The sequence below is a fragment of the Doryrhamphus excisus genome, linkage group LG2 (genome assembly GCF_037039965.1).
Source record: "Doryrhamphus excisus strain RoL-2023G ecotype Guam linkage group LG2, RoL_Dexc_Guam_v1.1, whole genome shotgun sequence".
NCBI classification, from domain to species: Eukaryota; Metazoa; Chordata; class Actinopteri; order Syngnathiformes; family Syngnathidae; genus Doryrhamphus; species Doryrhamphus excisus.
The window spans coordinates 6,986,195-7,130,373 of record NC_136358.1 but is presented as its reverse complement, the minus strand read 5'-3'; the positions used below and the strand labels follow the sequence as shown (position 1 = coordinate 7,130,373).

Below are 144,179 nucleotides of genomic sequence, written 5' to 3'. Positions count from 1 at the left end.
AACCATTATAATTTGATTTGTGTTGTATGTACTCTATATGACAGATGATAAGAAGTGATGAGAAACACCTGAAAAAACAGTCAGGCAGCGAGAGGGCCCAGAGGAGGGCCTTCTTCTTCTTCTTCCCTCCCACGCACTTTGTTTTCCGTTCCTTGGGCTGTCATCTTCCATCACGCCGGAGAGGAAAGCATCACCTCGGGTGTCACAAATCTAGGAAATAAAACGCTGAGGTGCTCTAAACATTTTTGCCCTGGCGTAAACGCACAGCTTTATGCAAGAGGCAGACGGTGCAGAGCCAGAGGGCAAACATGCAAACCTTGATGAACTTGTGTAGCGCCGGTTTCCACGCTTTTTGTCTGTCTTGTCTTGCGTAGAAACCTGTGAAAGATTTGCTATGCTACAGATTCTAATTAGCGACACATTTACTTTTTCCAATGCCAACGTGATGTGAAGAGAATTCTAACCCATCAGAAGCGTTTTGCAAATATCAGTTCCTTTGGAATGTTGGTGTCATAATGAGAGAATAGTCCCGGCCTGCTTGCGCCCACAGGATGGCCTAATACCTGCCTTCATTAATTAGGACTTAATGAGATAGCAAATTGCCCCAGGTGCTCTTTGATTGACAGCTAATCCTCGGACCGAAGGAAAAGCCCCCTTAAATGTATATAAGCCTTGAAGTATGACTCTAATTGACAATTTTACAGCCGTTCCAAAAGCACAATTGCTTTCCCTGCAACTTTTTTGAGCCATTAGAAATCAATTTAATTTATATTTTCATTTCTTTACTTGATGATGCTTGAATGCAATTTGCTCCTGGACTCCCCTACAGTTGAAAAGTGCTAAATAGATTTAAAGCTGATATCTTTTATGATGGTTTGTCAGCACCAGAGAAGCTAAAAGCAATTAAAAACAAAGAGGTTGTTCTCTCTTTGTGAGTTTCTGTTTTTTCTTGCAGAAACTTTGTCATCTTATGTATTTTTACTGTGTGCGCTCTTGATGTTGAAACAAACAATCTCCCCTGAATGAGTAAATAGAAACAACAATTAACAAGTTGTGAAGACCAGGTTATGTTTAGTCAATGATTCTCTTAATTTTTTTTAATCATGTTGCAATTATTAATAGTGAAGTTTGACTTGGGAAAACTTCACATCAAATCAGCTTCGTCGGGCAGAATAAAAGATTGTTGACATTGTTAATTTAGCATAAACTAATGTTCCAATTGTTGGAATGTTCCTAAATTAAGCAGTGTTAATTAATTGCAGCGAGTGGAGAGCCATTGGAGAGTAAACAAAAGCCTTGTGCTGATGGCTATTGATGAGAAAAGTTTTATTTATTTTTTTTCTATTTGAGGTAAAACTTCTCTCATTCCATCACGGATGAGAGGCATCGACCTCAAGGTCAACAACAGAACGAGGCTGAATTACATCTAGACAGTTGTTATTGTTCTCGTTGTTTGCTTAATGACTTAATGCTTGTGAGTTGAAGACATAATCAATGGATGTTTACCTTGCCGCATTCTTTGTATTGAGCCTGCAGTCTAACCACACATTACTGAAAGGATTGTGAAAAGCACTTAAGATATTAGTGTTTGGATGTGGTGTTTGTTTAAGACAGCTGTACTATCAAAAGAGCCATTTTACCCCCGTGCTCACTGGAGCCGTGGGTTGCTTACCACTATCAAAGTACTGCATCCTCAACACAATAAAATGCCTTTACCTTAAGAGGACAGTTTTCTCCGGGTAATCCGGTTTCCTCCTCCATTCCCAAAACATGCACTCTCATGGATGTGACTGTAAATATGAATGTGAGTGTATATGAATGGTTGTTGTCTATATGTGCCCTGCGATTGGCTGGCGACCAGTCCAGGGTGTACCCCCGCGTCGCCACCATACCCACAGCATTAGGATAAGCGGCATATAGAAAATAGATGGATGGATGTTCGACTGTGGAAAAGCATACCAAGGTGGCAATAAGTCAATAAATGGTTTCCAGTAAGTGTTCTCTATGTGAATTACTAGCTAAACATTGATCGCTGTACCTCCTCTTCTATCTTGCAGTTGATTGGTTAATTTCAGTAAGTAATTTTTTTTTTTTTTACTAGATCTATTATTTCAGTTAGTCGAAACTCGGTTACAGGAGGTGCCATGTTGTTTTCGTCCCGATCGATGAGCTCTTCACACTTCCAAGGGTACTGGAGGATACAAAGGAGTAGCCCAACCGGTCTACATGTGCTTTGTGGACTTGGAAAAAGCATTAGACCGTGTCCCTTTGGTGTCCTGTGGGGGGTGCTCCGGAAGAACCCAATTGGCGGCATGCTAGTACGTGCCATTCAGCCCGTAGGAGCCTGGTTCGCATTGCCAGCAGTAAGCTGCTCCTGTTTCCGGTGAACTCAGGCTGCTCTTTGTCACCAATTCTGTTGATAATCTTCATGGACTGAATTTCTAGGCACAGCCAAGGCATTGAGAGAGTCCAATTTGGGGGACCTGATGGTCTCATCAGGCTGTGACCTTCAGGGTTTACAAGGGCGGTTTGCAACTGAGTGTGACGCTTCTGGGATGAGACTCAGCACCTCCAAATCTGAGCCTGTGGTTTTCAGTTGAAAAATGCTGGGTTGCACCTTCTCGGTTGGGAATGAGGTCCTGCCCCAGGTGGCATCAAAGTGGGCCAAGAATACATACAATTTGATTATACAGTGCATCCGGAAAGTATTCACAGCGCTTCACTTTTTCTACATTTTGTCATGTTACAGCCTCATTCCAAACTGTATTAAATTAATCTCTTACCTCGAAATTCTACACAAAATACTCCATTATGACAATGTGAAAAAAGGTTTTTTTGACATGTTTTGAATTTATTAAAAATAGAAAACAAAAAAATCACATTTACATACGTAAGTATTCACAGCCTTTGCTTAATCCTTTGTTGATCCACCTTTGGCAGCAATTACAGCCTCAAGTCTTTTTGAATATGATCCCACAAGTTTAGCACACCTATCTTTAGGCAGTTTTGCCCATTCTTCTTTGCAATAAGTCTCAAGCTCCATCAGGTTGGATGGGAGACGTCTGTGCACAGCCATTTTCAGATCTCTCCAGAGATGTTCGATCGGATTCAAGTCTGGACTCTGGCTGGGCCACTCCAGGACATTCACGGAGTGGTTCTGAAGCCAATCTTTTGAGATCTTGGCTGTGTGCTAATGTCTACTGCTAATGTCTATGGTCAAGGTACATGACCAGTCTACTGAGGTCAAGAGCGCTCTGGAGCAGGTTTGCATCCAGGATATCTCTATATATTGCTGCATTCATTTTTCCTTCTATCCTGACTAGTCTGCCAGTTCCTGCTGCTGAAAAACATCCCCACAGCATGATGCTGCCACCACCATGCTTCACTGTAGGGATGGTATTGGCCTGGTGATGAGCAGTGCCTGGTTTCCTCCAAACATGGCGCCTGGCATTCACACCAAAGAGTTCAATCTTTGTCTCATCAGACCAGAGAATTTTGTTTCTCATGGTCTGAGAGTCATTCAGGTGCTTTTTGGCAAATTCCAGACGGGCTGCCATGTTCCTTTTACTAAGGAGTGGCTTTTGTCTGGCCACTCTACCATACAGGCCTGATTGGTGGATTGCTGCAGAGATGGTTGTCCTTCTGGAAGGCTCTCCTCTCTCCACAGAGAAACGCTGGAGCTCTGACAGAGTGACCATCGGGGCCTTGGTCACCTCCCTGACTAAGGCCCTTCTTCCCCGATCGCTCAGTTTAGAAGGCCGGCCAGCTCTAGGAAGAGTCCTGGTGGTTCCAAACGTCTTCCATTTACGAATAATGGAGGCCACTGTGCTCATTGGGACCTTCAAAGCAGCAGAAATTTTTCTGTATCCTTCCCCAGATTTGTGCCTCAAGACAATCCTGTCTCGCAGGTCTACAGACAGTTCTTTTGACTTCATGCTTGGTGTTTGTGCTCTGACATGCACAGTCAACTGTGGGACCTTATATAGACAGTTATTATATTTCCAAATCATGTCCAATCAACTGAATTTACTGCAGGTGGACTCCAATTAAGCTGTAGAAAGATCTCAAGGATGATCAGAGGAAAAAAGATGCACCTGAGCTCAATTTTGAGCTTCATGGCAAAGGCTGTGAATACTTATGTAAATGTGATTTTTTTGTTTTCTATTTTTAATAAATTCAAAACATGTCAAAAAAACCTTTTTTCACATTGTCATAATGGAGTATTTTGTGTAGAATTTTGAGGTAAGAGATTAATTTAATTCAGTTTGGAATGAGGCTGTAACATGACAAAATGTGGAAAAAGCGCTGTGAATACTTTCCGGATGCACTGTATATGCATATGTATGTTTTGATGAATAATAGGTCAAATTCAACCACGAAACAGTGATCATTTATTAATAGATTCTTTTTCAAAAAACTGTGACAGAGTGAGGGTCCAATGTTGGAACCAAGATGTATAGCAAGGGGTGACTGATGATTGTTGAAATATTGTCTCCTTCCTCCATATCTCTTCGCAGCATGTCGCAATATATCTCATGTCTCGTTGCACAGTATTAAAACATGCACAAAGTGACTTTATGGTCATTGTATAGAATGTAGCATGGGTTTACCCTGGATATGACACCCATTCTGTTTTTCTTGATTGTTATCCACAGGAGGAAAGACTTGTGTGTGTGTGTATGAAAGCTTTACTGTCATTGTAGGCAAGCCATATGACCAAACACACACAACACTTCTGTCGCTACAATGCCATATAAACACAAAATAATCCAAATAAAAATATGCAGAATAATAATGTCAACAAACTGCTGTAATAAAATATTTTTTTATGATAGTCCATTCTGTTTATGTCTTTGACCCAAGTCACAAAAAAATATGCAAACAATGATTAGTTTTGATTTCAGTTATATGTTCGAGCGGTGCCAAGATAAGCGGCAAACACTGTATGGGAAAGACTTCCAGAGGTAGCTCTGGCAAAGAGATGTCAAATTGCCGTCAAATAATTAATGCTCATGACTCTTAACACAAAAGATGAAATATTGTGACACACGTCAGCCGAGTAAGTCATCAAGGAAGTGTGAAAGTTTGCAGGCAAAGCCGGAGGGAGGGCGGCAGGGGGTTGGTGTTGAGCCGGGAAAAATGGTGGATGGGGAAGGTGTAAAAATGGACGGGTGACAAAACGCCACGGCTCGGAGCTAAGATTAGGATTCCATCTGTCTTGAATGAAATATTCAAATCTGGCAAAAGGAGGAGGATGACAATGAAAGGATGTGCAGCATGTGTGGAGAAGTCATTGTACGGTAAGGAAGAAAAGCATTGGCCAACTATTGTATGTTTTTTAAGTGCCTAATCACTTGCGAGGTCAATAATTTTCCTCGCATCCTAGCCTTTGGTGTTAAAGACTCACTGATTTGCATATTTTAAAGCCATTTCGAGCTGACCTTCAAAGTGTAAACACATGATATGCGCCAACCAAAATGTCAGATATGGAATGTCATTATGTCAGTTCCCCCAAACACCGGGTGTGATTACGGAACAACTGGATGAGGTGGATTCACATTGTTTGGAAAACTAGTGATCCGTGAAATAAAGTAGCATTTGTGTGGCACGAATGCAAAGATTCCCGGGTATATTGAGAAAAGCATTTCAGTGGATTAAATGGTGGCTTGGATGGATGAGTACCCATACAATACAACACGCTATTTAATAAGGATGGAGCAGGACGATATGTATGTTATGTTTGGGGCTTTGTCCTTGAAGAAAAGGTAGATAGCAGAGACGAGAAATGAATTAAAAGTGCCTCAAAGTATTTCAGCAGGTCCAACAAAGTGCAGTGTGCAGCCAGTGATCATAAATCCAGATATGCTCTCTGCTGCAAGCTTCCAGATTATTCCTCTCTGTCTCACTTCCACTGTGTTCTTTTCCTTACCTGTTGGATGAAACCAAATATATATCAGGTGTGGAAAGGAAGCAACTCACAGGATCACATGTGTCTTATCTCCTGCTGAGAACAGCTAACCCCTCCCCTTATGAATTAAAGGAGAAATAGTATCTAGCGCCCTCATTTTTCACCATGCAGAGATGCTCACTTGGTTGTGTGCCAGAGAGATAATCCGGGCCCATTCTGGGCAGACCTATCCATCTTTCTCGGGGGGGGGGGTCGGTCCAGTAGTCCTTGGCTCCCCGGAGGTCGTTCACTCCTAAACAAACTTCTTGTCTTTATGTCCACAGGGTCAGGCCATATATTTTTTTTGGTCAATTTATTTTGTTACACTACAGGAACATGCAATGCTCACCAGGTGGCGCACACTTACACAACTTCCCCTAAAACAATACAGTCGAGAAAAAGGCAGCCAACTCACATACTGTGTTGTGAAAAAGTGTTCCTTAGTTCTTATTTCTTTAAATGTTTGTCACACTTAAATGTTTCAGATCATCAAACTAATTTAAATATTAGTCAATGAAGCAACTGAGCACAAATTACAGATTTTAAATGAAACATATTATTAATAAGGGAGAAAAAAGATATCCAAATCAAACCTCCACAGCTCTGTGTGAAAAAGGGATTGGGCCACCCAACTGCAATCAAGCCTTTGCAATAACTTGCAATGAGTCTCTAACAGCACTGTGGAGAAATTTTGGCCCACTCATTTTTGCAGAATTGTTGTCATTCAGCCACATTGGAGGCTTTTCCAGAATGAATGACCTTTTAAGGTCATTCAGCAGCATCTCAATAGGATTCAGGTCAGGACTTTGACTTGGCCACTCAAAGGTCTTCATTTTGTTTTTTCTTCAACCATCCAGAAGTGGACTTGCTGGTGTGTTTTGGATCATTGTCCTGCTGCAGAACCCAAGTTGCTTTCAGCTTGATGTCAGCAGAATTCATGGTTCCATTTATCACAGCAAGCCTTCCAGGTCCTGAAGCAGCTAAAGAGCCCCAGACCATCACACTAACACCGCCATCTCCACCATTTGTCTTGGAACTCTGCAATGTAGGCTGTTTTAACCGAGTGTCTTTATTATGGTGGAGTCATGAACACTGTCCTTAACTAAGGAAAGTTTATGAATGTTGTTGTGGAGTCTTTTGTGACCTCTTAGAGTCATTGCTGCTCTCTTGGGGTAATTTTGGTTAGACAGTAATTTGATTTTTTAGAAAATGTAGAAAATGAGGGCGGCACGGCGGTCTAGTGGTTAGCGTGCAGACCTCACAGCTAGGAGACCAGGGTTCAATTCCACCCTCGGGCATCTCTGTGTGGAGTTTGCATGTTCTCCCTGTGCATGCGTGGGTTTTCTCCGGGTACTCCGGTTTCCTCCCACATTCCAAAAACATGCTAGGTTAATTGACCAGCACCCCCCGCGACCCTCGTGAGGAAAAAGCGGTAGAAAATGAATGACTTGGTATTTTTAATTTCAACCAACAATTTCTACAATTGTACAATGTTTTCATGAATAACAGGCCCTATTCAACCATATTGAAACAATGTAGAGAGGGTGGACTATGTGCTTGAATCATACAGCATATTATTCTCTGACAGTCATCAGCCAACAGCCATCTGGATGAAGTGTATATTTCAAGGGATCAATAAAAGACTGTCCACTGTTACCTCTATTTGAATCATCCATTTTCCCACAGATGTATTTACACAAACTTGCTGATGTTTTGATGGTAGAGTGGGTTAATTTGTATTCTATGCTTTATGCATGAGACAGTGTTTTGCTTCAGGTTTCTCTCAATATGGCTTGTTGCTCGCTGTTATTCATCTTCCCTTGCTGCAGTGCACACAAATATTTGTTTGTGTATGCCATCTAGTCAACTATAAACTTTGTCTGGATGTTACTGTGCGACCAGCTCATCCTTGTCCTCGTGTTCTGAAACCCGATATCAGCACTAAAGAAGCAGATGCCAGGACTGTGTGGGCGTGGGTGTGAGAAGTAAATAAATAACTCTTGGAAAATAATATAATAAATATTCTTTCTTTTCGAAGCTGCGTAGCGTGTGTCAGAGAGGCGACACGCTTTGCAGGGGCGTCCGTTTAGGCAAGACGAGCGCGGCGCCTCATGTAATATTCACACAAGCTTGTTGCATACGGGAGGCGAGCACTCAAAGCACTGTGACTGCGATAAGTTAGGCTAAACTTTTCGGTATATCTAATACATTTGATATCGAGTGGAAACTGTAAACTGGATTATTTTTAATATTATATCCAAGTTTACTTCTATTCTATTGTATTGTTGCTGAAATTTGAGATATGTACTTTGTACTTTTGTGATACATGTTGGATCTTGTGTTTCTCCTCAGTGAACCGCAGCTCCCAGTGCCAGCAGCACTCATGGAGCCCCAGAGTATATTGCTACCACCACCATCTTTGATTGTAGACAAGACACATTTATGTTGCTACTCACTTTTTAGATAATAATTTCTGTGTGTTTTTCAGTATGTAGTAGACCTTGACTGCTATACAAGCTGTACACTGACTAAAGTACTGTATAATTTGGGTTTCTATAACATTGTCCCTTGACAAGGTGTAATAAAATATTGCTGAAATGTGAGGAGTGTACAGACAGTCCTCGTGTCACAATGCTTTGTGTTCCGATATTTCTCATAAATTATTAATAATGTACAAAAACAAAAGGAAGACCAGGTACCTGCATACAACATAGGCCGAAGACTATGCAGTCATGTTCCCCTAAAGTGAAGAAGGGTTCACTTTCCCCCCCCCCCCGGCATGAGACAGACTCTTCTAATAGCAATATGTTGGAGAAAAGGAAAGTAATATGAAATTAGAAAGTGAACAAATGCTGATCAACAGTAGCTGCATATCATCATCGAGGATAAAGATGATATCTTTGAACATGTAAAAAGATCTGCTACCGTGAAATAGGCAGCGAATACTAAGCCGGGTAGTAGTCTCATAATTGAGACTTCATCCTCCCAATCAGCATGTCTGTCAACCTTGCAATATTTACACATGTATTGGAGTATTTTGTATGTCCACCATGTGTTTTGTGTACAATGTGAGTGACTTAAGTGTTAATTTACGTATATTTTGTGTGTAAAATTCGGCTTCCACTAAAATTTTACTTACATTGCCATCGCAGGAATCAAACTTCTTGGAATGTGTCCTCAATGTTCCACAGCTACAAAGTGTCACAATAATGACTGTTTGTTGACTCATTTTCAGATAGTATATCTGTTCTACTGTACAATGTGTACACTCACTACTCTAAAGTAGTATATCAATTTCTATGGCATTGTCCCTGAGAAGAAATACTGTCTGGAATGTGCTGATATGTGAGGCGTGTGCTCACTTTTCTGAAAAACAGTATGAATAGTTGCAGGAATTTTATGTCAGGTCTCAATTTGTTTCTCCCTGACGTTGCCATTTATTTTTTCTATATGGTATAACGCCCCTGGGACCTTCTCTCTTACCTCTGAAGGCTTGACAACTGTATGCTTCACACTCATTTCACCCAGCAGCGGCTTTCTGCTATTTCTCTAAAAGTGTAACATTGTTTTGACTTGACAGGAGTTTTATGAAAGTGTTTGTGTGCATTCTTATTGTGCTTGTTGTGGACCTGTGCAAACCTGCAGGTACGTTTGCTTGGCTTCACAAGAGTGCTTCTCAGGTACTAATTGGACAGCCCTCCATGCATGCTGAACAGCATATGTTCCTGCCTCTGATGACCCCCCCACTATTCACTTCTGTAGTTGCTCCGTGGTGTTACAGGAGGCACCATCTGACCTGTCAATATGCCAGAAGCCCTCCTCCCTTTCGCCATGCTTTGATCCATCATTTTGTCTTTCCAAGTTGTGCCACCCCATGCTCGTAATTGATACACTGAAGCTTGGACAGTGTCAAGATTCCAAGTCCTTTCTAGAACTGATCAATTTGGCACTATCAGTAAGCTGTGCTTTAAATGCAGTGACTCCTTTAGCGAAGGTCAAGAGCGTGGCGATGGCAAATGACCCGGAAGACTACAGAGACAGAGAACAAAGATCTCAAAGAAATATGTGAACATTTTTGTACGTCTGTCTGAAGATTTCCGGAAGAGTGGAGTCAACGGCGATTTGAAGAAGAATGGTCATAAAGGTTTGGAGCATCTGGACAATTGAGCTTTTATTATTGTCTCACGACAGTTAATGATACATAGACAGCAGCTAGCATCTGGTCAACTGCTGTTTGCCAATTAAGAAAAGAAGAAGAAACCCATATTGAATGAAATAGTGACAGGTTAGCTTCTCAATGCATGGACTTAATTGTCATCATGTCTTCACAGGGTAATAGTTAAAGGTTCTGAGAGATCTTTTTCCTAAACCTTTTGAGAGCTGAGATTTTTTTATGGCTCTTGGACATCTGGGATAAAATTAGGTATAATAACTAGGGCTGTCACAAGACACCCAGCTCACGATTATAGATTATACACAAGATTGCGTCAAAGAGACAAGGAAAGATTTTATCCTTAATTTCAAAAATAGCATAATGAAAAAATATTACTGGAAAATGTTTATTGTCCCACATTTTTTTAGATCAAATCAAAATAAAATATGTTATGATAATATATATTAATATAAAATAGCTTGTCAATGGAATGAATTTTTTTTTAAATGTCCACTTTGTAGTTTCAACTTTGTTTCTTTTGTTTCGTTTCCTGTCGTCTATTTCTCTGCCATCTTGCTTTGTGAGTATTTAGTAGTTTTTCTTTTTTCATATTTGTTCATCTACTTTTTCTGGTCTTACACCTTGGCATTTGTAGTTTGTGATATTTTTATCGTAATATAATTTTCCAAGCTGTGTGCTTCACCTTTCTTTGTTTCCTGCCAAGTGAGAAAACTAGGTCGGGTGGATAGTTTTGAGATGAGAAGTTCATTTTGTTGTCTTTTATTTTTGCCACCACTTTTAAATACATTCAACACACTGCCTTGTTCATGTTGATGGGTTCCTTTCTCATTCCCACATGGGAGCCGTGACATTTGGCTTTTTTTTTTTTCTTTCTAATTTCCACTACGTTACCTTGCATCACTCCTCACGAGGTTCCACTCTTTTGCTATGTGCATGCAAGGGGCCCCGCCAGCCCCCACATGGACAAAGCGACTGTATGACTGCCAAGAGATTCCACTCTGTTCTATGGAAGTCCTGCTCTATGAAGCACTAAGATGCTGAAAGAAATGCACAGAGGGAACTTCCTGCCTGTTTGGAGGTGAGCGATAAGGAAAACAGACACAAGCACATGGAAATATGTGGAGGCCGACAAAATGATCTTGTTCATTTTCATTTATGATTATTTATTTCCGTTTTTTTTGTGCATTTGGTTCTGTTTAATAACGTGACTATTTTTAATCTTGTAACTCCATAGTAGTTGATACCATTGGAATCACTTGATTATCTTTGCAAGCACTTTATTTGTTGAGGTCCAACTCAATGCTACTTTCCAAACAGTTCCACGGGCCAGATAAAATTGCAGACTGAGTTTGACACATCCAGTATGTGATAGTGCATCTCATTGCTACTACGGTACTCTACAGCAATATTCTTTTGAAGCTTCTTTTAATCCACCTCCCCCGTGTCCTTTTACTTGCTATTTACTTTTACTTATTTATACGTGCCACTTTTTAATTTATTTTTCAAGCTGCTTCTTGTCGCCTGTTGTCAAAAAATAGCCTGTTCATTCATCATCTTTCAATTCCGGGCACCGAGGTTGGCCCTCCGAGACGCATGCTCGCACCCAATGGGGAGACAGAGATTTGCATTTTGATTAGCGTGCACTAACATGCCAATCCCTTCCCAACAATTCCGCCCGCCCGTCTGCGTAGATAGACGCGATGTAATTAAATAATGAACGAAAAGGGATGGTAATACCTTCAAGTTGTATTTGCATGGTATCAAGAACAGCTCTCCTACTGTTGCCTTTTTAAAAACGGCAGTTATCTCAGCTGTCACTCATGTACAGCGCAGCCAAATTTGAACCTCGTGGGAGTCGTTCATGGCTTGTATCAGTAAGCTCTCGTCTTTGATGTGCAATCTTCTACATACGTTTGGATGAGGAGAACTGAAAGCCATGAAACAAAAGTTTTCATCTCCCCGATGCTTTGTCAGAAGTCGGCATGCCGGAGGGATCTGTGCACAAAACTATTTGTTTGTGTTGCATTAATTTCACAGGGAGTCCCGTGAAGACAAGACAGGAGGAAAAAAACAAAACATCTGCTGTACAAATCTGCCTGATGAGCCCGTTTGCTTTGTGCACGCACCCGCAGGCTTTTATTTCCTAGCCGACGTTGCGGCCAAGGAGCTAGCACATTAAGTGACAATTCCTCTGCAAGGTCACCAAAGAGCACACTCTTAATCAGACGAGTGTCAATCAACTGCTCCCAACAGTGACATCTGATAGCCATGTATCAATATCCCGAGATAGAAGTCATCCCGAGATAGTAGTCATTCATCAACATGTTTGTGTGACCTTGAAAGAGACAGCTGTTTCTCAGCAGTCTTTTCCATATGTAACAACATTCCCTCGTTTGCTTAGCTCTACTTCATCTCACTTAACTTTCCACTTTGCAGTATTTATAACGTGTGCTTTTAATTAAAACCAAGAGTTTTCGATGAACTTGCTTCTCTTTGTCTTTTTTCCCCTCCTAAGTCCTTTCCGCTTCCAGTTGCTGTTTGTCTTGGGGCATTGTTTTATTACCTCCAAAACTCTACTGGGAAAATCTTAAAGAGAGCAGTTGCCTAGCAACAAAGACCTGCCGGTTCCGCCACAGGAGCTGGGAGAAGAGCCGAGCAAAATAGGGAAGCATGGCGAGGGGGAAGAAGAGGCAGTGGTGGTGAATGGTCGCGACAAGATGGTTGCAGCTGGAGCCACAGGTTTAGCCAAGCGGCAGTGACACACTGGCACGTACCGCCGCAGGAGAGGCGATAAGATGAATGGGAATTGGTTTATCGCCGGTTAGCCGGTGTTGACAAGAACTACTTGAAAAGTTTCTCCCGTGGAGCAAGTGCGGCATTCTCATTTTTCAAATCAGGGGAGCAGAGTCCTGTTTTTATGAAAAAGAAATGACAAGGAAAACATGCCTATATTGGCCTTATAACTTGATTGTAAATGAAGGTTGTACACATTTCAGATCCAAACTTGGGAGTGACTAACATTTTTGAAACGGGTTGTTCTCTTGGCAAATGTATTATTATGATGATGATGATTATTCTTATTATTATTCATTCATTCATTCATTCATTTTCTACCGCTTTTCCTCACAAGGGTCGCGGGGGTGCTGGAGCCTATGCCAGCTGTCTTTGGGCGAGAGGCGGGGTACACCCTGGACTGGTCGCCAGCCAACCACAGGGCACATATAGACAAATTATTATTCTATTAATAATTATTAGTAATTATTATACATAATAATAATAATAATTATTATTATTATTATTAATATTATTATTATTATTATTAATAGTGATAATAATAATTATTATTAATATTATTATTATTAATGATAATAATAGTAATAATAATAATAATTATTATTATTATTATTTAGAGGATCTTTGAATAGCATTTTTACAGTAAGTTAGCACTGTCATATAGAGCTAGGGTCCCCAAACAGGAAACTTTTTGGTGCAATCATAAAATAAGTACATTTGTGACTAAAATAAATAAAATCAATCAAATGTAAATGCATGTCCATTTTGGAAATTGTTTTATTTTTAGTATTTTTAGTATTTAAGTATATAGTTACAAATGCCAGTTGCATGTTTATTTTGTTTGCTATACTGTACTTCTGCCATTTTCCCTTAGGCTCACATTATGTGGGAATGCATAAAGATGTGCATAAAGGTAATGTTTGTTGAAGTCTTTGAATACTGATGTGCATATTTCTTTGGTGAACAAAGTCAATTAAATTCATATTAGTACTCTGCCTGTTATGACACTCATCACACATTAACGTAATAATCTTCATCTGAATACAACCTCCAAGCTCGGACTTATTGATGCTGGTTGTTGTCTGCTGTCTTCTTATATACACTAGATTGCTGTAATATATAACCCCACCGGTCTGCCGGAGATGGTTCGATGGGTCCAAAAGGGTTGAGGACCCCTGGCATCGAGGATTTTCGAAAGCAGCGGAACGCATCTTCCACATAGATGATCTTTAACCAGCATTTTTGCAGCAGGTCCTTTACTCATTCTGTACCAAAAACATAGTATACATTTTTTTTACCCAAACACATGATTGAATGTATTTTTACGTTGTTTGCACAAGAGGCTAAAGAGGTGATGCAACTCCTCACCAATAGATTAAGCTTAAGAGCAATTTTCATGCTCTAAAAACGGCCACTGGGGTGGCATGAAACAGGACAGGAAGAGAAAGCCCTTGCATGAAGGCTGCTGTTACATTGCTAACACACGTAAAAAAAAAAAAAATCTGCATTGTAGGGATGTTTGAACGTATGCGCGCATATAGTCCAGTGAAAATTGTAAATACAGTAAATTGTTGTTTTTGTGTTGTTTGTGTTGTAGAACAGTTATGCTCGAAATGCAAGCTTGTTTTCTTCCTTTTTTAGTTTTCTATGTTCTACTGCTCTGATTACTAAAGAACGGAAAGGTAGAAACAAACTTTTTTTTTAATGAAAGACAGGAGTTTATTTTCTAAACAATTTTCTGTGTGCCTTGATAGATCCGTCAAAATTGTCTAAATTGCCTGTACTGAAGGGGTCTTCTTTTGACAAATGAGTTAAAAACAACATAGCGCTACTGTCCTATAGATGATCTTTGGTAATTAAAAACATGGAAAAAAAAAACATACAAAGAAAAATCACCACCAAACAACCAACAATGCACCTTTCAATACCCCTCTGTGTTTATTTGGATCCTTAATACCTGTATTTTCTCCTCTAGCTATATAATTCCTGGAAGTTTGAACGAAAATCCAAGCGGCAGTTTCAAATTGAGGTCACAGGGATGAATAGAGCAAGTACACTTGGTGCAATTTGTCAAACAGGCAGTGAAGATGTTCTGCAGAGTGATTTGTTGGCACCACACCGACTACTTAATCATAATTAGTCAAACAATTTCCAGGCTAATTGTTATTGGTGAGACATTGGAGCGCAGAGAGGAGAGGTGTTATTGGCAAGGGATCGTCGTCAGCATTCCTCGGCACGCGTCATGCTGTACTCGCTTATTTATAACAGTGCTTTGAAGACAGAGAGAAATGGTGTAAAAGGCCACTTAAAGGCCAGCGTGAAAGGCGAGGCCTTTTCCACTATTGGCGTTGTGGTTCACACAGAGACGTCGGGTTGGTAACTGGGGATGTTCCCATGGAGGTCATGGAGGGAAGCGTGAAGCCTGGTGGTGCTGAACTTTGTTTTGTTTTTTTATCTCACAGGCTTCCACTTTTTCATCTCCCACAATTTTAAACTTAATACTTATTTTTATGTTGGAATTTAGCTGTTTCAGTCTCAAGTAAGTAGGTTACCATTGTTCTGGCATCAGCATCTCCTTACAAATTCCCTTCAGCGCTCCCAGACCCTTTGATTTTGCCTCCGTCTCCATCAGCAAGTGATGTACGCTCCGCCTTAAGATGCCAGTCACAGCCTGAAAAGAGTGATGCAAGTTGCTAAAACGAGCTGATGAAGGCCGATTCAATCTTGATTAGGACTTAATACGCCATATGCCTTTAGAAATTAGCTGCCTGTGGATGACCTCCTTCGAATTTGTTAAGAGCTCAATGTTGCGTGAAATCTAGAGCAGACCATTCCCAAGTGCCTCATCTGCTCCCGGTGAAGGGTGAGGACAATGGCTGCCTCATGGAATTAGCGTAGCTTGAACATCGATGACTCTGTTCCACTCTTTTCCACTGCACAGTGCCTGCTTAGAACAACCCTACAAGGTTTTTAGTTTTTTTTTTCTCCACGTTTAAAATGGCACAGCACAAACAACAAACAACACAAATATATGTTCTTGTTGGTGACACGGTAAGGTGACGCATTTTACTCAAGAGGACACTGGGGGCAGCGAGAAAACAGATTGCTGCAGCAAAGTGGAGATTGTGGAGTCTAATACTATATCATCCACACCTTGGTCTAGTACTAATACTGAAAAGCCCCCAGATAAAACACAGTGTATGCTAATGTTAGCATGTGGTGTCCCCCATGTGTTAGTTCTTGGCCCTGTTCATTTATCACATATTGTACATGCTACATCTTCTGGCACGTCATCAGCAAACATGGGTTGTGATTCCATTGTTGTGCTTGTGACACAACTGTATATTCAAACTCCTCTGCAGCTCTGTTACATTTTGTTGCATGTCAAGCGGAGAAAAAGGCATGGATAAATCACACAGAGTCAGTTTTTGTTGGCACCTCCCACCATAGCCGCTCTTCTTCCATATGCCAGTTCACCTTCGACGGCCAGGTCATCACTGTCTCCTCATTCCATCATATGTGAAAGAGCTCTAACTTTTGTCCCCTTCAAACTCTCCCAGACGGAGAGAAACTTGCCCATGCCTTTATCTCCTCAAGGTTTAACTACAGTAACAGTATTTTCATTGGGATTCTTGGCAAGGACATTAAAACCTTATAATACACCCAAAACAGTTCCGCCACATCCTAATGAAAGTCTGTAAATATGAACACTACCCGCATGCTACCATCACTGCGCTGGTTCCCGGTGTCATCGCAGATCAGAAACAAATCCTTCTGCTCATTCATAAATGTATCACTCGTGAGGCATCAACATGCCTTCAAGAACTTTTTCACTCTCCAAACATCTGTCTGCACCCTCAGATCATCAGGCAGCATGCTCCTTCAGGTTCCCGCCACCAAGTGCCTTTTTTTTCAACCGGAACAGCCTCTTTTATCCAACTGAGAACAATTCAGTGCCTGGACACTTTGAAAGCTCTCCTGGAGACCTCTCAATTTGAAACATGGAATAAAAGTGCATTATAAATAAAAATCTATGATTATGTTGTCATTTCTAGCCTTAAAAGGTATAACGGAGTTGTGATTTCTAGAAGTAATGGAAATCACAAGCACAGCTCTGTCAACTTGACAACATCTGTTCCCGCTGTTATTGTATATTACACACATTATTTGCTATACCATCTCTTCAGGTGGTAACATACGTATATTCCTATTCACATTCACAGAATGCTCAGATGGCCTACATTAGTAGTTCACAAACTTTTTTTGCAGCCCCCGGGACTCAAAAAAACATAACTCATAACTCCAATTATCACTGCAGTGGTCGCTTTTACGGTTTAAAAATTACCCTGCAGAATTTACCCGGCCACCAAGAATAAACAAAACCTAAAAAAAAAATAAAAATCTGCTGTACCCAGAAACGCACGGCTGCCTGCGTCTATATTCTATGACAGTCCACAAAGCAGCACATTTTTGGAGTTCTGGGTCACAGGAAGGGATAGCGCGAAGGATTCACAACATATGTTGCATGTCGCACAAGTCGTCACAGGAGAATGTGCTACAGGAAATACACGTCTAATTGCGTAGAAAGCAGCAGTGTTCAAAATCCCACTGTAAATGATAATGATGATGCCCGTGTTTGCATGACAAGGTGAGGCCTGGTGACATCATAATATGAAAATTAGATGAGTGATTTTGCTGTCATCACATACTTTGGGTCATACTGATGGTTAATCTAATTAATGAAGTATACCTTCATGTGTAACCATTTTCAAGCTACAACCTTTTATAATAATAAAAGGTAATATTAAATAAAAACTGAATATTTTTCTGGAAAAAAAACCCTATATGGTCACTTATAAAAAAGCTCACGTGGCAGGGTGGTAACGAGTGGATGGTGATACTAAATCACGGCGTACAACCCTAATGCGCACCTCCAGGGGGAAATATCTGCTTTAGAATATATTCAATGACTTATTGATTTGGAGGATTAAATTACGCGAGGCCTTTCGTCTATACGGACCCACGCTATTAAAACATGTTTGATGTGTGTGCTGATTCTCCATGCTGGTGTTCGTTTAAAATGGTTATTCCGAGAGTGTCATTCATTAAAATCATGATATTGAATAGTGTGGTCATGTTTGAAAAGCAGGATAAACGGCATAGAAAATGGATGGATGGACGTTTGAAAAGCTGCTGAATCTGATTAGATGCTTTGGACTACTTTAAGATGCCATTTTATGATTTAGTCAACTGCATTTTTGTATTACAACAGTGAAAAATTCTCCACCAATACACCTCATAGTGTTTCAGGACTTTCCCAAAAGCCTCTCAGAACACAAGAAGACAAGCTACTTAGCAGGACGCCAGTAAGAGATTAAGGCTAACATCCAACATCCCACGCTGGAACTAAGCACACACGTAGGCCTGCCTCCTTTCCACTAATACAAATTCACTCCACTTCAACAACTTAAGCTGTTTGTCCAAAGAAAAACTTACAACAATGCTAATACGCTTCCAGATACCAATTAAATAAGAGCTTAGTCGCTCCCTTGGCTGTGACCTGTACAACAGGAGGCTTGTGTTTATTGACTTACTATTCATTTACTGTTGCATCTTTGCTTTCAAGTAGTAACTTTCTCATTTTTGTTTGTCAATGGTTTGACTCCATATGTAAGATGTCACTGTAAAATCTTAACACAGAATTACTTTGGCCAAACTGTAGCCTGCAGAAAGGCATTATTCTTCAAATGCAGATAGTGCTGTCTTGTGGATTGGAGGTTGCCTACAGCCACTGATGTTAATGTTTTTTTAGACCAAGGTTTCTCAGATGCTCAAGACCTGGGACCCACATTTGGAAATAGTTATTAGGTGTTGCCCCACTTTCATTGTTTACACTTTTCTTGTTTTTTATTTGTGCTGTATTTACACATTTATTTGCAGTGGGGGTTTTTTTACACTTGTGTATTTTTATATTATTTTTTTACATTTTATTTCAGTATTTAAGGCATTGTATACAGTATGTACTTTTGTAATACCTTTTTACACTTTTATGCATATTTAGAATTTTTTTTTGTTTTTATGTAAGTTATTTTTCAATTTCTTTTAATTTTATTTAAGTCATTGTCATTTAGAGTTTTTAAATTTTACATTTATATTGAGGTTTTTTTATTTGTAATTATTGTCATGATTTTGGAGCATTTCTTTTTTAAACCATTTTTATTTTATTTGTTTACGTTAACATTTTTACATGTTTATTATTATTTATTTTATGATGTTATTATGTTATTATTGTTTGCAATTTTGTTTAATTAGTTTTTATTTCATAGTTATTTATTTATATATTTCTATATTTATGTAGTTACATTTTGTATATAATATATAATACATATACATTTATTACATATAATTACATGTCCAAAGTGCATTTTGCATTTTTGCAGGAATTTATTGAAGCATATTGTCAATGAAATGAGGAGGACGACAACTACAATGTTGTCTAATTTTACTTCAAAATACATCAGACAACAGCAAGCCAATTATATATTTTTATGTAATTTTTGGCTTGCTGTCTGTAAGCCACCAAGCATGGATCGGCGATCCACTTTTGCATCTCGACCCACCACTTGAGAACCACTGTTTTAGACTATGCAGCCAGTGAAAGTAGGACACTCTGCGGTTAACTTAAAAGAGCTGTTAATTGGACTGTTAATTTAGTAAGGTGTTGCAATAGTGTCTAATGTATCTCAGGCTGACTGTGACTCATCAACTAGCAGTCATCAACCTTTTCCGCTGTGTTCTGCTGATGTGGGTACAAAGTGTCTTTCCTCAGGGAAGTGCGAGAGACTGTCAAGGATGAGAAGGAGTGTCAGTCTGCCAGGATCAATAGGTGAATCTGAAGCGGCGCTAATATTTCACTCCTCTCCATCGCTCTCTTTTATGTATTCCCTTTCTTCTTCTTCTTTTTCTTCATCCTCCTCAGTTGAATCTTTCTTCATCTGAACCTGCCAGACAGACAAAAAGTGCTGACTAACAGTGCCATTTGAAGCATCTCTATTTGCACCACATCGAAGAAAATTGAAAAACAAAAAGTACAAAGGGGCTGCATGGCGGTCGAGTGGTTAGCACACAGGTCTCAATTCCACCCTCGGCCATATCTGTGTGGAGTTTGCATGTTCTCCCCGTGCATGCGTGGGTTTTTTCCAGGCACTCTGGTTTCCTCCCATATTCCAAAAACATGCTAGGTTACTTGGCGACTCCAAATTGTCCATAGGTATGAATGTGAGTGTGAATGGTTGTTTACACCCTTCAATACCATTGAAGTTGCACGTCATTAATACACTAAAGCCAAAGTGTGTGGATCAAAATCCCTTCTGGAGAACAAGCATTATGAGTCCCGTGTGCCAGACACCAACCCTGCTGGGCCCCATCCACATGCATGCTGTTGACAAACATCTCAAACTGGCATAGTTGCAGAGACAATGTCCAGGCTGCATTCCTTTGAATCTGTGCATGCATTCTACACAATGAGCATTAACAGCTACAATCATCTGCTTTGAGCTATAACATAATCTATTCAATTATATGATAACAAAGATAGATGGCAAAGAGAAACCCCATCAGGAGCACCATCAAGCATTTGGTTGGGTCATTCATTATTTATTTATTAGTTTATTTACATAGTAGTTGTTGTATTACAGCAGTATTACAAAAGCAGTTTCATGCGTCCTTATGATTAGTCTCTTACAATGGCATCAGTCATTTACAGCCTGTCTGTCGTTGCCATGGCTATTATAAAAAAAAATTTGATTTGACAACAGGCTGACCTCACAGAAAGCTAAGTGTTAATTTTGTCATCATTGTTTGCCAACCTTTTGTCCAAGCCATGCGATGTAGGTGCTCGGTGTTTACCTGCATTTTATTTCTCCTTTATCGTTGTTGAAAAAAAAGTGTATTAACTTTGCATTTCAGAGGCAGCACAGCGCATTTATCCTTGGAATCTCTTTCTGAAAAGCGCCTTCTTCCGCTTGGCACACAGAGCAAAGTAAATGTGTTTATTTGCCTCTATGCTCTATGTGCTTTTGCCTCCATGTTATTGTTTTTATCTATATTCAATATAGATATAGATATAATCAGTGCTAATTAGAAGGCTAGCTGAGGCCCAGGATGCAGTTTTGTCATGAAAATAATGATAAAGTTGGAAAATGAGCTTCACAAATACAATGGGGGCAATTTAACCCTTCATCTGTTGACCTTGTCACTGGTTGCGTCAACATGTTGTAAGCATCAGCTGCTTCAGCGGGCATGATCCTGAAATGCACGTCACAATCCTGCTCCCATCAAGAATTGAAGGGGCAGTAGGAAGCTCCGAGGGGTCTGTGCAGCGCTCCACGAGCTGTCGGTTTGATGGCACCCTTAGCGCTCTGCCGAAAAGAGGATCTTTGCACCGAGACATCACTCTGTCAGATAAATGTAGCACAAAGTCTTCATAGACACTGTCTTCAGTGTCGCTGCCATGTTTTGTTTTGTTTTCGAGATGTGATTCACGTCATGTTGTTTGTTGGGTGTGTTCATCCAAGTGGAATGGTCAGGGTCAAAGATAATGCTGCAGATCCACACGCAAATGTTTTCAGCTCACAACGGCTAAGTATTTGTCAAAGTTCGGGATTGACACCTAGTGAGTTGAGAAAATGTTATTGATGTTCGGAGTCCTGAGGACATGGCAAGGACGGCTGGGCAGAGTACATGGCGGCAGAGCAAGGCAGAGAAGAAGATGAATCCCACTGCAAAAAGTACACGAAAAATAGTTGGTCAAAAGGAGTGGAAAAAACAGGACAACCAATCTTACATGAACTTTGAAGAGAAACGCTGTAGTTAACAATGTGGTGAAGTCTCCTCCTCTCTGCGGGTCTTTAGCGGACCTCTTTAAGGATGATGCAATGATGATTTCACATACAACAGGGTGCTGCTATAAGGGAATGACAGGGAAGATGGAGAGAAGGGATCTGGGGCTATCCTGACAGTGTTTTATCGTTTTAGCCTCTCATCTACCCGGAAACACTAGCCTCTCGTTATCGTGTAGACAAAAACACGGACCCAACATCACCTTTTCGCCGTCATTTGACCGGAAGTGAGCTTAGCGGACTTCAGTGCATGCTTTCATCCACTTTCTTATAGGCTGGCATGGGAAAAGTCTAGGTCACACCCAGTGGGGTACATGGTGATCATCTACACACAAGACAATTTTGACATATACCTGTGCAATGAAATTGATTTAAAAGGAGTGCTATAAAGTGAAATACCCTTATAGGCAAATGTTTCCATCTCTGGGTGCTCAGATTCCGATTCTTCACCCAGGGATTGCGGAGCACTTAACTCAGCGCTGTCATGATTTCTCCAATTATGGGTGACAGCTTCCAATCCATGTGGGAGGCAGATCAACTCAGGAAGTGCCATGCGGAATACGAAGCGCACTGCGGCATTAATAATTCAAGCAGAGGTACATTCATATGCAGCCTAAGCACCGCAGTTTGGGCCCCATTAGTGCTAAAGGCGAGCAAACACTCCCTTATAGGCCTCCCTTTCAGCTTGATGTTCAGTCACAGGTAGAAAGCCAACATATTTGCCTTTCAGCCAGGTGAAAAAATTTGATTTCATTGCTTTGCACCGGGGAGACTGTAGGGACAAACTTCAGGAATGTTCGGAAATGACAAGTGAGTTTCTTTAAGGATGCGGTAATGATAGCATTTTTAGCGACTATCATTCCTCTCTTGTGTCACGAAAATGCACATGTCACCTGCTACCTTACCAAATGTAATGGTTTTCTCTGGGAAAAAATAACATGGTCTTCAAGAAAAAGCACAGGATGGGGCGTGACAAATGGATTGCATCAGGGAGCGTGGAGAAAAGAAAAGCTGCAAAGAAAAGATCTTTGGTGGACACAAACACAAAAACACAAAAGTGCCAAAAAATGAACCCCGTTCTGTAATGTCCTCAGAAAGTGTTATTCTTTGCTCTTTTAGGTTCTTTTTACGCATGCTGTAGCACGGAAACACAGAACTTAAAAACAATGGACAATTCATTCCTATATGAACACATTAAATCGCAAATATCTATGATCCAGAACCTTGATACATAATGACTAAGCACATTGTTAAATATTGCTGATATTACGTCTGCTCATCCTGCACACCACATATGTGGGAGTCCTACCTGTAATGTAACACTGCATTATAACATATTCTGTTCATGGTCTGGAATGTCAAATTAGGTATGCTTGATAATTTTCTTTGAAATACAATAATTTTCAGCTTCTGGTATGATATCTTTTCCCATGTGGCAACACTGCACACACCGCACACTTTGGTGTGGCCAACACAGTTCTGCAACTCTTCCTCTCACGGGCTGGGTGTAGCTAGCAGGTAAACGCCACTGCCCCCTATAGCCCAACCTTTGAACCACAGCTTAGAGACCTACATAATAGAACTCCCGTCATGTAAACAGAAGAATCAAAATCAAAATATGCATAAATAGAAGAAAGCAATGTAAACAAATTGGCATATAGGTTCCATAATCCTTTTGCCTCCAAAGGTGCAAGCAATTGTGAGTTTCAGTTTCGATTTCAGATATATCACAATCTTATGCTTATGTTCCACTGCAGTCCCACGTTGCATGCATTCAGGTTTTTATGTCATCCAAAAGCCTTGCACAAAAAAAAGTTTTATTTCACAGAGAAAGAAAGAGTCAAGTTCAAAGGAAAGTGATGACATTTGTCTGTCAGCAGCCAAGTGCCCGCTCCCTGAAAGCCTCATGACCTTTTCCCACAAAGCCTACTCTCCATTTAGCGAGAAGTGAAAAGGGTAAAGAAATTTCATGAGGAAGCAATATATTTCATTTAAGATTATGAACTCTCCGTATCAATGGCGGCGGCGTAGACACCTGATTCTTAATAACAGGATTTCTTTTTTTTTTTAAAAAGGGGTATTGAGGAAATCACATACATTTGCATTTCAAAGGGCCGGGGGGGGGAGTAATTGCTTTCATTTTACTCAGTCAGTATTTAAAAAGGTGACTTTCATTTCTGAGAGTGTGTTTTTAGAAGGTGAAGCATATATTTGTTGACTGTCGCTGCTGGAAATGTCCTTGGGAAAAAAGCAAAGCTGCAGCACAAATTGGCAGCATTTTCTTCCTCTGTATATAAATGTGTCCTGATTCCAGCCTGTTATTCAAATGACTTGATGATGATACAGTTTGTTTTAGGGCCATAGTTGACTGCTTGATCATTCCAAGTCTATTCCGCGCTGATATGCTGCAGGCTACAAACACGGATGCTATTAAAGCATGCGCTCATACTACACTTGTTGACAACATACCAACATACCTGGAAACAAGTGGCATTATACATCCTGTCTCCGCTTGGGGCCGACGGAGGTGCGAAAAACAAACAGTAAGAGTAATTATTCAGCGTCATCATATGGACGCCGTCTTTCCTCCAGCATGGTGAGCTGTTCATTAAAAGCAGCCATGTAGGTAATAACCTCACTGCCGCTTTCAAGAATTTGCATTTAGATCGCAAGAGATGATCCCAAGCAAACGCCCTTATAATGTCTGCTCATCCCTTGCCAAAGCGGCCCGTGCCGGTAAAGTATATAAATGTCCATCTACCTGCGAGCATCCAACTGAATGTTTAATGTGGAGTCGAAGAGACAAGCTTTATTATTCCTGATCTTTGCAGTAAACGTGATACATTTTTTCACAAGTAGTAGCAGTCAAACTATGTGATAAATAGTCACGCTCGTTGTAAAAAACGAGCATCCAAACAAAAAGACAGACTCATGTAAGCAAAGTACCACCCACCCCCTGCTGAACACCTTTTCGGAACGAGTACACAACCTCTTACTTCCTCAGCTTAACCGGAACATTCCATCTGTTGCAGGATGCCATGAGGTGAGAGAGCACATGAAGCTTTTGCACATAAAAGTGAAAAATATGATACTCTAGATGATATAAATGACACATGGCTTCCCATAGTTTCTCGCAACAATAGCATGTGACGTTAATAAGACTTGAAAAGCAATCGTGTTCCAGTGGAGTTTGAGCCACTGTGATTTTAACCACCTCATTTGCATAGGTTAATTTCAAACAGCACCTCAAATTAGGCTTGAAAGGATAATTACTTCATCTCCCTGCTCCTCTCCCATGCTACTGCCCCATCACTTTCTAGCTCGCCACTCCATCTTTTTTTTTTTCCAAATGCAGGTTATATAAACCTCCGACTTCCTCAGGCATCTGTTTTCACGGCTAGGCCATGGCCCTCCCGCATGAGATGACTTGGAGCTTTCTTTTATTCCCTCCCACTCGTGTACTCTACGGCAAATTGCCTACAAAAGCCAGATAATTTCCCTCAAATACACCTGCAGCCATCAGCCAAGGCCAACTCATTTCCATCCAGGCGTGAACATGATGGATACACCCGTCATAGTGATTATCTCTTTGAGGGACCCTCCAACAGCATCCTGCCGCCATTTCATTTGTGGAATTTTAAACAGAGCTGCTGCACTGACATGAGCATGTCAGATATTGACGCGTTACATCACACTCTCCGGCTTTTGATCTCGCCCTGTGCCAAATGCGCCGCTGCCCGGAAGTTTGACAGCTCACTTGTGAGGAAACCTTTGTCTTGTCTTTGTAAGTATTCAACACTTTTGACTTCTTCCATGCCAGAAAAGTCATAAAACTTGCAAGGAGTGCAAGAGTAAAAAAAAACGTATATAGAGTAGGACTTCAATTTCCATTATTTTCATTTTAGAGGTATTTTAAAATCTTACCAAAAATGACATTTTGGGACAACACACAATATTTTGTGTGGCTACCATTATTTTCTAAAACTGCCTTACCTCTCAGGTTGCCTCTGGAATTCTTTTCCACTCCTCTGTGATGACGGGTTAAGTCCATCACCTTTACCCTCTGCTTCATCATCTTGGAGATGTGTTTGAGGTCCTTTGGTCATGCGGTCTTTTTGGAATACTTCCCCGTGGACCAGTTTACAACGGAATGGAATCATGCTGTGCTTCAATATGTCACAGTATATGTTGGCATTCATATTTTCCTTAATGCTGGCAGCACGCATACGGCGCCACACCATGACATTCCTACACCATGCTTTACTGTTGGCGGTTGCCAACATACACGCTTGACATTATCTGAACCAAATACTTTTATCTTGGTCTCATAAGACCACAGGACATGGTCCCAGACATCCATCATCTATTTAATCATCTAATTAATGACATACTGAATGTTGAATCGCAATTCTTAATTTCAACAGGACATTTTGGACAATTCTGTGCATTAACTTTGTGTAAATAAAAACAAGATTGTGTGCCTGGACCACTTACAGTGGACATTTCTACCAATAGTATATCACAGGCTATGTTTACATACAATCAAATTACCCTATCATAACCGGAATATTCGCAATAACCCGGTTGCACACAGCCATGTAAACACCAATAACTGTTTTGAAAAACTTGAATATGCTGATATTACGTTTTTTTAAAACCTGAATATTACCCATGAGTTACTCCTTTTTTAACCTGAATATTGGGTCATGTATTGGGTCATTGAATATTGATTTGTGTTCTGCCCATGTTCCATTCAAAAGGAATCTTGGGTCTTTGTCAGGAAGTATTGAAAACACAACATAAACTGCACATTTTTGGAGGGGGGAGGTACTACTGGTTCCCGGGTTGTTCATTATACATCTTGCAGGTGTTGTTTTTGTTTTGTAGACAGGGCGAACAAGCGAAAATGACACTCAATGCTCCATGATGTCAAGATGTCATCCATGCAGATATCCCGATTGTTTACAATTACCCTGCATACATGAATAACTAAGGCATGTAAACACGTTATTCTGAATGTTTCAGAAACCAGAATATTGACTGCATGTAAACATACTGACTGCATGTCTCTCACCAAATGGCAGACATTAGTCCAGATCCGGACCTGGACCCAGTGATGGCCTTTTACACACCCGTGACTCGTTCACATATGAATGTACAATCAGCGCTCAGAGCAGAGCTCATGGTTTTGACCCTTGGCCTATAATGATATTCATTTGACACATTTAGATGAAGCTTTAGAAGAAGTGAAACACACTTAGAAATAGAAAACATCCCTTCACCTCCCCCACTCCACTAGATGACTGTGGTCTTTGTAACCGAGGGACACAAGTCAGCAGTTTAGCAGGCAAACATCATGATGAGCCACCTGCAGCTCTCCCGGCTAATGCTATCATTACTGGCGTGATGCACGCTTTATCACCCGCAACCCAGCACAGACGCCATCTGCCCAGACACACAATAACAATCATCCAAAGACAAAGCAGTCCCCAAAGCTCTTTGGCTTTGGAATGAAATCCCATTTTATTAACGCAGGAAAAACATCTAGAGTCGTTTCCTGTTTTGGTTTGTTTACCCGGCTGTGTCCTTCCTTCAAAAAGCCAATCTCTTCCATCGTGGCCGCACTCAGGCCTTTTAAACCCAGCAGGGTACCTCTCTCCAGGCCGGACATGTGCTCTAGCCACCTTGCAATGAATGCGCAGGTGGTCCATACACAGCTCTTCATCAGGCAGCAAGATGGAATGCTCGTCCTGTAAATGGACGTGCCGTGATCAAGGTGGATTTGAGTGTTGAGAGTATAGAGAGAATCAATTTCGATTTTCTCCAAACAACAAAGCCTGGTTATGCTAAGGGTGCAGCTAGCTTGTCTTCCAGAATATGAGAGCGGCCCAGTCGTGGGCGGGCTCCGGGCCCCCTGGTGTGTGGCGCCCGGTGCCCTTCTGCCCTTGAGAGGTGTGATCTCTTGCCAGTCTTGGGGGGTTGTCTCTCCTCCGGCCTGCCGTCGCCCTGTTTCTGGTCAGGACCTCCTCTCTGCGGCCCCTTGCTAGTCTCATATCATTAAAAAGAGTAATGGAAAAGTTCATACATTTCATCCAAAAAGAACTCTGGTTAGTGCCCTGATGCTGCAGTGGGGGCACCAAACAAACATGCACCCACACACACAGGGAGGCACAGATTCAAATGCTATTGTAAATGAAAACTGCGATGACTGAAGCCACCCAGGCAGAACAAACACAACAACTTACAAACAACTTACACTGGCAGATGAACACAGACTCCGAGCCAACTAGCAAAACACTGGTGTGCAGGGACGGCCAATCACACGCAATCATACTTTAGAAAAAAAGAAAAAAGCAGAGCCAATCAAGGCTCGAGTTGCTTGTGCTTGCCACATCTCCATTTAAATGTTGATCCAAAATTATAGGGGAACATCAACATCAAGCTAGCAGGAGGGTTGTCTATAGTTTTCACAATTATGCTTAAAATCTCATTCGGCCCAAGTGTGTACACACACACACACACAAGCAGTCTCAGAGAAGCGTAAACAATTTGCAGTGTTTTCATGATGGGCTATACATTCAACAATAGTTAACATCCGTAGCTAAACTAGCTGAATAGCTATCATTAGTTGACAGTACAATACAGAACAGTACAGTACAGTACATGTGCTTGTGTTACGTCTGTGTACTCAAAGCAGGAAGAGGCACATTGCTTTTCTTTTACTGCTTTTTATATTTACCCATCATATGGGTCTCTGGCATTCACAAGCTACTGGTTGTACAAATAAGCCTGGTCCAGAGTGTTTTATTTTACATGAGAGTGATACACAAACAGAGTTGCTGTCTAACGACATTCTGTTTGCTGTAACAATGTTTTTGGCAAGGATGCCTTCACCGTCTTCCCGTCTATTCATCTCTCTGGAGCTGTTGATTTGAATAAATCACATCACATACGACTCCTGCATAACCCAGGTTTTATATTGCCTGTCACTAGCTCAGCATCAGCATTGTCACTTGCAGTACCTTAGAGCATTTGTTTTTTTTAATGAAGGTTAAAATGTAAGAGGTTTACGAAAAACTATTTAAATGGGAGAACTACGGGAAAGCAAAATACTGTAATGGCAGCTGAATAACAGAACATCAGGATGGCCGGTAATGATGCTCTAACCCAGCATGCAGAACGTTACTGCCGTTACTGCCCTTCATGGCCCTAACTCTAAACAGGAGCTCACACCAGTCACTACACTAGCCCAACATCACAAAGGGCCTTGCCCTAAAAGCACAGGAAATTTGCAACAGACTTCACCAAAAAACAGGACAACACAATCACAGTTGGTTCCCCCAACAATGTAACCCACATAGTTTGAGGTACCGTGGTGGCTTCCTCTTTGGTGTCGTTCGTGTCCCTGCTGACGGTGAAATCGGCCGCCCCGCTTAAGTTGGCGTCACCCCAGGCCGCGCTGCCTGACAACCGCCCCTCATCAGATTCAGGAGTAAATAGAGCCCTCTGGTTTAGCACTGTGGGGTGTCATTCTCCCCGGTATGGTGCCAGTCGGTCATGATGCAGTCCTTCCCCGGCCGAGCAACTCCACTTGGTAAACAACTTCCGACTGTCTCTAAAATTCTGCATGGTCCCACCCATGGGCTTTCCGGTTCGTAGCATAGCCCCTTTTTGCTGCAGGAGGTAGACCAACACTCGTTCCTCCTTTTGGAAATGCCTCCTTGTGGCTTTCAGGTTGTAGCTCCTCTTCCTCCACCTGCCTGCCCTCTGCTACTGCTAACAGGCAAACTCATGAGCGGCCTCTACACAGGATTAGCTGAAGCCTGGTGTGCGGATCTCCCTCCTCAATATAAGCAGGGATGATGGTGTGCAGGCTGTGGATTTCTGAACAGCCATTAGCACCAGGAGAAAATGATAATCCCTGCCCCTTTGGTCCGTCAATGTTAAGATGGCTAACTGCTTGCCCAACATGCAATGACATTTTCCACCAACTTATCATGCTGAGGCTGAAGTGGGGTAATGATTCAAAATTTCTTCCCCGGTCACTTTCATTTCAGGAACTTCATAATGGCTAAACATCTCCTCTATCAGGGCTGTGGAGACTGTCTCTGCTTCCTGGTCACCCAGGGGTATTTCTTTCCATGGGCAAAACAACAGCGTCCACATTTCATATGCAGTGCCCCCAATGGGAGCTTTGGGGAAGGCAGTGCAGGGTCTTAGCCAAAGTGGCAGGAACCAGCTGCCATTGCATCACAGTTGTAGGCCTTGAGTTCTTCAATCCACTGGGTCACTTGCCCTTCTGGCTCTTTGACGGTCATCAGCCAGCTGAGAGCCGAGTTGTCTGTCCACACAAATAGTACTTAAAATGTCTAATGTATAGCACCAGCAGCTCTCTTTGGGTGTCACAATAACACCCCTCAACCTTGCTGAACATTATACTGAAGTCGGCTACGACTCACTTGCTTTCAGGTGTGGGATGTGCCAGCACCTATCCAACTTTCTTCCCCCAAGATGAAGGGCAGGTCGGGGTTTGCCAGTGTTTGCACAGGAGACTTGCTCAGGGCTTGTTGGAGACTCCTGAATGGTTTTTAGCACTGGTTTGGAGCACTCAAAGTCTCAGCCCGTCTGGAGCAGCTTTAAGGGGGCCTGGGTGTACATAAGAAGCCTCGCTTTACCCTCCTGTAGTGTGAAACCAGATCAAGGAAGGCCACTCCAACACTACCTTCACTTTTTCAGCCACGGTAAAGACACCCAGGAATGCTGGAGAGGGACTCTGGTCAGCATCAACCTTGAGCCATCAACCTTGAGAAGGTTGGCAGTGCATTGCACAGTCCAATGGGAAGAACCTTAACCTGCCGCAGGCTCTTTCCGGTATGTTTCGATAGATCATGGCCCTGAAGGGTGTTGTTGGATAACCCCTCTTTCAACCCAGATCTTGATCTTGGCCGTGACTTTCATGTACTTTAGGATTCATGTACTGTAGGATTCACCTTCTTCCCTGCTGGTCCCTGCTGCTTCGTTCACTGCTCAGCCGTCCCTGGATGTTGGTCCTGTACATTATCAGGCTGATGATGGATGAATGGAAAAATGGTCTCAAAATCTCATCAATAAAGTGCAGCTGTGTTTGTTGTCCATAAAATAGGCCTGCCCATAACATAACCGCACCACCAAATCCACAACCATCAGCAAACCGGTCACCCACATGCTGACATATGCCGTGTTTGCCATGTTCCTAATACAATAAAAATCCGAAAGTCTATCACCTGCATGTACACTACTGAGCCTTAGGTAAGCCCAGAGGCATCGCAGACTGAAGTGCCAGACACTATAAAATGTGAGCATTTATCCACACAAATTGCAGTTAGGTTAAGACCTTGATGAGGAAAAGCATGCAGATGAGCTTCCCAGCGATGGTTTCTAACTGTTTGCACAGTATTCTTTGGCTACACAAAACGGGTGGCTTGTGACAGATGATCTTGGAGGTGAAGACATTGTTGTGCTGGATGTGGCGTTCCAATGTTTAATATGATTACACTTGATCTGCTGTTGTGAGGCCGATTGGATGTACTGCCCAATTCTCTGAGAGGCCTTTGGAGATACTTGGGGTAAGGAAATGAACATTCAATTTGTGGGTAACAGCTATGGTGAACATACTGTAATTGCAGTTGGCATGCCTATTTTAGGCTCACTCAACGCATGTGACATCTGTGGCATTGTGATATTTTATAGAACTTCACATTTTCAAGTCGCCTTTTGTTGTGGTCAACCTGAGGCACACCTGTGCAATAATCATACTGTCTAATTAGCATCTTGATATGCCATAGCTGTGAGATAAATTGATTATCTTGGCACAGGAGAAGTGCTCACTAACAGGCCTCATGCAGGCAGTTAATTGGGAATTGAGATTCACCTATTCTGCCTGTATAGCCCTCATGTAGTAACAGGCACATTCATGTTAACATATAAGTTACTGTATATATAACTTACAGTACATTGGCCATTTTACCGGAACTTCTGACCTGGATGCATTGATTTCACAGAGTAAATAGCAACTAAGGCTACTTCAGTCAACAACAGCAGCGTAGTAGAATGTGTTCTGTGTTTTCTATGACAGAATTTGTAAGACTCAATGACTACTTAGGAACAAATGAGGATTTTTTTAGCCTGAATATACCGTATGGAGGATGAGTTACATATTTTAATCAGTCGTTTCTCAATTCTGATCCCTCACTTTTAAGATGTCCGTGTGAAACACAAAAAACAATAACAATTCCTGTTGTTAAAAGGATCGCCATCACAACAGAGATCGATTGTCTCTGCTTCACTGAGTGGCAGACAGTGTTACTGTCAATGGAATGGTATGTGTATCTGGCAAGGAGAACACAGCTCTAAGAGACTGAATCACAACAAAGAATTCCACAACTGCAAACTCTTGCAGGTTACACATCTCACGGATTGTGATGTTTTGGTATTGATATAAAATGCTGTAGATTTTGTCCGAACATTGAGAGAATGATGAAGTGGTGGTAAAGCGACATTCAATGGTATGTTCCAATCCCTGTACCGCACACACGGTGAACCAGGATAAAATATGTGTAGGCCCCTTACTTATATAATCAGTGCCAATGAGAAACTTTCTCGAAATCTGACCATACTACTCATTTTTGATCCTGGAGTATTGGGGCATGTCCTGTTATGTTCACAACTTCAAGCGAGCATCTGAGTGTGCACAGATGATGCATATGAGTGTGTTTTGTTTACCAATTATTTTGGTTAAAAGGACAAGAAGGATTCAAGGTTTCTAATATTTTCAATATGTAGACCTATACAAGAGTTTCAGTATACATAATAAGAAAGATACAAAGTTGGGGGTAATGTCCACTTTGGCTCACAACCTCAAGTAGGCTTTGAGTTTTGGACCTCTGCGCGATTCAATTTGACACCCCTGAGCTTCAGAGGATGTGTGGACCTGTGTGTTGTGTTTTTTCAGGCATTTGGATGTTTCTTGCTGTCTATTTTTGTGTTTTGCCGTGCTGATTGTTGCATTTTTACTGTGCCCTTGTCCGTTTGCTTGCCTGCTGTGAGGATTGATTCAGGTGATGAGTTTGAGTCGACTGGGGGCATTGGACGTCTGGTTCCTGGTGGGTTGTGAAGATCGTTGAATAATTTGATGCTGGGCACTCAGCCACAGTTTGATTTCAGGGTCAGCGCTGCTTCTTCGGTGGGTGTTTGGGTCTGGGATCGTTTGCCCATCTGCATTCTGGGAGCCCTGCTCAGTGGTGGCCTGTGGAGTCCAGTTTGATATTTCTCTCATCAGTTTGTCATGGTGCACCAGTGTGGCCCAATGTGTAGGTGAGAAGGTAGGTGGGATGATCTGGAATGGGCCCTGCCCTGCTCTCTTGAAGTGATGGGTGCTGTGGGGTACTGGAGCGAGGGCAGGTCTGATTCTTCTGGGGTGGCTTTGAAGTCACTGGGCTGTGGCCTCCTATTGTGATCGCTCTGGCCTGCACTCCTGTATCTTTATCTCACACTTTTCCTTTGCATCGCAAATCTGTATACCATATAAAACCATTTAGATCAGGGGTCTCAAACACGCGGCCCGTGGGCCAAATGTGGCCCGCAGGACACTAGTTTGAGGCCCCTGCCTTGATATGAAAGTTTAATGTTAGTGCGGCCCGCACAAGTTTAATATGGATGCTGTATGGTATCATGTACCCAGAAAAAATTATTACATTTGATTAATGTTCATGTTAAAGGTTAAATAACTGTTCATAGTTATCCTCCCTATCCATGTGGAAGTGGTAAGTTTTTGGCTATTTAAGTTTAAAGAAAATAACTTGAAGACTACCATTTAGGTCGCTAGCTCTCTAGTTTGCGAGTTAGCATGTGTCTCAAGACCCTGCAGTTGCGCAATATGTTGTAAATAAAAAGAGTATAAATGTGACTATAGTCGTGTTTTGTCATGTCTACAGGGCTCTAATAATGCTTTGTTAATTTTAATCTGAAAAAAATAATTTGTCTACCCACCAACTATATGTGGTTTCTTAGGTTTTTATTATTTGGTGTTGTATTATTATATTTATTTTATTACTGATTGATTGATTTTCTTTATTCCTGATTTGTTTATTTATTTTTCATCTTATTTTGTGTAGAAAAATAAAAATTAAGATATTTGAGAACAGTGGAATGTTTTATCAGAGCTTTTATTGTAGAAAATCGGAACAACAGCAAAGTTTATTCATTTTTCTGTTTTTAATAAACCTGATGCGGCCCAGTCTCACCCAGACCCTAGCTCCAGTGAGTTTGAGACCCCTGATTTAGATCAACAATACAACTTGCGCTAGTGGCTGAACAGGACAGGTTTTAAAACCTGTCACCTTTGTTTGCAGCCTCCTTGCCAAAACCCATCCATTACATTGTACATCATATATAAGTTTCACCCAAACAACAGATCCAGTATCAGGTACAGAAGGTGTTTATGATAAGATACGTATAAACATGTCAAGATTATCGCATCAACTGCAATCCCACTCAAGAGATCCACCAAGGTCAAGAAGATTGTGTCAGGAAGTTGGCTGAAATCCCACTGATAACTTTTCACCTTGACTGAAGCATATCCTTGCTCTTGGATGTTTAGTCCTATTTCACACGGTCATATGGTCTTGTAATTGGAGGCTGACCTTAGAAATAGTTGATAAACTGCTGTTTCATGGTTTGTAACCTGTGGACACAATGACTTTGTAGCTAGGGTGGCCAGCAAGGCAGTCCTTCGAGCCTCATCCATCTGCCCACTAAACTTGATCCACCATAGATCTCATCTCCATAAATGAGCTGCATGATTGGCTTCCTAAGCATGCATGCTAACACTGAATGACAAGAGAAGTAGGTGGTGGTTTTCAGTCTGGCTGCTTCCACAGTTACACACCCACATTCTTGCGTCCAGGGGATTGGGATCAGATATTTCATTTGAGCAAAGCCACGCTACATCAAAGACATCCAAGTATGTCTGCTGGTGCAAATGAAGCTCCGGGGAAGAAAAACTAGGTAGGTTTCATCTATAAGAAGTGTTGTCTTAAATCTATATGATATGGAGCTATGCAAACTTGAATGCCTCCAACATGACCTAATTTGATCTACTATTAATTTTAAGCCCATATAAAACATGAAGAAAGGCTTTTTTCAGTGATCCAACCAAAAACCTTCGTCTTGACTTGACTCCGTGGGCACGTCGCGGGCATAAAAGCCATTCATAAAGCTTTATATGCCACAGGGATGTGGGCATAAAAGTCAGACATCTTTTTGTAGAATGTTGCTGACGCAGGCCAGTTTGGAGGGCGACAGGAGTCCGACTTTTATTAGGATATTATAAGTGTCTTATCCCGGGCAAAGAGGCTGTTTCATGATCAAGTACATTGTCCAGCGGCTCCTCAATATATTATCACATCTGAGGGAGCCCTTAAGCACCGGCTAATCCACAGAGGTGCTTTAGGATTTCTGCTGAGTGTGTGAACAAAATATGCATTTTTTTTCCCTTGCCGTTACTGTGTGTTCAAAGCAACTAAATAGGCCTTTAATAGCATAGCCAGTCAAGCTATACATGCAAGCAAATACACCTTACTGCTTTTGGATTGGCACTAATATGCTATAATCCGACGCTTGTCCATCACATGCGACAAGCACAGACCGGCCCAAACTTCCTACCTGATGCAGGTAATATACAATCCTCCCGCTGCTTTGACGCTTTCAAAGCTGCACCGCTATCTTGTTCCTGCAGAGACAATCGCAGGGTTTCAAAGGCGCTCCCAGGATATGCACAAGCAGCTAAATCCTACTTAAATTTCCAACTTTTGAGAGGAATTTGGGGATGCACCTCCACTGTTTGGACCTGCAGATAAAGCAGCAAAGGAGCTAATCTTTGAGTCATTTACACAAATGCTTTCACTGGCGGCGATTAGCAGATTTATTCTTATATTCACCAGCCGTGGAATTATTATTGGATTCCCTCCGGTGTACCCGATGTGGTGTCATTTCAAATCTGGGAGATTTTACTTTAGGACATCATCTGCATGTGTCCCCTGTTTGAACATGGGAATGTATGCTGCACCTTTTTGTTTTTTCGTTACAGTACGGACAAAAAACAATGCTGAGAACTGTAATGTCCGATATCAATGTGCTGGGATCGAACGGAAAAAGTAGGATAAATATGCAACCCTCGTGATAAGCGGTAGAAAATTAATGAATGAGTGCTCAGGCCATAACTATGGCCTAATATTCATTCATTCATTCATTGATAAACAAAAATATTGAAAGAGGTAAATATGTACTACTCTGTACATCATTAACAATGACCCTACATGATATTACCTTAACCAGAGTCTGACATGACAAAGTGAAAATAAGTCATCCTCCCATTCCATGTGGAAGTGGTAGTTTTTGGGCTTCTTGCCTTGTCCTTCTTCCCCACTCAGTTTAGGTTTCGAATAAATAGACTGGAGGCTAACTAGTTAGCTTGGAAGCTTACTATGCTTTGTATAAGCTATGTGTATTTTTAGATGTTTACATTATTCCAATTTGGTATTTGTCAGTAAGAGCATCCGGAATATAAAGTGCTCAAGCCAAAATCAGTATATGCATCAAAAGATCTGCTGTGGTGAGTCTGTAATCAGGAAAAAGCTGAAATAAAACAAAAACAAACAAAAGATTATTCCAATTTGCTGTCTTTTATATTTATCTCATCCATCAGACCATTCATTGCACTTTTATCTGCTGCCATAGTTCTTGTACTACTTTGTTAACATTATACCTACAGTATATATATTTTTCAGTTGCACTATGGCCATCTGTGCATGGTATACAGTGGTGAGAAAAAGTGTTTCCCCCTTCCTGATTTCTTTTTTTTTTTGCATGTTTGCATTTTTTGCATATTTTCTCACACAGTATTTCAGATCATGGGATATTAGTCAATGATAACACAACTGAACACAAAATGCAGTTTCAAATGAAACTTTCAGTCTGGAAAAGGTTATAAATACATTTGTAAAGCTTGGTACTCCAGCTAACCACAGTGAGAGTCACTATCCATGAATGGTGAAAACAATAGAACAACCAAAATGACCCCAAGAGTGCAGCAAAGATCACAAGAGACCCCACAATAACATGTAGGTGTCACTTGCCTCAGTTAAGTGTTCATGACTCCACTATGAAATACACTAACATTATCATAAATTTTAACCTTGAATTGGTACATGTTTGTATATTTGTCAGATGACACTTTGTAAGATGACACTGTGACTCAGACTGTTATATTGTTATACGGTAATGTATAATGACCTCCTGCAATTCCAAAGTGGGTTGAAAAGCTTTCTGTGAGTTCACTGACAGCTTGTGATTGGCTCCTGCCAAATAAGGTATCCTCACTGACTGTTCTGAAATAATAGGAGATGTAACAAGATTGGGAGTTATTATTAGTACATTTTATTTCATTTTATTTAATTATTCTTAAAAATAAAGTTCGATTGTGCAAGTGTAAACGTGATGTTATGTGTTAGGCATGTTCAAATTTCACTACCATTGTTCATGAAAAGTTATTAATCGAGTTATGAGGAGGAACTTTGATAAAAGTAAGCGACATCAACATAATTTCTAGCCCTGCATTTAAAGTAAACCATAAACCATAGCTGCAATCATAATACACAAGGTCATCATTGGTTTCGAAAGATCGGCTTCACGTTTTTGCCACATTTGAATAATAATCTAAAAAAAACTAAAATTTGCTTCACAAGGTGTATTGGTACTGGAGGTGCGCACGGAAGCTTTTGTTGAGGTGATTTAAGCGCAATCTCATGTGGTCGCCTGCCATGCCAGAGGCGCCTCGTAAAGTGCTTTTAAAATAATAAAGACGTTTTAAGTGGCTATTAAAATCAATGTCGCCTCACACTCAAATATGCACTTTGGTGTGTGCATCCCAAATAGCCTCATTCATTAAACACAGTCACCAGACGTGTTTAATTTGTAGAATCTAATAAAAATAGAGGATTTGCCATGCTGGACATGACAGCAAAATCAGAGAAGAAGTTATCATGCAGTATGTCGTGTTTTAAATTTATTTTCCTTCCCGATTTGTACCCCGGATATGTTTACTGTAGATACCATATCACATATGCAACACAGGGGTGGAGATAAAGGCCACACATGTCGGTAGAAGTAAATGTACAGGCACAGTGTGTTTCCCAGGGAGCCATCTTGACAAGGATGCATGTGTCTGTTCATGTATCAGTCACGTAGCAACATTGGAGGTAGCTGAGTTTTGTTGTGATTGTTGCGGCAATGATTTTACTGAGATTTCACTGAGTTAAATTTAGGCTGGTGTTAGTGATACCGACACATCCTGCAAATTCACCTAATGTATCTGGTAATTTTTTTTTAAGTAGATTATATCACATCATAGCATAAATACTATAAGACATTTTATGAATGTATTTATTAAATAAATTAGGAATTCAAATTAATGATTAATGATTCAATATTTCAGTATAGAGCCGCACATCACTAGCAAATACTGACTCAAATGACTCAATCTACAATCTACATTGACTACTACATTTTAAATATGTTATTTATTCCTAAGTGTACCTTGACTTTAACTAACTTCTATCTAGAGTGTGTTCCGCCTGCTACCATTTTTACACATCTGACCAATTTTCACAAAATTGTTGCAGGCATTCTCCATGGATGATTTATGGGTGGAAATTGCTTATTGATTGTATACTTTGGTTTGTACTGTAGCATACTGCACATAGATCAGCCATGCTATCTTTGAGAACTTGAGAAAGATATTATGATTTTTTTGGTAATTGAGAGAGGATGTGAACATCTCTGTCAATGTAAACAAGGAAGTGAGGACATGGTTGGGCGATGCATTGATACATTTGATTGGTTAGACAGTTTTGATTGACCAAACTGCAAGGATGCACCTCATTTGCGGAAAATTGCTTGTATTTTTTGAATTGGAAAGATCGCAATGCCACAAAACCCTTGAGAGTCTGACTTATTTTCGCTGCATATATGTTTGCCCTGCTAGTATCACATTCCAGGAGTGCAAAAAGAAGAAAAGAAAAGATGATAGTATTTTAGTGGCTAGATTTTAATCTTGAAGATGATTTCAAAAGGTGATGACCTTGTGTATTATGAATGCAAATCTGTACGATGGCGAATAAAGATTACACTAAATTACATAGTGACCCAGTGACTCAAATGCACCGGAATTTATAACTGGCAATTCACTATCATTGAAAAAAAGAGTGGTTTCCAATCCATTGCTGTTTTATACTGTGCAAAAATATACCCAAGAGCCAAGAAGCTTTTGTGGTTCACAGAGGTTCACATTTTCACACTTGTTCATTTTTTAAACGCAAATTTTGTTCAGAGGGCTGCACGGCGACCATGTGGTTAGTGTGCAGACCTCACAGCAAGTAGACGCGGGTTCAATTCCACCCTCGGCCATCTCTGTGTGGGGTTCGCATGATCTCCCCGTGCATTTGTGGGTTTTCTCCGGGTACTCCGATTTCCTCCCACATTCCAAAAACATGCTAGGTTAATTGGCGACTCCAAATTGTCCTTAGGTATGAATGTGAATGTGAATGGTTGTTTGTCCCTCGCCTGAACACAGCTGGGATAGGGTCCAGCACCCTCATGAGGATAAACGGTAAAAAATGAATGAATGAATGAATTTTGTTCAGCACCTCATTGCCTGAGTACAGTACCACTTTAAGACCTCCAGTGGCCAAAGGTTTACTCAGTTCACGTACCTAATTTACGTTTTTCATGATAAAGAAGAATCATGTAGGCCTGTCAAAAATAACGTGTTAACGCCGGTAACTAATTTTTTTCATCTCGGGTGCACACCAGAGCAAGGATGCCTCTCTGTTATGACGGCAGATGGAAGCACAGTGGAGCCTCCCCACACAGTCACACTGAGTCTGACCTTCTTTTAGAACTTCATTCTGACCTGAACACATCAACAGCAGTACAATTCCAACACCATATACTGTATGTACCTCCAACTCACGTCTCTAGTCCCTTCATCCTGGGAAGGACACTTCCTCATTCTCATGACAAGAATGCGAAGTATGCTGAAAAATACAGTGAAAACAAGTAAAGTAACCTTAAATTTTGTGACGTCCTTGAATGCAACCTCTTCTCCCTCATAATAACATGATTTAAAATGCATGGGATTCAAATATTCTGTTACTATTAAAGAGGCTAGTGTTAGACAAATAGATTTTTAGACTTGTGTGGTATCTTTTTGAGTGACATATTCAGTTCATTTGCAGCTGATAATACATCCAAATATACTGTATATAATCCTCTCCTGTCAATTCTTTCTCATCATTAAATACAGTAAAAATGGGCATATTTCAGACATAGTTGATGATAGTGATGAATTATGATGAATTAATTTTGAAAGTGTGATTAATCTGGTTAAAATTTGGTGTCAGAGGGCATGGTGTAGTGACTACCAGAACCATAACTCAGGCTTTCCACTGTAATTGTAAATAAATGTAACTGAAAATGTTAAAAAGGTGAACTTTTAATACAGTAGTACCCCGATGGTACGATCCAAGACCATCCATTATTACATTTGATGACGTTTCCAGCCCCAGGTCCCTATTCCAGCTATTTGCCGGTCATTAACCGAACACCAGACTGCCCTGTTACTGAGACAATATTAGGAAGGTCTGGCCCCTCAACGTGACAGCGAAGGCAACAAATAATGCTTCAATGGCCAGAAATGAGCGTTTGTGGTCAGGCTCTCAGCAGTGAAACGTCTTAATTCTTGCTATTGATTCGTGCATCAAGTCGAGTGTGGCGTTTTAATTAGAAGGAAGAGATACAAACAGGCGAGTGATGATGTCACTGAGCTCTGTGTCTGTAAGGATGTTTTTTTTTTTTCTCTTAGACCTGCTATATCAGTACACAAGGTTAGAAGAGTGGACCGCACAAGCTCTTTCTCTTGTTCCTCTCTTCTCTTTCTCTTATTTGTTTTTCTCGCGTCCCTCCACTCTTCGCCAATAAGCACAATAGGTTATGGAATGCTTTTTCCTGCAGCATTACTCACAGGCACCATCCGCCACATGCCATTAGGCTCAGCCGAGAGGGAGAGGGGGCCCGCCTGGTCACCGCGACGCCTGCAAATCACATGACTGCCATCTAGTGTAATGGAGACGCAACTGAGCCAACACACAGGACCTCAGCCGGCGTTTTGAAAGTAGACTAGGTGAGCACCGCCATGTCATGGCGCCGCTTAGAATCAATCATAATGATGTGTTTTTAAAAGGCAGGTCGTCGTCTGCATTGATTTCCGCTCCTTGTTTTTCACCTAACATGACACACAAAGTTTAAATTCATGCAACGTGGCCATTTTCTCCAACAAAACGTGGATGATTTATAATGTCAGAGACTTCATTTTTCAAAGTAATCACCTCTGCTGAGAGTTTACAGTCATTACCTTTCCATCAGCTGCAATTTATGACTTTCTTATTTCACGCTGCGGCCTGTATTTGTGCTAAACTCCAATGTCAGCTTGACATTTGAGAAGATACAAGCCAATAAAAGATACAGCAAGGAGAAAGGTGCACTACATAATACTGTGGCTGTTGTTGATAAAGGTCAATAAATGTCAATTTATTAATTACTTTGCACCCCGGGTGAGTTAATGTGCCGCTATGAGTTCATACAGTATGTAGTCATGATATTTGCATAACTGCAATAATAACTGCTGGGGATCAACATGACCCTCAAGGCAGTCAAAACATTAAATATGACGTGAATCTGTGGGGCATAAATCACTTCATATTTTGGCACTCTGTGCTGACAACAGAAAAGAACGGACCGGGAGACCCGAAAGGAACGCAAACTAAACACACAGCAAGCTAGCAGAGGAAAAGCTCTGTCTCGATTGGGGACAAGTCCTTTGACACCACAATCTCACCCTCTGATTTCATGTATAAATCTCTATTATCGTACATTTTGGTCAATATGGTATATTGAAATCACAAGTAACCACAGTGCCATCTGGTGACATCCTTGTGTTGCCGGCAAAACAAAATTCCCACAAGTCGCCACCTGATGCACAAGATGACGACTTTGAATTGGCTCAGGTCCGCAAGAAGGCACATTTAGGCGAGTGGATGTTTGTTTTCCATATTACAGACTGCCTTCTCTGCTCTCTCCTGCTGTCTCCTCTGATAAATCTCCCTCCCACAGCTTTTTTCGCCTTCCTCCGTCTCTCCCCATCCTTCTTCTCCTTTGCCTCTCGGCCGCTGCTTGTCTCCTATCTATTGCTTCATCACCTTCCCGCCTTTTCCTCCCGGCTCGGGTTCATCTTCTCCCCAGTCGGCCTTCTCCGTTTTGACATCATCGCTTCCTCTCCCTCCTTCTCGGAGTGCTAGCCTGCAGGACTCCTCTGCGAGATGAAGTTCGGCAGTGCTGATTCAGCCACATTCTTTCAAATGACCCACATGGTCATTGCACTGATTGCATTTCTCTCTACTCTGTCTTATTCCTTTCACTTCTTATTGACCTCCGTTCTCTTCCGTCTTTTTAGAAGAGAAGCCTTGTGTTTGCTCTCCACACACAAGGTGTATCAATACCGGTAGCAAACCTGCAGGCTTATTTCTCGACTATTTTCCGCATGGCGTCGTCAATCTTCCTTGTTTCTCCTGATCCCAGTAGCGCCGGCATGGCGGGCCCCCTCGGAGATAAGGCTGTATTTCTCGCATTCTCTCCTCAGGCGCGACGTCAAAGAAAGCTCGATAAAGAAATGCCTCCACATTCATGTCTACAAATGAGTTTTGAAGAGCGTGCGTTGAATGTCAGCTGCAAATTGACGCCCTGACTACATGTATTTTCACTGTCTTTGATACGCCCCATATCTGCCTTTTGTTCTGACGGCGACATACTGCCAAGACTTAAAAGGAAACAACAAACTAAATCTAAATTGGCATGTTAGTCCCATGATGTCTGACAAGGAAAGGAAGTTTTGCACAAAGTTAAGTGGCATGCCAATTTCCGCCAAACTGATAATGATGCTTTCAAACATAGCCTTTACCCAGAACAAAACATATAGTCAGAATTTGTAGTCATTTACTTCTATGGACACCAGTTTTGAATCTGCACTATAGTGCTGAGGTTGATTGTTTTACACAATGATCCATTCATCAATTCAGTATAAAAATATGAAAAAAAAAATATATGAAATGGAAACGTATTTTTTTCTGTTTTTGTTATACACCATGGCTATGCATTTTCCGTTGTACTGAGCCGACCGCTCTTTGTAACCGCTTCATCTTTGCCGCTATGTCTGTGGACAGGGCATTGAAACCACAAATCGGAATTTAACATTTTGAACAACGCTGGGAAAATCCCGGGTTCCCACTGGATGTCCAACCTTACACACAGATGATCGTTTGAAGTTGTGAATATGACAGGACATGAACAATAATCCAATTATCTAGGTTCAAAAAGTAGTAAATGAGTTTGACACTATATATCACTATAGTGATGTAGACGTTCGTACCTTTCCACTTGCTTCTCTGCTTCAGCAATGCTATCTTGTTGTTTTTATTTTCTACCGCTTATCCTCACGAGGGTTGCAGGGGGTGCTGGAGCCTATCCCAGCTGTCTTCGGGCGAGAGGCAGGGTACACCCTGGACTGGTCGCCGGGCACATATAGACAAACAACCATTCACACTCACATTCATACCTATGGACAATTTGGAGTCTCCAATTAACCTAGCATGTTTTTGGAATGTGGGAGGAAACCGGAGTACCCGGAGAAAACCCACGCATGCACGGGGAGAACATGCAAAGGCCACACAGAGATGGCCGAGGGTGGGATTGAACTCGGGTCTGCGCACTAACCACTCAACCGCTGTGAAGCCCTATCTTCTTGTTTTGGTAAATGAATTTTATGATGATGATGAGAGTCTTTTTCAATCAAAAAGAGTGCTCTCGAAGGCTGGAAGTGAGTCTGAGGTGAGCAAAAAATTCCAGAAAATCGTTTTTTTATGGAGCAGTGGAGTCTTCATTCATATTATGTTCCATGAGGGGAGGCTTACCGTGCCACACTTGAAAAAAAAGTAAATTCGATGCAACAAATAAAAAACAGCAAAATAGTGCTCTACAGTGCTTTAAAAGTGAGTTGGCCAACGGGGTTGGTGTTTTTTTCCTACCTCCATATAGAATACATGATGTCCATATAGAATGGAAATCCCTGAAGAGGAGATAAGTTAAACATTATGAGTGCTAAAGCGCTGGATAGAAATATTCAGCGTAGTTACAATCGGACCTCTGACCTTCTGTGTTCATGCAAAATGAATGTGCTTTCTCGCGGAGAATATTTCTTGAACAACCTTGAACGACTCCACTATTGCTTCTTGGCTTTTCTTGATGATCTAAAATCTCATGTCAATTATCAATATCGCATATTGCAAGTTCAGGAGTGCCCCAGATTTGACTTGATTTAACACATTTTGTTGACTTTTTCATCTGTATCATCTGCAAGGCTCCCAGCACCACAGAGTTAAATTTAACACGCTGAACTTTTACCACAGTTGCTTTAAATGGGTGATTAGATAGATAAATGTATTTCCTCTTGTATGATATGCTTTCTGCGACGTACGTGTTGAAACTGATTCAAAGGCGACAGCTTCAGCGACAGACGAGGAGGAGTGAGGGAAGCCAGGGGTGAAAAATATACCGGTGCCGCCCATCAATTGAGCAAATGTCGCCCAACATTTCCGAGCCCTTTTGATCAATTTGTCTACAGATGGCACGAGTGTGCGACGAGGGAGGGATGACGGCAAGCGAGAGAAGCAGGTGTGGAAGTTGATGCTTTTATGTGAAACCTATGATTTTTTTTTTTACTTTGAAACTCTGAGACACATTTCAGTGTGCAAAAGAAAGAAAGAAAGACAAGTGGAAGGTGGTGTTAACACTGCCAAAACGAGGTGTAGACAGCTGTCAGGATTTTAAAAATCACCTATTAGAACTCTTGCGGACAAAGTAGCAAACGTATTTGACATATAAATTGATCAATGCAACACATTAATATGTTTCAGTCTGAACTTAATGGGAATAAAGTAACCATGCTCTAGCGACCAATCAAGTGACTGCACTGTGGTTGGTACCCCAAAGGTGGTGCTAATGACAAATGGCTAATGTTCATTATATACGTACCTTCTCATTTTATACACATTATTGATCATCCTGATACTGTAAATCCTTACACATTAAGTGCGGAAGGCAGCTGTCGTTTGAGCGCCAACGCACCAGAGATAATCAAAGTAATACAAAAGTGTCCCGCAGAAGCCTCCTGCTGAGCCAAGACTCATCTCTTTTCCGGAAGCATCTCACTGTTCTGCAGAGTCCAGCTGCGGAAGCGATTTGAACACAGCTGCTGTGTATCATACCTAAAAAGGCCCTTGACAACGAAGAGGCAAAATCTGAATAATTAATGACAGTTGCTGCCCCCCCGCTCGGCCACAGAAGAAGCTTTTTTTGTTTGCCTTTCACGTAACTTTTATGGGCTGAATATTGTAATTAATCAGGTTCTGGCTGACTTTACTTACTGGCATGCACAACTGGTTTTGCCAGAAATGGCCGGGGATTAAATATGTACATTATTTTTAGTCTGAAATTGTTCACAAATTTATTTTTTATTAATAAAGAAAGCGAAATGTGTACTATGTATGTGTGTAAGTGAGCCCTGAAATTAATGAGCTGTGTGAAGTTGGTGATTCATGCAAACAAAGCAACCGTGGAAATAATCTGTCAGATTTGTTGACTGTGTTTTCCTCAAAAGCACCGCATTCAGTACTACAAGCAGTATTTTTACAGACTGATGTATGATCGTGAAATGCACCGTTTAAGTTTAACAAATTTAAGATTGCATGGTGCATACAGCAACGTACTGAGAGTGGTGTAATATTTTAGCACGCTTATGTCAGCCATACATTGAGGATGCTTGATGCCGCCCTTGTGCTACTGTGCAAGTGTACCTAACGTTGTGGTCAGTCAATGCAGGTTACCGTTACTACTGTCTGTGTACTGCTAACTGAAATTTACCCAAATTCATTTTTTATGATGATTTCATGGAATAAGACCTAAACACATGTTATGTTTTCTCTAATAATGGTAGAAAAAATGCGGTCATGTTACCCCGATTGAGTTGTTGAGTGTCTGCACAGCGCTGTGCACCGTGCATGTTATGGAACAAGTTTACCAAGTAACTTTAGATATAAAGTAGATATAATGGCGTGGCATATAGGCCTTGAGTGTGCCTGTATTCGCCAAAGGTGTGTAAGGCTCATAGCTTGACAGTATTGGACCAAATGTTGACATATTACCCTGAAGTTTGACCTATAGCCATTAAATGTGACTGTATTAGCCTAAACTCTGGCTTATAGGGATGGGGACTATAAGTCTATAGGGACTGCAGGTTTGACCGCATAGGCGTGGGCTGTGGCAGTATTGGCTGAAAGTTTGACTCGGAGGCTCATAAAAGTATGGTGTGGTTCGTTTAAAGCGAGACTGCTTAAGACTGAAGTTTGTTGGCCAAATGTATGACGTGTGACAGAATAGACCTGGCATTTTGAATAATGACCTGAAAACAGAGTGTATAGGCCTGAATTGTGACATATTTATAAAGTGTGCAAGAAACTTAGCATAATGTATGGGGTTTGAAATGGGGCGTATAGGCCTACAATGGGATTTGGTTTGACCTACACCCTTCAACTTTGAGTGTGCAGGCCAAAAGTGTATTGGTATAGGCTCATAATGCAATACTACAGGCTTGAAGTATGGTGTATGCTGTACTGTAAACTCAAATTGTAAGGGCACAGACCTCGAATGTGATGGTGTCAGCCCAAAGTGTACAACCATAAGTCCAAATTATGATGACAGTGACCCAAAGCAGGGTGGCATAGTCATAGTTCTTCTGTAGTGCATTTTAAGCACATAGAAACTAGCATGATGAACTAGATAGAGCTTGTACCTCTGCCTAATTTATTCATAGAATATTACCTATTAATTTGCATAATGATACAGATGATGTTGAAATTTGTTAGCGGCACAGTGCTGTGATTGATGGAAATTTAATAATGACACCTCTAAGTTATTAAGTGCTAATCAGGCTCAGCCACTTATCTTTAATACTTACCAGGGATGGAAGAAATTAATGTCTGTAAGACAAAAAGCATTTCCTCGCAGTGAATTTTATCGCACCTTCAACTGCACACCATTTTTGTATTTGGGCAAAATACTAATATTGTGCAAGCGACATCTGTGAATAATTACTTTCAGCAGTTTTGTTGAGTCATCAGTGCCTTTGAAGCCCTTTCTTGAGCACACGCACGGCATTTAAACGTACGCTACCTCAGGATGTAAATAAGCCAACATAAAAACTGCAGTTCCTCTAAGATTCAGCTTTGAGCCCCAAACGGGAAGTAATTATGCAGTCACAGTTGAAAATGTCATACACTGTTGCTGTGGAAGAGTGCTCCTTTTACTGTGTTTTCACCGCCTAATTGAAGCCCCACTTCAGCTGTGCATGCTTCTATGCATGTGCATTCTACAACATATGTGTATATTTTGTGCTTATCTGTAGCACGGGTATGATAAACAGCAGGTAAATATAGCACTTTTACATTTCTACCTTTTTTCTAGCCTGCCCCATTTTTCTTTAATCCCTTCTTGCCCTTTTCTGTCATCTTGTTTGTCGGCCATATATCGCATCACAGTCACTTGTTGTCTGACAGTGTCTGAGCGGTATATGGCAGTGTGTCATTGCCCCCACTATTCCACCTCATGCCTCTCGCGCTTAATTATATATTATATGTATCACTAGATGGACACAGAAATAACTACCTATCAGGCCGCCTTGTCAGGAAGCCGACACTGAACACCTACGTTGCTGTTATGTTTTCTCTAATAATGGTAGTATTCCAAACCTTCTGACTAAAAAAACTGACCAGGGGATCCAACTTGAAAGTGTCAAAACTCAAAACATGCTTATTTTTTAATCAGAGTCACATCATACACAAACACAAAAAAATAGCATGTTAACGGCAGTAACTCATTTAGTTAATTATTGATTTTAAATTCCCAACATGCATGTTTTTGGAATGTGGGAGGAAACCGGAGTACCCTGAGGAAACCAACGCACCGGGAGAACATGCAAACTCCACACATCCTATCCCAGCTGTTTTCGGGCAAGCGATGGGGTACACCCTGGACTGGTCGCCAGCCAATCACAGGGCACATATAGACAAACAACCATTCACACTCACATTCATACCTATGGACAATTTGGAGTCGCCACTTAACCTAGCATGTTTTTGGAATGTGGGAGGAAGCCGGAGTACCCAGAGGAAACCCACGCAAGCTCGGGGAGAACATGCAAACTCTACACAGAGATGGCCGAGGGTGGAACCAAACTCGGGTCTCCTAGCTGTGTGGCCTGCACGCTAACCACTCTTCAGCCATGCAGCCACAAAAAATATATAATGTTAGTACTGTAGTTCATATAGCTATGCAATTGTTGCAAACATTTGTGTTCTCCTATCCCGCTCCTTAATGTTACATTGTTGTATGTGTTATATGGCATATATATTTACATGCACTAAAGTACTCCTTGGAGCCACACACTCATGGCATGGACAAACACATCTCATTAGCATCAACACTGTGTTCCCAGTTGGGCTTACTAAAGGCACTTTTAAACTGCTGAAATTCCATCATCAAGGCTAGATTTTAGACAACACACTTCCAATAAATTCTTGTGGAACCTCTGACACTGTTGCAAAATTGGCTATAATATGGAACAAAACAGGACCAAATGACCTTTTAACCTTTAATCAAGGTGATTTTTGCTTGTATTACTCCATACAACATCTGTATTCATTGCACATTTTGCAGCAACAAGTGGCAGCTGAATCCTACAGTGAGTGCTCTATTTGTTTTTATCCTCATCTTTTCCCTTTTTAAAATCCTTGTCGCGTTGGAATCTCACGGCTTTGTGTCAGCACAATGACCCATTTTCCCGCCAGAGATCATTAAAGTTTCATCTGATCTTAATAAATTGTTAGAGCTGTAATAGAAAGGCGAGGAGGATTAGGAATGGGGATGGGAAAGGAGTGTTGGGGGGGCAGCTCTTTGCTCGGCATCAGCAGAGAAACCTTGAACCGAAGCGAACCGTCTCCCCTGTCTACAGGCTGCGTGAGCGCCATGAATGCATTTTCATCTATTACTTTATCCTTTTTACTGTCTTCTTTTGTGCCACCTTATTGAAGGTAGCATAGTTTCAGGAACTGAAATGATGAGTGGGTGTCGCACATCCCACCACGCTGATGGAGTAAAAGAAAAGTTTTAACCAACATACTTGGAGTCAAAACTGCACCCTTTTTTTTTTTTGCTGTTATCTGAGTATATTTATCCACTTCCATCTATTCATTACAGCTGAGCCACAGAGTACATTTTCTGAGCGCCATAAATCCAGCCAGACGTGCATGCATGGGTGTGAGCCGGGAGGGTAATTTGTGGTCAAAAAATGGGACATTTCTCCTGACCCACTCATAAAATAAGACGCCCATTCTGGTGCACTAATCCACGCAGCAGCAAGCTCTCTACTCCCACTTCACCGTTTGACGTTGCCTTCGATCATGTGTAATGTATTGCGAAGGGACGACACATCGTTTATTCCCTGTGATCCCCGCAGGAGGACGGGGGTAGGGCTAAGGGCAAAGGAAGGATCACGCAGAATATTATGACCTCTTTCTTCTTGGTCATCCTTCTTGAAGACTGGACAGGAACTTTTTATTGTGGCTGGAAGAGCAGGGTAAATCCAGCTTTGCAGGCCTGAAGGAGTCCTTCCTCAAATGATTAAAAAATGTCAGCTTCCCAAAAACTGCTATAAATGTTGTATATGCTCCAGTTAACACCTCTTTTCAGTTAAAAGCGGTCTTCTATTGTCTCCAAGTGTGTGGTCTACAAAGCAGTTAACTGCCATGGATTCCAGTAGTTTCAAAATAAACTGGCTTTAACAGCTGTAAGAAACCGCCGGTGTAGTTTTTACTCCACAATATATTCTGGTATATGACATGGATGGTTGGCAATTTGAAAATAGGTTCCTTCCATCCTAGTGATGTTGTGTCCTTGGGCAATGCACTTCAGCAACGTTGCAGACCTTCAACACCTCAACAATTGCAACATGGTTGGAGGAGCATGGTTCTTTGTTCTTTGGGTAAGATGAGAAAAATGCAGATGTTCCCTGTATACAACTTGAGATTTATTAAATGTTACTCATTATTTTGTTATGTTACTCATTATTTTGTTATGTTACTCATTATTTTGTTATGTTACTCATTATTTTGTTTGCTTGGTTGTCGGTAGCCACAGAAAAAAAAAAAAAAAAAGAAAAAAAATGTTAATTTTGGGGGGAGGAAAAAAAAAAAGAAAAAAAAAGTGTCTACATTGGTGGCACTACTGAATTTAATTTAGTTGTAAATTCGATGAAATGTGACACAGTATAAGCTAAGTGTCTGTTTATAAATATAAGTGGGAATAGTATTTTAATAATGATCATTCTACTGTCTTGTCATCTCTGCTGGAATCTCTGATTGACTGATATGAGAAATGAAAGAATATTACCTTAATACCTTTGTAACTATAAATTGTTAGAGGTACCTAGGCTAACTTGCATAAATATAGAGGTAATGATTATCATTATTATTATCATCATTAATTATTATTAATTATTACTTTACAATAAATAGTAATAATGGACAGCAAGACATCACTGCTTAAAAAATTGGTTTGAGCACAGACCTAAAACCTGCTTCCTAATGCACAAGACTAGACACACACAAACTAATAAACACGTCTAAAAACCTCAGGTAGGGTTTAACAAGAAGAAACTGATGTTTGGGTTGGTCACCTGCCCAGACACAGTCTCAAGTTCTTGTTTTTTAATGCACAAGATTAGACACATGCAATCCAGAAAATAAGTAAATGTCACAAAAAAGTGGGCTAATAAATTGACACACAAAGACTGGAGATTTCTGAAAATAAAACAGAAGAAATTTCTACACTGTACAAGAAGCAATGAAGTCTGGAAAATTAAATAATTAAAAATAAAAAATCACAAAATCTTCAACTACAATGATGAAAATAATAATATTAGTGATGATTATAATGATGGTAATTATGATAAAGATTATAACAATAAGGATAATGATAATAATAATAATAATACAATGATAATAATAACAGGGGAAACAAGACAGTGGCATGAACATAATTATATCTTGCAAAAAGGGGTAGGCATTTATAAGCTTTTGCTTCAGCCTACTCCTTTTGGGCTTGTTATCAGATGGTTGAATACAAATGTAAATAATGGAAAGTTATATTTTGATTTTGATTGATGTAAGAAATGCACTGTTATGATTCATATATTTGCCCAAATAAAGCGGAAAAAAAAAAATAAATAAAATACAGTGTTATTCATCAATTTCAGATGGTCAAACATAAAATAAAAGTCTAACAGAATAGATTTTTCCCATAAGAAATAATGAAAATCCAATTTTGAACCTCTAAAATACTGGACACCGGAAAAAATGTTAACACAAAACACTTTTTAATCATTGGCCATTGCTCTAAGACTGCAAGGGCAGCTTAGCGTCCCCTAAAATGTCAAAAAAAATGTGTGAACTATGTACCGCTGTGTGTACATACATTCATCTTTTCTTCAGAATAAGCTACTTATCACAGGTAACTGATACCACTTCCTTCTCATTCATCCTCCCTGCGCCACTGCGCTTTAACACAGTCGGATGCTGAGCATCTACTGACTTGGAGGGGGAGGTGTAGAGTGGGTTGTTCTACTGCACGAAACCAAGTTTTTATTTTGCAGATGTGATCAGTAAGAAAAGCTAAAACTTGTTGCATATGCCTGTCGCAACTGGACTGTTCAGGATGTCGAAAGACATTTCACCTTGCATTTGAGCAGACTTCATAAGTTCATGCTCAAAAAACTAGGTTGGACAAACACTAGTCTAAGACTAGACTAGAGATTAAAACTATAGGAGAGTTTGACTAAGTTGTAGTCATTTGCAAACACACATAGTTATGCCATGAGTCTCTTCTCAGGGCATTGAATTGATTGCAAATGTACTGTTCAGAGCAGGATCGAGCCCCTTTAAGATTTAAAGTTGTGAATGTCATCGTATGGAGACATATTGGCCCCTTTGGTCAGTGTTATTGCCACCAAACATCTCTCTGGCTGAAGATTTATAATCATGTGCTGTTCTGTGCTTTCATGGATCAATACACAAACGGCCGCTGCTTTGAATAGCCAACAAGTTGGCCACTCACATTATTTGCCACTCGCAGAAAAGCCCCACACCCACTATGCCCACCCCCCGCACACTTCCATGTGAAAAATGCATGACTGCAGCAATTGGCACAGCAAGAAAGAAAGAGCAAGATCTCAGCGAGCAGATATAGGTTTTGAAATCCCGCAGTCCTCTATCCCAAGACGCCGATGTGTTGTGTGACAGCGGCAGAACTAGCAAGGGAAGAAGAGATTAACGTGTCCCCGGCCTTGCATGTGTCTATTTTCATCCCACTCTGCAGAGTAGAAGAGTTGCTTTTGCTTTACAGTTGTAAGAAAGGAGAAGACTTCCAAGCATAACCGGGCTGTCTTTTGTCTCCAATTCCCACTTTCAGGCAGAGCCTCTTGGGGAGAACCTACTGGAGATAACATTTCATGAGGTCTTCAACACTATTTAGCTGGCTGACTGACTAGGAATAATGGCAGGGGCAGAAAAAAAAAACCCTAAAAAGTCGTCCCACAAGACTGGCCATGAGGTCAGAGGTCATTCCTAAGGAAAACAACCGGAAACTCAGTTTTATGATCTGATTTCCATGTTCTGCTCCTGATAGTGCCTTAGCTTCTATTCCAGAGGCTCAAAACACTGTCACAATTGACTGCAGGAATACGAATGGTCAACTTGATCTTTAGATGTTGCTCCATTTCTCATGAAATATAGATAATATAGAAACAGAAAACGTTGACAGTTTGACCTGTGTCACACACCATGCAAATATTGCAAATATTGTGAATATGTGATACAGTGATGACTACTGTATATGACTGCACTTCTGAGCCCCTGCATTTAAAAGGGTGAGGTAAAGCAAGCACTCCTACGGTGTTTCCTGTACTATTATTATATTTTGACAAGTTTTGTATTTGTTACAAGATTATTAAACCTCAAAACTTTGATTGATTCCCGGAGCTCAGTGCACTCTACACAACAGGCACTGTAACTTTATGATGTATAGCTGAATCGCCACAGAATTTAGCACACACTTATAGGATGATTTTGCGTGAATCGGTGCTCAGTACTACCCCCAGAATTTTAGGTATAACTTGTCTTTCAATATTTTTGACTAATTAGAGGCTGTAGTCAAACAAGAAACAGTGATTGTTTGGTAATTAATTAATTTTCTGAAAAAAACAAATCTTCTTCTGCTATTTTCTTTCATTTCTGCTGTTGTTTTCAGTTTTCTTGTTCAAAATATGATGCTTGCATGTTTTCCAAAGCATTTTGACCACAATTCATGGGCACCAGCCATGTAAGTCATGTGACTAGTAGCTGTTGTTTTAGAATTAAAGCATTGAGCCAAGAAAGGGTGTTAAGGGTGTGTCGTTCCCATTAAAACTAGAGCATTATTATTTCTTCACCTGTGCAAAAGCACACGCTGCATCATCCGGACACAACACATCCGCAACAGTTGTGCCTTAACAGCCAACATCGGAACATCTCATAATCAATCGTTTATATGTGCATACATATCTCCCTGCAGCCAGCATTGACCAACCTTAAAGCCGCAGTGGGAAATAGGCAATAGAGAAGAGCTATATGTCGAATGGATCAATTTTCAAGATAAAGTTTCATCTACTGGGCTTTAATGGAGTCCCAAGTGTGACCTTATCACCCTGTCACACAGTCACTATAACAGTGTTTCTGTAAACAACTAATATTGTTAGTCGCCTCACCCTGCTGGCCTAATTAAAGCTGGATTCAGACGCTGGCATTTGGTTTCGTAGGGTCTGCAACGTGCATCCAGCAAAATGACCATATCCACGTGATGATTCCTCTTTTTCTTTATTTATGATGCCCCCCATGCAGATGTGTGGGGCCTCTCTAATTGTTAGCTATCTTAGTGAGTTATTTTAGCCGTGCGTGACTTTTATTGAATGTCAAAGGTCACTGAAGGCTGATTGATTCTGACCCTTTTGCAGTGATGTGCTGCCGCGTCATCTTAAAAAGTTATTTCCCCCAACTCTCCTTAGTCTGTTCAAATGCTAACCGTCACTCAGAAAAAGGGAGACTTGGATCACTTTGGAATGAAGATTAATGAAAGCCTGACGGTGACAAGGCGGATACATTTAAAATAGAGGGGTGGGTATCAGAGAACATCGAGAACACATTTTTCCTTAAACTTTGAGAAAAGTTTGTTTCTGTTTTAAAGCATTATGTCGACTAAAATGAGCTTTTAACTAATTTGCTACTAAAGACGTAGTTATAGGGTATTTTTTCCACCCAACCGCTGACTCCCAAAGACGTTTTAACGTTATTCTTCTGAAAGAAGCACAAAGACGTGATGATGCAACTGCACAATAGAAGAGATCATGTTTGGTGCAGTTAAGCCGAAAAAACGGTCACAAGGTGGCATCTCTCCAAATGAAATCCATGCTCCGCAGTGAGATTGCGCATGGAAAGGAAATTTTAATGCAATCAAATGCATGCAAAAACAGTTCAGTTGCAAATGAAAAAAAAATTAAACAGTTTGTACATTTGTTTGTACAAAAAATATATTTTTTTTATTTTAAAAAATGTGTTTCATTCATGACATTATTATGCATTGCCTATTTCAACTTCCAAAGGCTTTTTATCTCACTTCCCCTTCTTGCTTTTGCACATTGTACGTAGCTCAGCTTAAGACCTAAATAAGGTCCAATTGGTCAAAATGCATATTCTAGCCATTTTAAGATTTTGAACAGTGCTGTCTTCTGTGTGCCTTGACAAATCAGTCAGAATCATCAAAAATGGTCAGTACAGAGAGGGAGGGATTTTAAAAAATGGCTGGGATTGAATGTGACACCAAAACAAATGTTAATCTTGTTATTTCCGTCGTGAAAAAAAACATTGAAATCCATGTTTGCTGTGTTAGACGTGTGTTCCAATATTGAAATGTTTACAATTTTTTACCATTTCCATCACTTCTTCCGGGACTGGAGGTGGCGGAGCAAGTGACATTTATACCAGAAGTTCCCACGGGGAAGCTGCCGGCCACCCCAATGCTTTCCCTATTGTTATGGTCCAGTTCTGGATGAATTTCTGTTATATATTCTGTATATTATGCCCATCCCTTCTGTTGAAAGTGTTTGCTGGAACCCTGGAGGAGACAGAGTAAACTTGTTCACATTTCCAAAAGACACCACTGGTCTTGTGAGATGCTTCGCCACACTTCGTGGTTGTTTCTGGATGGAAATATAAAGTTAAAAACCAACATGACATCCCACAGTTGAAAAGTGTGACAAGGCGGCAGTAAGTCAATCCACATACCAGTATTCTCAATAGAAGCCAGCCTAATGCTGGTTGGCGAGCAGTGTTGATTCCTAACTGTTCAGGGCTGCATGGCTGTAGTCAAAATGGTCAAAATCAATGCTTAATTTCACTTGTATTTTGTATTACCTGACAAATGTGCTTTATTAAGTGAGTACTTTATGTTATATTTTTGTTCAAACTTTTTCGGTGTCATCGGGTCCATGCGGAGAGAGGTTTTTCCTTCATTCATGTTATGAATAGCGACAACTTCCAAAAGTAGGTGCACTTGGACACACATTACTAAAAAAAATGACAAAAAGTCTATTTTGCATTAGGGGGAACCTTCAACAAAAACTGTCATTTGCTTTATCAATGTAAAATTCCCCCAGACGTTAAACCTCATGTCTCGCTCCACAGTGGATGTTATGAAAGTGACATTATCAGTCACAGTGGCAATGTCACCCAATGGCTTTGTTTGCAATGCTGCAGTGCATCAGAAGTCCTTCCTTTCTTTCTTCCTGTATATCTTTGCCCCTGTGCACTCAAAGCTGTAGGAGACTTCATCGTCTGGGTTTCATCTTAGCGCGGTGTCACCGGCAAGCTCAAAGGAAAGAAATGTGTGATTCCGAATGACATCAAGGGGACGCCATGTTTTATTCATCAGCGCAAAGCTCCTGGAAGTTTCGAATTCTTATGCCTTTTGTTTTTTGAGATCAAATAACTGAGTTGAGACATGATTGGACTGCTTATCAAATGTTTACTAACATGTTAATTGTCATAATAGCCTTGGAATTGTGCATTTTTTTCTTTGCAGTCCCATAGAGGTGACCTTGGCATCCAGCTGACTCACTTGTTTTGCTTGCGTTGTCTTATCCTGCTTGCTTCACTCAGACGTCACTGTCCCAACTCTCCTGCTGGCAAAGAAATTCAAACATGGAGATGAGGTGTGTTTCAAAACAAACAGTAATCCACTGTGTGAAGGTCCAGTACACTTACACAATGGAAACCTGGAAGTTAAGTACATAAGTATATATTTTCAATGGCAATAAGTTGAGCAGTGCATTTCTGTGGTCCCTCATTAGCTTCGTCCACTGAAAACAAGGTAGAACGTGTCAGCGAGTGTTGTGAATGCTCCTGTTTCTGTGTAACTGGAGGTTGCTGCGTGAAAGGTAAATACACTGACACAATCAAAACTACAAGGTAAATATGCATTTTTAATGGCAATAAGTCGAGCGGTGCACCTCTGTCGCCCCTCATTAGTGTCGTACACCCAAAAACAAGGTACAACATGTCAGTGGTCATTGTGTATTGCCCTGGAGACACGCAGGTTTTTACTCCAGGGAACAGAGGTCTGACCTCTATGAGGACGCTGAGGATGTGTCAGTGAGGTATTGTCCGGCTTGACTGGATGCAGAGCACGTTCCTGTTCCTGTTGTAAATGAGGGTTCTGCTCACCTTCTCCTGTACTGCAGACATTTTAACAATGTCGCAGGAGTAGCGCAGGTGAACAAGCACGGTAGCCATGGTAACTATGCATGAGGAGGATGGTGGTAGGATAAATCACATTGCTTCGAAAGGCTTTGAGTTCAGTGCTTTTTTGTTTTTCAGGATATTGTGATATTTTCTACCTTGTAGTTAAACCTCCTTTCATTCGTTCTTCACGTTGAAGCCCAAATTGTCTCTGGGGTCAATCTCTCGTAATCAGAGGAGCACATTGGCCTGACTGCAACCGCTTCATTATAAGCATTAAATGAAACTGCAGGTCTCCCTGGCAGAGTTTTCCAGCACAAAACACTTGTTGGCTGCCAAAATTGACTTTGTCCGTCCCAGAGAGGTTAAACATGGCAGCTATCAACACAGACAAGCTTGCTCGCTCGCTGCACTCTTTTTTTTACCGCTGGCTGGCTGGGAATGTGTCATAGCTTTTGTTTTTCCTGAAAATTACTGGCTCCTCGTCCTGTTAATTTTATGCTTCAGTTTTGCATATTTCAATGTAATGTTGTCAGCAGCTTGCATGGATTTTTGTTTTGGTTTAACTGCAACTTCCAACAGTTTTAATATAACCTGCTGTATGACATTATTTTTTAAATAATATTAATATGAGTTTATATTCATTTTAGGATGCATTTTTATGATATTTTTTATCATTAAGTTAGGCATGCTCTGATCCTGTTTTTGTGTTGCCGATTCCGATCATCCATGAGTGAAATCTCTCACCATCCACAAGGAATAACTGTACATTTTTCAGTGCAATTGGCCAGGCCCACCGTTAGACAATTCCAATTGTTAAATACTGTTGAGAAAGAAGAAAATATATATTCAGTTAGCTATACTGTACAGACTGAACTCAAAAATGAAACCAGGAAAATGCAACAAAATGGAGAGCTGTGACGCACACAAGTGTATTGACGAGTCAAATTGCATGTTGAGTATGGTTTTGCATGATTTGTACATGTTGGCAGGCCTGCAGTAACACTGAAAGTACTCTCTGCCTCTCGTGCTCCCCGGGGGAGGCCCGCCCCCACTTGTATAGACATAATAGGACATAGTTAGAATAATGGGTGAGTACTGTACTGTACTGTAATGTGTGTTGTGGTGATTATACATGGCATTTTGTCATTTTCATGAGCAGCACAGTCCGGCGAAGCGTGCCACACCCCCATCTCCATCCTTCGCACCGTCGCAAGTGGCAGGCATGAGAAGGTGTGAGAGGGTTTAAACTTAACCAATCAAATGAAGGCCTCTCATTGTCTTTAAATACGCATGGCCCACTGGACTGCACATCAGACCACCACTCTGATGTGACGTTCCTGACAGTCACATTAAACACAGCAGCAGGCTAATCCAAGCATGGTACTTGGATCCATGGATCCACCTGCATTCCTTCTCTGTCATCACCAAATAAGAGAACCTTTGATGGTATATTCTCAGGATGTCCTCCTAATCCTCTTTGCATGTACTTAATCTTTTCAGATTACGTTAAGGAGAAAGATGGGGAGCGGCTCTACACTAGGGCATGGGGGGCAAACCCCACCTAGACAAATAGTTTGTCCCCCCTCGCTCCAAATAAACATTTTAGAAGTGAAAACTCATACCCGCATGACGGCTCCGCTCATCTGTCCCCTCCATGACTCCATCTGCATGTCTTCACAGCCCAGATCCCACCCCCTCCCCTCTCTTCTCCCCAATAAACATCCAATCACTGTTAGTGTGTAAATGAGCAAAAACACCCCAAAGATTAATATAAGGTTGGTTGGATTTCTAGGTGTAGGATATATATTTTATGACAACGTGCAATCTTCTTCTCCAGGTTTAGAGCTGGACACACAGCTAACAACCAATGCCATGAACAAGACACTGTTAGGAATGGCGCATGATGTGTGTGAATGTACAAAACCCTCTTAAGATTTCAGTGCATGCCTAGAACCCGGCCCTGATAAAGATTAAAACAGAGAAATATGGGCAATCATAGGTAAATCCTTAAGACACAGACTGATTTACATGAATCAACGAGCGTTTCTCTTTTTTATTTTTCAATGAGATTCATGAGATGAGATAAGCCGATGAGAATACATACTTCATATCGCATGAGGTGGCTGTTTGTGGTTGGCTGAAAAATGTGAACTCATTAGCTGCCATCATACTTTCAGGTTGAGTTCCCATTATGCGTGACGTCGTTGATCTGATGTGATGGAACAACAAATACAAAAATCTACATGCTGGTTCAGACGGTTACGTTAAATAGTGGTTACTGAGAATGTTTATTGCATTGAAAAACCTGCCAGTGAGGTTTGAGTGGCGTGTGTGCACTGTGCGCCTGTCAGCCGATTTACCACTGCGCAGGGTGCGCTTCACCTGCGACCAGGTCAAAGCTGACGATCTTTCAGGGCATTTGGCTTGCTGTTTTGTCACAATTTTTTTACTGCGCCTGGCTAAAAATGTGCACATCTCCCCCGGTGCGCTGGCACACCTATCACAGTGCAGCCCAGTCTTCCAAATGACCAAATTGGCTGCGCACAGTGGTGCACTGGATCAAATTATGGATGAAATTACCACTGCGTGGGGTGCACATCTTCTGCATCTTCTCCATTTTCCCCATCAACAATAGATAGTCCTTTAGGTGCTGTGTTTATTTTATGAATTTTAAAGAACCTTTATTTTTTGCATGGGAAAAGTATGGAATTTCCCCAAATGATGTGCAAACTAAAATATTTGGGATAACAATAATAATCCATACATCTATGTTCTATGCCGCTTATCCTCACTTGCTGGAACCTATCCCAGCTGTCTTTCGAGTGAAAGTACTCCCTGGACTGGTTGTAACAGCAATCATAATAATGAACAAAAACTGACAAAGTAACTTTTAACCTGACCAATATAGTGACAATCTAGAAAAAAAAGAAATATGTGGAATGTACATTGGTGATGGTTAATCATCAAATATTAATACAGCATTTTGCTGTGTTGTGCCAGTGAAGAAGCTTAACGGCTAAAAAGAGGTTGTGGTTTCATATCATGCAGAGCCAGAATTTCAGGGAAAGTTCCAGAATGGTCTGCATTCTCTAAAGTGTTCTTCTTTTCTGTTAAAAAAGTAGACAGGAAGCACCGGTAGGTCACAGTGCATTAAACACACTAATAAAGCCATTACACTGCAATGAAGGAGCCAAAATGTGGGAGGATGAGGATGCTGGTTAATGGTGCTGAAGAGTTGGAGTAGACATGCCGTTAGTGATCACTATTGTTTCACTAGCATATGATGGAGCTGTGTGGTGAAGTCTGTCCCGGTGCTCTGCTGTCTCCCTGTGGCTGAATTAGAAGCTGCAGCGGCATCTCTGTAGTGTGTTGTTGTGTAAAAAGGAAGGGAGCCAGATTATAATGTTGTGTGCAGTGGTACCCAGACATCACTTCATCAGTGCTCTCCCATCAACACCACGTTTATCGTGTTCCCTGGATATTGATAAAGCAATCATGCATATTTTTCAAGACAAATCTGGTTGGTGGTGCGATAAAGGGAAAATAGCTGTGTGGTGAACGGGTGCATGTATCAAGATGTCATTCTTTATATTTAGATGGATGTGAAGGTACACTTAAGGTCTAAAGCCGCCTTGTAGTCTTCACTGTGCTACTTTTTACAAATGCATCTGAAGCAGCACATTGCAAGACATGGCGGTATTCACCTGGATTTGTCCACAGCAACTAAATGTGTCTCTTGGCTGCACTGCTTCCAGTAGTGTATGTATGATGTTTTTGTCAAATCAGATTTCATCTTCCATGTGTAATGTGCCCAGGGCCTTCAGAATCAGGAGTGCTGGCCCATGTCACATATTATCAATGTTTTTGGGGGGTTTTGCCAGCTAGTCGGCCTACATTGACATCACCACTTTTCCATCCTCTGATTGGCTGATCACAACAAAACTATACATATGCTTATTTTCAGCCCTCTGTACTGAGTTGTGGACTCCTATAGAGCAGCCACACACATAAGAAAGCTTCTAGATCTTCCAGAATATTTTTAAAAGGTTTCATATTTTTGTTGAATATTGATCACTGAGTTACTGAGATGTTCTATTCATGCTTGTCACATTTGACTGCGTGATTCAGAATCAATATCATGGTGACTTACTTGATGGACAGTTGTCTGTCTGGTCCAGCTGGCCCGGGGTGTCTTTTTCAATTGATTTTGTGTGTACTGCGTAGTTTTGTTAGCTCTAACAATTCTTCATTCATCGTGACAAAGCTTCTTGGAGCAGCGTCCTCCTGGCTAGATAGCCGTTCCATCGATGGTAACACTGTGTGCCACTCAGTGCAGCAGAAACTCCATTTCTGTTGGCATGGCTTCTGGGTCGTCGTTTGTGCCAAAGTAGTCGGCGATGGCAGCATCAAGCCTGCATTGGTATATGCCAATGTGTCCTACATTACCCAGGACGCTTTGTTCTCTGTGGGAGAACCAGAAGTAGTATATGAAAGAATCCCTTACTCAGTTCCAGAACTAACCATGTGACCAGTGAATTTCTGTGATGTATTCCTTATTTATAAATTGTATATTTTCATAGATATAAGCATAAAAAATCTTCTATTGTAACTACTGCATCAAGATAAGTAAGCAAGATGAGAAACAATTTCTCACAGTAATATGATTGAAAGAGTACTGTAAAAATGGCACACAGTCGTCCCTCACAATATAGCCATCCGATTATCGCTCATAGGGGTGTTACTTAATGTCTACAGGGCTCTAATACAGTTATAAAAACAATTAACCACTATAAACGAGGGACAACTGTATATGGCAATAGAAGTATAAGAAAATATATAGGCTATAAACTGCTTTACCTTTATAACATATTGTAGTTCATATAGTAATATATATAGTAATTCATATAGTAGTTTGTTCACTACTCAAAAAGTTAGGCATACAAAGTATGGCTTTCAGGTGAGCTAAAATGCACTGTAACCTTTAAAGGTGACCCCTAAACCTTTGAAGGCACATGTCCGCTATCAAGGAGCTAAAAGAAGTAAAAATTGATATTCATATTTTAACAAGATGAGACCAAGACCCCACCTCACAATTGATCACCAGCACGTCGCCACGGTGAGCCTTTACACAGGACATTTGATCAGAAGGAAGTAGCCACTGAGCGTTGGAACAGAGATACTTGTTAATCTCTCAAGTACAACGCAGGCGCACTGGCGATCCATGTCTTTTTTATTAATTCCTCTACAGTATACAAATATTCACACATAAAATGTCAAAAATCCTTTGTGTATCGTAAACATGTCATCCCACCTTGCAACTCTTACATTTTCCTTCATCGTGTGCTGTATTAAGAAAACTTGCATTGATTTGTCATCCTGTCCGAACACACGCATACACACACACACACACACCTAATAAACAGCGCCAACCCCTGCCGGTCACATGACCCATTAAGTTAGGTTGCAGCCGCTGAAGGTGAGAAGGTCTACACGAGAGGAGTCACAGTGTGAGGCGGGAGCTCTTTTGACATCATCACATCAAGAGGAGGTCCGTATTGCATCCTTCTTTTCTGAAGCAAATAAAAATGTCTGATACAGACACACCATCGTTGCAGCACAGACACACTTCCTGACACTAGTGTGTGTCCTTACATACAGAACATTTGACCTACATCAGGGGGTGAACAAGTTAAGACATCACAGGTAAATATACAGTACCTCACAAAACTGAGTACACCGTCATCCATTTTCTATACCGCTATTCCTCAATGAGGGTCACGGGTAAGCTAGAGCATATCCTAGCTAGCTTGGGGCGAGAGGCAGGAGAGTACACTCCTCACATTTCTGCAATTATTTAGGGCTGTCAAAAAAACTAATTCATTTCATGAATTACATTTTCAATTTTTTTTGTGTAATGAACACGTCCACAAGACCAAGCACGCCTCTGTCATGACGGCAGACGAAGGCACAGACGTCTCTCGTCCCTTCACCCTGAGAACAACACAGAACCGGAGATGCATTCAGGGACACTCCAAACATCACAAAAACGGCAATATTTTGTACGAATTTGAACACAAATTCACTGTTGTTACCTCTCACTTCGTAACTCTTAATTCAGATATTAAATTTGCTACATGTAAATATGCTGGGACACTGAAACTTTAAATTTCCCGTAAATTACACGATGCCTTTGAACACAACCTCTTATTGATCATAATAATACCGTTTAAAGTGTGATTCATATGTTCTGCTACTGTTAAAGAGATTAGTGTTCGACTTGTGTGTTATCTGGAATTTCCCCTGGTGGGACTAATAAAGGCATATCAGATCATTTGGAGCTGTTAATACATACAAATATACACAATCCTCTCCTGTCATTTATCACTCTTTTCATTAAGTGCAGTAAAAATGGGCATATTATAGACATAGTTGTGGGTGATGATTAATTATGATAAATTTTAAAACTGATTAATTTTTAAATAATGAATGTATTTGACAGCCCTGATATTATAGCTTTTCATGGGACAACACCCAACACACTGAAGACACTTGACACAATGTCAGTGCACCTACCTAATTGGGCCCAATTTGAACATGTTTAATTCGGGGTGTACTCACTTTTTTATCAGTGGTTTAGACTTTAATGGTTGGGAGTTATTTTGAGCGGATATTTAATTTACACCAAACTGTACACTGACAACTTCGCATTGTATCAAAGTGTCATTTCTTCAGTATTGTCCCATGAAATGTCCAAAATACAATGAAATTAATTGCAAAACATAAATAAATGTGCAGAAATGTCATGAGTGAACCCAGTTTTGTGATGCACTGTAAATTTGCTTGGCTACAGGATGCAGGGAATCAAGTAAATAGCGAGGTGACCGGGAACATGACCAACAAGATTTGACTATCCTCAGTAAACCCCCGCCCCTCCCACCATTGCCATAAACCTTTGAACACATCTTATAATAAGAAAACATTGTATATATATTAAGATGAGCTGTAGCCTTAAAGTGGCGGCACATCCTTTTGGCTCCGGAGCCACCATGCTGCTGCTCATGTGACCTTCAACTCTTTGCCAAGATATCAGGAAGTAGTGCAACATTTTTTTAACCTTCACCAAGGTGAATAAATCAAGTGAACCCATATAATCCATGTATCAAGGAGTGTGCTGCAACGGCAAGCGTTGCATGCATGTGCTTCGAAATAAATAAACGCCTCCATAATGTGAGGTCAGAATGAAAAAAAAAATTTGACCTCTCAATGGACTAAACAAGAAAAAGGCATTAGTGAAAAATAAGGCGACCAGACTGAGCAACATTCTGTTGTTGATGACAAAGAGAGCTGTTTTAGCATTAGCTCACAATGATGTCCTTGTTATATTAGAATATATTCTATTTCTCTCTCACACACCACGCTATCTTCTTATTTCTTCTTCTTAAATAAGCTTTTAATTTTGGAGGAGGAGCGCTTGATTTTTTCTCCATTGTCGCTGGAGTCCTGCGAGGAGGTGCTCAGGAGCTTGTGTTCCCGTCCCACGCTCCGGCCCTCCGAGTCCAGGGAGGTGAGGGACGGGTAGCGGCCCACGACAGGCAGCATGCTGGCAGGTAGCTGGCCGAAGCTGTGTGACTTCTCCAGGATGCCGTTGTACATGCCCTTCCTTGATGTGGAGACTCCCTGGGGGACCACCTGGCTCTCCGGCGAAACGCGGGTGAGGTCCGGCGAGCCTCTGTTTGCGAACATGTGATGCTCCAAGGCCGGTGAAGGAGAAGTGGACGGCGGGCTCGAGGGGGTGGCAGCCGGCGTGGGGGGGAGACTAGGGGGTGTGGAGTCCCTGCTGTTGCTGGTGATGGTGGTGTACACGGGAAACTCCGGGCTCTGGTTGAACAGCAGCATCTCCTCACGGGAGATCTTGCGGTAAGGGGTCTCCGAGGTCACGAAGCAAGGGTTGTGCGGCGGCTTGCGGCCCATCAAGGAGTTTAAGGAGTCTGTGTCTGAGCTGCCCTCCTGGGCGGTGTCCCTGAGGGAGAGGGGCGGACACAGATGTCACAAACTGGCACTCACTGAGCTGTATGGTGTTCTATTATGCAGCAGCCACTAGAGGGCGCTGTCACCACTTAACCCCAAATACCAGCGAGAATGTCTGTATAGAACACCTGTGAGTCCACACGTTAAAAGCATTCCGCGGCATTCCGGCCCGCGCTACATACCCCCTCCTATCGACATTTTCGACGTCTGCCTCGAGGTGATAGGAGAGGGACGAGCTGGCCATGGACAGCAGATCGGGATCAGGGGACATCAGCGAGGAAGAGCTGAGGAGGCTGCGGCGGGAGCGGCACAGACTGCTGTTACGCGTCAGCGGGGGTCGCATCAAAGTGGCTGTTAAGACAAAATACAGGGTTAATTTTGAAAAAATGACTAGACGTTTATGAGCCCCAAAACCTGCGAAAAATCCTATCATTTCCAACACTAACTGAGCTGTAAATGTGATCCTTTGGTTTTTCTCCAGCAAATAGCATAACCTTGCACAGGGTTTATCTAAAATGTAACATTAATGTTAGTAGAGTAGCTCACCTAGGAATACCAGCGTTGCTATCATTTGTGTCATCCCATCCAACCCCTTAATGTTGTGTTGTGATGCTGTAATGTGATACAGTCCTTCACAATGTCGCGATACGATTATCGCTCCCTCGCTAAATTTTTTCAGATTATTCAATTCATAAACGATGGATCACTGTTTGGTAGTACACATGGTCTAGTATTAGTCCAAACATGAAATACAAGTCATATGTAGTATTCTGGTCAACAGGTGGCAGTAATGACACAAACAATGAGGCATTACCTTACATTACATTACCTTAACACTGCATTAAGTCAGCTATAGCATGTCCGACATGTTAGAGTGCAAAAAAGTCCTCCTAAGTTGTTGTCTTCTTGAGTTTCGAAAAAATAAATTTGAGGCTAACTGGTTACCATTTCGAGTCCTTGCAGCATAACAGTTGTCATGTGGTGTAAACAGAGAATAATAATACTGTAAAGGTGACTATAGGGGTGTTATTTAATGTCTGTAGGGCTCTAATAAAAAACATATTTAGAAAGCCAAAAAAGGGGTTTTCTATGCTCTTAACTACTATATTCCATTTATTAACATTGAATCTTATATTGAGGAAATTGTATTGGATCAAGTGCGAGACACACACAGCTCATTCGCATGAATGCTAAACAACCAAAACGGCATGTTCCCAATAGGGCTTACGAAAAGCATTTTAAAGCCGTCTCATTTCCAGCATCTAGACTAGAACATTGGTAAGTTAAACTGTCCACCACATCAAATATCTTTTTTTTCAAGCAAATAATCTCACAAAATATAATTGTGACTAACATAAAAGTCAGTAGTTTACTGAACTAGGTGTGCCCATATATTGTAGTGGAGTCAGGCTACAGCTTATATTTCACTTCCAACACTCTTTTACCTACAGTATACACACACACACACACACATTGTGACACTTTTCTTATGACAAATACAGCAGCTCAAGCACAAAAGCTACTAAATCGTTAAAAGAATACTGCCAACTCATTGAGCACTGTGTGTGTCACTTCCGCCTTTGTCCCCCACATACTAAGGTGACATAAGCCCCAAATAGCCTGCCAGTAACTAGTAGCAAACTAGCTTGCAGCCGAGAGACTGATCACCTCTAAAAAACACTTGTTAGTTGGGACACTCGTATGCCAAGGTACTACTGTATAAATGACAATAAAAAAATATTTGCAACATTCGCTAGGTTCTTCATCATTCTCATCATAATAATATATGCAAATAATTATTTATATGCCCTAATAATAATATTTGTAAAAAATCATCTCATTACATTACAACTCATGTGCCCTGTGATTGGCTGGCGACCAGTCTTGCCCGGGTCTTGCCCGGGTCTTGCGGAAGACAGCTAGGATAGGCTGCAGCACCCCGGCGACCCTCGTGAGGATAAGCGGCAGAAAATGAATGAATGAATACATTACAACTCACTTGTGAACTGTGGAATGATGGGAGGCGTGTCCTCGTCCAGGTCATCCACCCCGCCCGCGATGGGGTACGGTGGGGCAGAGACGCACGGCATCACCACCCAGCTGTGGTCGGAGTAGAGACTGGCTGTCAGACTCGGCAGCCCTGAGTTGTTGACAACGGGGAATCCGCAGAGCCTCTCGATCTGCTGCCAGCGGTGCAGACGCTCCCTCAGGCATGCCGTCACCTCGGACAAGGACTTCCTATATAGAAAACGACCCAGTTGACAACAGCGTGTTTAAGCTACTTGTGTTTAACCTCTTGCGTACTTGGCCTCAAGTATCTTGTGGTCCACCTCGTCCAGTGAGGAGCTATGTGCTACATGAAGAGTCCCAAAGACGGAACTTCTCTTCTTTTTGATTTTCTCCGCCTGGAAATGCAAAAGGGGAAGATTAGGGAGAGCGGGAGAAGCATATCCACTGAGCCCTGAATGGTGGTACCTCATCCTTGGCGACGCAAAGCTGAAACTCCGCACTCTGCTTTTTGATGTTGTAGTACTGAACCTCCACCTCGTGCGTGAGCTGGAGCCACTTCTGCAGTGCTTCAGGCAGCGAGCGCTCTGAGTGCATCTCCTTCTCGGCTCGCTTCAGGGCTTTCCGTACCTACAAAAGGGGGGTGTTCTAGTTTTGCATCAAAAAGGTCCACGTTTGGACTGTTCTCACAGAATTATAAAGACGTGAGGACTACCTGGACCAGTTCCTCCTCAGCGTATTTGAGTCGGCTGAGCTCACATTCAGCGCCCTCTCGCAGTTCCCGAAGTCTGTAAGCTTCCTTCTTGGCGCCTGTGATCTCATCCCTCATCTTCTGTTCCAGATTCTGCTTTTCCACAATCACGGTGCGGTTTTCTTCCTGAGCTTTCTCCAAACTGACAGAAGGGAAAGCGGTTTTAAAAGGTTGTATCCAGCATGCTTCACTTCATTTGCCATTCTTCACCATACCGACTCTGTAGGTCGAGGAGGCTTTGCTCGGCATGTTGCAGGCTGTCCAGATCCTTCATCATTTGAGAGATGTGCACCTTGCTGTACTTGTTCTGCACGTAAGCAAACCAGCAACCCCCCACCCCGATCACTATGGAGACCATGAGGATAAAGTCCTTCATCCAGTTGTGTTGTGGGCCTGCAGGACAGCGAGGAACAAAAGAAAGTGTGAGCAAGTGATTTATAGGCCAGTCACTGCAATGCAGGTGTGTACTTACGGAGCGGGGGGCCAAATAGAACGGCATCGAGGGCCTTCAAGTTGAGTTTTTGTTTATGTCGCTGGTCTAATATTTTTAGCTGCATGGACATGAAGGATGGTTCGTTTGCGGCGATTCTGCAACATGCATTGTAAGAATAACCAGTAAGTATTGGGAATAGATAATAGCATATACAAAGCACACAGAACTCTGATGTGTCAGCAAATTACCACTATTACAAATGGTGGCCATTAGCTGTGACATCACCTCATGAGTCAGTCCAGAGGCGTAACATCCGTAAGTCTCACCATCGTGTTCTTTGCTAACGCCTTTGCTCCTCATATTTCAAATTTCTTGGCTCAAGACTGTGTTCTATTTACAGACAGGTATGTCCAAGCTGTAACATGAACTCATGTGGCCTCAAAGTAATCTGGAAGCAGTTTTAGACATGTCTTTTTTATCCCACGGTATTGCCATTTACGACCAGCAGAGAGCAGCATTGTGTAGCATAATGAGGACTAGTAATGTTCCTACTGCACTGTAAAGCTAAATCAGCTCCATCTACTCTAAAGGGTCAAAACATGCACTCCTACTGTGTTAACCGTTATTATTTTCCTGACAAGATATCATAATACAAACTAAGAAAATGAGTTAAACTACGAAAAGAAAAAACAACAGCAAAATTGAAAAAAAACTGAAGTGATTTCATGAGAATAAAGGCGAAATATTTATTATATTATATTATTATTATAAAATAACAATAAAGTAATGATGTTAAGAGGGAAGAAACAAAGGTGAAATAAGGTCTAAAATATGTAATTTTTATTAAAGCCGTAATATATTGAGAAAGTGGCAATTTTAGGCAAATTAGATTGAGTAGAAGTTATGTCAATTAATAATAATTCATATTAGAAGGAAAAAAGTTCATATTAATGATATTCGTTGTCACTGATAATACAAAACTGATGAAGGCTGTTTTTTTTCTATAACATGGGTTAGTTTAAATTTGTATATGGCCACCCCTTGTCTAATGATGACAAAACTTTGAGGATATCTGCATCAGTTTTTCATGACTGCAGTGTGCATGAGTCTACCAACCGTGGCAATGTGTTGCCCGTAACACGGAAGTCCCGGAAGTTCTTCTCATACTGGGGAAGTTCCACCGACTCCCTCAGCCACTGCAGCGTGTCCTCTATGGTCCAGTTGTGAACTGTTGGATGCAAACGTATATGCAGTATGTTGTATAGCGATACATCTATGTTAGGTGAATACCTTCAGAGGTCTTCCAGGCCTTCCATAGCTCCTCCACAGTAATGTGCTGGTCCTCACGGTGCAGGTTGCTATGCTTGTTGGTGTGATGCTGCTTCATGTCTTCTATTATAAACTGGAAAGAAGAGACATGAGTATAAATATAGCACTTGTCTCTTAGTATTTTACCTTCTCTTCACTATTATGTATGTGTGTTCTGTCTGGCTGATCACACACACACACACACACACACACACGTTCATTTCTCTCATCTTTCTTCCTTTTAGGGAAAAAAGATCACTTCAACCTGTGTATGTGCGAACTTTCCGGCTGTCCTCCTTTTGACAGCTTGGATCGTCATGCCCCTGTAGAGTTGTAGAGTCAAAGTCACAGGAAAAGAAATGCCCTTTATTGTTCTACAAAAGTGGGTGAAGCTGTATCCACTTTTAATTTACTGTATTAGTAACATATTTTATGTTTTTTCCTCCAATGATGGCTGCTGTTCTTTGACTATCCACACCAAATGTGTAGTCGTATTTACAAATGTAAATGTTTACAATCTTCATTAATATTTGACTGTTTCAGCATTTGTCCCATTTCTGAAAAGCATGTAAAACAATAATAATAACTGCACTTCTGCAATACCTTCACTACACACTTCCTAGTCAAATGACACGGAGACGTCTGGAAAGAAGGGATTCGGTTGTCAAACTATAAATAAGCATCAAGAGGTTTGGCGGACAGGCAGGAAGAGTTTGATCACGACTTGAAAAGCTTCAGTGTGGTGAAATGCATCTTTGGGGATTTTTCTTGACATCTTTAAGAATAAAGTCAAACAAAATGCTGCTAAAATTGCGTACAAAGTCATGAATTAGTAAGTTAACGGAATTTGCCAAGGGTATTTCTCTTATGTAGCAAACATGTTGGAATGTTTCCAGAATAGCCCATTGGAGAAGAAATCCTGGCATGGCTTCATATCTAGTAAAATGTCTGTGACCAAGAATGCCTCAAGTGCAGGTCTTGGAAAAGTGTGATGTCCGGTTGGTAGCAGTTTTTGGGATGAGAAAAGAGACAGAGGAATCTTTACTGGATGGGTGTAGGGTGTCAGCAGTTGGGGGATATGGGGGTGGCAGAAGCAGATAGAGGAGGAGCTCTAATCTTAAACCCCATTACCACCACCCCCAGACAGTTTGTGCTCTTCCCGTCTATGAAATGATCTCTGCCTGGAAGCACGGTCATACTGGAGTTGGGACATTCAGAAGTTGCTTCTTGTCTGGTCCAGGTTGGATGACATGAGTCATTCCAGCTCAGTGAGAATTTGCATTCCCATCCCAAAGGGGGCTGGCACCTGAGGGTGTGTGCTTAACCAGTGAGTCATCTGTGTTCCCAACCAATAAGCTTTTTTGTACATAGAGTGAAAGCATTTTAAAAGTACCATTTTATCTCATTTTAAAACATTAAATGAATAAAAACTTTGAGCTCCCACAATGCTGCAGAATCAGATACCGATTATCCATAAGTGAAATCGGCTGATGCTGATCACATGCTGTAGATTAACTCTTTCAATCCCAGCCATTTTTCAAAAGCGGTCCCTCTTGGTACCGGCCATTTTGGATGATTTGGACTGATTTTGCAAGGCTGGCCGTCCTTTTGGCTACATGAGATAATGATCACATCGTGAGCCTTGAAAACTCACCATACTCCATTTATTGTTCTTCATGTGTTGTATTAAGGTAAAGCTTTTTAACATGCAACACAGGGTGCAAAATGTATATCACGCAAACGGTAGGTAAGTCCCACATGAGTTTGGCAAGGTTGTGCAATGTTCTAGCATGATGAGGTTAAGCAGTATAGAAAACGGATGGATAGATGCCTGCACAATGTGAAGAAAAGTGGGCGGGGAACACTTGTTCCAGGCTGCATGCTGAAATATTGCAAGGCGGAGGTGATTGCCGTTGATAGGCATTTGTCGGTATATGCCGATCACATGCTTTTTCCACGAAAACCATCCGATATTGATCGCCGGCCAATTGATTGGAGCATCCCCTCAAGATTTATGTAGCATCTGCAGGACTGAAAACTCCCATAAAAAGGACTGAATGGATGTTCCTTAAAGACTGAAAATCCTTAAAGGTCCCATGTTTTTAATTATTAGGTACTTTCATAATCCCCTTGGGGAAATTCAGGTATCTCTCATAGCTCACACAATCAAATAATATTCACGGAACTAAAATGACTAAAAATACATACAACAAAACCAGATCAGATAAAAATACTATGTAGTATATAACATGTCCATAAAAACAGTGTTGCAGTTTCCCTAGGTAAAAAAATAATCAACTTATAAACTAATTTTAGCGAAATCTCCCCCGCTCAAAGCCAGCTGGGATAGGCTCCATCATACCCCCACAACCCTTATAAGCATAAGCCACATATAAAATGGATGTATGGATAGCTAAATCTCAAAGGTCCCACAATAGTGTATTGTTTGTTTTAGGGATCTCCCAATCAAATCCTCAGGATCAGCTGCTGATCAGATAATATCAGCTTCGGCCATTAGATTAGGCCGATCCGGTTGTCATACCACATTCATAACAAAGGGCCTCAAAGCTATTTTCCACATGACTCCCGCTACCCACACAGAGAAGAAAACACAAAATTACCATGCAGACATGTCCGCAATGTATCGTGGTGAAGTTTCACTTTGGACATTGAATATTAGGCTCCATAGCTACAACAGTAGTCCCCCTCACTGTGCCCGGACTGCTCTGTCATGGATCGGTGAGCTCGCATGAGAAGTGCCGCTGCAACCGCTGGTTTTTAATACTATGAACCATTAATAAATGTAATCACGTGATAATTAATTAGAAATTCATGGCACGATTGGCACAAACTTTTCCACACAACATTGCGGCTTAAAATACCAGTGGTTGCTTTCATGCTGGGATTTCATTTTCGCCGCGTCATGATTTTCAACTTTATCCTTATTTTGTCTGGGATGCATTTTTCAGGGGAACATTGTTAAAAATTCGATGACAAGACATAAAATCAATCAAAGCAAAATAATCTATGATAACAATAATCACACACAACCCTTGGGATACATATTGCTATTAGAACGCCATTAAAAATCCCTTTTGCATAGCAGGGGTCCTTTAACTTCATAGAAGATGTAGCAATAACATCTCTGCATTGCCTGGGATATGCATGGAGAGCTCTGGCATGCTTTGTGTTTACAAGCCACATTTTTTTTTAGAAGTTAGACATTATAGAGTCATGAGCGAAGAGGCCCCCGCCATGTAACCTAATTTCACTGCAGCCCCCGTGTCCGCCAGTGATTAAACACACAAACACAAGCGCGAGGTTCTGAAAGCTGGCTGATTATCTCGAAACTCCAGAGCCACGTGGCCTAACCCGCTCAGATGCAGCCCTCCCCAAAGACATAAGCTAAGCCTAACGTGTAAAGTGTTAGCATCTAAAAGGCGGGGAGATGTACAAGATTTAAGCGACTTGTTAGCTAAATACCAGAGGGTTCGTTCTTGTGTCAACACTTTCTTTTCGTTTAACTTAATGGGACGGTGCTAAGAAGGGACACATCGTACAAGCGATGTACAATATATAACTAAGCCAAATCCAAACCACTGGTTATGATGTGTGTATTGTTGCGCAATTGTTCAAATAACATTGGAAGAACCTGCAGAGAGATTTAAATCAACACAAGTCATGTGTCGTCAGGCGGCACCTTTGCTGTAAGAGTTGACGTAAGGCGACAAATACAAAACTGATATTTGCAGAACTCACCTCCACGCTTTCATTCACCTCGATGCCGCCGTCGTTGTCATCGTCCAGCTGCTTGTGGATGTGGCGCAGTGCCACCAGACTGAAGCGGTCTGCCTCGCTGATGCACGGGGGTATGACAATGTGGCAGGGGTCTGGGGGTAGTGGGGGGGACACAGGTAGGTAGAGATATAGGTTAGAGATGACGGTTGAGTGAAAGTTCTATTTCAGTAGATTCATTTCTGATGTGCTGTAATACAGTAAAAAAAACCTACTGTACCTTGAAGGCATCTGTCCAATTGCAACAGATCCAAGCATAAACACAACACCTGTATTGTGGTAACATGCAAGGGCGTTTGAGGGAATCCATATTTAGCAGGGTGGAAAACACGTTGGTGGAAAATTACAGCTTTGTCAAAAAACGGCATATCCGCATCCACCGGTTTCATCCTCCGTATACTATAGGCCGATCTCGTCGACTGTGTGCAGCTCGCAATTCAGTCACTTTTATTTTGTGACGGGAATCTTTTTTTTTTTTCAATGTATGGACTCTTGAATTTGCATGAGCGTACTTCCTCCTGCCTGCAGGGGAACGCCACGCCCATCACCAACAATGCTATGCATATATACATACATACATACGGTATATTCTGAACCCCCTGTCTTTGTCTTTGCCTTTGAACTTGATGTCCTCTGTGGGCATACATAAAAAGTCAGCAAATATGGTTTCTCGTCTCATATGGCAAAATGCCTTCCAAGTCAGTTTGACCTGTGACCAGGCCCCATAAACGTCACGAGCGCAGCATCCAGTACCGTCTCTTGTTCAACAAAATATGCAAGCAGTGGTCATGCAAGCAATGGACAGTTCGACGGGCGTAAAGATAAGCGGGTTCCACTGCATCAAATTAAAGTTGGAGACCACATCTGCTTTACTACGACTCAAACTTTTATGTTGAAGTGATTTTTTTTTTTTCATGGCCTAATTCTGTTCTGCCAAACTCATCAGATATCTTCTGAAGCTTCGGAATAAAGACAATTCTGGCATACTTAAAAAAACTGTCATTTACAGCGACAGCACAAACCTTCCTTTCCCAGGTGTCCTCTCTCTCTTTTGTGTATTTAGGGATAGTTATGAGGAACCAAGTGACAGGAAGTCGCTGCCGGTGACCCCGAGCATTCAGGCAGAGGAAGGATAGTAGGCGGGTGGGGGGAGGAGGGGTGTTTGACGTGTGTAAAATCAAAACAGCCGGTCCCAAAAGACGTCAAAATTGGAAAGCACTAGGTTATTTTTAACCCGGCAGGCTTGCGCTTGTCAGGATGTAAGAGCTCAACAATGGCAGAGGTCCCCCTCACACACACATGCAGTGAGTAAACACAGTTATACTGTATTTCACTTAGCGAGCAATCAAAAGATGTCAGCACCAACGGGTTGATGTGTGTGTCAGTAAGATGTGTTTAGTGTGTGTGGGGGGGGGGGGGGGTACCTGGGAGGTATCTGTGTTGGTTGGGTAATTACGCTTGTATCAATAAATGTATGCTATAAATCCACATAACCAGAAGAAAGTCAATTTACTTGAACTCCATAATATACAGTATGTATATGTATATACGTATAATGTATACATAATTGTATGAACAGTAAACATTCATTCATTTTCTACCGCTTATCCTCACAAGGGTCGCGGGCATGCTGGAGCCTATCCCAGCTGTCTTCAACCAGTCACACAGACACTCATACCTATGGACAATTTGGAGTCGCCAGTTAACCTAACTCCACACAGAGATGACCAGATTGTGGAATCGAACTCTGGTCTCCTAGCTGTGTGGCCTGCGCGCCAACCACTCATCCACCATGCAGCCCAACAATAAATATCTCAGTGTCATTCATGATACCAAGGTCAGATAGACACAGGGAAAAATATTATGGCATTTTTTTGAACAAAATGGCCCCTTTAGAGGGCCCCTCGTGTGCAAAATTGTGTCCCTTGAGCCAGGTTATGAGGACTAAACATAAAAAATAAAATAAATCACATCTTAAAATAACAAACACTACTCATAAACAAAACAGACACACAAAAGGGCTTGTTCCCAGTCGGACTTACTAAAAGAACTAAGGCTAGATTTTGGACAACATACTTCCAATACACTATTGTGGGACCTCTGATACTTCTACAATTGGTAAGAAATGGTACAATTTTAAGGCTTTACACCGGAATTGCATCCATTCAGTCCTTTCTGGGAGTGTTCATTCCCGCAGATGTGACAGTAACGCACCTTCATTCTCACGTTGCTTTTTGAAGTCATGTGACCGATCATTTAGTTCCAATGGATTTACATTCAAGTCACATAGCTGCAGGTCCAATCTAATTGTACTGCCAATGGAGGGGCGATAGAGCTCCTCGAGACAGGGATCACAGCACGTTCCAGCAGCGGGGAACGACTATGACAGATGTCGGGAAGAAGAAGGCTGTTAGGTTGTGCTGACTGCTGCGTTTCCGGTAATCACAAAAGGCCTGCACGCCTACGTGCTGTCTCAAGTACGAACATGTCTGAACACCAGCAGATACTGAACAGACGAGACGACATATTGCGTCTATAGGTGGTAGTGGATCATCCCATTTCCCTGTAACTGATTCAAACCACCATCATTCCTTCAGGGAGCTGTGAGAGCCCCAAACCCATGTTAAATAATCACTAATCCTCTCCTAGGCTTTTAGAAGGGCAAATAAAAAGGCATGATCCGCAGACACCCACTCGGTCAGATCCTAAAAACTTCCAGAAAAGGAGATGCTCTTTGCAGGCCGGGGCTTCTGCGGAATGCTTCAATTACAGTCCTCGAACACAAGATCAGCAACGTCCGAGGACGGCCAGAGAAAGCCGGAGGGAAGAATGAGAATGCAAGACGAGGTTGAAGACCCTTCTAATTATCATACTTAGTCTCTGACATGTTCTTTTGGCCGTAAGGGGGGCACGGGAGGCGGCAAGACTCAGACTGAGAGACAGCAGGCAAATGATGCAGAATTAAAACATGCTTAAGTCATTTAAGGTTCTTCTGTAAACAGCAAGTAAGACTTTTGAACTGCATTTGATGAGCATGCCTAAGTTCTCAAAGTGGGGTATGCACAATTAACAAAAACACTCATATTGTCGTAATACACTCGTAATCCTCATGTGAACAACCACAGCGAAGAAGCAGTACAGTGCAGAAAAAATGGGACAGTATGAAGTTCGTTGTTGTGTGTGCGTTAAATGAATAAATGCGTTTTCTGATGATGTACATTCATCTTAAAAGAATTTCCAAGAGTATTTAAATTGTGTGCTAAATGAAAGCTGGTCTGTGTATGTGGCGCAGTGAGCAATTAGTGTATTTTCTGAGCTCATTTGTTTGTTTACTGAATGCACTCCCAATTTCGCATGTGTTGGTCAATTTATGCTTTCATGAATAATGTGTCTTCTTTGGGCGACGGTCCTTGAACACACCATATGTGAGGCAGCTTGATGATTCAAGGGGTATGTTGTACCTGTGTTGTCACAAACAAGAGTGTTTACTCGCAACCGCACATTTGACTTAGAGATACCGTCTCATCTGATTTTATCTGATATCTACCATAGGAGGCATTCAAACAAGCAAGACGTGTAATTTGTCATGAGATGTGTGATGTTCATGTCCAGTTCCAGTTGGATAGCATTGTTGGAGTGCCGCATAGAACTCAGTCATCCAGGCCTGAAGTTGCAAAGAATTGCAGATAGTCTTTTTGTTGTACATTTCTGATGTAAATTTAAAACCAGTTGAAAAAATTGCAAGAATTTACTGTACATTTTACACTATTTTACTAAACAACCATCTAACTCAATGTCACCACACACCATTAACAAAACTGCAGACACCAAATGATAGGTGATGAGTAAAAGTACAGAAAATGTTATAAATGAATTGCTTGACATCACACTCCACTAAATAAACAGCTCACGACATGCATCAACAGTCCATCAAATATAATATTTACCCATGCAAAAAAGGGGCCAACATGGTCTCTCATGGCCAAATGATGGCCTAATTCATGGACCCAACCAGATATAAAGAAGTTGTGTTGACGTTCTGTGTCTCCAAACTAAACTAATTCTTTCATACCTTGTTGGTGTAAAGAATGCCTACTTTCTTCTTTAGAATGTATGCATTCACTCCATCACATTTAGGTATCTGCCTTGTATAGTCGGCTTTAAGTCTTTATAAAACTTTAACATCTGGCCCCCAAGTGAAGACCAGAAGTGACAGACTGCTTCTAGGTCACACAGCTGCTACCTAGCCATTTTTTTCAACCTCCCTGAACAACAGGATTCTACTGTTTGTTTTGATAGCATTCCAGAATGTTATGTTGGGAATATTATGTAACTGAGATAAGTCAACTTAACTCAAGTCAACTTAAGTCAAGTTAACTTTTTATATCAACACCTCATTTATGCGACGAGGAAAGTTGCTGCAAAAGCAAAGAAGTGCCAAGAATCCACCTGCTTGTCCAGAAATGTGAAAATGAAAAAGTTAGAGATTTGGGCTCAGACTTGTTAATGTGAATTTAGGTCTTATAATTCTCTTTACAAATGTTGACATCAAGCATGGTTGGTGCGTTATGGCTTGGGTTGAATCGGTAAACATGGGCAGGTTTCGTAAGACTTGTGCACACTCGGCCGTTCTTGCGACAAATGTCCTGCATATTTGGCTAGTGCAAATGTTCTGACCCGCTCTCAATTTCGTTTCACTTGAAAACTCAAAGTAATCCGAAATCCAAAACCCACGGAACACTCACTTACTCTAGGATAACATTTGTGTCATTTATTTAATGTGATTGTTCCTCTCATGAGTGATCAATGGCAGCCACCACCTTCCACAATAGAAATAAGTAAAACGACTTAGACTGGAAATACATAAATCCACAAAAGTCAGGGAAATTGAAGTATACGGCAGCACACAAGCCAGGAACAGCACAGTATGAAAACCGTATGAATGGTCTAGCACGAGTACAACCTTAGTCTTACAGCAAAGAGGTATCACTTCATAATCAAATAATGCTGTCTGGCATGCTGCTTGTTGACCAGCTTGTTAAAGTGCAGTTCAGACCGTTAACGGCAGTGAAATGGCATGCCGAGGAAATCCACACCTCCCATTGCCCCTCTTGCCCCCGTGGCTACAACGTCACATGCTTGACACCACCGGAAAGTCCCTGACATGCGAGGGGACTGAACCCCTAAGAGGACAAGCCAGTAAGCTTGTAGAAATAAGGAAACTTAGCAAATGACACACAGTGGCTCTGCCGGAAGTTACAAGCTAAACAGAGACAGTGTTAGGTTTCTGTGAAGGGCAAAGCTTTGGACTCTTATTGTGTTAGGGTGACAAGTCTTTGCAATGCAGGATCCGGCTCTGAGAGCCCTGGCACCATGCTGTCCTCATCTGCTTAGTGGTCCACAGAGCTATTACAATGTAGCGGTCTTGTCCTAAAACTCATGAACCTGTATGCAGCCAAAGAAGAATAGTCAAGTGAAAGCGGTATGTTATAAGTTGCGACACACATTCTGAAGGTACGGCGGCATGTAGTACTTCAGCCATGTTTGCTTCCGCCGCAGAGTCTTCATGCAGACCAGAGTCACAACTAGAGGATCGACACCTTTTATGTGCGGCCAACAACAATCACCTGCCAAGAGAGGTTACACGCTACTGCATTCTGCTCTACACTGCCGCTGTTGTCCACTTACAGTACGAGCGACTATGTGCTTAGAAACCTCAAGAATGCATAGTAACAGCGATGTCAGCATTCGTCAGTTGGCAGGTGGAAAATAATCATGGAAAACTTCACCAGTAACTTTATAAATACTCTCAGAGGGATCTGCTCTCGGGCCTCATTAGGTTGAATAACAACCCTAAAGCCCCTCAACTGAGAAGGGCGGCAGCTGTCCACCTTTTGGCGGCGTCAGAGCGACGACACAGCGCTGACCTTTCCGGATATTAATATGTCTGTACGGCAACAAACGTTTTGAGGGCATATTTTGGAGCACTTTGTGGCAGCAAGGTGAATAGGTAACCCTTGGCATACAGGTGTCCTCTGGTTACAAACTCTGGTGATGTACAGTTGGTTAGGTTTTAGTTTAAGATCAGAACTTATAGCTAAATTATATATAAATTAACCTCTAAGTCCTTGTGGTTGTCCTGCACACTGGAAGGGACCTTGCAAGGAGGGAACAACATGCTTATTCGGAGGAGGAAGTTATCACCGTTCATGAATCCTTTCACATGTTCAAGGATACCATCGTTATCCTTTGATGATGATGGTGGCATTTGAGCGGTTTGAACCGGGCATTCAGCCAATGTTGATTTCTCCACTGAGCGTTTTCCAATGTCTAATTTGAAGTCATGTCTCACTTTTCTTTACCTTTGCCACAGGAAGAGTCTGCCTCCAGCTAGGGAGACACAGTGGAGGTTGAAGTTACGACTACATATTACTACGCCTACGTATTTTTCCACCCTTCGCACGTAAATTATTTTTCTTTTTGTACAATAATTCCGCTAAACAAAACAGAGACCACCTGTAATGTCTGTTGTTTCTCTCCATGCACAGCCATCACTGCCATCACAATGAATCCATTGCAGCTCCAGTCCTGATCCAGTCTGGCTTGCCACAAAGTGCCACTCGCACTGAGTCCAATATGTACTGTGGGCGAGCGTACGCTCTGGCCACGGACAATTACCTTTGCATAGAGAAGATTGTTGTAAACAATAGCCGTATTTGCCACTCGACGAGGTGTCGTAGATTTTTAGGTGCCTTTTGACTTTGAACTACATCTTTTTTGATGTTTGTTATTCTTAAATAGCCTTTAATTACTTTATATTGTTGTTTGTTCGTTGAGTGTACAATGTTGATAGATATCGTTCAAATGGTCTATTACTATTACCAATTTCTTGTATTGATAGGATGATGATATGATATGAGAATGCTCTGGCATTTACAGCATCTGGAAAAAAAAAAGTTAGACCCCAAACAGATTCTTTCCATTGTGCCGCATGGCAGACGGAGCCAGAGCTGCATCACACAGAGCACGTGTGAGCCTACAACAGGGATTTCAATCTTGCATAATGCTTCCGGCGGCCGCAATGGAGCCACAATGGATTTAGTGTGAGCCTGGTCTAAGTCTGGCTTTCTTCCCACAAAAAGGGTCCTACTGGAGTAGAAAAATTCCCAAAAAGCCGTTATGCTGACAAAAGTGAGTACACCTCTCACATTTCATCAAGCTTTTTATTATAACTCCTCAAGGGACAATACTATAAACCAGGAGTCTCAAAATCAACTTAAAATACCACCGGATTCAGTCATGAGCCTGAGCTATGGCAGGCTATAAGGGATAAAGTAAAACGTAAGTAAACATATATACATATACATATATAAAGGTTTTCTTCAGTCTCACAAACATTGGTCATATGAATTTCAGCTTGATTAAAAGGAAGTTGCTCTACATTTGGGAACACAGTAGCTGGAGTGGAACTTGCAATGGGCGTCTCTACACATTGGAAGCGTCAAGGAGTCATTACTTAACATAATAGTCTGACTCACTGTGTCATAAAAGAAATAACACTATAACCATTACACAGCAACTTAACACAGGTAGACAGCACATACAGACGGCAAGTGGAGAATAACAACTAGTGGAGGACAACAACAACTATGTTAAAGTAGAGGATAACAACAAGTGGAGGATAACAACATCTATGTTAAAGTAGAGAATAACAACTAGTGGAGGATAACAACAACTATGTTGAAGTAGAGAATAACATCTAGTGGAGGATAACAACAACTATGTTAAAGTAGAGGATAACAACTAGTGGAGGATAACAACAACTATGTTAAAGTAGAGGATACTAACAACTAGTGGAGGATAACAACATCTATGTTAAAGTAGAGAATAACAACTAGTGGAGGATAACAACATCTATGTTAAAGTAGAGGATAACAACAAGTGGAGGATAACAACATCTATGTTAAAGTAGAGGATAACAACTAGTGGAGGATAACAACAACTATGTTAAAGTAAAGGATAACAACTAGTGGAGGATAACAACAACTACGTTAAAGTAGAGAATAACAACTAGTGGAGGATAACAACAACTGTTAACTATAAACATGTACTTTGAAGAGCTATTAACAAAAAGGTGCCACAAGACATGCTGGGCGCTGGCATGACTTCCGTCGCTGAAAGTAATTCTTGCTTCCCAGGATGATGTGAGGCACTTGTTTTGTAAATAAATAAATAAAGTTCCTAATGTTGTTTTTGTGTTGGCACTGTGATTGTAGTTAGAGTTCAGTCTAGAGTTCTGTTCATGTGTGACTAACTCACTGTAGATTCCGTGCTGCCCAGTTCTTGCCCAAGTAAAGACCTTCTTTTATGTAAGCTGAAGTGGCACTGCCTGTCTCCCCATGGTGCATTGCCTGCATTTACACTAAACTTTAATGTCAACTGGGGGCCACTCAAAATGGTCACGCTTTGAGTTTGTCTAAATAGCCGCCAAAACAAGTCATTACACCTCAAACTGTGTCTAAAGTATTGTGGAATCCTCTTCCACTCCTCCATGATGAAGTCACTGGTGGATCACTATTCTACCTTCCTTCATTCTGCTTGAGGATACTCCACAGGTGCTCATTTGGGTTCAGGTCTGAAGGCGACATACTGAGAGGAATCCATGATATCACTTGGCATCTTGGAAGTGGCTTCACAATGTCACAGCACATGTTGGTATTTAGGTTTCCCTCCATGAACCACGCCCCAGTGTCAGCAGCACTCATGCACCCCCATGTGTGACTGTAGGCAAGACACAACTATCTCGGTACTCCCTTGTGTTGCCAGGTCTTTTACATTAATGGCTGTCTGTCATTTTCAGGGTATAATAAAGCTACACTGATTCATTTCTATTGGGTTGTCCCTTGAGAAAAATACTACTACTAATAAAATGCTTGCTGAAATTTAAGAGGTGTATCAATTTACTGTACTTTTACTGTAACCTTTAAACAAAATGTAACTTACAGTGAAGAAAATAAGTATTTGAACACCCTGCTATTTTGCTATTTCTCCCACTTAGAAATCATGGAGGGGTCTGAAATTTTCATCGTAGGTGCATGTCCACTGTGAGAGAGATAAACTAAAAAGAAAAATCCAGAAATCACAATGCATGATTTTTTAACAATTTATTTGTGTGATACAGCTGCAAATAAGTATTTGAACACCTGAGAAAATGAATGTTAATATTTGGTACAGTAGCCTTTGTTTGCTATTACAGAGGTCAAACGTTTCCTGTAGTTTTTCACCAGGTTTGCACACACTGCAGGAGGGATCTTGGCCCACTCCTCCACACAGATCTTCTCTAGATCAGTCAGGTTTCTGGGCTGTCGCTGAGAAACACGGAGTTTGAGCTCCCTCCAAAGATTTTCGATTGGGTTCAGGTCTGGAGACTGGCTGGGCCATGCTAGAACCTTGATATGCTTCTTACGGAGCCACTCCTTGGTTTTCCTGGCTGTGTGCTTCGGGTCGTTGTCGTGTTGGAAGACCCAGCCACGACCCATCTTCAATGCTCTGACAGAGGGAAGGAGGTTGTTCCCCAAAATCTCAATACACGGCCCCAGTCATCCTCTCTTTAATGCAGTGCACTCGTCCTGTCCCATGTGCAGAAAAACACCCCCAAAGCATGATGCTACCACCCCCATGCTTCACAGTAGGGATGGTGTTCTTCGGATTGTACTCTTCATTCTTCTTCCTCCAAACACGCTTATTGGAATTATGACCAAAAAGTTCTATTTTGGTCTCATCTGACCATAAAACTTTCTCCCATGACTCCTCTGTATCATCCAAATGGTCATATGCAAACTTAAGACGGGCCTTGACATGTGCTGGTTTAAGCAGGGGAACCTTTCGTGCCATGCATGATTTCACATCATGACGTCTTAGTGTATTACCTACAGTAACCTTGGAAACGGTGGTCCCAGCTCTTTTCAGGTCATTGACCAAGTCCTGTCGTGTAGTTCTGGGCTGATTCCTCACCTTTCTTAGAATCATTGAGACCCCACGAGGTGATATCTTGCATGGGGCTCCACTCCGATTGAGATTGACCGTCATGTTTAGCTTCTTCCATTTTCTAATGATAGCTCCAACAGTGGACCTTTTTTCACCAAGCTGCTTGGTAATTGCTCCGTAGCCCTTTCCAGCCTTGTGGAGGTGTACAATTTTGTCTCTGGTGTCTTTGGACAGCTCTTTGGTCTTCGCCATGTTACAAGTTAAAGTCTTACTGATTGTATGGGGTGGACAGGTGTCTTTATGCAGCTAACGACCTCAAACAGGTGCATCTGATTCAGGATGATACATGGAGTGCAGGTGGACTTCTAATGGGCAGACTAACAGGTCTTTCAGGGTCAGAATTCTAGATGATACACAGGTGTTCAAATACTTATTTGCAGCTGTATCACACAAATAAATTGTTAAAAAATCATGCATTGTGATTTCTGGATTTTTCTTTTTAGTTTATCTCTCTCACAGTGGACATGCACCTACGATGAAAATTTCAGACCCCTCCATGATTTCTAAGTGGGAGAAATAGCAAAATAGCAGGGTGTTCAAATACTTATTTTCTTCACTGTAATTCTTGCTAAAGCAGGCAGTTTCCTAAATAAAGGATCCTATCAGAGACCATCATCATCCTGCAGGGTCATTATACCAGAAGCGGATGTTCCTCCCAGCTAGAGGCAAGTGATGTGTTTGTTTTGTTCAAACTATTAAAAAGGGAGAAGCCCACGTTCACATTGAAGTGCTTGTCTCAGGATCACCATGGGCATTCCATGGTTTAAAGACGTAGCAAGAAATTACACAAAAAACCCTACAGGCAAGGTAATTCCCAAGTGGCACCCGGTGTTCCTTCAGAAAACGGCTCAGAAATTGAATCTGAGGGGGCACACAAAGACTTGTTGTCCTCTGCAGGTTGCACATGAGGAGATGATGCAACAAGAGGGACAACCAGAGGATGGTAATGTATACTGACTTGTCATTGTTCGCCAGTCTACTGGGCAGAGATGAGCACTATGCCGGTCTGACACTGGCAAAAGGGCACTACAGTGGTGCTTTAGTCAGCATCATTCATCTGTTCATCAAGGTCCGACTCAAACCAAAACGGACTCTAACCAAAGCAAACCTACCCATATAAAATACTGTAAATCCAATTCATCCATTCCAGACAACCAAAAATGCAAACAGTGATGAATAATCAAGAGACTTTCTCCAAAACACAGGAAGTGGTAGCCTGGCTGGTTCTGGCCTCGGGTTTCTCATTCAGGTGTCTCCCTCTGTCAATGTTAGGTGTACAACAGAGCTTATTTGCAATCACAGCCTGCAGCGAGAGCTTTAGCATTTTTTTTTTTATGATTTAACATACTCAAAAGCTAGAACTCTATTATCAATATTTGAGTCACACCCCGGTTTGAGACACTTCTTGTTTGAGTCACATTGCAGCTGGCTCCAGGCTTATTAGTTCTTGTCGGAAGCGTTCCCGAGCATCCCGGCTATGGTTTGGAGGTTTTCAATATTGACTAAAAGACGGTTTAGTGAAAATGTGTAAAAAATGTAAAGGAAAAGACGTATTTGCGCACTGCCGTAAAAACCTTCAAAAACAGGAGAAGACTAGAATGATGGAATGGAATGGAATGGAATGCAATGGAATGGAATAAGCTGCAACAATTAATTGATTATTTGATGATTAATCGACTACCCAAATAATGAAAAGCTATTTTAGTAATTGATTTTTCTTTTTTTTTATTTAAATATGTAACCATCCACTGACTTCAGCCTCTCTGATGTTAGTATTTCTTAATTTCCTTTGCTATCCATGAAAGCAGATCTATTATCTTTGTGTTTTAGCTTTGGAAAGCAGTGATTGGCTTTTTTGCCTCATTGTGGATATGTTGCGTATCCAACTACTACCTGTAGGTGTTTGTTTCATATCTATGGCCTAACAAATTACTCCATTCATTGAAACAACAAGCTCTAGATTAATTGACTAAGAAATTGACTCAGAATGGCAGTTTTGTGTACATTTATTGTTTTACTGAACCTATTTGACAAACATATATATTTTTTTATTGTTTAACATTTTACAGAATATTCAAGCTGCAACCTGACACTTATTTTCTGTCTGTTCAAATCTTCAATTTCTGAATAAAGAGGTGGAAATTAAAAATGTATTTTTAAAAAGAATCGGATCCATCCATTAATCGATGGAAAAATAATCGCCCGATTAATCATTTATTAAAATAATCGCTCATTGCAGCCCTAGAATAGAATGTGCATTGGAAAGGTGCATCTGTCGCATGCATTATTATATAACTAGTGCCATAAGAAAGCACCAGGTAAATGTTATGTTATGTTTTTGGTTACCATTTAAAGTTTACACCACAATTTTGCATCAGTTTGTGTGCATGCTCCAGTTAATGTACAATATGACACAAATTTTGTTGTGCTATTTTTTTTTTTATCAGAAAGCATCCTTCCTTTTTATCATCCTATTAGTTTGCACACAAATTGTAGGAAGTTACCTCACTCATCTATGACGTCGTCAGCGCTTAGTTTTATAATCTTGGAGACATGTATAAAACAATTCTTAATGCATATAAATTACGAATAGAAGAGATATATTCATATTTTACCGTGGCTTTTACCGTCATTGAAGAGTACTGCTTCCTGTCTTGTTATGAGTTATTTTTTGAATTCAGCAATGTTTCTCACAGTCTTTATCAAAATGCTGGCACGTGCAACATGAGGTGAGAAACACAATTGAATTCAAGAAACAACCCATGTCAAAACAGGAAGGTGGTGTCTGTGTGGTGTCTGGCTGCAACATTGTGTTCATTGATGGTAAAAGTAACCTTACATGTTAATGTATGTTTATATATATTTGAAATTGTTTTCTGTATGTGAAACTATAATTGTAATGCTAAAAAATAAATGTTTACGTTTTGGAAGGGATTAGTTGGATTTACATAATTTCTCATGGGAAAAACTGATTGGGTTAGCATCCTTCTGGGTTAGAGCAGAGGCAGGGAACCTTTTGGGCTAAGACAGAGCTAGGAAAGCCATAGATTTCAGAATGTATTTCTGTAAAAGCCAAACAATATTTTTTAGCATTAAATACAACTAAATGTGTGCATTTTTAAGCAAGACCAACAGTTTTGGAATATGTGTCTGAATGTATTATTTTTAATAACAATACGTTGCACTGAAGCTAACCAATAATAAATAAAATGTCTGGTGCCACCGCATGGTGACACGCTCAACTTTAACTCAGATATGTGAGAGATAAATATTCCTTGACATAAGCTAGTTACAAGTGCTGATCGTTGCTAGCGGTTGCCTAGCAACACTGCCAAACAAAGCAAAATGATACTGGCCCTGGAACTACGGATTGAAAATCAGAAATATGGTCAGTTGGGCTGCTGGATGAGGATCAGTTTCAAAATTCCAAGATATTCTCAATAGCCAAAATTTTAGATTCTAGAAGGAGATGAATGAGATACTAGAGCGTATACTGCACTACAAACCATGCAAGAATTTAAAAGTCTGCAATAACAGATTCCTTTATTCAGTAATAATCTGTGTCTGGCCCAGAAAAAAATTAATGACACTGTGATTAACACATTAACACACAATAACACTGTGATTTCTGTAATATTTTGCTTTAAAGGTCTGCAAAAAAATCAATCAATCAATGTGATTTTGTTAAGAAATGTCCAAGAGCCAGATACAGTCATCAAAAGAGGCACATCTGGCTCCAGCGCCATAGATTCCCTACCCCTAGGTTAGAGTCAGACCTTCTGGAACAAATTAATAGTGCTACTCAAGGTTCCACTGTTCCACTATTTTTATATTGTGTGTAGGCCGACAGCCAGGAGGTGTCCAGGTTAAAAAAACATGTAAATCTTATTATGTCATGAGGTTGATTTTGGGCACCTTCTCCATCAGTGTCACACCTGCATGATTATATTATACTACATATTTACATCGGCAGCAGGACCTATATGTGTAGGTGAATGCACCCCCTCCAGAGTCATTTCCAGGGACAGGAAGTACATCTATTATGTCCTCATGTGGTACAGTATGTGTAGCTTTGAGAATACAAAAGTCACAGCTCATTCATTTTTGCATCACTGTAACAAATGCATGACTACACGTGTACTACATGTTTGCATTGTGCCATCGTGCAGAGTCCATTTGTGTAGATGAACGGTACCCTTTGCAGTGATTTTCCGGGGACAAAATAGAAACGTGCATGGTGTAAATCCATAACTTTGAAGGTACAATACAAAATCACTGACAATGTTTTGATACCTGCTTCATCAGTGTAACACCTGCATGACAACACATGGGGTACTTTTGCATAGGGGGACAGTACATAGTCTATTTGTGCAGATGGATGCACCCCTTGCAGTGTTTTTTTCCAGGTGCATGTATGTCTAAATGTATGTTAGGTCCTGCAAAATGAGGAGTACATCACTTAAAAAGATTTAGTTGCACTGTACATGCACAAGTAAAAATGCATCAGGTGTACCATGAAGGCTAGCAGGGCATTCCCAGGCTTTCTCCATTATGATAAGGTGAGGGAAGTGGGGAGGGGGGGTATCCGACAAGAGCTGCACTTACCTGCAGTGGCTGAATGTCCAGTATCCGCCGAGCTGCCCACGGAGCCCAGTACCGCATAGATGACGAGTCCACGTAGCAACACATTTAGCAACGTGGGCATGTTGCACATAGTGGACGTGTGTGGGTATAGGACGAGATCCGTGCGTTAAAGATGTTGAATCATGGAGCGGCAGCAGCAAAACAAAATGTGTATTTTTAAGAAGTAAAGAAAAAAGGCAGTCTTGTAGTATAGGGTACACACATTGCTGTTATAAAACCTCTCACACGTGAAACTAATATCTTCCACAGGTACTTTGAGAAGGTCTGCGCGCTGCAGGCTCCCCCATCATATCAGTTGTCAACTAAATCACCCATATGATAGGAGAGGCTTGTGTGCAGGAACCCCACCCTTAATCCCTGTAAAAATATGGCAAAATAAATAAAAAAATGACAATATTTGCAGTACCCGTGAGCAATAAAGTGCCAAATCCCCACGCAGGCCCCGCGAGTTGTTGCCAAGTCGTGCGCGTACTTCCAGTGTCCAAACAGAACGCGATAGGTCCGCCTCCTCAGCCAAACAGCAGCAAATCCCATCCAATGTTAAGACAATACATATACACACACACAGTTCCTCCTCCAGTTCTATATGGACCACACGACTCCCCTTGCTCGGCGAGTCCGCTTCTAGAGGTCCGTGCCGGCTTGAGGTTCGCGTGCCATCGCCGGCGGACGCGCGCTTTCGGGGGAGGGCACGGAAGTCTCTATGCAAATAAGCGAGGAAAGGGGAGGGCATTTTTAGAGGTGCGATTTTGAATAATTTGACTTGGCGTCATATTGTCCAACTCAAGGACAATTCCTCCTTTTAAATGTTTTTTTCTTTGTGTGTCTTTTTCCCTTTTTAGACGCTGCGTCACTGCAGACGCTGCTGCCCCAACTTGTTCCCCTCCTCTGATTGGCTGTAGCCTCCCAACATGGCACAACCTGATTGGCTGTCTCTAAGCTGCAAGGAGAAACAGAGGTGAATATGACAGATAATTGCACATGTAGTATAGATAATAAAATAACAGATAATAAAGATAATGTACATAAAATGAAGATAGTGTATTGTTTTATTTAAACATACATACATGCATACAAATATATTGCATTGTACATCCTGCATTAGCGAAAAATATCCATCCGGTGGCGCTGTTGTGCTAGACCAGTGCTACATTCATCTAGTATTTGCTGGATTTATTTGCAGTGTTGCAAATGTACTTTTACTGTCAATATGCTATAATTTGCCTTGTTTTACATTGTCTTTCTGTGCATCACCGTATCAAACCCGATGTACATATCTGCATTATTGGAAGTACCTTTTCATGTTTTATTTTTACAATGTGACATTGTTTTGAATGCCTTACAACTATGGACACCTATAGGTAAAATAAATGTCTAAAATAATAATAATCATGTATAAAGGGCACAATTAACAGTACTGTGCATGTAAACAATTTTGCAGCACGTGGTACGTGAAGAAAATGAAACACAGGCATGACTACACTGGGAAGGAATTGGAACATGCGATCGAAACATCTCGGATTGAGTGATGTAGCCATTGTACATCCCATGGCTCGTTTGCACGCGTAAGGAAGCCGCATTACTCCAGTCCACTTGATGGCGCTCGTGCACTGTAACCTGGTTTGTCAACTGCCATCCAACTACAAGAATGATGTGAATGAAAAAAATGCTTTCAAATTATTTTTAAAAATTCAACGTTTACTTATTTAAAAAAACAGCCACTCATCGCTTGTTTCTTTACATTTCCTAATAATGTTTCTAGTTATACACGTCATCTTGCTACGTCACTTCCGTGTTGATTGTGAACCCAGAAATGCTGCTACTCGTGGGAAAGAGTTAAGAGTAATAAGAATTCTGCCTTATTAAAGGGACTTTCACGTCGTTGCGCATTGGTGGGACTTATCGGAAGACTAAAGGGACGCCGGCATTATCAAGTACGACTTTAGAGAGCTTAGAAATGATCACAACTACAAGCGCGAAGCGGCTAGCAGGAGTTAGCAATACGTCACGTGACTTCCTCTATGAACACGTAGGCGGAGAAGCAAGCAAAAACAAAATTGCAATACTCAATACAGGAAGGGGCCCATTTCAGTATAATTTCTTCATTTATATTGGCCTGCAACACATTTTAAAATGCAATGCAAGTGGAAAAAAGGGAAAAAAACATAAAGGTGTAATGTAGGAAGACATTTTTAAAATGTTGACACTAATAACACAATATAACACAACGCTGAAATGCAGGCTGTTTTTCCTTAAATGATACATTCTCTAAATCTGCCGACTAAAACCCTGAGAAGGGAGGCCCCATTTGAGCCTTTAAGTGATGTACTGCTATTTTGTCGTGACAGCTGGATGTTTTAATAATATGGCATTCACTTCAATTCAACTAAGAGGCAAAAATATGACTTATGGTATTAATTTATTTTGCAACAGAATCCTAAAAACAGCAGAAGGACATCATTTACAAATAATAAGTAAAGCACAAAGTCCGAACCTTTCTCAAAATGTGACCTATTTAGTGGAAAAGCTCCATTGTCTGCTCAGTGTTGCTGATTGGTTACCAACAGCTCCATCTCAACCTCCACAGGTTCCTCCTTCACAGGCTGGTCTGAGGAGTTGTTGACGTGCTCCACCTCCATAGGCATGCATGGGTAGAAGGGTCCAACCAGCCAGTTGAGCGCTGTGTTATTGATTAGATAATCCATGACACCATCAACGGACTCTTTCATTTTTCCCCACTGGACTCTGTAGTCAGTCGGAATGACATCTGGTGCCCCTATAGTGACATAAAACCGCATGGTAGAGCGACTCTTCTCCTGGATGTGGCCAGGGAAGCCCTGCAGGCCTGAGACCAAAACCAGACAGGTGGTTTGCAGCCTTTCTGCAAGGGAGCGTGCCAGGACAAAAGTGCGAGATTCGATGACCTGGGTAAAAAAAATGGTAATGGTAAATTTCCACCTCCAAAGTACTCAAAACCCTTAATCATATATTATTTGTTTCCATTTGAAATGAGTCAACCTTTTAAAAGTGCTTCATTTTGGGGACTTTAATCCTTTAAATGCTAGTATTTTGTTGAAAAACAACATTTCATGAAGTATTTGCTTTCATGCATAATTTTTTTCTATCGCCCTCTGCGATTTCAAGTTCTCCCACTTAGAAAACAGGAAAGCATCTGAAATTTTCGTCATGGATGCATTTCCACTCTTAGAGACGTAATTTTTTAAAAATCCCAAAATCACATTGTATCATTTTTTAATTATTTATTTGTAAATTACTATGGTTCATAAGTATTTGCACCCTTGAGAAACAGCAATAATTTTGACTCTCAAAGAGCTCTCAGTCCACCCTAAAAAAGTCCACCTTTACCCCACGAGTAACACCCCCACCCCCCCTTTTGAGCTCATTAATGTGATCTGTGCACCCCCACAGTCAGTCATAATCCAACTTCTACCATGGGCAAGACAAGAGAGCTTTCCAAAGACACCAAAGACAAAATAGGAGAGCTCCACAAATCTGTAAAAGGCTACTATGGAACAAATGGAAAGCAGCTTGGTGAGAATAAATCAACAGTTGCTGCAATTGTTAGAAAATGGAAAAGGCTAAACATGACTGCTAATCTACCTCGGACTGGGGCTCCATGTAAGATCTCTGCTCGTGGGGCATCATTCATGATTACAAAAGTGACGAATCAGCTCAGAATTACATGGCAGGAGCTGGTCAATGACATGAAGAGAGCTGGAACCACAGTTTCAAAGTCTACTGTCAATAGAACACTACAGCGTAATGGTTTAAAATCATGTATTGCACAGAAGGTTCCCCTGTTGAAGTCAGCACATGTGCGGGCTCGTCTAAAGTTTGCCAGGGACCATCCGAATGATCCAGGGGGGTCATGGGAGAATGTCATGTGGTCAGAGGAGACAAAAATGTAGCTTTTTAGTGCAAACTTCACTCGTCGTGTGTGGAGGAAAAAGAAGGCTGAGTTGCATCCCAAGAACACCATTGCTACTGTTAAGTATGGGGGTGGAAACATTATGCTTTGGGATGCTTTTCAGCAAAGGGGACAGGACGACTGTACTGTATTAAAAAGAGGATGAATGGGGCCTTGTATCGTCAGATTTTGGACAAAACTTCAGCGCTCAGCGACAGCTCCAAAACCTGACAGATGTAGAGTGGATTTGTGTTGAGGAGTGGGCCAAAATCCCTGTTGCTGTATGTGCAAATCTGCAGGAAACGTTTGACCTCTGTAACTGCAAACAACGGCTTCTGCACTAAATATTAGCACTGATTATCTCAAGGGTGCAAATATTTATAAACCATAGGAATTTACAAATAAATCATTTAAAAAAATCACACAATGTGAGTTTTTCAATAGTGACACACACTTAATAATTCAATGGGGAAAGTAATGTCATCTGGTGGACAAATTATACATTGAAATCTTAACATTGCCTTAGATGTTAAAATAAAGGTGTGGTCAAAAAAAAAGAATATCCCAGATCTGCCAGAAAAAATGTTGTGAGTATATCTTATGGATTAAAAATCGTTCTGCTATTACGGACATCCAACAAAAAGGCATACCACATTTGCAGCTGAGTTCAGATCTGGAATGTACTTCAGGCCTCTCGTCTTCCCAGCTCTCATGGCAGCCAAGGCCCTGGCGGAGGCTCTTGTGCGGATCTTGGCCGAGAGAGAGGCCAAATGAGCGTAGTGGCTCAGCTCCTTGTTGTCAGCACCCTTCACTGCTTTGGCCTCCAGCTCTGTCACACGGCAAGGCAAGTCCCGATGAGGAAATCATACTTATCTCATGCCGGAATCCAATCAATTTACAATAGTCTAGTTGATGTTTTCATTTCATCAAAGTTAACCCTTGACTCGGTTGTTATTGCAGACAGACTCACCCAAATTGTCGTCCTCATCTGCGCGAGGCAGGTAGCGCTCTACCAGGCCCTCAGAGGTGGAGAGGGCCAAGTCCATGCCACCACTCACAGCAGCCCCGGTCCTCTCCATTCTGTACTGAACTGCCTCTACCACACTGCTTAGGGTGCCCGAGACCGCATCCTTGGCACCGGTCACCACTCCCTTGGCGTTGGAGACAATCCGGACATACAAATTCTGTCAAAATAGTTTGGGAATGAGGACAGAGGTCACAGATTGATCATGGTGGACTTTGTGCTCATAAAGGGGGTCACCTGTTCAAAGGGACGCTGAAGAAGAGGTAGGGATTGCTCAATCTTGTCCAGACTTTTGCAGGCCAGGTCATTGGCCATGGCAACTAGAAGTGATAAGGGACACATTTAGGACTAACTGGAGCAAAATATAGCGCCAGTATTACACCAACTTCCTGTTTTGACATATTCCATATTTGAGTTGTTAGAGTCAGGGGTCTCACTTTGAGGTTCCAGCTTGCCGATTATGGGTGAGGCTGTTTCCAGGGCCGCCGAGGTGACCCTCCAGATGCCCACTTCAGCCGCCTCGCACACAGACCCTATGTAAGGGTGGATGCCTTTAGTGATGGAGTACACGTTGGACACCATGCCATAGGTGGAGCTCACCACAGGGAGGTGGCCCACCCTCTTCACCACATTCTACACGACAAGAATGACATTAACATTAAGGTTGTTTCCTTCATTTCCTTAATCACCATTACTAAGTATGATTGAATGCCTTACCTGATGACTTGTTCCCTGAAATTCTACCATTTCAGCAAAAAGTAGTTCCAAAGTAATGGCAGTAACAATCAATACTTAATCATTAAAAGTTACATAACAAAGTATAAGATCCACCTTTGTAGTCCCACGGATGATGTGAGCGGACTAAGGAAATGTTGCAAAGAGTGAGCTTTATTTAGACTCTTCAGTTATCGTGAGATGTCGTAACGTCATGTGACTATGTTGAAGTTAAACATTACATCAAAGAGTTGAGACGGAAGGGACAGTGTCACTTTACTGTGACTTCCGTAGTACGCCAAGCACGGGTTTGGTGGCCATATTTGCCGAAGACGTCTTCGCCATCGCCACAATTGCGAAAAAAGACGGTCCAGTCACTCTTTTTTTCAAGTTTCCCAAACAACAGAGACAGGTATGTGTCATAAAAACGTTGTAGATTATAACACTGATAGTTGTAAATAACACTGATAGTTGGGTCAGTGTTTTTCTACCTTTCTGAAACACGGCACGTTTTTGACATTGTAAAAAATTTGCGGCGCAGAACAAAGTCTATTGGAGGAACGGGGCTATTAGCTACGTGTTGCCACACGGACGAATATTACATTGCTCTGCCGGTCTTTCCACTATAGACACTCGTTTGTTTCACAGTTATCTATAAACCTGATACTGAAAACCACAATGGTGTCAGAGATACCCAAAACAGATTGTTGCTGGCTTCTACTGGGACACAATCATTCCATTTGTAAACAAAGTAAGTTTTTCAAAATAAATATATGGTTCACTGTTTAATAGGATATCTTGTATGGAGGCTGAGGATGATAATTCCTATGCAGCTCAGTTTTGCTTGGTTAATGCAGTAGCCCTGATGCACCACACTTGATGTTAATATAAATATATTGTCTCACTTTTCCTTACATGAATCACCTTTTTTGTTCTTTGTACCATGAGTAATCTGTGCTTAAAACCCATGACGCCAAAAACTATTTTGAAAAAAAGCAATACACAAATATTAGTATTCACTGAATGAAACGTTTGTGTCATACTGCTGTCATTCACCAGTAAACAGCTATAAAATACAAGTGAAATTAAATTGTGATTATTAAACACCCCACAGCGAGTTCTCTGAAGCCAAAGCTGCCTCCGCTTGATGACAAAACAGTTCATTCAGCATCTGATACAACACAAAAAGCCACAACAGGTGGCAGTGATTGACACAGATACAGTGGTATGACAAAATGTGTGCACCCCTGGTAATTTTCAAAATTTTCCTTTATATATCACTGGTTGTTTTGATCAGCAATTTCAGTTAAGTATATCATATAGCAGAACACACTGATGTGAGAAGTGAAAGGAAGTTTATAGGGTCATGCCACAGCATCTCAATAGTTTGGATCATTGTCCTTCTGCAGAACCCAAGTTAGTTTCAGCTTGAGGCCATGAACAGATGACCGAACATTTTCCTTGGACAATTTAGAGTCTCCAATTGACGTAACTTGCATTGTTTTGGAATTTGGGAGGAACCTGGAGTACTCCAATATGCTACACAAGTTTATGTCCGCTGATTAAAAGTGATTCTTCCTGATGTGTGATATTAGGTTATGGCAATCCAACTCATTACTTTTAATTACTATAAATTAATAAACAGATCCTAATCTCAGTTAGCATCTGTACATGTTTATTTCAATGTTCAACATTTACATTCAGTAGAATTACACATTCTGTGTGTTGTACACTTGCATATGCCATAACACTTTTATTTTCATTCACTTTGTTGACTTAAATCTGTTCTTTTCATTTCATGCTCCTTGCATTTGACAGAATAAAAAAATGCAGTATTTACACAGACATTCACTTTCTTCCACAGTCGTCTATGTCGTGTATGAAAATCCTAAAAGACTAAAGGACTAAAATGGCACTATTTTTCGATGACATTTGACCTGGCATCATGATGTCATGCGTTGAAAAAGCATCTAAATCGGTGCACACCGTAAAAACTGATCATTTTCATCCATATAACCCCTGAATAGCTAACATCCTTACAGCCTGCATGTATTTATTTTTTCTAACTGTACACATTATAAACTACAGTCTAAAGATTTCCAACTACAACGATTAAAGGTTTGTGCTTTTAAGACATTCCCTGCGCACGATAAGAAAAAAAGAGGTGGGATGCTTGGTCATCACCACAAGAGGGCGCTGTGAAGCCCATCGGACCATCAAGCAGATAAGGCAACATACCAGAGAAGGATTTTCCAGTTCCATAATTATGACAATAATTATGAAACAATAGTGGCCTCTCGTCGGAAAGACAATGATTTTACATTCCAAACTTTTTTTTTTAATATGGAAGACGTGGGATTGTAGGAGACAACTTGTGCTCACGAGCTCAAGTCGACGATGACGTGCTCCAGAATCTGTGTGTTCCCTTTGAAGCTGGATGTGAACAGAAAGTCCCGGCGATCGGTGCACACGGCGGTGAAAGAGCGTGGCGCCTGGATGTACGCCTCCTTGAAGCGCTCAAACACTTTTTGCTCGCCGTCCCACAGGAGGATCTGCGAGAAGGTGTAGTCGCTTCCAAGGGCCAGGTAGTGGCGATCTTTGAAGGAGAAGGGCTGGAGGATCATGGCGCCCCGTGACGGCAAAGCCTGGATCTCAGAGAACTGCTTGGCGCCCCAGTGCACCACTTTGGAGTCGCCAATGTAACGTGTCATGGCCAGGTAGAGCTCCTCCTGGATGCGGAAGTGCTTCACGGCGACAACGTCCTCTGTGTTGGGGATCTCGCCCTGGAGGACGAACTTCTGGTTGCTGCGGCTCCACTGGTAGATTACAGGCACCTGAGAGCGGCTTGCCAACACCAGGTGGGCTTTCCCGTCCAGGTCCAAGAACTCCGCATCTGTGTCACGGTACCACTCATGAAGGGACTGGTAAGAGTAAAACCCGCTGTCGTTCCATTTGTACAGCGTGGACAGGCCCGCTTTGGAGCTGTCCACGATCATGAAGAAGCGGTCGGCGCCAATCTGGAAGGTCTCAATGTCGTTGGGCTTGGACACCTTGGACACCTCAATGTCCTGGAACTTGGTGAACGTGCTTTGGTCCTCATCGAACTTGTAGATGTGCGAACCACCAAAGAGCTGAGCCACGATGATGAACACCTGATCCTTGATGACCACCGACTTGCAGCCTACGATGGACTGACCTAAAGACAAACACATTGAGGACACCTACAACTGGACCGTGGGTTTTAATGACAAACCTGTGATGTTGTCGTAAGTCCGGAAGTTCATCTCTATGTGGTCCCACTGGAGGATCATGCAGCTCTCTGTGCTAGGAGCCGCGATGGCTACATAAACGTCATTCTTGTAGCTGAAAGTGTCGACAGAGAGGGACTCCGAAGTCACCGTCTGATGAAGGACAAAATCTACAAAGGGGAATTATTGGTGTCGTTACTGTTGTTACCGCTTTTTACATACTTTTAGAGTCCATGGATATATACACCATATTTTGACTCCATTAACCAGTCTTTTGAATTAATAATTACATTTTCAGTAATTTCACTGCAGACAATTTGACATACAGTGGTGTGAAAAAGTGTTCACCCCTTCTTAGGTATTACAAAGAGAGGGAAAATAACCTAACTAAGGTTAATTGGAATCTATCAGTCTGGAAAAGGTTATAAATCCATTTCTTAAGCAAAAATGGCGAGTGGAGTGGCCGACCAACCAAAATGACCCCAAGCGTTGCGACGACTCATCCAGGAAGTCACAAAAGACCCCCACTGCAAAACAAACAAAACATTAAGACGCATCTCCCTTTTGCCAGAAAACATCTTGATGATTCCCCTAAATCTTTGCGAAAATACTCTGATGTGACTATTTGGAAGGTGTGTGTCCCATTACATCTGGTGTGAAAATTAACACCACATTTCAGAAAAAGCACATCATACCAACAATAAAATATGGTGGTGGTAGTGTGATGGTCTGGGGCTGTTTTGCTGCAGTCGGACCTGAAAGACTTGCTTTGATAAATGGAACCATTTGCTCTGCTGTCTACCAAAAACATAAGCGAAATGAGGAGAGGGGGGCAAACACTTTCACGCACCTGTAACTCTGAAGATTGTCACCTGTTGACAGTTTACTTTTACATAACAGTTGCTTCAGGTGTGTTTTCACTGTATTAACTGATGTACTGCTTCTAGATTTTTGTATTTGAACGCTTCTTCAGGAGAGTTGTACCAATTCTCACCCGTTGAGATGCACTCATTTTGCATGATCATATCGTTAAGATGCTTGTCCTTCACATCCTCCGGTCCGGCACACACTACATCAGACGCCGTGGCGTTGGTGTTCCTCAGCCACGACATCAGCCACTTGACTCGGCAGTCGCACTCAAAGGCGTTGCCTCGGAGGTCCCTGCAGGAATCAAAAACTGTGTGACGCTGTCGTAAAGACGTAGGGGTCTGGGGCAAGGTGAGTAATGGCGGCACTTGGGAGTTGCGGTTCACTGTGGGGAGTTCTAACATGTACTATGATGTGAAAGAGAACATGATACTCCACCTTCCTTCCTTCCGCAGGAGGATGCTCACAGGGTTCAACGCACTTGCTATCTTGGAGGTCCAAGTTTCACAAGGGAGGGGATCATGGTAGGTTTTGCAATTCTACATTATGTGTTGGAATTCATCTTCCCCCTTATGTAATGCGGCTCCCCAATGCTATGATGCTACCACAAGACACAACTACCTTGCAACTACATGTGTTTCCAGCTATTGACATAATATTGTCTGTGTATTTTTCAATGAGCACAAGCTGTAGACTGACTGCTCTGAAGTATACATCCAGGATTACTTTCTATAGTATTGTACCTTGAAAAAGCTTGGTGAAATGGGAGGGGTGTACTCACAGCTCTATGAGAGAGTCCAAGCCGCTGAAGAGGTCCCGAGGCAGAGCCTTGATGTAGTTGTTTGCTAGGGACCTATGCGCAATATTAATACATACAGTATATCAAACCGTCATCATCCTTGCTAACTAAAAGAGTTCTGATTTGTAAAGGTACATACAAGTGAGTCAGGTCCCTGAGTCCTTTAAAGGCATATTTGGATACAGTCTCTATCCTGTTATTCTCAATAAACCTGTGAAAGGAACAATACATCATACAAAATAGATGTGATCGATATCTGTGGTCTACACATGCATTTATCATAATGGATTAGGATGCACTATTATTCATTTGTGTTTTTTAAGACAGTAGCTTCTAACCACCAGTCTATTACGAATATATAAATAGAACATATAGCTGACTTACAGATACTCGAGATGCGGAAGGCCCGCAAATGCGTCATCTCTAATGGTGGTCAGGGAATTGGAATTCAGGAGCCTGAAATAAAAGCAAACACCGATGCAAAGATTTGTGAATTTACCATCAATTAAAATACTGCCTGAGAGCTACAAAGTCCTGCGTCCCATTTATGCTGACATTACAGAACATAGATTTTAGATTGATGTCTTATGGCCAGCACGAGTTCCAGGAGCTCAACATGTCTGCTTTTATACTTGCAGAGGTGTCAGGAGCTGCTAAAAGCGTTCCTTGCTATAATAGCTTTTAATAGGCAATAAATCAGCCTGCATGTGCATCCATTGTGTAAGCTTTGGCTGCTGCGTATGCTTATTTTTAAACCTTAAAAGACAAAGAACTATGATAATTATAAAATAAAAATAATGTTCCATGTTCTGTTCTCATAATGTAAACAGTTTTACATTATACTTTATACAAGCTCTCTATTAAGACATAACATCAATGGAACCTCACGTTCAGTCACATTACCTAATGTAATTAATTCATAGCAAACCGTCATTTAATGTTAACGGTTTCCCAATGGACTGTACAGCGACAAGTAAAGAGAAGAAGCCCTTACAGCAATTGGAGCGATGGCATGTGAGAAAACATGGCCTCTTTGACCTCGAGGAAGGTACCATTGACGATGCTCCTGCAAGAAGATGCATATTTACTGCAAAAACAATTTATTTTACTTAACAGAATATATCATAACAGCAACCATACTGCACTTTTTGGTCCATATTGCTGCCTGAAAGTACCAACTTACAAAGAAATTATGTCACTGGGGCTTATCCTGGGCACATAGGAGGACCCGACGCATATGATGGACTCCTTGGAGCAGCTGCATGTTGAAGGACACCGGGCAGCCTTCTTCATGTGTCCCGGTTGAGGCAAACTGCACAGGCAAACAGCGCTAAAAAACAAAGCCCAAAATGTGAGCATCTTTCCTGCATGTGTTGGTGGCTGCGCAGCATACACAGAGGCAAGGAAAGAGGCAGGGAAAAAGGCAAGCAAGAGTGATTCCACCCCTGCACCATGCGACGCTGCACCGGACAACAGCGAATCAGCAGCAGACAGCCCTTCTTTGTGTGTGCGTGTGTGTGCGCGCATTTTCATTATTTATTAAGTCACTCCTTTTCCTTCTGCTGCTGCTTAAACAAGCATGCACCGCAACACTTGTGTAATTTTTGCACGTACAGTGAGCTACACACAGGATATGAAGCATTTATGTGATACTTTTGTATTCATAACCTAGCAAGCAATTGATGACATAATGCAATGCAATTATATATGTTGTACACAAAGCATCCAGATTTTTGTTATGAGCACCCTCCCAACAAGTGCTTACATCCTCCACAGTGGAACATCAGTGACAAAGGATGCTGCAGGGGGGCTGTGAATTTAGTTACAATAATCCACAGATTATGGCAGTAATCCACAGAAAGTTGACGACAAAACTACAGCTAGATGGTGAGCAACTTTAGCATGTTCCACCATTGACTTTAACCTTTGATTGAATGTTGAAAATGCTAATTAGGTAAAGCTTTCCTAACCTTACCTAAAATGTTGGGAAAGAGGTCATTAAAACAACAAATGTGTGAGTATGTTACTTATGGAGTTCCACAAGGCTCTGTTCTTATGCCATTATCATTTATTTCATTATGCAAGTACTAAGACACACGAAGAGGGACATTGCCTGTACTAATTGGTAGAAACCAAACCTGGGGCCCTTTACTCACGGGCCACATTGTTGACCAATGTAAACCTCGTTTCTCTCATCCATAAAGTTGATGATGTTGCCTCCTGAGTTTGTCAACAACACTGCTACAAATACTAAGATTATTATCATGATTACTAGTCGGGATATTATTAGCAAAGTCAATTTAAAGAACATGTAAAAAAAAAAAAAGGTTCTGAGATTATTATGAGATTAAACATTGATTTGGCTCCATTAAAAATACACACATAACTGATTTAAATTAACACATACAGTATCTGGGTCTAACTTGGTGGAATTTGCGGGGAGGTACTGTGTGCCTCTTTCTGCAGCGTCCTCAGGCACTTGTCCAGCCTTTTGATGCACAGCGCCACGTCCTCGTGAGTGATGCCCACAGCGGCGGCAGCGTTCAGGTAGGGGCATGTGTAGGCGTCCGAGTGTGACATGAAGCCATGGAACGTATGTCCGCCGATGGTCTGTTCCTTGCCCAACGGCACAACTCTGCCAACAGCAATATTTATTAAATTAATGTTAAATACAGAAGTCTCAAGGTAGTGCATTGAAAGCGTGTTGTCCTGTTGTCTAGCCTTAATGCAGGAATTTACTAGTTTCACAGTGCTTTCAGTAAGCACAACTACAATACGCTATTTGTATGTCTGAACTTTAAATCCATCCATATATATGTATACTGTAATTCTGCACTTGTGTAACATAACAGATACCATATAGCACATAAGACAAGACCTCCACTGTCACTGTCACTGTTGTTGTGTCCCTGGTCAGAGAGGCTGTAGGCAACAATTGGCAGCCACGTTTCCCTCATACGACGCCAGGGCAGTGGCCTACAGATGTAGATTACCACATCCAGTGTGTGACTGAGGAGTGAATGAATAATGGATTCACTTCATTGTGAAGCGCTTTGGGTGCATTGAAAAGCACTATATAAAATTGCATCCATTGTTATTATTATTGTTAATGGGCCAGAAAGATGGCAACACTAGCAAAGCTATGTGATCCACAGTGCTAACATTATAGGCATTTTGATATCATCATCATGCGAGATTAGTCTATTCTCTGAAGAAAAAACCTGACTGTGGGATATTTGGCACAGCTTTATTTTAAGATGTGTAGCGAAGCCTTAATTACAAAAAGATGTGTGTGTACCACTGGGTGGCTCATCTGGCTAGGGCAGTATCATTACAAACGGAGCACATGTTTGTTTATTATAAACAGGCTCTTTTATAATAGTGTTACAACATCACTAAAAAGTTCCTTTTATGACCTACATTTTGCCAGTGCCCCCCCGACGTTATCATTGCATAGCTGAAAATTCTATCAGGATACTGCACAGTTACCACTCCAGTGTGTGTGGAATCAATAACTAGCTTCCAAAGCACCTCATTTGAATTCTGCAGTGAACTGACAGACATTGTTCAGCTTACTGTGAAGAAAACCCTAGCAGAGGGAGTGGAATGCAGACATCCTTTTAGATTAAAAAGGACAGTCTAATCATCTAATGTCCTCCTACCCAGACAGCACATCCATCTGTCTTTCTGGGAGGCTTTTAAAACAACGCAAACGCATCCAATCTTTGTGTGTGTGTGGACATAAAAACCCTTGTTATTGTTCCTACCTGGCTCCAGAAACTTGGCGTGTGAACAACATGGAGCCCAGCTGAGTCACCACCTTGCCACCGCCGGCCTGGAGCCTGTCCAGGGACATTGCTGCACACAAAAGAAAATGGGCAACAGGTCAAAAGGTTAATATTTGATAGTCTAGAAACAGAGGAGGAGGCTCACCGAGTGAAATGGGGTTATGGGGGGTGTGAAGCAATCGCTCCCCATGCGCAGAGGCCAGTTTCTTTAACTCCTCAGCCAGTAGCAGATATATCTCCTATGGGACACGCATGAGACACATAGAGGACAACAGAAGGGGCACACAAAGGAACTATAAATAGCACAATTATCATTTTTATTCCTTATGACAGCCATTGCTGATGAAGTATTTCTTCCAGCAAGGAAAACCAACCTCAACAGATCAAATATCAGAATTATTCACTGCCAACAAGGAGGAACAACATGGTTCAGCTCATTTATTATGCACAATGTGAAAGCGTAAGTGAGCCTTGATGGCATGGGGTCACCAGGGAGGAGTTTCCTCCTTGAGATAATGTTGAGCTATTGCTATTTTTTACACAAGATTGATGATACAAGGTCGGAGGAATGTTACACGGCCACAGTATCAACACATACAGAAACATACACTATACAACTCACATCATTAGGCTTTTGGGGGAGTGTACAATCTCACCTTCCTGTCTGACAATAGTTTCTTATAGCCACTGGCTCCCAGGGTGAGGAATGTGATGAGGAGGTCAAGGGAAGGGGACGCAGACGCTCGACCTGGACAGAGTTCATGAATGAAATGTAACAAAACTACAAACCAGAATAATGCGCATCATTAACATCATGAGACATAACATAGCCTGGGCCTCCCTTACTCCTTGGAAAACTGATTTTCTGGAGTGTATTTTGTGGTATTTACTCTCTCACTGTAAGAGCAGTACAAATATCTATTTGTATTTGTATTGTATTTATCATTTCGCCTTTATTTTTTTCAAGCTGCTGTACTTCCCCTGATGTCTTCTGTGATCTTGTACTTTGAAAATTGCTGCCATAGACTACATATGTACATACTGTATATACAGACTTGATCAGGACCAGTTGAAAAATTACTAGATTATGCATTTTGCACATTTGGACAGTTTCAGAATGCAGCCTATAAAAGCCAAATTCTGCTCAAAATGCTAATTTTCTGTGATGGTCATGCCCTCCTGATGGCTATTTCTCTTCTTAAACGTGGTTGGATCGTCGAGCTGCATAGGCAAGGCCTCTCGCAGCATGCCATTGCTGCTGAGGTTGGATGCAGTAAGACAGTCATTCTACATTTTTGGAATGATGCTGAGCTTTACAGAACAAAAAAGTCAAGTGGTAGACCCCCAAAAATTACACCTGCGCTGAGCCGGAGGAGCTGATTGGCTATCCGTCAAGACACAGGGCAGTCCTCCACCCAAATGAATGAATGAATGAGTTTTTCGGTATGCAACCCTCAGTGGAAAAAGTTTGGTGTAATGTAAATGAAAAATTGCACTATACCTGGGTACGTCTTGCTAATTTCCTGCACAAAGGAATCGTCAAAACCCGCAATTATGGCCCCTCCTACTGGTACCATGAAGTTCTTGTCCAAGCTTTGCACAAAGGCATCGATTCTCCCGACACGAGCCCCCTGGCAGTTGTACACATAAAACAATCATTCAAACCATACAGGCAACAGTAATGGTATGAGCTTGGCAGCACCTACTTGCTGTATCAGGTGCATACACTTGGATGACTGCACTCCATATGCATTATTCACAATGTGAGGGATGTTGTACTTGGCACACATTATAGCAAGCTCCTCGAGCCTGTGCAGGGTAATTGTGATAAACTCACATGATAATAACATTAGATTTAAAAAGGAGGTGTGTCATTACTCACCTGTCGGGGACACGCGGTGCAAAGCAGGATGTTGTAGAATGGATGCACAGGATGCTCTCAGCTCCCAGCTCCTTGATTTTACATTCGACCGCTTCCAAGTCCGTCCGCAACTCGTCACCCTCAAGGGTATTCTCGATCACAACAGGTTCAAAGCCTGCAAAACACAAATAGACGCAGAAGTTTGAGCAAAATTGAGCATATCCTTATCGCTACAGTTCAATGTCACCTGCTGTGATCATGGCTTTGAAGCATGATTTCTGGTCAATGCGCGGCCAGATGATGTAGCGTGCATTTGGTCTGCGCTGGCGGAGGGTCAGGAAGCACAGCGTCAGGCTCATGCCGGTCGCCATGGGGACCACAAAGCAGCTTGCCACGCTCCTCACGCCTATTTACAAACAAAATGCAGCATCATGTCATTCTCTACAAATAAGGCACTTCATTAGGTAAACCTGCACATTCAAGAAGGAATATGTAACAAAACACGGCAGTGGCATTTTTATGGCTCTCCGGTCCCCTCTTCCCTCATCACTCACACCATCTCTTTTCCAGCAAGAGTCTTCAATGAAGGAACAAGTAATGTTAAATGTTACAAACATGCTCACACACTCAGAATATATCACTAGCAATATATCACACTTTCACAATCCTTGTTCCACAATGCTTGTCTTACTAGGTTTGAAAAAGTGTTTGACCCCTTCTTGAGTTGAAATTTAAGTTGCATGTTTGCCACACTTAAGTGTTTCAGCCCATTAAACAAATTTAACACTTTTAAATGAAAAGTTTCATTATCAAGAGAAAAAAGAATCCAGGGAGAAAATGTGTTAAAACATAACAGAGATTAATTGATTAATCAGTCTGGGAAAGGTTATAAAACAATTTCTGAAGCTTTGGGACTCCAGCAAACCACAGTGAGAGCCATTCTCCACAATTGGCAAAACCATAAAACAGTGGTGAACCTTCCCAGCAGTGACCAGCCAATCAAACTTACCTCAATAGTGCAGTGACCACTCATCAAGAGGTCACAAAAGACCCCACAACAACATCCAAAGAACTCCGGGCCTCAAATGCCTCATTCAAGGTCAGTGTTCATGACTCCACCACAAGAAAGACACCGGGCAAAAAGTTCCAAGATTAACAGGCATTTGGAACTGCTGAACTTGAGTGACCAAAAACACACCAGCAAGTCCACCTCTGAACGCCTGAGGAAAAACAAAATTAAGACTTTGGAATGACCTTGTCAAAGTCCTGACCTGAATCCCATTGGTATGCTGGGGCATGACCTTAAAATTACATTAGGATTCTTCCAGTTGTTCCATGATTATTAATTTGGCAAAAATGCAATGATTCAGTGAAATTGTACTACCACTGGTGGCACACACGCTCCATCTAGTGGTACTCTGGGAGTACATCTGAGAGCAAACAAATCTGAGAGCAGAGACCACTATTGCTTTTTTTGACAGCCCGAGAACTTTGAGAACTAAACAAAAATTATTATTGTGTCGTTCATTTTTATTTCTAAAAAAATTCCCTAAATGGCACAGCCACAATCATAAACATCATGTTTTTATGGTGTTTGCTCATGAACGGAGAATGAGAATAAGTCAAGATTTACACACCTGATAGCCTTAAAATGTCCAGAACAAGTGAGTTGGTCAACTTATTTAGCAGACTGGACCCAGCAGCTTTTGGCTGAACGGCAGCAATATCACCTGATCGACCAATTCCATGGATCAACCTAAAACAGAAACAGTTATATCACTCTTTTTAGATATAAAAATAGTGCACAATGCACCTGTAATGTCGTCTTGCCACAAGGGTGGACGCCACCCGTCCTTCCCTCTCGCCTACGCCGCAGTTTCCCAGAAAGTTGTTGCTGTCCATGACGGCCAGCTCGTTCAAGAAAAGTTCCACGGTGCTCTCGCTCCATCCTACCTCAGGACACTTTCCCTTCAGTGTGCACAAACGGGAGTGAAACTGAATGGGTGGTGGTGGTTAACAAATGTGAGCCATAAACTCCCCCATACCTGCTCTAAAAGTAGCCTGATAAGTTGCTCATGTCCACGCCGAGCTTGGGACGCCTGTTGAATGTAGGAAGGTAACACGATCCTCTCACTCAGAGTGAAGTTGTCACCATTCATTGCTGTTTTTATTAAAGAAATGGTAAAAGAATAAATGCAAAATAATATATTACAATATAAAATAATACAGCAGATATCTGTTACTCTACTAAAAATGCCACTCTGAGCCCTATAATATGCATCCAACACTTTTTAAAAATTTTAAATTGTAAAATGTATAGGTACACACCACTAATGAATGATAATGAAAGGTGATCAATTCGAAAACAGATGGAATGGGAATTACAGTAAAACTTTTGGTCTGGTCATCAAACTAACGCGACAACCTTACTTGAGTCTCCTGTGGCACCGCCTCTACTACGACCCTAAAGCAGCTGGCAGTGGTACGCAGCTCCACAGGCCGCTGGGTGGTGGCGGCTTGCAGTCTGAGATGATGCGGGCCTTCCTACAATGCCACAACAACTGAATTAACTTGTGTTTTGAGGCCAGACTGTAACACAGTTGACTTTATTTAAATGTGAAATTCTGTATTGTGTTTATCACATGCACGTATGTGAGCCCTATACTGGAAGTATTGTCTTTATTCAAATAATTCATTGTTGTTTATTGTTATTGTTTAAATGTTGCTGGTTATTTTGTTTAAAAGGGATCTGTTATGCTAATATTTTGGCCCTTTGTATTGAGTTGTGGACTCCTATAGAGCAGCTACACACAATAAGCAGCACAGAAAGCTTTCTAGATCTTCCCGAACCTGCACTTATTCCATCTGTATTTCTTTGGATGTTTGTGCTTTAGGAATTATTAGTTACTGTTTGCTCTTCTGACTCTTCCACATGACCAAGTAACGTCAGGCTTCAGCAACAGTTTGTCGGCTAGTACAGCTGCTTACTGCCACAAAACAGTAACACCTCCACATATGATGCAGTGCAGTTAACATAGATTCAGCAATTTGAAGACAAATCCGCCGTACTGTATGTACTGGAATATCGTTACATTGAAACCCAATAGGTGGAAGTGTGAACTTGCCCAAAACAAAGTCACATATCTTTCTTTTTTAACCATTATTTTGTTCTGTTACACTGTCATTTCACGTACACATTGCTGTATAGTTTGCGCCGCAATTACTTTGCGCTCAATAATAGAAATGACGTTTCGATGCGTAAACACACTACGCTGTTTGTGCTTGTGTTTATATCACTAACCTATCGCAACCTTATTTTTAAGTATAAACGAACTCTTAAAGCACATTTAATTTCAGAATAACTTAAGTTTTCGTTACCTCACATGGAAGTGAACCCGGAAGTGACTGACCATGAAGACTGATCACATGACGAGGCTTCGTCATCTCTTAAAGGGCCAGTGACTAACAGTTTGGAGTAAAAATTTTACAATACAACAATATTTAGAATACAATCTTCATTTATTTGGCATAGATGAAATATTACACATTCAATATTCAATATAATTCCATTCACACAATTATTTATTCCTTCACATACACTTAAATCAGCACATTAATTGAAAATGAATACAACAAAACAACAAATGCCACCATTTCAGCACGTTCATTTTGCATTAAACTGTATTTCGTAATAAGAATATATATTGACAACTATAAAAATATAACCTACTGTCAGGTTGTTGATTAAGGGAGAGAAAGATGGCAATTTGTTGGCATAGCAGGGCTTCCAACACAACAGCTATGCCAACATCTTGCCTTCCTTCCTGGACCCATGTTCTGATATACTTGGAGGCTCATCATAAGAAGAAGCTGTGTAAATCATCCTACAAAACCAAATTAGTTTAATACACATATTTACACAAGTAACTCAACTAGCATTTACCTGTTGAGCTTGTCCTATGGATCCCAGTCTCCCAGTATGAGGCTTCAATAGGAGTAAAAGTTATTGGAGGAGAGGAGTGGATCAGTCTATCACCACCACATTTACTGTATGAGCATTGCAAGCACAGCGCAAGGACAAGTATCTACAGAAGGTGTGTTTTTGTGCCTTCCTGAGGATCCCATTGGTGCTCGGTTTGGAGGACCAGAACTCAGCCCAAACCCGCCAAAAAAGTATGGGATGTGATAAAACAGACATGGAAGGTATATGGACCAAAATAGGGGGGTTTCCAACTAAAAGTCCCGATCTGATTTGCTGACCCACACTATGACTAGATCTGCTTCATCAATGAATCACTGCATGATTCAAAAACTGTCTGGACTACCATGGACAGGAAACCATAGTAAATTAACACATTTTGTGAAATACAATATACTAAATGGACTCTTGTACATGGATAAACTCAATATTATTCTTTCTATACTGTAATAACAAATTCACAAACCGTTTTTTTCAACACAGGTGACTCACATCCAAAAGGTGTCGGCGCTGCCACTCCTAAGTTAAATATGTTATACAAAAAAAAATACTGGATACAATGGCATGGTTAGCCATTTCTGTTTGGTTGTCATGGTTACCACAACAAAAAATAATAAACTCTATTAAAGGGGATAATATACAAAAAGAATGCAAATAGTAAAATCTTCCGATTTTGCCCACTGTTGTATCCAAGGGGGGGTTAAAAACTGTAAAATTTTTGTGGCCGGCTCCCTTCATCTCACCCTGCACTTTGGTATACATGTATATTCTGATTCTAGATCCACTGTGCTTGCAAATTGTGACCTTACACTGAATCATGCATGCACATGTGCAACATATAGTGACTCACTACAAGTCCGCTGATGCTCTTATTTTTATGACTCCCCCCTCCGTCATATGAAATGATTACCACGCCCTGCGGCTCCACAAAAACCAAATGTGGCCTACTGTCCCTCCCGTGAGATTTTGTTCTGCTGAGTCAAATGCCTTGTGATGGCTGTGTGAGCAAAGTCTGGCCTGATAGCCGGCTTGCTGAAGCAGCTGTCCTCCACCCTACTGACTTTGCCCCTGAGACCGGGCTGTGCCGTGCGTTATTAATCACAGGCAAATGAATCTGTGAATGAGCTGTTGTGCAATAGAAAATTTTTGAACGAGGGACTCTTCCAGTATTGCAGTAGTGACTCACAAAATAAAAGGTCACACCGTCAACCAACCATACCTGTACTTATCGATTACTGAGGAAAATGAATGTGGTTCACTTCTTATTTAAAGTGAGTTGATAGCTCACAGCTGAAATAAATAGGGTAGAAACTCGCCTCTGATCAAAAAGTACCCATTAATTCCCCATTGGTGCTGTTGCAATTCCAAATTCGGCCACTGGGAAGAGCCATAATTCCACTCTTTAAACTGAACACCCGGAATTGTATCAGAAGACGAGCAAAGACACGAGATCGATAGACGGCACAGTCATCCACAAATGCATGTAACAGAGTGTACTATGCAATGAAGCAGGAAGTCCGCCATGATGGTAAGCAAGTGATCCGGGCGAGGCAAAGGCGTACAGGTGTACAGTGCGTACACTTTAATCAAATGACTTACATGTAGATATCAATAAAAACCTCAGCAGCAGTATGAAACAAAAACATGATCATTTAGGAGAGCTGAACTGTGTGTCGAGGACCTTTTCACATCAGGGTCGGACTTACCATTAGGCAAACACAGGCAATTGCCTAGGGCCCGCCATTTTCTGGCACCCCAAATGTCCCATAAAAATGTGTTTTTTTCTCTTCAATTTAAAGTAGATATTGCTGATTTAGTCTTAGTTAATAAACTCCAAAATACGTAATCTATGGTGATTATTTTGACCGTATAAGGAAGTAGACGTTAAGTAATTTGTATTTCTATCGAAAAAGAACATTTGACTCCAAATGCGTCGCACTCTTAGGCATCTGACCGGAAGTCATGTACCGGAAGTCATATACCCCCCACTCCTGTGGATTTTTAAAAAAAGCAGACCACACAATGAAACCTGTTGATATGTATTATGACATTATATTCATGTGTCCTATTTCTCAACTTTACACATAGGCTATTCGTTTAACATGGAGAGGGTTTTCGAGAGGTAAGATACTGTATCTCTTGGCAGGTTTATCTTCTTTTACACTTTTGTCTGTGCAGCGTTGGAGAAAGTCTCACTCTGCATCACACATGTGTTCGAGGACTCGGAACAAAATTATTTGTAAATGCATACTTTTACTTAATCAAAATTGCAAAATTGGGGTCAATAAATACATGACAGGCTCATACAGCAAAACGCACTGATTAATCATAGCAGAAGCTTCACACTCAGCTGTGAACCGCACCACTGAATGCTGAAGGTCAAGGCACGATAAGGCCATCAGGAGATTGTGTTGTTATGTATATTGCCCACCGTCGTGACAGCTGGGATAGGCTCCAGCACAACCACAACCCTCGTGAGGATAAGCGGTAGAAAATGAATGAATTAATGAATATTACAACATACAATATCAGAGTTGCAAATCTAACCAGTGTATGTTGCTAATAATTATCCACCAGAGGGCATCATAGTTACATCTTTCACGCTATACTGTATACCCAGAAATGTAACAATGCTAGTAAAATAATCCTTTAAAAACTTCACTCAACTTGAGTCCTGGTAGAGCGTATTGCATCATTAGAAAGTATTCTTACAATTTTTGAAAACCCCTAATGTATTATTGCCCATCTTTGCTAGCAAGCCCATGCATTGCATTTGAAATATGCATACAACAGATGTATTTGTTTCATTTTATGAGGATGTTGACTTAGCTTAAAGGGGAACTGCACTTTTTGGGGAATTTTGCCCATCATTGACAATCCTTATGTGAAACATGAACACATATTTCTTTCTCTTTTCTGTGTTTTATAACATGAGAAAACAAGTTTGTATGAGCTAGCTTACAATGCTGTTATTGGGATACATCCATTAGAACTATGAAGTATTGTTTGATCATGCATAACATGTAGTAGTAGTTCCAGTATCTTGCCGTATTTTGATGATTTAAAACACTACCAAAGCTCTTTCCTCACCGCATTAATACTAACTAATTAAGACAATGCCTAATAGTTGTCAAAATAGGTGTTATCCAATGACATGCATTGTAAGTTCATATTAACTTGTTTTCTTGCATTATAATGCACAGAAAAGGGACAGAAATGTGTTCATGTTTCACATAAGGATTGTGAATGAGGTGCAAAATTACCCCAAAAGTGCAGTTCTCCTTTGCAAATTCAAATGCAAATTTGAATACGAAGCCCATCGTTTGCTAGCAATTCCGTGATGCATTGTGCCACATGCTCCATTCAAATAAACAGCATTGTTGCATATTAGAATTATCAGCTTTATTTGTTTCATTATATTATACTTTCTTGTTTTTACATAGAGACATATTTGTTTTACACATATAGATTATATGGTTCATTTCTATCTGTATATATGTACACCTTAAATACATCAACACCAAGAAAAATAAACACATTTACAGTGCAAACATGTTCTTCAGCTCTCATGGTCACTTACCTTCGGAAACCACAATCAGGTCTATTGTGTTTTTTTTTAAAATACATTTCTTTCTATTGCATCGCTGCTCGCCACTCAAGCCATATTTGAATTTGTGAGCGGTGATTGTCCAAACTCAAGCAAAAAGTAGCTTCAATTGACACAAAAACACACTTTTATACTTAACTTTGTGAGCTTTCGAGGGCAATAAGTGTTCTTTTTTCACTTAAATACCTGAAGAGAAAAAAAACAGGTAGCATCAGTCCAATATTTGTTCAACATGAGTAAAAAAACATCTGAAGGGAAAAAAAAAAGGTATTTACAAAGTAAAGCCGTAGTTTTGTTCAGATTAAATGCATAAAAGTGAAGCTCATCTGTACAGTCGGTGGGTAACCAGCCCAAGATGCATGCACTCGAGAGAATCTATGTACTAGTAATTTACAGTTCATTCCCACTAAGATGCTGTACACAGGCTGAGGTAAAGCGGGTGTTTAGTGAGCCTAACATAGAATAACAGAGGAGGGTTCGGACACACGACGCGTATATTGCTGTTAAATCCACATTCTATTCTCACAGATTGTGATGAGTTCCTCGTACAAAACACAAATGGGTGTGTTGTTTTTGTTTTGCAAAATACTGTTATAGCATCTAGTCATAGATAAGGGATGCTTGCACACAGAAGCACCTTTGATTAGAAAGTGAACTTCACACTAGATATCACTGAGCCTATAAGTGTTTTTCTACATCGAGTGTACATTTTGGTATACAAGTTATTTAAATGTGTGATTAATAGGTTTCACCTGTAAGTGTCTTCTTTTTTTTCTTCTTCTTCTTCTTCTTCCATGCAGCCTGGTGACTAATCTATCAATAGAAACGCTTAAACACTGATTCTCAAAGGTTTTGGCCTTAAGTAGTCATGCTTTTTATTGGCGAATGTGACGAGTTATCTACAATCAAGAGGGAGCAGATTGTCCTGCTACAGTACGTCTAATGCTACTGCTAAATCGGGCATTAAAAAACAAACAAAACAAATATGGTGTTGAAAGGAAGCCATCAGGAATCATCTCATATTTCCTTGCAGCTTCTACTCACGTGTAGAAAGTTCTCCTCAAGCTGCCAGCCTTAATAAGCCTGCTCTAAATGACACTAATGGCATGCATAATGCGTCACTATTAGGCTCCTGCTAATTCAATAACACAGAAAGTTAGCGCCTCTTGTCGCCGTACCCACCGTGCATTGTCTTCACACACCACACGTGGGAGCCGCCAATGAGGATGGCCGTAAAAGGGGAAAAGGAAGTTGGGCTTTGTGCTGGGTGACCCTCAGACGGACACGGGACAGATAAGGACGCGGTCCTCCAGCATGACGCTGACCACCAGGAAGACGAAGTAGAGCATGAACATGATGAAGCCGAGCAACTTGCTCATGCGCCACTTGCAGGCGGCGATGGAGATGATGACGAAGAGGAGCATGAGGAAAAGGAGCACGATGGCACAGAAGAGGCCGTTGGAGCTGACCGCCACTGGCTTCAGGCCGCTGAAGAAGGACCACATCAGCCAAGGAAATGGCAGCCTGCAAAATATACATGACAATAAACATGTGAGGTTGGCTTAGTGCTTCTCAAGTAATGGGCTGTGATGAACTGTTGGGGGGGCATGAGAGGTGGAGTCAACCTATGGAGTCGCCAATTTATCTAGCATGCTTTTGGAATGGGGCTGCACGGCGGTCGAGTGGTTAGCGTGCAGACTTCACAGCTAGGAGACCCGAGTTCAATCCCACCCTCGGCCATCTCTGTGTGGAGTTTGCATGTTCTCCCCGTGCATGCGTGGGTTTTCTCCGGGTAATCCGGTTTCCTCCCACATTCCAAAAACATGCTAGGTTAATTGGCGACTCCAAATTGTGAGTGTGAATGGTTGTTTGTCTATATGTGCCCTGTGATTGGCTGGCGACCAGTCCAGGGTGTACCCCGCCTCTTGCCCGAAGACAGCTGGGATAGGCTCCAGCACCCCCGCGACCCTCGTGAGGATAAGCGGTAGAAAATGAATGAATTAATGTTTTTGGAATGTGGGAGGAAACTGGAGTACCCGGAGAAAACCCACGCATGCACGGGGAGAACATGCAAACCACACAGCGATGGCCTTGGGTGGAATCAAACTCAGGTCTCCCAGCTGTGTGTCATGCGCACTCAACACCCCATGGCCGTGCAGCCTGATATTCAACATACAGTAAATATATCAGCATATGAGTTTTGGTCCATATTTCCTCGCCCTCGTGTGAATGCTTGTTTGTATATAAGTACGTGACCTGCGTGGCTGGCCACCTCATGTACAGTAGGAGGACACATGTACACTATATCTATACCTTTATGACAGTTAGCCTTTACATTTGCAGGAGTTGAGGTACATAAGGAAGCAAAGCTAATACACTAAATGCTAATAGATAGCAGTTCAAACAATTTTTTTTTGCGTGTTGTTACATTGGGTTGCCATGGTAACAGTACAATAGGGTATTGCATCAACATCATTTATAAACTTTTGTTTTTCAAAACGTCACATGGTACTTACTGTAGCTTTAAATGACCAATCCCGATGAGAGGACCTACCCAACTGTGATGTCAAAGATGTTGGAGCCGACGGAGCTGGACACAGCCATGTCCCCCAGGCCCTTGCGTGCCACAATAACACTGGTGATGAGGTCAGGGATGGAGGTTCCAGCCGCTAATATAGTCAGACCCATAATCTCCTCTGTAATCCCGATGGTCTCTCCAACCTGCACAAAAAGACAGTACTGTAAATAAAATCTCATCTGTTGCTGCATCTCCAGTCAATTGCAAACTACAATGTTTACCTGGTGTGCCCACCACACCATTAGGTACGAGAAGCCTGCGATCCAGCAGATGGCACCCAGGAAAGTGATGGGAAAGAACTTCTTTGATGACTAGCAAGGAGGAGGAAAGCAAAATGTTGTCGTTATTATTCTTTGGAATGCTGCCATTTTTAGACGCACCGGTTTCCTGACGTCAGGCAATGTGAGCCACAGAGGGAGGACGATGGGCATGATGAAGAGGTAGGTGAACCGCTTGCGACCGGATTCAGGCCAGGAGAGGCTCAGAGGCTGGTCGTCTTCCTCCTCGTCCCCAGCCTGAGGGGACACAGAGGGGCGGTAATGTATAGTACAACCTGACTGCTCAACTTAAATGTTCTGGGGCCACATTTTCTGAGAAAATACCACAACGACAACAAGCAATATGTTTCCACGAGTGTATAGCAGGAATTCAATGCATACTGCAAAAAGGGTTAAACTGCATGCTTTAGAATGGCCTTTTATTATAGCGAGCCTGAGGCACACCCGTGCAATAATCATCATAACCTTTAGTATTATGAATGATGAATGCTCACTTAGAGATTAAGACAGATTTGTGAACAATATTTGAGACCTTTTGTTTACATACCAAAAGCTTAACATCTTCGAGTTCAGCTCATGAAATATGGGAGAAAAAGCATGTTATGTTTTTACACACCAGGTGGCTGTCATCGGTCTATTTATGTGATATGAGTCCCTTTGGAGCGCTATAGCACCCCCTGCGAAGGCAGCGCTCCCTCTGCTTCCCAAATGCCAGAGCCTTGGGGGTCCTTTCTGTCCCCTCCCCCCGGGGCCAAACTAACTGCCGAGCTTAAAGGCAGACACTGACACCGGGGAAGTGTGACATTTAATTTCATTATTTTTAGCCATCCATCCATTTTCGATACCGCTTACCCTCACAAGGGTCATGGGTATCCTGGAGCCTATCCCAGCTGTCTTTGGCCGAGAGGCCGGTTACACCCTGGACTGGTCGCCAGCCAATCAGGGCACATATAGACAAACATATAAACAACCATTCCACCAATTTGGGAGTCGCCAATTAACCTAGCATGCATGTTTTTGGAATGTGGGAACAGTTCCCAGTGTTCACAGCATTTAACCGCATAGCATTACTGTGGAAGCTTCAAAGTTTAAAGAAAAAGTAGCAGCTTATACATTGGAATTTAGGGTAACAGCGCAATTACAGCAAAAAATGGAATCTTTATTTAATTGTTAGCCAGTAATTTACTCTGAATTTACATATATATATATATGTATATATATATATTTTTTAATGTGCCCTGTAACATGATTTAATTTTACCTAATTCATGTTATATACATTTTTTAAATGATTTTATTATCTAAACCCCATTGTCCATATTTCCGGTACTAGCAGAGTCTTCTTTCCTTCTTCAGCGTGGAGTCATTTGCATTCCTTAAAAGGCTTCAAAGGATATTCAAATGTTCTGATGTTATTTCCATCGTGATGATCATCTGAGCTCTTCTAAATAAGACAGAATGAGTCATTAATTCCCTCAAGCTTGGCATTTTTTCACTCATTTCCCCATGTAGGCGACTGTGGAAGCGTTAGGTTCCTGGTAAATATTCCAAAAGTCCACCCATTTGTACACAGTCAACAGACAATTTGACCTTCAACTTTGAAGCACTTGCCAAGGAATCCTGGTGGGGATTGAACAATTAATGCGATGGGCCCTCTGGTGGCAAATGAAGGTGTGAGCTTCTGCTGCACAGACAGGTGCACCGTGGGATGCGCATCTAAAAATATCTACGTGTGGAAGTCAGGCACGCAAATAGACACCTAAAACCCCGCCTCTCCTTGATGTTCTGTGACTCAACAGCTGAAATAAACAACTTCTTAACCTTGACATCCCAGCATTTTTTTAAAAAGCTCACACATTTTGGGATCATTATGTCAATACAGGACGTTTATAGGGAGCTCATTATTATTTATGACTAATCCAGTGCATATTCAGCCATTTGCAAGGTAGTGCCGTTTAATAAGCTGTATCACCGGGACTATAATGACCATATACGTACATACACTGAAACTGTACGATGGAGTATATTTCTCCTACATTCCAAAAACATGCTAGGTTAATTGGTGACTCCAAATTGTCACCAATGGTATGAATGTGAGTGTGAATAATTGTTTGTCTATATGTGCCCTGTGATTGGCTGGCGACCAGTCAAGGGTGTACCCCAGCTGGGATAGGCTCCAGCATTCCAGTGACCCTTGTGAGGATAAGCGGTAGAAAATGGATGGATGGAACATGTCAGATTTTTTTTTTTTCATTTTTGCGCCTTTTTTCTAATTTCTTCTGTAGTTTCAGTGTTTAATTTTATTACTCCAGAGTGCAGTTTTAACACTCCTGTACTACAGTATTAACAGCTTTAAAATGAAAAGCTAGTGGTCAACTTTTTTGCAACCACACCATGGATCCTTCTGGATATGCAGTCTGCTTCTGTCCCAAATGCAGAGTCATGCAGACCGTCTGTTGGCACAGCGGGTTGTATTGGCCCATCATCACTCATTTTTTATTTACTTTTTGGCGCCAAAAGATGCTGGCACATTCATTTGTGGAAGGGGCGAAGTGAAGAGTCATTACAGAAGTCAGCATGGGAGCAAAAGGCCATTTCCTCTTTCATGTGTTTCTATCCTATCGAATCATTTCTTACCGTTTCACCCTCTTGGCCTGCGGTGCCATTCATGGGCGGGGTCACCTCCACCTGCACGTTGGAGCTGTTTGGTAGGTTCTTGTCTGTGCACAGATGAAAAGATGACAAGATGACAAGGTGAGTGAAAGAGAATTGGATTCTAATGCCTTGTTTTGAAGATGTGCAAACAAATGAAGAGGCTAACATGTTAATGCGGCGCTGTTAACATAATAACTGGCTTTGATTGCGCTGCCTTGAGCACACAACATGGCCTCTGGGCACTCCTCCTTCCCTTTCAAGTGACACGCGTGCATACATTACGACTGATGTAAATTTAGCTAGGCTGCTCTTGATCTTCCTACCTGCACGGCTGGCAACACCATTGGCTTTCTCGCTGTCCTCCACTTGGCATTTCTTTTTCGCAATCTTGTGAAGGATGGACGCTTTCTCTCGGAATTTCCCTGCAAAACAACAGCACAAAGACAACCCATGCTGGTTAAAACAATCAACCGAGCATCCTGTGGATCCGGCCGCCACCGGAGTGTCACAGAAGGGCCAAACAAACAAAAGTGCTGACAGTGGTTATGTGACACAGCATGTTATCATATACTGATGATGACCCTGCATCATCTTCGCCCCTTCGGCAATGGGATCTGCCTGCTTCTCTTTTAGCAAGTCAGAAAGCTAACAATAGATGTCAGAGGTTAGTGGGACACGAAAGACAACGGTGCAGTAGACAACTAGCCCTACTCCAGTCATCGTGGTTGGAACATTATTCCCTCACTGGATACAGGATCACTGTTTTGTGGTTGAATATGATCAATTATTGGCAAAAATATACACATATTTAAGCAAATTATATATATGAATGGCCAAAACAAAGCATTTTCAAGCATAAAATGGCGAAATAAATGAAAATATAAATATAAAGCATCCAAAAGACGTGATATGAATGTAATAAAGTATTGTGACCTGTGTGCGCCTGTAAGAGCGGGGCCTGGGAAGTGACATCAGTGAGTAGAGCCGACTGGTTACTGGTGTAGAGAGTGGCCGACAGCAGCTCCTGTGTGAATGTTCACTGCATGCTTGTTAATAAAGTGACTAGGGCTACTATTTTATGTCTGCAGGGCTCTAATAATGCTAAAAACCGCATTTAGACAGTCAAACAGGTTTCATATGCTGCAACTGTTTGAAAATTTGAACTCAATTCAATGGTTAAATTAACGAAAGCACAAAATAGGTTTGTTTAAAAAATGCAACATAAGTTGATTGTGATTTTTTTTTGGACGCAGTCCTGCTTGCTTGCTGCTCAAAACAATAGTAAACCAAAAGTAAACAAAAGTAGCCTTCGTGCAAATGACGCGTCTTCATCTTGGCTAGCCAACAGCAGTCAATGGAATAACCGGAAAGCGGTGACGTGCTTGAAATTGAAATGGCGCACCAATGGAACACCATGACCTTGTCGCTTACGTAAGCCATGAATGGCTCACGCAAACCCGCCCTGAGATAATTAGCGTCTGTCTTTAACTCATGACCATCTATCATAGAACTAACACCCTATTCCAGTCAATGGGAACTACTGATGTTGTTATTTGAGTTTTCAGTTGGGCAATTTGTCAGTGACACATCGATATGCGCGCCTCCCGACCACGTCGACACACGTCTGTGACCTTCCGGCAAAAATCATTAAGCACCACCAGTCTTTGCCTCATATCCTCTATCAACACACAAACACAATGCATCCTGTCATTTGTGTGGTTTTATTATAAATAAAGTCTTTTTGTTGTCGGACACGTGTCAATCATCGTCACCACACGTTTCTCCATGTCGTCTATCGGATGAGAATGGCTTGTGCGTCAGGTTTTATTTGTCGCTGAATTTGTAGATTTCCCAATCACACACAGGGAAGGAACCTGAAATGAGGCCACTGTGAGTGTGGCGCCTCCGCTTAGTGTTCTACCTCCCCCTACTGTCTGTGCACACTGATATAGCACCTGCCAGTTTGTTTTTGTCAGCATGTCGCCAATAATATAATGCTGTAGAAATATTCATTATACACCGTGACTTTCTACAGCCTGTGTAGTGTCTTTAATGTAAGTGTGATGTCATTATGCTTGCAAATCAGACAATAAAATTCTAAGAAATGTCATTCGGGAGGCACTTGCAGTCCTGCTGTATCCTGAAGGGATGTTGCCGTGCCTGAGCTGGAAGGTGCTTGTCACTGACAACGTTCAATAGCAAGGAATTTATTTTATTTTACTTTTTGAAAGCAGCAAAATATTTTTATGCTCTAGTTTTACTGCCAAAATGGAAGATTATATACGCAACCTCACCAGACATTTACAGCAAAGTATCAGAACCTTTCCTGCAGAAAGAAAGGCTGCATGTTCTTTATATACAGACAAAATGTAACAATACAAATGTGAAAAAATTATCTATAAAGTCAAATGGAACCTTGGATAGCATCATTAATTGGTTCCAAAAGGTCTGACTAACAGAAACAGAATACATTTTTCCGATAAGTGATAACGCAGTCAAAACTATTTTGCAATTATAGTTTTACATGCAAAAAATAATAATAAAAAAAAAAATACATGCAAATGATGAATGATTTACCTTTACTGAAGACACAAATATTCCAAAAGACACGCTGTGACAGCGTACACCACACAGACACCATCTTCCTGGTGTACCATCAGTTATTTCTTGAATGCAAAAGTGGTTCTCACCTCAATAACACAAAATCGAGCCAACAAAGTTGCCAGTATTTTGATAAGGAAGATAAGAAACGTGATTAAATAATAAAAAAAAACTGATGACAAAACATGATGGTGTCTGTGTGGTGTCTCGCTGCCACATTATGTCTTTGGGAACAGTAGTCTTCAATGAAATTAGAAGTGACCTTTAATGTTCATTTATACCTTTTAGTGTTTCATGCATGTAAAACTATAGTAAACTATAAAAACATGTTAACAATGAGAGTCAACCAGTTCCGGCTGCCATTTTCTTATGAAGTGATGCTAAACCTGCTGGAAGATTTGGTAGCTGGTAGCTCATGTCCAGACCAGCTACCAGCTAACACACAAGATATGCTGGTCCTCCAGACTAGGATAGACCAGCTACCAGCACGAAAACACATGTGCTGGTCTATACTGTTTTTTTTTCCCCAGCAGGGAGCCAGGGAGATCGTGATAAAAATACATTAAGAACACAGTTGGATTCAGAAAGTGTACTATATACAACAAGATTCGGACTATAATGTAAATGTAATGAAAATGTACACAATCGCAGCAAAATTTTCACTTCACATCAAAAATATGCTAACCGTGGCGGATCTTAACTGAGGTTGCACTGCATCTGAAAACATTTTGAAATCATTTTTTGAACCAAAATCTTTTTGTTATAGTCTTAATGAGCAACCTATATTAACATAAAATACACCAAAGATTATAATTACATTATTCATTCATTCATTTTCTACCGCTTTTCCTCATGGAGGTCGCGGGGGTGCTGGAGCCTATCCCAGCTGTCTTCGGGCGAGAGGCGGGGTACACCCTGGACTGGTCGCCAGCCAATCACAGGGCACATATAGACAAACAACCATTCACACTCACATTCATACCTATGGACAATTTGGAGTCGCCAATTAACCTAGCATGTTTTTGGAATGTGGGAGGAAACCGGAGTACCCGGAGAAAACCCACGCATGCACGGGGAGAACATGCAAACTCCACACAGAGATTGCAGAGGGTGGAATTGAACTTGGGTCTCCTAGATGTGTGGCCTGCTCGCTAACCACTCGACCACCGTGCCGCCTAATTACATTATTACCGTATCAAAATAAGTCTGCTTTAAAGACAACCATATGTGAGAAAACACATGAGCTAATGTGCTAGTATGCTAACAGGGTGGATTGTCTTCTCTTGAATCACTCTTTTTTTTTTTTACTTTTACTTCTTGGTATCTAAACTACATCATTAAGCCATGTCGTATCAACTAAACATATGAATGATTATAATAAAAGGTGAAGATTTCAGCTATTGCGAAGCCTTGCTAGCATTAACTTACTTGAAAAACAGCAAAATCAATATAGTATCTACTAAGTAGGCTTTTTACTATTTTAATACTTAAGAAGCTATTCTTGTGCATGTTTAGATATGCTAATGATTTAAAATGTGGAACATTGACACTTTTATCAAAGAAACGTGAGAAAAAGGCTTCCTAAGACGGCACCTGTTAGAGTTGTACAATTTGACAACAGAGACGAGTTATATGCTTTTTTTTTCATGTTAAGAATAGCTTGCGGCACCTCATTGTCCCCCGTCAACTCTGCCTCTTATGAAACCATCGATTGGATGAGTCACTCCACATTGCCCAATTCGGCAACGTAGGCCGCATCTTACATGTGTGTGCGCGCAAGTACTGGAGTGCTGAGGCATGAATGATGGCTTTCCTAGTGATGAAACCCAAAAATAAGAAATAAGAATACTCTAGAATGTATATGTGTAGTTGTACATGCCTCTCTTTTAATATTAGATTAAACATGATAGTACAGAAGCATTACATGCACACACACACATACACCAATATATGGGAGCAACATATGAGATACTCAACAAGAAAATAGAAACTACAAGCAAACAAAAAAACAAAACCCTGACGAAATAGTGGCAACATGGCTGGTGATGAACATGGAGTAACAAAAGGACGCCACCAAATAATCAAGTGAAAAGGTTTGGGGCTTACCTTCCTCAGTCATTGAGTGATAATATTTTAGTTTCCCATAAGTCCCCAGCTCTACAACATCACAGCAAAAGACAAGGGTAAGGGCAACAAACACACAGAGAAAAGGAAAAGAGTGAACAAGACAGCACACAACTAAACACTCAAAGGACCTACAAAGTCATCCCCTGCATGAGCACAAAGTAGCAACAAAATCGGGTTTGATTAGAAAAAAAAAAAAAAAACGGCTCAGCATGCAACCAAAACAATAAAAACAAAGATGAGTCCTCCTCTCCTCTGCATGCAAGCTTAATGAGTCGGCATTTTATCTAAACAGTGCGAGACCCCGGCGACAATTCATCTCAACTCAGCACGTCTGCATGCAAAGTCACGGAAGCCACTGTAAAGCACTATGAGGATGGATAAAGTCAAAATATTACGAGAACAAAGTCATACAATTAAAAACAGATTTTTAAAAGTCATTCTATTGCGGGAAACAAACAAACAAAATAAACTACTTTATTAAGACCCTAAACAGGGACATTCATTTGTCTTGGTGTATAAAAATGTGTAATTTTGGAACAATTGGGTTGGAGAAACATGTATAATATAAATAATATAATATATACATTATATAATATAATATATAATATAATATAAAGTCAAAATATTATGGGAATAAAGAGAGATGATGACAACAACGTCCATATGTCCACTGTCACAAGCCTGGGTGACCACATCATTAGGATGATGGTTTGTCTGCCAAATTCGAGACTTGGCAGCCCTCAAACTACAACCTAATGATACAAAAACATCGGGGGAGCTGGTCCACAAGTACCTCACTCCCGTATGATTAGGTCGATTGGGGCCCGGCCTTCCTCCACTGAGGCTGGGCTCAGGGGCAATTAGGCTGCAATCACTGCACTGAGAGAGAGGCAGAGGGGAGGGTTTGTTGTTCTTGTTGTTTACCAAGGGGACTCTTGTCCTTGTGGTATGCCCTCTAAACCTCTGCTGGGCCATTTAGCCTGAGTGCATGCAGGCATGCTCTGTCTGTCTAGCTTGTGGCCGAGTGGGAGAATCAGTCGCAGGCAAAAAAAAAAAAAAGCTTTTAGCATCGATTCTTACAACCGCCTGGCGAAAGCCTGCTCATTGGGAGTGAAATAGTGTGATTTACTCTGTGTGTGTGTGTGTGTGTGTGTGTGATGGCTGGTCACATTTACATGAGATGCCGCGGCGGCCATTAACTCGCAAAAATAGTCAGGGTTTCTGCGCTTTTTTTAAATCACCTTTGACACCAGAGTTAAAGTTGTTGAAGGAGTCAACTCAGTGTCCATTAGAGAAGATCCCAAAATATAGCATACCACTGTCAATCTCTACTTAGCCTACATTTTTCTGTTTAGTTGTGCAAATGTGTCTTTTTTCTATCCTTACTTATTTTCATAATAGCGACATAAAGGTGACATGTTGAGGACACAAAAAATAGATCCAGATCCGCCAACATGTCTGCATTTCGCTGCTCGGGTATGCATTTTCTTCTATTTCCCCCGTTCAGTCTCTGCACATAGCATGACCTCCAAAAAAATGCCTGTGGTGCAGCAGCATCGCGAACCATAAAGGCTGTGATTAGTCGGCTTGTAGCACATTACGTGTGTCATGCAAGTTTACGATGCTTCCAGAAAGGGTTCAGCCCATATCCATCCGATCTACAATCGCAATAAAAATGACCCTGTCAACACATCGATTAGTTACAACAGCAATAACACTCCCATTCTCTCTTTAATTACCATTGTTCGCTGCTGGCATGGGAGTCTAACATGCTGTGTCAATATGAACAACTAATAACAAAGTTTGGTCTTTATGAATAATAAAGAAATGACTTATTACGGTGACCTCCTACATCAAGCATATGAAAAGGCTACAGCAGGCAAGTATAACAACACTGATCATGTGACTTCAGGGTTAGGTTGAAGAAGCTTGTTTACATTACAAATCCATAAAAGTATGCCTATTCACATGGTCCAAAAGATTTCAAGAATTAAGAGTTACCGTTGGCCACTAGCGTCTTGATTGGTAGGTTAGATACTGTCCTACATTATTATAGAAATAACCAGTTTACAAGAATCCCATCTTGTGCTTCATTTGTGACATTTTAGGCGCATGTGCTTGGAACTAAAGGACAATTAAGGCATGTTTGCAAATAAAGACTCATGCAGGGTTAGAAAGACAATGCATGCAGATTAAACAAGCATGCAAGCATAGTGTGGTGGGGAAAGGCGGCGTTTCTTTCGTCTTTAATCCCTTTTCTAGCTTATTGATTATAAATCCTGAGGAAGGTCACCCATCTGCCCAGGACAATAGTTCATGAACTCAGCACAGGACTCCATAGAAGCCTCTAGACTAGCCATGTTTTCTGACTACGTAGCAGTTTCAATAAGAGGAGGAGAGAGAGGATTTGGGCTCAATGAGGAAAACAATGCAGTGATGATCACACAGGAAGTCCAAGAGGAGGGAGGGGGGCACGACATCCACAGAGGAGGATGAGTTATATGTACAGGTATATACAAAACGCAAGGGAAAAACATCTGCAAGGATAGACAGAGTTGACATACAGCAGCACTCGGGAAGGTAAACATCATAGGAGCAAAGAGTTGCTTCTTGGTTGTTGAAACGATGGAAGAGAAGGAAAGGGGAGGTGGGGGGTGGGAGTGGGGGTACAGAAATTAGATCAACTCACCAGAGTCAGCAAATTCTGAGGGGAGGGGGTGGGGGGGATTGAAAAAAGGGATGGGGAAGACAGAAACAGAGACAAGATAAATCCACAATTTACCACAGATACTGTATCCTAAGAGGTCGCCTCAAGGTCAAATCACAGCATATGTATATAAACACATTCTGGAATCGACACACCCTGCATGTAAAACTTTCAAAAAACACTAAGCAGGGCTGCAACACATATTGCATAAACAGCGTTTCCGTTGCCTCCGCTTGTTGACAAAGCAGTTCAGTGAGCCATAGATATAATATACTTTGAAAAAATCGGACACAACAGGTATGTTTGACTGGCAGTCAGAGACTGCAAGATACAAGATGAATCAACAGCGGCCACTCTATAAAGCATACAATTTAAAATACATACAATAAATCTTTTGACTTTTTGGTTGTGTGTATCCATCTGCATCAGTGCTTGTGTTTTCACTCTCTGATCCCATTTGGGTCGAGAAAAGGTAGACGGGACAGCTGATGGTAGAGCATCTACTGGTAATAAAGATCCAGTCCCAAACTTTCCTTTATCTGAGGCACATTATCAAAATAACTGTTCTCGAAATGTGTCGACAATAATACCAAAGAATCTGACATGGCGGATGGTTTCTTTTAGAAATATGAACAGACTTCCTCTTTCTTATCTTTCAAAATAAACAACAAATGCACCACAATGTGAAAACAATGTATTCTGTGCGTAATCCATGGAGGGCATGTTTCTTCCTCCTTCTCCAGTCTGGTTTGATTTTCAATGGTGAAAAATGTAAAAAAGGTTAAATGTCAACATTCAAGCACACATCTAACACAGGAAGTATGCCTTTAAATGTCATTTTGCACGACAAAAATAACTGTCATAAGCACTTTGTCCCATTGTTCAACTCTTTTAAAGAAGTGCCATGAAAGTGTATTAGAAATCTAAATGCGACAACATGAAGTGCTTTCAGACAAACCCTACTTGGAATACGACATTTTGTACGTATGTATGCAGCTTTCATGCTAATGAGCCCTGTTGGTCTTTGAAAAATTGCATCCCCAAGAACCGTTTTTGTTCATAACATAAAATTAAAGTGTCCTTTAACATGACTAACTTTGCTTAAATGTTATATATTGTTTGTAATTTTGGACAACCAACAGTAATGCATTGGTTTAGTATATGTTGCATCAAAATTGTCGCCATGCCAAAATGTTGTGCTGCAGCTGGATGTTCACAGTATCTGAGTGATACTCTAACTTTGCTTTCTTTTCCAAAAGATGGTTTATGACAACAATAGACAAAGCAACTGCAGATGGACAGTGACAGATGGACACCCACCTCGGGTTCTGTCCTTTGCAGTGATCATTTCACTGATGACCGCTTCAAAGGAACACCTTTACAAGAAGCATATTTGGCTTGAAAGTATGGTATGAACAAATTTTGGAAAAGGATGTTTTGTATTTCAGTACAGTGGAAAAATCTACTAAAAACGACCACTGCGTCAAAGTTGGCACAAGAGAATAAGTCATGTCTTGTTTATATAATGTCTTCCTCACACCATTATACAATAGCAAAGTATTATATAATTTAAAACAATAATTGAATGATTAGCAACTCTAAAATAATTTGACAGACAGTTGGCGTGCTTTCTGTTAAGATGTGTAGCAAAGCCTATGTTTAAAAAACAACAGTTTGAGCACTTTTTTCTCAATAAATAAATAAACAGTCTGGGGGCACATATTACTGTTTGAACACCATTAAAGAGACAATTCTGGACCACATTGTTAAAAAGTAAAATAATGTGACTTCTCCCAGTGCAGGCAGGTAATAAAAACAATAAAAACTGAAAAATGTAAGCCACTACATTTGTGATGCTTGACATATAGCATCACAAGTCCAACCACACATACTAAGATTGGCTCCTAGGGGCCTCAGGTGTGTCACCTTCACTAATATGTTCTTTCCCAGAGGTTTCCATGGAGCCTAGCCATCCTGATTGTTGATCTGCATCACCTGGGAGGACGCTCCTAGGAAATAAAAGGGATTCCACCTCTGTTGGCGTGCTCTTTCTCCTCTCCATTGACTCTAGTTTGATTGTTAATGTGGTTCTTTAATTTATTTACTTTTTTTTTTGGTAAAATAAATCATTTAAAAAAGGTATTTCGTTGGTGTTCTCGGCCCTCCCTGCCACAACCCATGAGCCAGGTTGTGATACAACACACACACAAGTCCATAGCGTGAAAGTGAACCACTTGAAAAGTAACCTCAGACATTCCCCCCCTTGGCTACAAAAGCCCAGACAACTTATTTTGAGAAGAATCCATAAAATATGGATGGATTGAAGCCTTCCAGCTGCTACACTTAAAGTCTGAGAGCATGCTGGGATGATGCTGCACCTGCTCCGCTTCTGCTGCGCCATAAAAATGCTCCCATCAGCAAACATCCCATCTTGATGGACTACTCAAACATGTGATGTTCTCAAATCCAACATCAGGGAAGCTGATAAATATGACACACAATCACAATTAACAGTCTTCATTTGTTCAGTTTCACTGTGCAATTCATTAGCACTCATTAGAAGCAAATATCCCCATCTCAGGAGTACATGCAACAGACAGAATGATCAATTATGCTTAGGGATGCAGTCTACAAGTCGCTAATGGCCGCTTAAAAGTGTATTACGGCCATCAAAGCTGACTCATTCCAGGCCGGGCTTTCAAGGACTGTTAGAAAAAAGCCTGCTCAGGACTCAGTGGACTCCCCCCTCTGGTGTGATCACAAACATGGACTTTTTAATCCATACTGTTACATACTGTTTTGTCGCAAAGCAAATTAGTGTAACTGCAGAATGAAAATGGCCGCATTTTGGACACCTTTAATCTAGACACAGTTTTACACTCACTGGTTTTCCAGCAGTCTCTGAAGGCATGTTGCCATTCCTTTTCCTCAGCTTGATGGATATAACTCCATTATACAGGATAAGATCACAAATTAACATATTCATCCGCCATGCTGAGCCCTGACGTTCCCACTTTACACTTCCTTTAGCTGAGCTAATAGGGCTTCATTTAGGATTAAAAAGGAGAGTGGTTCCGAAATCTCTCCCACTCAGATATTACAAAATACAACAAAAGACATTATAGTCACGTTTGGTTAGTCTATTTGCTGAAGAAATACGATGATAAATGATGAAAAATTATGATCAAAGTTACTATTAGAGAGTTTGCAACGCTTCAGGCTTAATTTTTTTATTTTTTTGTCCTTAGTGAAGCGGTGGGTGTAAAATACTGTGTTTTGGAATTTTCTCCATCATCCGGAATCCTTATATGAGACAAGAACACATGTCTCTTTTTTCTGTACGTTCTACAAATTGAAAAATTGTTAGAACAAGGCAGCTTATAATACAATTCAATGGGATTCAACAATTCCACCTATAAAACCAGCCTTCTGTTACCACCCCTCTAAAAACTCTCAATGTTTCATAATTTTATATACATGATGTGACCGTGTAGTAACAGGCACATTCATGACAACATGTAATACTGTATTACAGTATTTTGCTCATTTCAAGCATTGCCGGAACTACCTGGACACTTTGATTTCACAGAGCCCATAGCAACAAACGATACTTCCATCAACAATAGCCGTATAGTTCACTAATCATGGCAGACTTTGTGAGAGCCCAGGGTTACTTTTTACGTTTGCTCCCCACAGGCAGAGAATAATGTTGCTGAGTGCTAAGCAGATTCAGTTAGAGTGAAACACTAAGCCATAGTGTTATCATGTAGCACTAGCGCTCCACATTTCATTGGCACAATAAAACAGTCACTCACAATGTCCAGGATACCAACTGATGGCTGTATCATCCAGCACACTTGCGATCCCAATTGAGCTGGTACCAACAAGCATCTGGTTGAGTGTTCCCAGCAATGTCGTCGGGTCTAAGGTTACAGGATCTAAGGATGTCTAGTTGGTAGCATGAATATCGAAGTTCACCAACTTTTAAACATTATTTCCAATCAACTTCTACTGATTTATAATCTACAGTAGCATTTACGTTTTAAAACTCAAAGGTGATGCAGCAGCTCCAGTAGTTTGTTACCTCTCTGTAGTGGCCTGAGGCTTTGTGAGTGAGGCGCTGTGTCACTATGCCAGAAAAGTAGTTCTTTTAAACGTTTTTTTTAGAAGGCTTTATAGGCAAAATAGATTATTCCTATTACATGCATTGTTAGCTGCCCCTCTTTAGAACATACAAAAACATGTGTTCATGTTTCACATAAGGATTGTAGATGATTGTCTTTTTAACCTCATGGCATAAATGGCATGCAAATCATCCAAACGTCAGTAGGGTTCTTTCTCACTGGAGTCAGTTTCATCAACAGGGTTCGAGGGACCATATACTGACTTTACCTTTGACCTGTGCTGCTTGACTCTTGGCCTGCCATTTCATGAGTCAAAACAAAAACAATTCTTGCTCCAGTACAGCGCAACAAACCTGCTAAATTAAACAAAGGCTGACAGAAATTGTAAAATCAATTGAGGTTTAAAAAAAACAAAAAAAACAAATCAAATTAAATATCAAACCCACCTTCACTTAATGGGTCCAAGGTGTGGATCATGAGCTGGAAAATGCTGTTCCTCATCAAACTGTTGTGCAAGGAGGCCGAGCTACCCCCCCTCTGAAGCCGAGGCCTGGCCTGCGAGAGGAGAGAAGGTGTTAATCATAATTCTTGTCACTCTGATGCAGATCCATCACACATAGATCTGCTGCAAGCACCACAGTAAGTCATTTCTAGCCAGAAAGTCATCATGCAAGTTGATGCCACGAAGGCATGATAGTGCAGCTTCTGGTTTGGAATGTGATCCAATAATCCGCTTTTACATAAAACCCAAAAGCGGAACCTGAAGGTAACTTTGATGAAATAACACATCTACTTGTAAGAGCTGTATTCAGAGAGGTGTTTGAGTTCTTTCATGGATGCTCCATTGCAGGCTGGTTTGGAGCCTTCCTGCCCTCAGGCTGGTCTTGTCCTCATCTATGTTGATTTTCAAAATAATTTTTTTTTAAATTTTCTTTTTACATTCTTCTACAACACTGGATGAAGATAACACAGAATCGCAATAAGGGTGAGAGACATTTTTATAACAGCGACACAACAAAAAAACGCAGACCAGGAAACGAGAGAGTGTCAAATCAGACAGGACACCTACCGACAACTTGCCGTCATCCTCGGGCGCCCCGGGACTCGCCTTCTCATCCAACACACAGAAAGAGCAGGTTAAAAAAAAAGAAAAGGAAGGGAAGGGGGGGACGAGAGAGAGAGAACAAGACAAAGATGTGAAGCATGCCGCACACGACCAGACACTCAAGATGAAGACGATAGAAGGAGATGTTACAGCACAATAGATGATGATGAGGGGATGATTCCTTCGAATTAGATGACATGAGATCTCAAAATCGGGTGGAAAAATAGCATATCAATTGGAGGATGCCCTTTTGAGTTACGTTGTGGTGGTCTACTTTCTACTTACAATTGCTAAAATTATAATTATAATTATTATTAATTATTCAAACATCACTTATATACCCGGATAGGTCTGTCTACTGCATGTTGTGGGTGGAGCCATGTCCCTGCTGTCTGAGAGCGGGTGGAGTTTCTTGCACCAGGAAGCAAAATTTGAAACACTATTTATAAACTGCTAATTATTTATCTGTATCGTACAGACGAAATTCAAAATTGAAACCAGCGAAACGCAACAAAATGGAGAGCAGTGAAGAGTCAAATGACAAATTCATACATATCGGCAGGTCTGCTCTAATATTCAGTGTCCTCGCTGCATCTCCCACCCCCCCTTGACAGTTCACCACGCCCCGCCCCACTATTTGAGATGCACTGCAATAGCGGAAACAGCCCACGGTTATAGTGTTGACCACTTCATTGGAAACAATGCCAAGAGTAACAAGCATGAGTTTCACACCAACAGCTGAATAGTAACATTTTACAGTGCACACAGAGGTATATAGAGCGTCATACTACACGTCATACTTCAAATGCAGCAATTTTTTGACTATAGCAGTTAAATTAATAGAGACATTAATTAGTGAAATCACTGGTTTAATTCTTGCCACAAAACTATTCTCCAAAAGTACCATAAAGTTGAGTGTACTTTGGCAAGAGTGGAATGCTGACAGTTTTCATGTAGAACTTTTTTTTTGGAATGAGTGGACATGTGACTCAGGCATACCCCCACCCCCCCCAAAAAAATCGCATCCCCTGCCATGGTTCCCAGCAGGCGCCCTGGCACGTCTATTTTCAACAACAACAACAGTGATGAACACAAGCCCATAAAAAAAAGTAAAATGTGTGCATGTGTGAAATGTCTCCGAAGTGCTTCGACATTTGTTGGGACTGCGGAGGCTTTGTTTGCCAACCCACGCATTTGTTTTTGTGAAGGCACTTCTTGGTGTGCCTGGTGAAAAGATGCCCACATTTGTAAGCTAATAAGCAAGGCCGTCCTTCTGCATTGCTTTGCAATTAGGTTACATTTACAGTGTTTTGTAGGCTGCATTCACATTTCCTGTCATAGTAGTTAATAGTCAAGCGGTATGAACTCACATTAATTGTTTTTAACGTGTCTTTCTAGTGGTGCTCAGTGCCAAAAATCCAATCAATTAATTGAATACAAACTGCAACAACATTTCCAATGCCACTGTGGGAAGTTGTGTACAGTTCCTTCCTCCAAAATGACAGAACAATAAACCTTATTAAGTTCATCATAACATCTTAACAAGGAAATTAGAACACTATGGTATTAGCAGTGTGGTTTTGAAGTGGGTAAAAAGCTACTTAACAAACAGGAAGCAATATGTGAGGCTAAGAGACCACACATCTGCATCTTGCGGTGTACCTCAAAGGGTTGGCGTCTGCAAAGTTAAAAAAAAAAACTAAAGCCAGCAGTATTTGCAGATGACACTGCAACATTCAGTTCAGGGGAGAATACACAGGATAGCTAATAAAAAACAATTACAAAGGAAATAAAGTGTTAGACAAAAAATAGACAGCAAAGACGTTGACAAGAGGGTCATAAGAGATGATAAAATTAGCTGGCAATGTCACAGCATAAAGTGCCAATAAACACTTCAATACTGAATAAAACAGAACATAAAACAGCAAACCAAAATCACTTCATGCTCTCTATGCCCCCCCCCCCCTTGCTGGGGGAACCCTTGTTCTAAAACATACCGTCTCGCTGTTTTGACTTAGCAGCTACAGTACATATCTCACGGCCCCCGAATTTAAGCAATCGGCACAAGAAAAAAGCCAAACGACGACAACTAATCCTGAAGATTTCCGAGGCTAATTCCTAGCACACTCAAGGTTTAATTATTCCATTCCGTTTGCCCTCACCCTCCTCCGTGGCAGCTTGGACGAGTACAGGTGCCAGATCGAGATTACGCGGTGGGTCGCTCGTTAAGCCGGCGTTAAATATTATGACTAATAATCACATAGAGGGATTAGTGTGTTTGTGCGCCTCCGCTAATACCATAGTCGCTCTGCCTTCCACTTCTTACGTAATGTCACATCAGGATGGTTCTTGGAAGCGGCTCAGCTGGTGGTAGATGAGAAGGGTTGAATGGATGGGGTTGGGGGATGAGGGATGAATATCCCTCTGCAGCCATGTGCACATAAACACCGCGCTACTGGGAAAAGTGTAGACACACTTCCACTTCGGCATCGCAAATTGACAACAGATTAAATGGGAATTTTCCAATGGGATCAAAAACTGAAAGGAAGTGTAGGTGTCATATTTGTTGCAAAAGGGAGATGTTTTTATGGTTGCAAATGACACTTTCTTGAACATCGACTGGCATATGTTACATGTTTACAGGGCGCAGACTGAGCAAATAGAAGAAGTTAGCACCCCCCATGCAGTACCTAACCGAGGCAGACAGCACCTTCGAAGTGCTCGGAACCAACATTCCCTTTAAGCTGAGCGTGTGCACAATCAATAGCACACTGACCTTGCAGAGCACATGTTTTGTTCACGTTGCACTCTCATAATATTAGCGGGAACCTTCACCCACTCGATTACAGGCTTCAACCAGCAGTTAGAGCGGCATCTGTCATGCTAGTTCACTGCCCCTAACAACATCAGTTTATGCACAGTGAGGGGGAACTACCACTGTAGCTACAGAACCTAATATCCAATGTCCAAAGTAAAACTAACTTGTCATGTCTGCACGGTTGGTGGTGGGTTTTCTTCTTCAGCTTTGACGTGCATGTTGGTGTGTGGCATTACGCACGAGACACGGCAACTGGATCGGTCCGGTCCCATCTTCAAAAATAAAGTGGCTCAGCATCCGACATTTCATTAAAATCTAATTGTGCAAAATGTTTGTTTTTTTGACACGTAAATACTACAGGTCATGTTTGCATTGTTGTCCTGTTTTCAATTTGGATGCCTTGATTGTAAATATAAAGGCAAATAAAATATGGATAATTCAGATATCCATCGATTTCTATACCGCTTATAACAAAATCATGCTAAAAATCATGCTATTTTCTCAAATATGGAGTAGGTGGTGGATTTTATACATTCCTGTCATCAATTAGCAAGGTATTTCTTGTTTATTTTTTCTTGTGTGCGGAGGAAAGGAATACACTCCAGAGGCATGTACATGAAAAATATGACACTTGACTTTCTTCCCTGGACTTTTTGATTACCAAAACAATTTAAGTTACTCTGTTGACAGATTTTCACAGCCTAAGTTCTAGGCTGTGGCTGTGGCTCAATCACAGCATTTGTCAATTTGACTCAATGGGGACCAAAAGCATTATTTTCCGGTATAAAATAATAAAATAACTTATTTAATATATCTGCTGATGGATGAGGTATCAAATAAAAGTTCAAGTCATGCTTTATCAGACAGACTGAAACATTTGTTCCATGAAGTTTACCCAATGCATTCTAGTGAAGCCTAAGATCCAGGTGGGACTGTTTGGTTTGGGCATCACTGGCTCCTTTTTTAAAATTGATACATTTTTCGACATTCTAGCACACGTCTAACAGAGAAATATGTCTTTCAATGCTATTTTTCACAGCGGAAATAACAAGATGAACGTGTTTTGGTGTTATGAGCACTTTAAGTAGGACTTGGGAGCTCACATGCGCCCCCTACAGCTGCAAAGTGGAACTGAAGACAGAATAATGAAGAAAAATGCACCTAAAAGTCGCACAGAAGTTTGCATGCGGTGACCTCTACTTTTCAAAGAGTGGTTTAATTATTAACAAAGATTACTGTATTTTTATACTTATATCTTTTTACCTACCTACCATATCTTTTTTGTCTGTGTGTTCTTTTTCTTTGCGTTCGTGCCACTTCTTTATTTTAGTATATAATGATGTGGGTCACTGCGGCAATGACAAAGATGCCTCCTTGTTACACATACGCATAATAAGATCACATTTTAGGGTAAAAATAAACGTTTTTGATGAAGTGGTCAAGCTCGCTATCCAAGCAGCATGCAAACTCTATGACTATTAGTTGTGTGCCTTGTTAAAGCAACTTGTGATAATGTTCCAGCAGGCAGCCTGTTTGTCGGAGCGTGGCAGAACACCCTCCGAGATTTGTCCATCTTACATTCATATATCGTGGTAGGGGCTTGCAGGCGGCGGCCCTTTTCTCCGCAACCCTTCCATTTTGCCCGGAGAGGATAATAATGGTCTTTAAAGGGAAAGTGGGGGCGGTGGGGTAGTGTAAAATGTGCACAAGTCAAGAAGCCACCCACTTGCTAATTAGTAACTCCTTCATTTTTTCTTAACAGGCAGAACTAATTACACAAGCTGCCACCATTGCTGATTTCCCACAAGGCAGTGCTCGCCAGCAAAAATCGCTTCCTCTTTCTTCCACCCGCACACTCGTTCGTGCCTGCCGACCAATCAGGGGTCGGTTTCCAGCTCAGATACACGAGAGGACAGAATACAGGTTGCTTCCAAACTAGTGATTTTCTGAAGAGGGATGAGCGTAATAATCGATAGATTAGAGTGCAATACTTGGCTGCAACCAGCAGAGGCACTGTTGATTCAGTAAACAGAAAAAAAGTTAATACTGAACCCTTTAGACAGATTTCTTAAAAACTATTTCCTTTCTGCAGAAGTATGGGTATAAAAATAGGTCAATTAACTGATTGCTAAGTATACAATAGAAGAAAAATGGAGTACACATCACAAACTTATTGAACACAACTGTATAAATATAAATATAAATATAAACAAAACAACAGCTGTAAATCCATCCATGCATTTTCTATACCGCTTATCCTCAATTGGGTCGTATTGCTGAAATAAAGTGAAGTAAATTCCAGATTATAAACTACTACTTTTAAACCCGGTGTCTTACATTCAGGTGTGCTTAATAGTCTGGAAATTACTGTCAATTTGCAGGAATTTTAAGAAAAGTACAGTGAAAATATTTGATTGGACAAAGAGACTTAACTGAGTCATACAACACTGCGGGTGCATTTTGAATTATTGTCCTCCAGACAGACCATATACAGTAGATGGTTTGTAACAGGTATTTTCTTACTTGCAATCCCTACTCTCTGTCGAACATTTGCAGCATTTCTACAAATGCTGGCTTTTCAAATATATTAATGAGCATTTCTGTATGTGCACACAGTTTTCCAGTGTTCTGTTTATATTTACTTTATTAACCAAACGTCTCAGTGAGTGGTGACTATTGGGACAAAGGCTCTGCACCTTCATGTGTTGTTTTTTCCCCCCATGAGAGGTGGTTGTGTTTTCGGTGTTTTTTTGCCACCACTTCCGAATAAATACGGCATACTGGCTCGCCCATGTTAGTTGGCTCACTTTGCACATTTCAATTTAAGGTTGAAATATTCCCACACCGGAGCTTTAGTGTTTTTGGCTTGTTTTTGCAAGCATCTTTTTCCCTTGTAACTTCTACGACGTTACCTTGCATGCATTTTTTTTAACATTTAAACTTTTTAAATGTAACTGTCAATGTAATTGTAATTGTCTTTTTTTACCCTGTGGGCCGTGTTATCTAGAATGATTGACAATGATTGGGCACACTTGCCAACGGAAATGATAACATTTACATGTAGCATTTTTTTGTTGTGGGGGGGGGGCTTCTCGCCACAAGGCTGCAGGAGTCTTTGGTGTCATTTCAATCACCGGCAAGACAAAAGATCCCGTTGTCCTTCACATGCGTTTTCATGGTGCAGCAGTCTTTCAGAAATAGCTCATGATCGATATGGCTTTCGGTTTCTCGGGAGGCTTTCCCCCCACTATCTATTTCATATAAAAATAAATATATATCGTTTCAAGTTTTCAAGAATGCAGATATTGTTGACATTTATGGAATTAAAAGGAGAAATCAGTGACATTCGCAATTAAAAAAGCCGTCTGTGGTGCTCAATGATGTATTTTGAATTTCTTAGAATAAAAAAAATCACATTATTCATCTAGACGGCACGGCACGGCACAATGGCCACACATATGAAGATAATTTGTTTTTCAATGGGACAACAATGTGCTAATCCACTGGACGTGACACAATAAGCACCTGGGATTCAAATGAGAGCGCCACTTGTTTGTTATTAGCAACCAATGCGGCTACAAACAACAATGAGAGGCCTAACACAAGGCAAAAAAAAACACATTAATGGCTATAATCCAGATATGCTGAACAGATAATTAAACTTCATTGTCAAACTTATAGATTGTCATTTATTAAATCGCTTAAATCGCAACTTTGTGACACCGACTATTGAAGTCATCATAAATTTTATCACTTAAAACGACATACACCAACATGCCACCGCAGGTATTATATTTCATGTTACACCTGAACGCAGACAGGAAGCAGAAGCAGTCTGCCTCGTAATCGATCTTCGAGGCGCATCCTGACATGGAAAGATGTCGCCTGGCTATTTATAGCTTGCTAATGCGGCGGGAAGAGGTTGTATACCTTCCATCTCTGCAGAAGCAACAGCTGCCTCCATGCACCGCGACAACATGGTGGAATGCTGTTTTGTTTTGTTTTTTTAACCTTAATTTCTAGGAATTTCTTTTTGTTCGTATTTGAATATCAAAGCAGTCATGACAACCTCCCTACTCTGACTACTACATTGTGGATTGTTATGGAGCAGGATGGAAGCATTTCCCTAAAACTTTGGTGAGCAAATGACCTTTTTGCTGAAAAAACAAATATAGCTACTGGTTTTGTAGCACTGATACTAACACACAAGAGGTGTCCAGGCTGTAGGTCAGAGGTAGGGAACCTATGGCTCGGGAGCCAGGTAGGGCTCTTTTGATGACTGTATCTGGCTCTCAAGCATTTCTTACCACAATAAAAATGAATTTTTGCTAACATTTTAAAGTAAACCATCACAGAAATGACATTCAAAATCAACAACTTTCTTATGCATTTTAATTTGTCCATCTATATTCTGCTGCAATACGGCCAACCATATCTATCTTTCCTGATGATATTTTCCAGGTCAAACACCGAAACTTGATTATTACTGGGTAATGCTGTAGTCTACCTCGGTCATTGAGATGTCAAAAAAACATGTAAATGTAAACTTTCCTCCTTTAGTCAAATAGCTAAAGCTGCAGAACCAAGCCTTCTGACGAAGATGGCCAAAAGAATGAAATACGTCTACGGAGTACGGTGCAAAACTATACAGCAGCAGAAGTTGTATTAATGGCAAGTATTTGATTTATTATTAGACACTGCGCTGCTCACGAAAGTGTGCTGGCCACACCCCATTGGCGTGGGGTAGTGTGCCTGGTCTACGTAATTAGAGCCCATTATATCTATAATAAAATGCACACATTTTATTGCATTCAATGTTTAAAAAAATGTATATGGCTCTCACAGATACACATTTTAAAATATCTGGCCTTCATGGCTCTCTTCGCCAAAAAGGTTCCCGACCCCTGCTGTAGGTGATGTGGGGTCATCATAGCAACAACATCAAAATACTAAAAACCACTACCTGTCCCACACTATCAAACCACTAGTACACTCATGTCCATCTGTTGCTTAGCGTTAGGTATCGTGTGACCTCAATTGCCCCATCCCCCGCCCCTTCCGCTGACCCGGATTGTTCATTAGTCAAACCTTTGCCTGGTGGTCCCGATTGAGTCACCACTCGACGATAAGAGGCTTAACGGAATGTGCGACAGTTTACCACAGCGCCGGTGATCATAATAATGTAGTATTGTTTTTTTGGTTTTGCTTATGACTATAAATCTTGAAATAATTATCACTTCTTGCTTCATTCCACGGTCAAAAAGCCCCTGCAGTGAGATTAACCCCTTGACCAAGCGCTCATTAAATAAACAAAGGTATTAAAGGCAGCAGTCGGGATGAACAAATAGGTAAATACATCCTTCCAACATCTGTGCAAGTGGAATCACACGCTGTGCCCCCCTGGATTACCACATGGCGCGCTACTACATTCACTTTTAGAATTCTAGTACTTTGCCTTAATTTTTACAATGATATAATAATATGGAATCTGAATTTTTGTTATGCACTCCTAGTAAAAAAATATTTTTTATCCATCCATTCATCTACTTCTTATCCAAGGTCAGGTCTCAAGGGCAGCAGCCTAAACAGGCAGGCCCAGACTTCACTTTCCCTTGCCACTTTGTTCAGCTCCTCCCGGCAGATCCGGAGGCGTTCGCAGGCCAGTTGGGAGACATAGTCTCTCCAACATGTCCTGTTTTTCCCTCAGGCCTAAAGTGCCATGAACACCTCCCCAGGGAGGCGCTATTCTGATACAAGAGCTCTGTTTGCTTCAATATTATTGCTATTTTATATGAGGCTATAATAAACTCCACTCCACAGGGAAGTATAACATATGAATGTACTGTATACGTATGTCTCAAAGGGCAACTTGAGGTAAGTATTAGGTCAGAAAAACAGACAGGTTGTAGATTAGCCATACTGTATGCAGTAACCTAATGCATCAGATCTGATGCATTAGATTTCTCTCTCTGGATTTATTCATCTATTTGCTAATTTCCTGTTCATGGCTGGTTACTCTCCGCTGTGATGCGGTTGCACACAGACTTCTGGTTGCATCCAAATCGAGCACCGAAAGCCAAGAGGAATACCCAGGAGAAGGCGCCAAGGTTCCGTGATCCTCCACATGCTGGGCATGGTCTACATGGTCATCACCTTAGCCATTGTGTGTGACAACTTATTTGTCCCAGCATCGCTAGATACGGCTCAGTCAATTACATTACACTGCAAACACAAACATGGAACAAGGATCGGAAATCTCTGCAGTTTGGATTACAAATTTCCGATCTGTGAATTAGAAACAATCCCATCACGACTTCCGACGAATGCTTTAATAATGAAATCAATACATGTGGCTTAAAGTCGCCAGTTTTATTGTTCAGGTGTAGCCCTTCCATTCAATGCATTCAATACTTTAATACATAATACAGTCACAGGAGGCCATTTTAATCAAGTGTTCAGTTCAAGGGCAATGACCTGTTGATCCTACAAAGCAATACTTGACACCTGTGAGTCATATCCAGGGCACCTTGAGACACTCTGCATTTCCAATGCATCATGGGAATGCCATCTTCCTATCTATGTCAGAAATTGCGCTACGGCTGAACTGCCAATTAAAAAGTGGAAATAACGCACGCACGCACGCGTCCCTAAAGTGTCAGGACTTGATGATTATGGTCCAATTATAAGTGACTTGATTAACCCTGAAGACGACTAAACCACAATAAAACGCTACAATGCCAGCATCCAAAGTTGTTTTTCAAGCTCCTACCCAGCATCCTTTGCATTTCAAGGTCACCAAGCTTCTCTGGCACTCTGCCGCCCACACCGCCTTCCTTCCTCCCTTGTCAATCACACAAAGTAAAAGTACCGCAAGCTCTCGGAAGAAATATAATAGATGAAGCTTTATGGCACAACTTTGTCCACATTTCATTGCCCCCAGTGTCGTTTCTTAGAATGTCTTGTTCCTCATTTTTGTCTTCTCAAGTCAACCGGTTCGTTTTGGCTTAGTTTTATGGATGCCCTTCCTGCCCATGTTATTAAAGCAGGCACGACGGACTCCACCTATAGATGTGAAGATTATGCTTGTTATTTAGCAGACGTGGAATCTGCATTATTGCATTATTAAACATGGCAGACTCCCTGTGCAGTTCAGAAGGTGCAGGTTGTTAAATTTGTGAGGCTTTACAACACAGTGGAATCTTAGCATTTAGCATCTTAGCATTTTGGAATCTTAGCCTTAGAGTGCAGGTTGGTATTTAGAGGACGAGGCTTTACCGTGCAACATTCTCCACATTTCATTTCTTTCCATGCTGTGTTGAGCGAGCTAACATTTAGCAGCAGAGTTGTTTGGTGTTAAGTGGCTTCACCTCATCAAGCCAGTTGTGGTTATCTCAACCTCAACCTTTGAAAATGGCTCAAGAGATTGTCAAAAGGGATTTGGTTCTTGGGCTGGGACACAATTTGTAGAGCTTAATCCAGAATTCCACATCTGACCCAGGTTTATTAATCCCAAATTGTTTTGAGGCATCCGAGATGGTGTGTTTTTGGAATGACAAAACTAAATGACATGTACGTGCACCTTCTCATAGTTGGAATCCACACTTGAAGATGTTAAAGAAACAAACTCACCTTGGGCTGCACCTCCACCTCCACCACTTGGTTCTTGTTCATGCAGCTCTTGACGAAGCCCTCCACCTTGCTGTTGAACTTCATGAAGATGACATAGGCGGCGTATCCCGAGAGCAGCGTGATACTTTCCCACATAGAGATGAAGTTATCCAGGAAGAAGACTATGAGCAGGATGAGGTCCAGGATGTAGAAGGAGACGTCACGGAACAGCGGCCACCATGTCAGGTTCAGGATCTCCTTGGAAAAGATGGCGCACATGCCGATGACAAAGAGGATGTTGAAGACAGCCGAGCCCACGATGGTGCCGATGCCCACGTTGCTGTGCGAGATGAAGACCCCGATGATGGAGGTGAAGAGCTCTGGGGCGGAGCCACCTGCTGCCATGAAGGTGGCGCCGGCCACGTCGTCCGAGATGGTCAGCTTCTCTGTGATGACGGTGAGCGCCGGAACAAAGAACTCGTCGCACACAATGGCTAAGGCGATGAACATGTAGATCATGCCGAACATGTGGAGGATCACGGCTCCTTGGCGCCTCTCCTCCAGGGTAAAAAGGTCCGGCGGGTACTCCCCTTGGCTTTCGTTGCTCGATTTGGATGCGACCGACCTGTTGCCTGACGTGTTGGCCTCCTGCTGCTGCTGACTGGAGAGCAGAGTCCTTCGGGGCACCGACTGGCGGACACTCTCCAGGGGGACCAGGGACTCACCCATTGAGGACCAAGTCAAGGCACAGATGGAGACGGCACTTATGGCCAGTAGGCTCACCACAAACCCGAAGATGCGCATGGGCCTCAGCTTCCTCCGCAGACAACGGTGACCCCAACGCTTGCAGGAAGCTGCCGTTGCTACGGTGTGCTCGCACGGTGGACCCATGTCGGCTCCGGTTCTGTCTGGAGCGTTCCTCACTCTTGCTTGGCTTTGGTAGGATGAGCAGGGGAGAGTGGGTGGGGCAGCTTTTACCGGAGATGGTGCGTCATGTTGGCTTCAAAAAGACTGGTGGTGCTTTCCTGGATCTGGCTTGCCAAATGTTGACTTCATATTAGCCTCTGCTGGGGAAGAATGAAGACTTAATTTACTTTAGCACAGGTATGGGTTTAGGTGTACGATGGCTTGTCGATGTGCCTTTGAATCGCAATAACAGGGGTGGGAAAATTATGGCCTGGGAGCCACATCCGGCCCGCCAGTTGCTTTTCATCTTTAACATACAAAAGTGGTGTTTTAAGTGCAGCCATTCAGACAATGACCTCACTCATGCTGCCGAACACAAGTCAACAAATATGTGACACACAACTTACAAAGAAAAAAACCTGTAAATTTCAATTTTGTTACTTGATGTGATCTGATCTGGCCCCCCAGTGGCCCACGAGTCCAAAGTTTGCCCACCCCTGCACTATAGGATACGTTAATATTGATAGGGATATAAACTGACTCCTATTCTACGTCTAGTTCTGACATGTCTGCATTCAGAAATAAGAACCACTGTTGTTTCAATACACATAAAAGACATTATGGCTTCGATGTTCGAGTATTTATAGCATTTAGAGCATTTATAGCATTTTAAGGATGTAATGGCTTGTCATTGTACCCTTTTTAGAGTCCCTAGTGGGTACATTAATGTAGATTATACCAAAAAGGGACATTACTCATATTGTAACTCTATTCCTGGCAGTGCATGCATGCAGCAAAGATTGCAAATTTTGCATATTATACGGCCTTAGTGGACCCCGACATAGATGTACTCCCAACATAAATCACTTTTCTCATATGCACCAAAATGCAGTCATACTGTAAATAAATAATAAGGCTGACTTTGGCCATTTTCTACACTTGGTTAGTATTCACTGCTCAATTCTTTAATTTTGTACAGTTTATCTATTCAAGACAATTCATTTTGGAAACAATTGAGGTTTCATTTACCTTATTGTGCTGCTGGGACAAATAAAGTCTTAAATAGACAGAAGGGCTTGTGCTAATAATACAAAAATATATTTTGGCTTTGTTCTTTGAGTATTTATAGCACTCAGTGCATCATTTTAGGGGTACAATGGCTTAGCACTGTACGCTTTGAGTCTCAAACGGGTATATAAATATAGATAATACCTGAAGGGACATAAATTGACTCCTTCTCACCTCTATTTCTGACAGTACATGCATGTATGATGGCACATTTTGGCCATTTTATGGTCATAGCTGCAGTCCAGTGTAATAAAGCAGTGTGCATGTCTGTTCAACACAAATAATCAACACAGAATAAGGTAAACTTGCAGGTAATTCTGAGTGACATGCACCAAAATTCAGTTAAAAATAACAAAAGGCCGTCGGATACATCGAAACAGCGATGACGCTGCTGACTTTTACCGAAAAGCCCATCAACGGTGCCGGTAACTCTGCCCTTCACGGATGCATTCGCCCTCTCTGCACTATTCCCATAAAAAAAAAAAAAATCAACACCGACCCAAAGTCGAGCCTGCACGCCGAGGTGCATGACGCGCGGCACGGCTGCGGACAAGCGAGGTTTCGCCTTACCTTCCCGGACAGAGGCGACGGACATGCAGCAGCAGCAAGGTTGCCAAATCGCAATCCGGTGCCCTCTTGCTCTCATAGAGCACAAAAATGTCACTGGTCTCGCCTCCAACGACGGACAGAGGAGGAGCTTTTGGGTAGAGGAGGAGGAGGAGGAGGGGATAGAAAAAAAAATGATGCGCTCACCTCCTCGCTTCTCTTCCAGACAGCAGCCTCACCCCGCATCAGATGACTGCAAACATTTGAAAAAAAAAAATAACAGGGATTGGTCTGATTTATTATGAATATAGTCAGGTAAAGCAGTACATTCTCCTCCCCTGCCAGGTTCAAGCTCCTGCACGCATGATGGGGGGCTTTTGGTGATGTTACATGTCACCGTGGTTACACAGCAATGACAGCTCTCCCACTGATGTCTCCACTGTTTCTTCTTCTATTTTATTCCCCCTCCCTCTAATTCCTGCATCCTGCACAAACAGGTGGCTGCGCCTCAGGCCTGGAGGCTGATTGATATGCGAAGCTTAAGGTCTTTTCAAGGTTATATGGGAGGGGGTGGCAGCTAAGTGTGCAGCATCCTCCGATTTCTGACTCCATCAGGCATCCACTTGTGCGCTGTAGGATTAAAGTTACTATGCAATAGTAGTCCTTTTCTGACCCTAAAAAAAAGGTACAATCTACATACTGTCTCACATTTTAATGACAAAAATGTTACAAACTGGCGTGGTTAGTTTTTGAACCCTAAGATGCTGAAATATTGTAGCCCACAAAATAGTGAACAAAAGATGTAGTACAAAAAGATCTGAAGAGTAAAAAGGCATACAAAATTAGACACAAGAGTTTAAACATAAACACAGGATTAGGCCACAAAAAAAGAGTACAAAAAGCACTGCCAGTAAAAAATATAACAGGGAAAAAACTACACCACAGGTGAGTAAAAACCAAATAGGGAATTAATATTAACTGAAGGCCAAAACAAGACATTGCTGGACAAAGTCAAGCAAGAATAACACTAACAGAGGCACAGAGCAGAAAGCTAAGCAGGCAGGGATGCACAAAGTTGAGGCGAGGAACGAGGAACAATCTGGCACTGAACAAGTGCTTCGACCAGGTGAGTAATTGGCTGCAGGTGTGCACCAACGGCTCCGCCTCTGCAGGACAACGTGCACTGCAACACATGGCAGACAGGCAGCAGCAGGGCAATAACACCCCCACCCCCCACCACCACCACCCTTATAAGACACCCCCTGGTGGCATA

At 41.4% G+C, this 144,179-nt stretch overlaps 5 protein-coding genes across 16 annotated transcripts; all 5 read right to left on the bottom strand.

The window, feature by feature from the left end:
• Positions 1-62,167: 62,167 nt before the first annotated feature.
• Positions 62,168-88,756, bottom strand: stim2b (stromal interaction molecule 2b). 2 transcript variants are annotated; one of them, XM_058068252.2, is made up of 12 exons: positions 87,933-88,756; positions 73,245-73,375; positions 69,468-69,579; positions 69,294-69,405; positions 68,217-68,332; positions 67,960-68,137; positions 67,709-67,886; positions 67,462-67,623; positions 67,291-67,391; positions 66,986-67,224; positions 65,115-65,337; positions 62,168-64,978 (listed from the first exon to the last, which is right to left on the bottom strand). In XM_058068252.2, the coding sequence occupies exons 1-12, from the start codon at positions 88,039-88,041 to the stop codon at positions 64,384-64,386; spliced, it is 2,256 nt and encodes a 751-aa protein (XP_057924235.2). In that variant the 5' UTR covers positions 88,042-88,756; the 3' UTR covers positions 62,168-64,383. The 2 variants fall into 2 exon arrangements, with proteins under 2 accessions (XP_057924235.2, XP_057924236.2); XM_058068253.2 differs by having other exon boundaries at positions 65,169-65,337.
• A 1,617-nt stretch (positions 88,757-90,373) lies between these two features.
• On the bottom strand, positions 90,374-93,881 carry plin2 (perilipin 2). The gene is made up of 6 exons (XM_058067582.2): positions 93,641-93,881; positions 93,361-93,556; positions 93,161-93,243; positions 92,870-93,083; positions 92,550-92,728; positions 90,374-90,895 (listed from the first exon to the last, which is right to left on the bottom strand). Exons 1-6 carry the CDS (start codon positions 93,668-93,670, stop codon positions 90,512-90,514), a joined length of 1,086 nt encoding a protein of 361 aa, XP_057923565.2. The 5' UTR covers positions 93,671-93,881; the 3' UTR covers positions 90,374-90,511.
• A 1,386-nt stretch (positions 93,882-95,267) lies between these two features.
• On the bottom strand, positions 95,268-100,098 carry lgi2a (leucine-rich repeat LGI family, member 2a). Its single transcript, XM_058068586.2, has 8 exons — positions 99,735-100,098; positions 99,546-99,617; positions 98,936-99,007; positions 98,691-98,762; positions 98,534-98,605; positions 97,880-98,046; positions 96,891-97,055; positions 95,268-96,833 (listed from the first exon to the last, which is right to left on the bottom strand). The coding sequence occupies exons 1-8, from the start codon at positions 100,082-100,084 to the stop codon at positions 96,016-96,018; spliced, it is 1,788 nt and encodes a 595-aa protein (XP_057924569.2). The 5' UTR covers positions 100,085-100,098; the 3' UTR covers positions 95,268-96,015.
• A 159-nt stretch (positions 100,099-100,257) lies between these two features.
• sepsecs (Sep (O-phosphoserine) tRNA:Sec (selenocysteine) tRNA synthase) lies at positions 100,258-108,320 on the bottom strand. Of its 2 annotated transcripts, XM_078796836.1 has the most exons (13): positions 107,579-107,596; positions 106,631-106,744; positions 106,246-106,361; positions 106,014-106,168; positions 105,838-105,956; positions 104,448-104,606; positions 104,222-104,375; positions 104,046-104,148; positions 103,841-103,970; positions 102,996-103,087; positions 102,485-102,578; positions 102,319-102,409; positions 100,258-101,186 (listed from the first exon to the last, which is right to left on the bottom strand). In XM_078796836.1, the coding sequence occupies exons 3-13, from the start codon at positions 106,357-106,359 to the stop codon at positions 100,970-100,972; spliced, it is 1,428 nt and encodes a 475-aa protein (XP_078652962.1). In that variant the 5' UTR covers positions 106,360-106,361; positions 106,631-106,744; positions 107,579-107,596; the 3' UTR covers positions 100,258-100,969. The 2 variants fall into 2 exon arrangements, with proteins under 2 accessions (XP_078652962.1, XP_057924571.2); XM_058068588.2 differs by lacking the exons at positions 106,631-106,744; positions 107,579-107,596 and adding an exon at positions 108,144-108,320.
• Positions 108,321-111,556: 3,236 nt separating this feature from the next.
• On the bottom strand, positions 111,557-143,323 carry slc24a2a (solute carrier family 24 member 2a). Of its 10 annotated transcripts, none has more exons than XM_058067106.2 (12): positions 143,114-143,323; positions 140,409-141,450; positions 129,925-129,973; positions 129,302-129,410; positions 124,714-124,728; positions 122,004-122,054; positions 117,620-117,718; positions 117,279-117,361; positions 114,745-114,879; positions 114,586-114,675; positions 114,341-114,507; positions 111,557-113,310 (listed from the first exon to the last, which is right to left on the bottom strand). In XM_058067106.2, exons 2-12 carry the CDS (start codon positions 141,275-141,277, stop codon positions 113,061-113,063), a joined length of 1,917 nt encoding a protein of 638 aa, XP_057923089.2. In that variant the 5' UTR covers positions 141,278-141,450; positions 143,114-143,323; the 3' UTR covers positions 111,557-113,060. The 10 variants fall into 10 exon arrangements, with proteins under 10 accessions (XP_057923089.2, XP_057923090.2, XP_057923087.2 ...); XM_058067107.2 differs by lacking the exon at positions 143,114-143,323 and adding an exon at positions 142,931-143,090 and having other exon boundaries at positions 129,925-129,963; positions 140,408-141,453; XM_058067104.2 differs by lacking the exon at positions 143,114-143,323 and adding an exon at positions 142,931-143,090 and having other exon boundaries at positions 140,409-141,453.
• Between the last annotated feature and the right edge of the window lie 856 nt (positions 143,324-144,179).

Coding starts and splice junctions, on each gene's coding strand:
- stim2b (XM_058068252.2), bottom strand. CDS start 88,041: ATGTGCAACATGCCCACGTTGCTAAATGTGTTGCTACGTGGACTCGTC. Junction 69,406..69,467: donor GGCCTGGAAGACCTCTGAAG/GTATTCACCTAA, acceptor TGCATCCAACAG/TTCACAACTGGACCATAGAG. Junction 65,338..66,985: donor CATCATTCCACAGTTCACAA/GTGAGTTGTAAT, acceptor TTGTCTTAACAG/CCACTTTGATGCGACCCCCG.
- plin2 (XM_058067582.2), bottom strand. CDS start 93,670: ATGGTAGAATTTCAGGGAACAAGTCATCAG. Junction 93,244..93,360: donor CGGCAAGCTGGAACCTCAAA/GTGAGACCCCTG, acceptor TATCACTTCTAG/TTGCCATGGCCAATGACCTG. Junction 93,084..93,160: donor TTCAGCGTCCCTTTGAACAG/GTGACCCCCTTT, acceptor CTATTTTGACAG/AATTTGTATGTCCGGATTGT.
- lgi2a (XM_058068586.2), bottom strand. CDS start 100,084: ATGAAAATGCGCGCACACACACGCACACACAAAGAAGGGCTGTCTGCT. Junction 99,008..99,545: donor ATGCCATCGCTCCAATTGCT/GTAAGGGCTTCT, acceptor CTTTTATTTCAG/GCTCCTGAATTCCAATTCCC. Junction 96,834..96,890: donor GACTTACGACAACATCACAG/GTTTGTCATTAA, acceptor GTTTGTCTTTAG/GTCAGTCCATCGTAGGCTGC.
- sepsecs (XM_058068588.2), bottom strand. CDS start 106,359: ATGAATGGTGACAACTTCACTCTGAGTGAGAGGATCGTGTTACCTTCC. Junction 104,607..105,837: donor GGACATTTTAAGGCTATCAG/GTGTGTAAATCT, acceptor GTTTGTAAATAG/GCGTGAGGAGCGTGGCAAGC. Junction 102,579..102,995: donor AACTATTGTCAGACAGGAAG/GTGAGATTGTAC, acceptor CGTGTCCCATAG/GAGATATATCTGCTACTGGC.
- slc24a2a (XM_058067106.2), bottom strand. CDS start 141,277: ATGGGTCCACCGTGCGAGCACACCGTAGCAACGGCAGCTTCCTGCAAG. Junction 117,362..117,619: donor TGGTGTTGCCAGCCGTGCAG/GTAGGAAGATCA, acceptor ATCTGTGCACAG/ACAAGAACCTACCAAACAGC. Junction 114,880..117,278: donor CAGGCCAAGAGGGTGAAACG/GTAAGAAATGAT, acceptor GTGTCCCCTCAG/GCTGGGGACGAGGAGGAAGA.